The following is a 133,624-nucleotide window of genomic DNA, read 5'->3' as shown; positions in this document are numbered from 1 at the left end:
TGGCAGCGGCACCTCAGCGGGATCCAGGGCCGGATCTACTGTCACGATTCGGCTTACAGGTAGTGGATCCTCTGTGTCAGCGAGGGATTGGCGTGGACCGTGCTGGTGGACCGGTTCTAAGAGGCTACTGGTGTTCACCAGAGCCCGCCGAAAAGCGGGATGGTCTTGCTGCGGCAGTAGCAACCAGGTCGTATCCACTAGCAACGGCTCAACCTCGCTGACTGCTGAGAAGGCGTGGGACAGAAGGACTAGGCAGAGGCAAGGTCAGACGTAGCAGAAGGTCGGGGGCAGGCGGCAAGGTTCGTAGTCAAGATGGATAGCAGGAGTTCAGGTAACACAGGCTTTGGACAACACTAAACGCTTTCACTGGCACAAGGCAACAAGATCCGGCAAGGGAGTGCAGGGGAAGAGATGTGATATAGCCAGGGAGCAGGTGGAAGCCAATTAAGCTAATTGGACCAGGCACCAATCATTGGTGCACTGGCCCTTTAAGTCTCAGAGAGCTGGCGCGCGTGCGCCCTAGAGAGCGGAGCCGCGCGCGCCAGCACATGACAGCAGGGGACCGGGACGGGTAAGTGACTTGGGATGCGATTCGCGAGCGGGCGCGTCCCGCTGTGCGAATCGCATCCCCGACGGCCATATCAGTGCAGCGCTCCCGGTCAGCGGGACCGACCGGGGCGCTGCAGGGAGAGAGACGCCGTGAGCGCTCCGGGGAGGAGCAGGGACCCGGAGCGCTCGGCGTAACAGAATGTACTTACACTACGGTTCAATGCTCTGCACGCTCATATAACATTGCACTTTGGTGTCAGTACATTCCTATATTAGGGGTAAGGGGGTGCAATGCGTCACTCCCCCTGCATCTCCACAAGGTGAAACTGGGTCCCTAGCAATGCTGCTGAGCACGGGCCGGCCGGGCCTCAGGAGCAACGGAGAAGACTAAGGATGAGGTGCGGAGGGGAGGCTGGGGAAAACATAAATGCAAAGATGGGGTGCAGGGGGGGAAGCTATCGGAAGGTTGGGAGCCGAGGGTGAGGAGTCTGAGGAGGGGTTGTATATTTATGATTGATAAGGGGGGGGGGGGATGCTGGGGTTGTTACCGAGTTATCACTGTGTTATCTGTGGTGTTACATAGGACTGCAGGTCACATCTACTACATTATCTGTACTCAGAGAGTTATTGCTGTGTTATGTGTGGTGTTACATAGGACTGCAGGTCACATCTATACATTATCTGTACTCAGTTATCACTGTTATCTGTGGTATTACATAGGACTGTAGGTCACATCTACTACATTATCTGTACTCAGAGAGTTATCACTGTGTTATCTGTGGTGTTACATAGGACTGCAGGTCACATCTGTACATTATCTGTACTCAGAGAGTTATCACTGTGTTATCTGTGGTGTTACATAGGACTGCAGGTCACATCTACTACATTATATTCGGAGGGTTATCACTGTTATCTGTGGTGTTACATAGGACTGCAGGTCACATCTACTACATTATATGTACTGGTGGGCGGTGGTGGAGTTTGGGGGTCGACTTGGGGGGGGGGGGCACCAAAATGGAGCTTCGCTTGTGTTGGCAGCAATCCTTGCACCGGCCCTGTCTACAGTATCCAATAAAACAGCCAAAATTATCCACAGTGTCCGATAAATCAGTCAAAATGATCCACAGTGATAAGCCAGCCAAAAAAATAGAGATATTCATGAGAAATTGGTCTAATAGTTCAGATGGTGGGTACCATGAAAATAATGTGCATATTAATCTCTTAGGAGTTTTGTTCAAATCAATCCCCTTGTATGTGAATCGTTTGTAATCCGATGTATAAGTTCTAACTCTTTGTGCAAAGAGCCCGCTGCTAGAGACTGGGCAGTCTCAACCATATGCAGTGATGTCTGAAGTGAGCTTATAGGGAGGATACAGTGTTGTTAGACAAGTGATACTATGTATGCATACAAGGGTGTAAAGGGTTTAGTTCTCTTGAATGAAACACCTGCTGCTAGAGATTTTGCGGTCTCAAATTATGCAGTGGGTTTTGGTGGGCAAATAAACAGGGGACTGCAGCGCTTCAAAAGTACAGCATAGCTGTATACATAGTACCTGATGTGGCGCTGGTGGTCCCGGCTTGGTACAGATGATGGTCGGATGTTAGAGACACGGCTTGTCTCAAAAGATACAGCAAATTGTAGAGGATCCGAACCTTGTAACGGCTCTGATAATTAGCCCGATGTGGCGTATCCTCGTGGCTGGGGCGTTGCGCATAGGTTTGATGCACCGAAAATTTAAGGGTTCTGCCTCTGGGATATTGGCTGTAAGGAGTGGCACTTAGAAGGGAAATCTCCATTCTAGACCATTGTTATTTCTAAGGGACTTTATTATTACTCTGTGGCCTACAGTGAATTCCACATCATATATTTTTGGTCCTAACCCACACCACGTTTTGCATTTATGCAATGATATCAGATATACGACATATGAAGACTCCCCCAGCGACGGGACCCCCGCGATCAGACATCTTATCCCCTATCCTTTGGATAGGGGATAAGATGTCTAGGGGCGGAGTACCCCTTTAAAGAAACCACTGTTGACTGTGTTAAAAGCTGCAGAGGCAGTTTAAAAAAAAAATGGAAAAAAAAACATGTGAAAACCTAGTTCTAATCTTGAAGGCAAGTCTCTGGATGTTCCTCTTAAATATGAATTCATAGAGTTATGTCTTAGGGGTCTTATCTCAATTTTGCAAAGCTAACAGAAACTCCCGGGCACTGACAATATGATATAGTATTGTATAATGAGTGGTGAAATGAATTATACTGTTATAGAGGGGGGAGATTTATCAAAACCTGTCCAAAGGAAAAGTTGCCCAGTTGCCCATAGCAACCAATCAGAACGCTTCATTCCTTTTTAACAAGGCCTCTGCAAAATGAAAGAAATGAGCTGATTGGTTACTATGGGCAACTGGGCAACTTTTCCTCTGGATCGGTTTTGATAAATCTCCTGTACAGAAAGAAGCTGAACTGGTCCAGATTGTTATCTGGTGGGAAATGTGTGATGTTCAATAAAGATATCCATTTAAAAGTCAAAACCCATATGACATTGTGGTGAGCCACTGTGGTGAAAGGCAAGACCACGGGTGTTACGGGGTGAGATTTTTTAATAGAAGTAATTTACAAATCTGTTTAACTTTCCGGAGCCAGTTGATATTTATAAAAAAAAGGTTTTGCCTGGAATACCCCTTTAACTGAATAGAAGACAGGTGTAATTATCTTCATAGCTAAGGCCAGATTTCCCAGAGAGGTGGCCAGGACCCAGAGGGCCTCGCAGCTTGCTGGACCAATACTTGTAATAAACTTGACTTTGACTTGTAATTAGACTTGACTTGATTATGTGCAGGACTTGACTAGTTTCAGTGACAGCAGACATAGACTTGTGGACTTACTGGATAGACTGGAGCTGTGTGGGCTTCCAGACGCTGAACACTTGTCCTGAGATCTCTGGTAGCTGAGCTCAGTAAGGTAGCTGGTGGTAAGTGCTAAGAGAGCTAATTGTAATGGTCGCCCCTTTATATAGTGGGGGCTGGACTAAAGCCCATTGGTCAAGCTGTGGGTCATAGGTTAAGCTGGTGCTCTCTGGGAGTACATGTGACAACAAACCAGGTGACTACATAACAGAACATGTGACAGGCTTACTCACCGGTCCTTGAGACCTCCCACAGGTCCTCTATACTATCTAGACATAGGGATCCTGTCTAAGCATTAAAGTGATACACACACCATATAAAACAACAGGGGGGAAACAAAGGGAGACCCTGCAGGGGAGCCCCCAGGTCACTGAGGGACTCAACCTGACAGGGCCTACAGGTAGTATAGGACCATGTCCTGTACTGGGACATTACAACAACACAATGATAGACATATCTGCCATAACAATGAGACTTGTGGGGCTGTGAAGCCTCTAGTAATGTTTACCCTTGTTACAATACATTAAATAAAACCTGTCACATTGAAAATGCAGTTCAGTCTGCAAACATGCTGTTATATTGCAGGAGGAGCTGAGCAGATTGATATATAGTTTTGCAGTATAAGCCCCAGGATAACATCATTTATTCATGGAAATCTTAGCTTATTCTGAGCCAAGTGGGCGGTGTAACTCAGTGACTGAAAGCTATTCGTGTATAAATGTGCAGGAACTGTAAACCATTGTGAAGGACCACCCACTTGACTACTTAGTCCAGAATAAAACATTATCCTGGGACTCTACTCAGCTCCTTCTGTTCTATAACATGAAGCCTGTAGATTGAACTACATTTTCAACTTTAAGGGGGCCTTCCAACTTAAAATTAAAATAATTTACATAATGAAAAAGCTCTTTAAGCACTTTGAGGGAGATTTATCAAAACCTGTCAAGAGGAAAAGTTGCTGAGTTGCCCATAGCAACCAATCAGATCACTTCTTTCATTTTTTAAAAGGCCTCTGTCAACTCCGTAAACTGAAAGAAGCGATCTGATTGGGCAACTCAGCAACTTTTTCTCTGGACAGGTTTTGATAAATCTCCCCCTTTGTGTGGTCATAACTTCACATCTCTGCTGTGCTTAGTTGATGACACTGTATACTCATGTATTATACAACCATGGTCATCGAAGGGTGAATTCATAAGTTCATGAAGTAAATTTATACTGTAAGGCTAGGTTCACACTTAGGAAGCTCCGAACAGAAAAATTCTGTCAAAAGTTTCTGTCCAGAGCTCCCCATAGACAACAATGCCTGCGGAGCGGATTATGCCTGAAGAATGAGCAAGCTTATTCTTTTGGAGGCAAAATTTCCTCAGCGGAATGTCCACCTCTGAAATTCCTTAGTGTGCACGATGCAGTGGAATCCTTCTGACAGCAATGGGATTCTGCTGCACCAGAATTTCCAACCAAAATCTAACCTATGCCGAATTCTGATTTGAAATTCCGAAGTGTGAACCTTCCCTAAGAGTCAACATTTTAGTTATGATGCAAGGGGTTTGAATCACAGGACCTTTCCTCAGACAGGCCTCTTCTAGAAGCTACTAGTTCGGAGTGAGGAGTCTCCCAAACCTAACCATTTCTCCCTAGGGGCTGGAATTATTTTGAACTAGTCAGAGTCTAGCAAGACCATGTGAGAAGAGGATGTCTAGGCCTAGTTCAGTGCTTTTGCCTGCCAGCAGACCCTGTTGTGAAGTAAGCAGGTTTAGCCCCGGCTTTGCCAGAGAAACTCTGAATCCAATTCCAAGATGATAAAGTCTTGCCTAAGTAAGCTCCTTTCTCTGTGGAGCATATTTTATTTGGACTGTGTATTTTCCCCTAAAAATCGCAAAAAATGCTATTAGCAGAAGTGAAGACTTTCCCACAGTATTTCTGCTATTAAAGCAGCTAATGTGAAAAGACCCAATCATCTTCATTACCCTGTGCTATAGGAAGTCATGGCTGTATGGTTGTGCACAGTGGATCTCCAGTAAAGCTTATTCCAGTTTGCAAGTTACCTACATGCCTGTACTGTGTTAGTATGCAAGAAAATGAGGAAAAGAGGGAACAGAAAAAATAGGTGCTATCTAAGTGCCGTTAAATCCAATAAAAATGTGGATGACAGTAGTGACATTTACACTGTATTGGAAACTGCTACATAGGAATAGACAGAGACCAGTAGAGTAAATGCAGAGTGTGGCAAGTGATTAATGGAATCCCACTCACCTATTAGTGTTGCGCTTCAGTCACAACACTGTGGAGCGCTTGTGTGGAATTAAAGGGGTACTCCGGTGAAAACCTTTTTTCTTTTAAATCAACTGGTGGCAGAAAGTTAAACATATTTGTAAATTACTTCTATTAAAAAATCTTAATCCTTCCTGTACTTATTAGCTGCTGAATATTACAGAGGAAATTCTTTTCTTTTTGGAATGCTCTCTGATGACATCACGACCACAGTTCTCTCTGCTGACGTTATTATAATAATAATGCTTTATTTATTGTTGTTCTTAGTGGGATTTGAACCCATGTCCCCAGCACTGCAAGGCAGCAGTGCTAACCACTGAGCCACCATGCTGCCCTTAGCATACATCTGCTATGCATCTGCTATGCATCTGCTATGCATGGTTGCTAAAATGGACAGAGATATCAGCAGAGAGCACTGTGCTCGTGATGTCATCAGTGTTCCAAAAAGAAAGGAATTTCCTCTGTAGCATTCAGCAGCTAATAAGTACTGGAAGGATTAAGATTTTTTAATAGAAGTAATTTACAAATATGTTTAACTTTCTGCCACCAGTTGATTTAAAAGAAAAAAGGTTTTCCCCGGAGTACCCCTTTAATGTCCATTCATATTCCTCCGGCAGCCCAGCTTCCGAGTCCGATCATCTGTGATGTCAGGATAGCAAATGAAGATAGAGGTCCTGGGATAGGCGGCTTGCGCGTCCTCCAGATGTGAAGAAAACAGTAGCTTCCAGCAGCGCCTGTGAGTAGGATTTGCTGGGAACGTATTTTGTGATATGGCAGGTAAAACAACGCGTTTTGCTAGGGAGCCCTCGCTTCGTCAGGTTTATACATTAAAGAACAGACAGCTTGTATTTATACACAGAGAAGGCACGTTTACAATTTCAAATGAGTACTACTGTCATCCACATTTATTATATCTTGACATAAGAGGAAACCTGAACTGATCACATGTAATGGGACCTGTAGAATAACGCAGACTGTGTTCACACCTGACCATCTCGGGGTCACCTGCCATATCGAAAAATAAAGAAGTGTTTTACCACAATTGGAACACTTGCATCCTTGCTATTACGCTCGCAGCAAATCCTACTTCCAGGCGCCGCTGAAAGCATACCATTTATTTTTTTATTTAGAAATAAATGTATGACTCCATATCAGCATGGCTTTATGAGGGATCGGTCCTGTCAAACTAACCTGATCAGCTTTTATTAGGAGGTGAGCTCCAGACTGGACCAGGGGCAATCGCTGGATGTCGTGTATCTGTTTCTTTCCAAAGCATTTAATACAGTTCCACATAAAAGATTGCTGCATAAAATTATAGGGATTGGACTGGGGGAGAATGTGTGTAAGTGAGTAAGTAACTGGCTCAGTGATAGGAAACAGAGGGTGGTTATTAATGGTACTTATTCTGATTGGGTGACTGTTACTAGTGGGGTACCACAGGAGTCAGTCTTGGGTCCTGTTCTATTTAATATATTAATTAATGACCTTGTAGAGGGGTTGAATAGTAAAGTAGCAATCTTTGCAGATGATCCTAAACTCTGTAAAGCAGTAAACACAATAGAGGACAGTGAACTGTTACAAATGGATAAAGATAGGTTGGAGGTTTGGGCTGGGAAGTGGCAGATGAGGTTCAACACTGATAAATGTAAGGTAATGCACATGGGGAGGAAAAATCCGGGCTGGGATTATGTATTAAATTGGAGAACACTTAAGACGACTGATGTGGAAAAGGACTTGAGAGTCTTAGTTAACAGTAAATTTAGCTGTAGTGATCATTATCGAGCAGCTGCTGCCAAGGCAAATAAAATCATGGGGTGCATCAATAGGGGCATAGATGCCCACGACAAGGAAATAATTCTACCGCTGTACAAATCACTAGTCAGACCACACATAGAATACTGTGTACAGTACTGGGCACCAATGTATAAGAAAGATATAGTAGAGCTGGAGATGGTTCAAAGACGGGCAACCAAAGTAATATGGGGAATGGGAGGACTACAGTACCCAGTAAGATTATCAGAATTAGGGTTATTTAGTTTAGAAAAAAGAAGGCTTAGAGGCAACTTAATAACTATGTATAAATATATCAGGGGGCCGTACAGAGATCTCTCCAATTATCTATCTATACCCAGGACTGTATCTATAACAAGGGGGCATCCTCTACGTCTAGAGGAAAGAAGGTTTCTACACCAGCACAGATGGGGGTTCTTTACTGTAAGAGCAGTGAGACTGTGAAACTCTCTGCCTGAGGAGGTGGTCATGGTGAACTCTGTAAAAGAGTTCAATAAGGGGCCTGGATGCATTTTTGGAGAGTAATAACATTGCTGGTTATGTATACTAGATTTAGAGGGACAGAAGGTGGATCCTGTGATTTATTCTGACTGACATATTTGGAGTCGGGAAGGCATTTTTACCTCGAGTATGAGTTTTTTTTTTGCCTTCCTCTGGATCAACTGAGTAGGGACTCATTAGGGTTATAGGTTGAACTTGATGGACTCTGGTCTTTTTTTTCAACCTTATGAACTATATCCCGGGACCTCTATCTTCATGTACTGAGTTAATTGCACATAACAACACCATCACCACCATACACCTCACCACAGTGTACCATGGGGTTAGACTCTCCTATTTTGTGCAATCCTCCAATTACAAAATTTGCAAGAGTCAAGTTGCAGCCACAAAGTCCAGGATTTGGAATTTCCAAGTGTGCATGACGCAGCAGAACCCCATTGGAATTTCCGAGTGGAATTTTTCCACTAGATTCTGCTGGGAAATTCTAACGTGCAATAGGGCCCTCAGTATAGCGTGTAGCATGTGCATGTGGACTTAGATAATCTGCATTCAAACATGTCACTAATGAAATACATCACTAAAGATTACCTGATTTAAATGCCATAAATCATAAAGACTGTAGGTATATTGTCTATCGCTTTCAACTTGCACTAAGTGTGAAAATCAACCTGAGGTACAGAAACATTATTGTAATAAGCCATGAGGTTAGCACAGAACAGATGGTGCTGTAGTCAGAGCCGTAGGATATTTGCCATCCCAAGCAATAAGCCATTTCTTGCCGCCCACTCTGCTGGGAGGTGGGAGAAAAACACTGAGTATTACTCAAGTACAGAACATGTATGACTATGTATTTTCTGTTGTATATGAAGAATAAGCCCACGTGAGCTGAACAACTTTCTAGCATCAACAGAAGAGGGTGAATTAAAGGGGCCTTTAATTAGGTTATTGTCTTGTATAAATGACCCAGCGATAAGCTGACAAACAAGAAATCATTAGTTCCTCGGCTTATTGTTGAGAATGTGCTGCCCTAAAAATCATCATTGGATGGCCACATCTGGCCAAAAAATTATGCAAATGAAGGATCCAGCATTGTACAATCATTGAACCTGCTAGAACAGATATTGGGAATGGGTTAGCCTGTGTAAAATGATTGTTTAGACAATAGGTCAGAATTCGATTTGAGCCTTTACATTGGATCGAGGCCTAGCATGGTGACAAGCCTAAATTCTTGGTACAACCAAATCTGAGTTACCCAGATTATGTAGAAATCGAACTATAGAAAGGGCATAGTTTATCGATATAGTCAACTTGTCACATATCAATGTAGAGATTGTCACTTAAAGAGAATCTGACAGCTAGTCCATCCGCACTAATCCCAGTATACTGAGTTATAGTGCGGGTGAAGAGCTGTCAAATGCAGGGCTGTGGAGTCGGTAGATAAATGTTCCGACTCCGACTCCGCAGTTTTTTGTACTTCTGACTCCGACTCCTCTGTATTAATATGCGAATGTATTTATAAACACTTACAGTTGAATCCAAGAAGCTGTTCCACCAAGATCTTCTAAGCTCTTCTAGCAGAGAGAGGTAGTTGGGCAGAAGCTGCTGCCTTCTCCTTATTGTGTGCTGTTCTGCTGCTGAAGATAGGGCAGAGGGAGGATCCAGGAAGGGGCATTTATTATAAAACATGATTTCCCTAGTAGAATCCCATAGTCATGTTTAAAGCGCAACTGTCATGAACCTTTACTGCAATAACCTGCACACAGCATGTGTACTGTGTGCAGGTTGTTTGTATAACAACCTTTGTACCTAATAGTTCCCAGCTTTTATTACCCTAAAAAAGGCTTTTTATGAAAGCCACGGACAGTTGGGTTGGCGTGGTGCGAGGTCCGCGATGCCCCACCGCCTGCCATGCCCACCGACTATAATTCAGAGCTGGGACTCTGCAGGGGGAGCGAGCGCTCGCTGGGGGAGCGAGCACTAGCAAGCATTATACGCAGCGGCGCGCACGTTAGGAGAAGTGAACGGCGCATGTGCTGAGACCTGTGTGTCAATCACACAGAGTCCCATCGCTGAATTACAGTCTGTGGGCGTGGCTGGTGGCGGGGCATCGTGGACCTCAGGCCATGCCTACCCGACTGTCCGTGGCTTTCATAAAAAGCCTTTTTTAGGGTAATAAAAGCCAGGAACTATTAGGTAGGAAGGTTGTTATACAAACCACCTGCACACAGTACACATGCTGTGTGCAGGTTATTGCAGTAAAAGTTCATGACAGTTGCGCTTTAAAGTTTAAGCTAACAATCGGAGTTTACAAGTTTTTATAGCCTTAGCTGAATGGCAGCAGTTTTTCCAATGGTTTAAAACTTCAGTCTTGAACTATTGACCCTCCATTCCCTTCACTTATACAAGTGTCTCTAGTCCTGCAAAAAACATATCTTCTTAATCCCTTATCAGTGAAAGGCTAGGTTACCCATGGGTTACCTGTAACAGCAGAACACAACACTATGGAAAGTATAAGCATTGCCGCTCCGAATTTGCACGTTGCGTGCCATATAGTGAAGCACATGAAAAGCATGCTTCTTCACGGGCACTTAACGTGTTCATTTTGCGGTTATGTGAGGCACTGCATGCATTGGTCTTTATTCTTACAGTCTAGAAGTAATTAATTATAACTTTTTGTGAATTGGGACATTTAAACTTGCTTTTTTTTAAATTCCAATCTAAATTTAGTAGGAGCCGGAGTTAGAGTCTGAGTCCGTGCATTGTTTGCCGACTCCGACTCCAGGTACCCAAAATTTCGTCTAACTCTGACTCCTCGACTCCACAGTCCTGGTAAAATGAGGGGTTAAATACTAAAATCCATTTATTAGATCCTTTGTTCTTCTTGTACTGAAGGTGGAGAGTGGGCTGGCTGAGCTCCCGTGTCTCCTCCATATTCCCCCATCGGCCCGCCCCTTCATTATTATGGTAATGATGGCCGAGGGTGAGTGCACAGAGAGCAGAGCACTCACCCACAGCCTTCATTAGCATATGAATGAAGGGGAGGGACCGATGGGGAAATATGAAGGAGACAGGGGAGCACAGACAGCCCACTCCCCGCCATCAATGCACCTTGGAGCGTATGAGGAATACAACTATTTACAAGAAGAATACCACACTTAACCAACAGATTTTAGTGAGTAAACCCTAATTCTATCTGGAAAGGAAACAAATTCAACCAACATGTTATATCCTTGTTTTCCTAACTAGCAAAACTTGATGGACTCTGACAGCCCTTATAGACTTTGCTAATAAAATTTATATCATGGTGCAAAAAAAAAAAGCTCAGAGAACAACATAGAGAGGCTTTCCAAAGCCACTTCCGCACTTACAGCATAGTGTTTCCAAAGCCAAAGCCACTCCCACATTCACAGTTTGGTGTTTCCAAAGCCCCTTCCACATGCACAGTATAGTGTTTCCAAAGCCCCTTCCACATGCACAGTATAGTGTTTCCAAAGCCCCTTCCACATGCACAGTATAGTGTTTCCAAAGCCCCTTCCACATGCACAGTATAGTGTTTCCAAAGCCCCTTCCACACTCACCGCATAGTGTTTCCAAAGCCACTCCCTCACTCAGTTTGGTGTTTCCAAAGCCACTCCCACACGCACAGTATAGTGTTTCCAAAGCCCTTTCAACACTCACTGCATAGTGTTTCCAAAGCCACTCCCACACGCACAGTATACTGTTTCAAAAGCCACTCCCACACACAGTATACTGTTTCCAAAGCCACTCCCACACTCACCGCATAGTGTTTCCAAAGCCACTCCCACACACACAGTATAGTGTTTCCAAAGCCACTCCCACACTCACGGTATTGTGTTTCCAAAGCCACTCCCACACACAGTATAGTGTTTCCAAAGCCACTCCCACACGCACAGTATAGTGTTTCCAAAGCCACTCCCACACGCACAGTATAGTGTTTCCAAAGCCACTCCCACACTCACGGTATAGTGTTTCCAAAGCCACTCCCACACTCACGGTACAGTGTTTCCAAAGCCACTCCCACACACACAGTATAGTGTTTCCAAAGCCACTCCCACACACAGTATAGTGTTTCCAAAGCCACTCCCACACTCACGGTATAGTGTTTCCAAAGCCACTCCCACACACACAGTATAGTGTTTCCAAAGCCACTCCCACACTCACGGTATTGTGTTTCCAAAGCCACTCCCACACACACAGTATAGTGTTTCCAAAGCCACTCCCACACACAGTATAGTGTTTCCAAAGCCACTCCCACACTCACGATATAGTGTTTCCAAAGCCACTCCCACACTCACGGTATAGTGTTTCCAAAGCCACTCCCACACACACAGTATAGAGTTTCCAAAGCCACTCCCACACTCACGATATAGTGTTTCCAAAGCCACTGTTACCTTTACAGTTAGAATGTGATGGTTCACAGACAATTACCATATCTGCAGCTATGGCAATTGGCAATAACACAAGACTGCGTTCTAGCACACAATATAAAGCCCGCCATAAAGGCAATGTGACAAACCAAAGAGACTACCACAACAGTGACATGTGGACATCTGAACTGGGTTACTTCAGACTGGACAATTCTAGTATCTGTATCGTTCATGTAAGAGTATCATTTGATATAGCAGGCTATGATGCCTGGCTGGGTTATCGGTGCAGCCACAGAGACTGCCAGAGGAATCGTACCAAGCCAGTAATAAAATACCTGGTTATTAGAAATGTATGTATTGCAGCACAGTGAGACTTAATGTGAAACACTGACTGGTAAATTACAACTTTTCGAGCTCATTGCATGTGGCAATGAACAGTGCATTATGGGACAATTACGTACCTCACTCCACAACATGGTCTTATTATTTTCACACCTCCCTTGTGTCTATTTCCATTAGTCATTGAATTTAGTACCAGTGTGGGCCTTTGTAGGCAGCTACAGACCTCCTGTCACACATTAATTTTAAGCAATTACAATAAATTAACACTGAAACTGGAAGAAATGACAAATCATAGGAGTACGAGGGAGAATAAAAGTCACAACACAATAGGCCATGTACACTATTAGGCTACGTTCACACGGCAGAATTTAAAAATGGAATTCCGCTGGAATATTCTGCTCAGAAATTCTGCTGCAGCATAGTCCTATTGATTTCATTGGGATTCTGCTGCACTGTGCACAAGGTGGAATTTCCGGTGGAAGCAACTTCTGTGAAGGAAATTCAGATTCCGGCATCTGCAGAAAGAATAGACTGCGGATTCCGCTCAGAAAAGCATTGCCGTCAATGAGACAGAACATTGTGGAATGTCTGTGTGAACATGGCCTTACTAGCACAATGATGAGCTAAATACTATTAGGCAATCACAGGGTAGTGTGCGCTCTATTCCAAAAAATGCTGAACACTTTTGATGGATATGGTTGTACCTGACATGGTTCAACACTGTGAACAAGTGGAGTAGGGATCGATTGTATAACGTCTGAAGGAGTGGGAAGAAAGTGATCCATTTTTTTTAATGCAATCCCTTTAGAGCAGTGTTTTCCAAACAGTGTGTCTGGGGCTGTTGCAAAACTACAACTCTCAGCATGCCTGGATAGCCAAAGGCTGTTTAACCCCTTAACGACGAAGGACGTATGTTTACGTCCTCCACCGGCTCCCGCGATATGCTGCGGGAGCACGCGGTGACCCCGCATCATATCGGATCGGTCCCGGCCCGCGGCTAATACAGGACATTACCAATCGCGGTGATGCCCTGTATTAACCCTTCAGATGCGGCAATCAAAGCTGACCGCCGCGTCTGAAGCCAAAGTGAAAGTATCCCGGCTGCTCAGTCCCGAACAGCTTACAGGACACCGGGAGGGCCCTTACCTGCCTCCCAATTGGCGAATGACTGCTCCGTGCCTGAGATCCAGGCAGGAGCAGTCAAGCGCCGATAACAGTGATCACAGGCGTGTTAATACACACCAGTGATCTGTGTTAAGGATCAGTGTGTGCAGTGTTATAGGTCCTTATGGGAGCTATAACATTGCAAAAAAAAAAGTAAAAAAAAAGTGTTAATAAAGATCATTTAACCCCTTCCCTAATAAAAGTTAGAATCACCCCCCTTTTCCCATTAAAAAAATAAAACAGTGTAAATAAAAATAAAAATAAACATATGTGGTATCACCGCGTGCGGAAATGTCCGAACTATAAAAATTAAAAATATATCATTAATTAAACCACACGGTCAATGGCGTACACGTAAAAAAAAATTCCAAAGTCCAAAAAAGCGTATTTTTTGTCACTTTTTATACCATTAAAAAAAACAAAAATGGTACCGATAACAACTTCAGATCATGGCGCAAAAAAATGAGCCCTCAGACCGCCCTCTATGTGGAAAAATAAAAAAGTTATAGAGGTCAGAAGAGGACATTTTTAAACATATACATTTTCCTGCATGTAGTTATGATTTTTTCCAGAAGTACAACAAAATCAAACCTATATAAGTAGGGGATCATTTTAACCATATGGACCTACAGAATAATGATAAGGTGTCATTTTTACAGAAATATGCACTGCATAGAGATGGAAGCCCCCAAAAGTTAAAAAATTGTGTTTTTTCTTCGATTTTGTCGGACAATGATTTTTTTTCTGTTTCGCCGTGGATTTTTGGGTAAAATGACTAATGTCACTGCAAAGTAGAATTGGTGACGCAAAAAATAAGCCATAATATGGATTTTTAGGTGGAAAATTGAAAGGGTTATGATTTTTAAAAGGTAAGGAGGAAAAAACGAAAATGCAAAAACTGAAAATACCTTGTTAACCTCTTAAAGGGGTACTCCACTGACCCAGTGTTTGGAACATTTTGTTCCGAATGCTGGGTGCGGCTGCGAGGGTTGTGATCTCGCGGCCATGCCCCAAGTAATGTCACACCACGCCCTCTCAATGCAAGTCTATGGGAAGGGGCATCGTCTTGACATCACGACCCCTGCAGCCCGCACCCAGCGTTCGGAGTAAAATGTTCGGGACGCTGGGGCAGTGAAGTACCCCTTTAAGGACACAGCCCATTCCCCGTCCCATCCCTGCATCAATTTACATATTAACGAAGGGGGCAGCCGGACGGAGAAACTTATTGGGCCTCATTTACTAAGCTGAAACCGACCAGTTTTTGTCTGGTTATTTTGGCGCAGAGTGTCTGAGACATGTCTGCGTCAGTCTGCGCCAGTGTGCGACAGTGTGCGCCTGGAAAATCCGACAAACCCGACATTGCACTGTGTAAAGACAAAAAGGGGTGTGGTCTGTCACAAAAGGGGCGTGGTTTCACAACCCGACCGATTTACTATTGAATTCACAGAAAATCCTGTGGATAAATGGCTGGAAATATCCACCTAGAAAAAGCTAGTAAGAAAATGTTCCAGACATTTCCCAATAGTAAATAAAGAGAACTCCTGCAAGTCTGAAACAACTTTTCCCACTAGTAAAAACCTGACACTCTTAGTAAATGAGGCCCATTATGTTCCCACAGGGGACTATTTATTGCAATCTTTTGATTGCAAATATTGAATAGGCATGGCACTAAACAGTCTTATCTGCGATCTTCTACACTGGTCTGCTAGAAATCAGACCAGAGAAGAAGAGCGCAGCAAACGAAGCAGGTGAGCCGAGCCCCGGTGGCCATCTTAACACATTGGACCCCCTCAATTGCACTGACCCCGTAATACTTCAGATGCCGTGATCAGTATTGATCATGGCATCTGAAGGGTTAATCAGTGGGATTGCTGATGTCTGCCATTATCTATGAACAGCCGGCCGGTTCCAATCACCGTGTCAGGCGGAACAGTGTGGCGTACATGTACAACGCTATGCGCTAAGTACCAGGGCACAGCGACTTACATGTCCTCTAAGGTTTAAAACGGGTTAGTAGTTTGGAGTAGGATGCAAAATTCTAGAATATTGTAGAATCTTGTAATACTTTCTTTATTGGACGAACAGTATTTTGTAAAGACAGTCTTTCTGGAGATCTCCTTTTTTTCAAGTCAAAAGCATTTCTGAGTACACAGGTTACATCTCACACATACAGTCATGGCTGGAAATGTTGGCACCCCTGAAATTTTTCAAGCGAAATGAAGTATTTCTCACAGAAAAGGATTGCAGTAACACATGTTTTGCTATACACATGTTTATTCCCTTTGGGTGTATTGGAACTAAACCAAAAAAGTTAGGGGAAAAAACTAATTGGACATAATGTCACACCAAACTCCAAAAATGGGCTGGGCAACCATCAATAAGCTTCTTACACCTCTCAGCCGGAATGTTGGACCACTCTTCCTTTACAAACTGCTCCAGGTCTCTCTTATTGGAAGGCGCCTTTTCCCAACAGCAATTTTAAGATCTCTCCCCAGGTGTTCAATGGGATTTAGATCTGGACTCATTGCTGCCACTTCAGAACTCTCCAGCGCTTTGTTGCCATCCATTTCTGGGTGGTTTTTGACATATGTTTGGGGTCATTGTCCTGCTGGAAGACCCAAGATCTCGGACGCAAACCCAGCTTTCTGACACTAGGCTGTACAGTGCGACCCAAAATCTGTTGGTAATCCTCAGATTTCATGATGTCTTGCACACATTCAAGGCACCCTGTGCCAGAGGGAGCAAAACAACCCCAAAACATCATTGACCTCCACCATATTTCACTGTAGGTACTGTGTTCTTTTCTTTGTAGGCCTCATTCCATTTGCGGTAAACAGTAGAATGATGTGCTTTACCAAAAAGCTCTATCTTGGTCTCATCTGTCCTCAAGACGTTTTCCCAGAAGGATTTTGGCTTTAGTGCTATTCTTTGTATATATTTAGTGTATGTTGTTATAATTGTATTCTGTTATCTGTCTAGTTTTTCCTGTTTAGTTCTTGGAGTCTGTTCAGACTAATCAGGTTCTCAGTCCAGTGTTCAGTATTTAGTATTCCTGTTTAGAATCTTGATCTGTATTCCTCCATGTTATGGAGTTTAGCTTTTGAAGTTTTTCCTGTATCTGTCTAGTATGAATTGTGTTCTAGTATCCTCACCTGTATGGTGTCTGACATCAGTAAACCCATTCTTCCCCTTCATATACTGGTCCTGTTTAGTTTGTGTTATATTTATCCTGTTATTCAGCCTAGTTCATAGTATCGTATCTGCCATTTATCTTGTGTCTGGTTCCTGAATTGATTGTCAGTATGCTATATCTTGTCTTGATATTTCTGTGTGTTGCTATTTAGCATTCCTGTTGTGTATTAGGTCCTTAGTCCTGAATGTTTGTTATTGGGTTTACCCGTTCGTGTTCTTGACATGTACCCTGACTTTGTACAGTTTTTACGTATTATTTTGACTCTGATGCCCCAGCACATTATCGCAGTGTGGTTGTAGATCCGTTACATAGGGCAGATAAGCAATAGGGACAGCGGCTTTATGGAAAGTTGGGTGCACTTCTTCCTTGCCTTCTGTGACATTTTCATGAGACATAGTAAGAAAAAGAAGCATTTTGGTCTAATAAGATATATTACAAAGTTTCTTATATTCGATTGTACTATTGAACTATGCAAATTTTGTAAAAATGACAGTGCCTATGTAACTTTTTAAGGTAATACCTGGGACCTATTGCAGCCATAAATACAGCACAGAGGGCACCCCATCTTATGTGTTCTGATTGGAATAGAAGACAGCAGCGCTTCTTGTGCTTATTTCTGGTGGGATCCTCTTTGGCAATCAACTGTATTCCTAGCATGAAGGACTCACTCTTACTGCCACCCCCCCCCCCCCCCATACACATATGCCTGGCTTACATTTCCTCCCAGTATTCACTTGCATGGCTCACATTTCATCGTCCCCCCCCACCCAGTAATCTCGTCCATGCCTCACATTTAAAGGGGTATTCCAGCTGCATAGGTTTGCTATGGGAATTTGCTCCAGTTCCTGAGACAAACAGAGGTGTCAGCAGAGAGCACTGTTGTCAGACAGAAAAGAACAACTCAATTTTAGCAGCTGATAAGTACTGGTAGGATTAAGATTTTTTAATAGAAGTAATTTGCAAATCTGTTTAAGTTTCTGAAGCCAGTTGATAGGAAAAAAAAAGTTTTTCACTGGAATACCCCTTTAACCCCTTAAGGATGCAGGACGTAAATGTATGTCTTGGTGCGGTGGTACTTAACGCACCAGGACGTACATTTACGTCCTGTGCATAACCGCGGGCATCGGAGCGATGCCCGTGTCATGCGCGGCTGATCCCGGCTGCTGATCGCAGCCAGGGACCCGCCGGCAATGGCCGACGCCCGCGATCTCGCGGGCGTCCGCCATTAACCCCTCAGGTGCCGGGATCAATACAGATCCCGGCATCTGCGGCAGTGCCCGATTTGAATGAATGATCGGATCGCCCGCAGCGCTGCTGCGGGGATCCGATCATTCGGAACGCCGCACGGAGGTCCCCTCACCTTCCTCCGTCCGACTCCCGGCGTCTCCTGCTCTGGTCTGTGATCGAGCAGACCAGAACAGAAGATCGCCGATAACACTGATCTGTTCTATGTCCTATACATAGAACAGATCAGTATTAGCAATCATGGTATTGCTATGAATAGTCCCCTATGGGGACTGTTCAAGTGTAAAAAAAAATGTAAAAAAATTTAAAAGTAAAAAAAAAGTGAAAAATCCCCTCCCCCAATAAAAAAGTAAAACGTCAGTTTTTTCCTATATTACCCCCAAAAAGCGTAAAAACATTTTTATAGACATATTTGGTATCGCCGCGTGCGTAAATGTCCGAACTATTAAAATAAAATGTTAATGATCCCGTACAGTGAACGGCGTGAACAAAAAAAAAAAAAGTCCAAAATTCCTACTTTTTTAATACATTTTATTAAAAAAAAAATTATTAAAAATGTATTAAAAGTTTGTTATATGCAAATGTGGTATCAAAAAAGTACAGATCATGGCGCAAAAAATGAGCCCCCATACCGCCGCTTATACGGAAAAATAAAAAAGTTAGAGGTCATCAAAATAAAGGAATTATAAACATACTAATTTGGTTAAAAAGTTTATGATTTTTTTTAAGCGCAACAATAATAGAAAAGTATGTAATAATGGGTGTCATTTTAATCATATTGACCCTCAGAATAAAGAACACACGTAATTTTTACCATAAATTGTACGGCGGGAAAACGAAACCTTCCAAAATTAGCAAAATTGCGTTTTTCGTTTTAATTTCCCCACAAAAATAGTGTTTTTTGGTTGCGCCATACATTTTATGATATAATGAGTGATGTCATTACAAAGGACAACTGGTCGCGCAAAAAACAAGCCCTCATACTAGTCTGTGGATGAAAATATAAAAGAGTTATGATTTTTAGAAGGCGAGAAGGAAAAAATGAAAACGTAAAAATTAAATTGTCTGAGTCCTTAAGGCCAAAATGGGCTGAGTCCTTAAGGGGTTAAAGAGTACCCCTTTGGGTGCTCCACTGGAAAACGATTTTTTTTTTTTTAAATCAACTGGTGCCAGAAAGTTAAAGGGGTAGTCCAGTGGTGAAAAACTTATCCCCTATCCTAAGGATAGGGGATAAGTTTGAGATCGAGGTTAGTCCGACCACTGGGGCCCCCTGCAATCTCTCTGTACAGGGGCCAGGCTCTCCGGCCAGATAGCGGGTGCCGACCACCGCACGAAGCGGCGGCCGACACGCCCCCTCAATACATCTCTATGGCAGAGCCGGAGATTGCCGAGGTCGACACGCCCCCTTCCCGCGGGCTGTCGGGGCTCCGTACAGGAGATCGCAAGGGGCCCCAGCAGTTGGACCCCCCGCAATCTCAAACTTATCCCCTATCCTTAGGATAGGGGATAAGTTGTTCACCACTGGGTTCACCACTGGATATCTCCTTTAAACAGATTTGTAAATTACTTCTACTAAAAAATCTTAATCCTTCCAGTACTTATCAGCTGCTGTATGGTCCACAGGAAGTTCTTTTCTTTTTAAATTTCCTTTATGTCTGACCACAGTGCTCTCTGCTGACACCTCTGTCCATTTTAGGAACTGTTCAGAGTAGGAGCAAATCTCCATAGAAAATCCACCCTACTCTGGACAGTTCCTAAAATGGACAGAGGTGTTAGCAGAGAGCACTGTGGTCCGACAGAAAGGAAATTTAAAAAGAAAAGAACTTCCTGTGGATCATACAGCAACTGATAAGTACTGGAAGGATTAAGATTTTTTTTATAGAAATAATATACAAATCTGTTTAACTTTCTGACACCAGTTTATTAAAAAAGGAAAAAAGAAAAAAGTTTTCCAGCGGAGTACCCCTTTAACCCCTTAAGGACCCAGCCATTTTACACCTCAGGACCCGGCCATTTTTTGCAATTCTGACCACTGTCACTTTAAACATTAATAACTCTGGAATGCTTTGAGTTATCATTCTGATTCCGAGATTGTTTTTTCGTGACATATTCTACTTTAACATAGTGGTAAAATTTTGTGGTAACTTGCATCCTTTCTTGGTGAAAAATCCCAACATTTTATGAAAAATTTGAAAATTTTGCATTTTTTTAACTTTGAAGCTCTCTGCTTGTAAGGAAAATGGATATTCAAAATATTTTTTTTTTTATTCACATATACAATATGTCCACTTTATGTTTGCATCATAAAATTGACAAGTTTTTACTTTTGGAAGACACCAGAGGGCTTCAAAGTTCAGCAGCAATTTTCCAATTTTTCACAAAATTTCCAAACTCACAATTTTTCATGGACCAGTTCAGGTTTGAAGTGGATTTGAAGGGTCTTCATATTAGAAATACCCCACAAATTACCCCATTATAAAAACTGCACCCCCCAGAGTATTCAAAATGACATTCAGTCCGCATTTTAACCCTTTAGGTGTTTCACAGGAATAACAGCAAAGTGAAGGAGAAAATTCACAATCTCCATTTTTTACACTCGCATGTTCTTGTAGACCGAATTTTTGAATTTTTACAAGGGGAAAAAGGAGAAAATGTATACTTATATTTGTAGCCCAATTTCTCTCGAGTAAGCACATACCTCATATGTCTATGTAAAGTGTTCGGCGGGCACAGTAGAGGGCTCAGAAGCGAAGGAGCGACAAGGGGATTTTGGAGAGTACGTTTTTTTGAAATAGTTTTTGGGAGGCATGTTGCATTTAGGAAGCCCCTATGGTGCCAGAACAGCAAAAATCCCCCACATGGCATACCATTTTGGAAACTAGACCCCTTGAGGTACGTAACAAGGAATAAAGTGAGCCTTAATACCCCACAGGGGTTTCACGACTTTTGCATATGTAAAAAAATAAAAATAAAATTTCACTAAAATGTGTGTTTCCCCCCAAATTTCACATTTTTGCAAGGGTTAATAGCAGAAAATACCCCCCCAAACATTGTAACCCCATCTCTTCTGAGTATGAAGGTACCCCATAAGTTGACCTGAGGTGTACTATGGGTGAACTACAATGCTCAGAAGAGAAGGAGTCATATTTGGCTTTTTGAGAGCAAATTTTGCTCGGGGGCATGTCGCATTTAGGAAGCCCCTATGGTGCCAGGACAGCAAAAAAAAAACACATGGCATACCATTTTGGAAACTAGACCCCTTGTGGAACGTAAGAAGAAATAAAGTGAGCCTTAATACCCCACAGGGGTTTCACGACTTTTGCATACGCAAAAAAAAAAAAAAAAAAATCACTAAAATGTGTGTTTCCCCCCAAATTTCACATTTTTACAAGGGTTAATAGCAGAAAATACCCCCCAAAATTTGTAACCACATCTCTTCTGAGTATGGAGGTACCCCATAAGTTGACCTGAAGTGCACTATGGGCGAACTGCAATGCTCAGAAGAGAAGGAGTCATATTTGGCTTTTTGAGAGCAAATTTTGCTTGGGGGGCATGTCGCATTTAGGAAGCCCATATGGTGCCAGGACAGCAAAATAACCCCCACATGGCATACCATTTTGGAAACTAGACCCCTTGAGGAACGTAACAAGGCATAAAATGAGCATTTACCCCCCACTGGTGTCTGTCAAATCTTTGGAACAGTGGGCTGTACAACATTTTTATTTTGCACAGCCCACTGTTCCAAAGATCTGTCAGACACCTGTGGGGGGTAAATTCTCACTGCACCCCTCATTACATTCCGTGAGGGGTCTAGTTTCCGAAATGGGGTCACATGTGGGGTTTTGTTTTTTTTGCGTTTGTCAAAACCGCTGTAACAATCAGCCACCCCTGTGCAAATCACCTCAAATGTACATGGTGCACTCTCCCTTCTGGGCCTTGTTGTGCGCCCCCAGAGCACTTTGCGCCCACATATGGGGTATCTCCGTACTCGGGAGAAATTGCGTTACAAATTTTGTGGGGCTTTTTTCCCCTTTACCTCTTGTCAAAATGAAAAGTATAGGGCAACACCAGCATGTTAGTGTAAAAAGTTTATTTTTTTACACTAACATGCTGGTGTAGACCCCAACTTCACCTTTTCATAAGGGGTGAAAGGAGAAAAAGACCCCCAAGATTTGTTAGTCAATTTCTCCCGAGTACGGCGATACCCCATATGTGACCCTAAACTGTTGCCTTGAAATACGACAGGGCTCCAAAGTGAGAGAGCGCCATGCGCATTTGAGGCCTGAATTGGGGATTTGCATAGGGGTGGACATAGGGGTATTCTACGCCAGTGATTCCCAAACAGGGTGCCTCCAGCTGTTGCAAAACTCCCAGCATGCCTGGACAGTCAACGGCTGTCTGGCAATACTGGGAGTTGTTGTTTTGCAACAGCTGGAGGCTCCATTTTGGAAAGAGTGGCGTACCAGACGTTTTTCATTTTTATTGGGGAGGGGAGGGGGGCTGTGTAGGGGTATGTGTATATGTAGTGTTTTTTTACTTTTTATTTTTTTTTGTGTTAGTGTAGTGTAGTGTTTTTAGGGTACAGTCACACGGGCGGGGGATTACAGCGAGTTTGAGCTGCCGCGCAAAATTTGCTGCATCGCAAACTTGCAGCCCGATACTCACTGTAAGCCCCCTGCCCATGTGAATGTACCCTGTACATTCACAGGGGGGGGACCTCCAGCTGTTGCAAAACTACTACTCCCAGCATGCCTGAGAATGTTTGGGAGTTGTGGTTTTGCAACAGCTGGAGGCACACGGGTTGGGAAACACTGAGTTAGGAAACAATGTTTCCCAACCAGTGTGCCTCCAGCTGTTGCAAAACCACAACTCCCAAACATTCTCAGGCATGCTGGGAGTAGTAGTTCGGCAACATCTTTAGAGCCAGATGTTGCCGAACTACAACTCCCAGCATGCTTGGAGTTGTAGTTTTGCAACACCTGGAGGACTACAGTTTGCAGACCACTAATACAGTGGTTCCCAATCTGTGCCCTTCCAGATGTTGCAAAACTACAACTCCCAGTATGCCAAAACTGTCCAGGCATGCTGGGAGTTGTAGTTCTGCAACATTACAGAACTACAACTCCCAGCATGCCTGGACAGTAGGGGCATGCTGAGGATGTGTAGTTTTGCAACATCTGGAAGGGAACAGTGGTCTCCAAACTGTGTACCTCCAGATGTTGCAAAACTGCAACTCCCAGCATGCCCAGACGCCAAGGGCTGTCTGGGCATGCTGGGAGTTGTAGTTTACAGGGTCCTATTACAGCAATGCATGTCGCTTTACGGCGACGTGCATTGCTGTAAAGGGCCCGACCGCGGCTGAAGATCTACTCACCTGTCGCCGCCGCCGCCATCTTCCTCGCCGGGATCTGGGTCTTCAGGGACGAGGTAAGTACCGGGGCCGGTCCACAGCACTCCCCCGTCCCCCGCCGCGTCCTCCGGTCTTCCTCCCGTCCTCTCCGGACTTTCAGGGGCCGGGCAGGACGGGAGGAAGTAACCGCCCCCCTTCCTGCGATTGGTCGGTTAACTAACCGACAGATCGCAGGGGGATCGGAGAAGGTGGCAGGCTCGCCACCTCGCTCCTATACGTTAGCATGGTGGGATCATGCGAAATTACCGGGCGGTCGGGTCCCAGAGACCCGATCAGCCCGGTATCGCCGCAGATCGCAAGGGCGATTTCCCTTGCGATTTGCGGCGATCGCCGACATGGGGGGCCTACATGGCCCCCCTCGGCGTTTGCCCTGGATGCCTGCTGAAGGATTTCAGCAGGCATCCAGTTCCGATCTCTGCCCGGCGAGCGGCAGAGACCGGAAAACGCCATGACGTATGCATACGTCATGGGTCCTTAAGACCCAGGGTGTGAAGACGTATGCATACGTCATGGGTCCTGAAGAGGTTAATGCTCTTGCTCCAGTTAACATATGTATGGCTCATATGTCAACCGTTCTCCCACCACTGAGCACAGTGCACAATTCATTACCCCTTCCACCATCTAAAATGAGAAATCAGCATAATTGTTACGCCTAGCGCTCCGGGTCCCCGCTCCTCCCCGGAGCGCTCACGGCGTCTTTCTCCCTGCAGCTCCCCGGTCAGTCCCGCTGACCGGGAGCGCTGCACTGTCATGGCCGTCGGGGATGCGATTCGCACAGCGGGACGCGCCCGCTCGCGAATCGCATCCCAGGTCACTTACCCGTCCCGGTCCCCTGCTGTCATGTGCTGGCGCGCGCGGCTCCGCTCTCTAGGGCGCGCGCGCGCCAGCTCTCTGAGACTTAAAGGGCCAGTGCACCAATGATTGGTGCCTGGCCCAATTAGCTTAATTGGCTTCCACCTGCTCCCTAGCTATATCTGATCTCCTCCCATGCACTCCCTGGCCGGATCTTGTTGCCTTGTGCCAGTGAAAGCGTTTGGTGTGTCCAAAGCCTGTGTACCTGAACTTCTGCTATCCATCCTGACTACGAACCTTGCCGCCTGCCCCCGACCTTCTGCTACGTCTGACCTTGCCTCTGCCTAGTCCTTCTGTCCCACGCCTTCTCAGCAGTCAGCGAGGTTGAGCCGTTGCTAGTGGATACGACCTGGTTGCTACTGCCGCAGCAAGACCATCCCGCTTTGCGGCGGGCTCTGGTGAAAACCAGTAGCCTCTTAGAACCGGTCCACTAGCACGGTCCACGCCAATCCCTCGCTGACACAGCGGATCCACAACCCGTAAGCCGAATCGTGACAGTAGATCCGGCCATGGATCCCGCTGAGGTGCCGCTGCCAAGTCTCGCTGATCTTCCCACGGTGGTCGCTCAGCAATCGCAGCAGATTGCCCAACAAGGACAGCAGCTGTCGCAGTTGACCGCCATGTTACAGCAACTTCTGCCTCTGCTACAGCAGCAACCATCTCCTCCGCCAGCTCCTGCACCTCCTCCGCAGCGAGTGGCCGCTCCTAACCTCCGCTTGTCCCTGCCGGACAAATTTGATGGGGACTCTAAACTCTGCCGTGGATTTTTGTCTCAGTGTTCCCTGCATATGGAGATGTTATCGGACTTGTTTCCTACGGAACGGTCTAAGGTGGCGTTCGTAGTGAGCCTTCTTTCAGGAAAGGCCTTGTCTTGGGCCACACCGCTCTGGGACCGCAATGATCCTGCCACAGCCACAGTCCAGTCCTTCTTCGCTGAAGTCCGGAGTGTCTTCGAGGAGCCAGCCCGAGCTTCTTCTGCCGAGACTGCCCTGTTGAACCTGGTCCAGGGTAATTCTTCAGTGGGCGAGTACGCCATCCAATTTCGTACTCTTGCTTCCGAGTTATCATGGAATAACGAGGCTCTCTGCGCGACCTTTAAAAAAGGCCTATCCAGTCGCATCAAGGATGTGCTGGCCGCACGAGAGATTCCTGCCAACCTCCAAGAACTCATCCATTTGGCTACCCGCATTGACATGCGTTTATCTGAGCGACACCAAGAGCTCCGCCAGGAAAAAGACTTAGATCTCTGGGCACCTCTCCCACAGCATCCTTTGCAGTCTACGCCTGGGCCTCCCGCCGAGGAGGCCATGCAAGTGGATCGGTCTCGCCTGACCCAGGAAGAGAGGAATCGCCGTAGAGAAGAAAATCTCTGTCTGTACTGTGCCAGTACCGAGCATTTCTTGGTGGATTGCCCTATCCGTCCTCCACGCCTGGGAAACGCACGCACGCACCCAGCTCACGTGGGTGTGGCGTCTCTTGGCTCTAAGTCTGCTTCTCCACGTCTCACGGTGCCCGTGCGGATCTCTCCTTCAGCCAACTCCTCCCTCTCAGCCGTGGCCTGCTTGGACTCTGGTGCCTCTGGAAATTTTATATTGGAGTCCTTTGTGAATAAATTCAGCATCCCGGTGACCCGTCTCGTCAAGCCGCTCTACATTTCCGCGGTCAACGGAGCCAGATTGGACTGCACCGTGCGTTACCGCACAGAACCCCTCCTCATGTCTATTGGACCCCACCTCGAGAGGATTGAGCTCTTCGTTCTCCCCGGCTGTACCTCTGAGGTCCTCCTCGGTCTGCCATGGCTCCGGCTTCATTCGCCCACCCTTGATTGGACCACCGGGGAGATCAAGTACTGGGACTCTGCCTGCCACAGGAAGTGCCTCTCCCCCCCTCCCAGTCCCGTCAGGCAAGCCTCTGTGCCTCCTCATGGCTCCCGTCCTTGTGTCTCCCTGCCCCGTGCCAAGCTTCACCCTCTGCCCTCCCTCCCCATTCCAACTCCTGCTGTACTGCCTGCCGTTGAGGAATCCATCCATTCTTTCCCGGTGTCCTCATCCCAGGGGAGGCAGTCACCGGACAAAAAAAAGGGGAGACCTAAGGGGGGGTACTGTTACGCCTAGCGCTCCGGGTCCCCGCTCCTCCCCGGAGCGCTCACGGCGTCTTTCTCCCTGCAGCTCCCCGGTCAGTCCCGCTGACCGGGAGCGCTGCACTGTCATGGCCGTCGGGGATGCGATTCGCACAGCGGGACGCGCCCGCTCGCGAATCGCATCCCAGGTCACTTACCCGTCCCGGTCCCCTGCTGTCATGTGCTGGCGCGCGCGGCTCCGCTCTCTAGGGCGCGCGCGCGCCAGCTCTCTGAGACTTAAAGGGCCAGTGCACCAATGATTGGTGCCTGGCCCAATTAGCTTAATTGGCTTCCACCTGCTCCCTGGCTATATCTGATCTCCTCCCATGCACTCCCTGGCCGGATCTTGTTGCCTTGTGCCAGTGAAAGCGTTTGGTGTGTCCAAAGCCTGTGTACCTGAACTTCTGCTATCCATCCTGACTACGAACCTTGCCGCCTGCCCCCGACCTTCTGCTACGTCTCACCTTGCCTCTGCCTAGTCCTTCTGTCCCACGCCTTCTCAGCAGTCAGCGAGGTTGAGCCGTTGCTAGTGGATACGACCTGGTTGCTACTGCCGCAGCAAGACCATCCCGCTTTGCGGCGGGCTCTGGTGAAAACCAGTAGCCTCTTAGAACCGGTCCACTAGCACGGTCCACGCCAATCCCTCGCTGACACAGCGGATCCACAACCCGTAAGCCGAATCGTGACAATAATATTGTGATACCCCTGCTGGTCTCATACACGTCTCTGGAAAGCAGCATTGTGGGTAGCAAATGCACCAAACGTGACACATCTACCAGAGTTTTTTTTTTCTTTTTTTGGTACAATTTTTTGGCAGGACTGAGTGGTGGAGTGTCACACACCTCTGGAGGGTTCAAATCAGCTGAAAGGGACCATTTGGCCCTAAAAAGTCTTTCTGACCAGCAAATTAATATGGGCCCCACAGAACATACCTGTTCTTACCTCTATTAGGGCTGGGCGGTATGACCAAATGTGTGTATCGCGGTATTTTTGTAACTTTTGGTGGTTCCACGGTATATAGCGGTATTCCCCCCCCCCCCCCCAAATTAATTATCAGCCCAGCGCTGTCCCCATTGGGGTAAATACTCACATGTCATCCGCAAGCGCTGCCCTCCTCGTCCTCCTGTTTGTTGCGGCCGCCGGCGCTGACACTCTATACTGTGCGGTATCCCTATGCCCGGGCTGCAAAAGGTAAACAAAATAAACTAACGCATGTTCCTACGTCGGCCATACGCTGGGGACGGAAACGTCAGCCTATCACCGGCCGCAGCGATGTCCCGCCTCGGCCGGTGATAGGCTGAGCCCACTGTCATGTAAGGAGCTCTGGCCGGCTTCTTACATTACAGTGGGCTCAGCCTATCATAGCCGAGACGGAACATCGGCCGGTGATAGGCTGACGGCTGTCCGACGTTCCCGTCCCCAAGAAGCAGGTGAGGCCGGTACCAGACCAACGGGAGATGAGTTAAAGTTTATTTTGTTAATTTTTTGCAGCCCGGGCATAGGGACACCACACAGTATAGAGCAGTGGTCTCCAACCTGCAGACCTCCAGATGTTGCAGCCGTTGTCTGTCTGGGCATGCTGAGAGTTGTAGTTTTGCAACATCTGGAGGTCGGCAGGTTGAAGACCACTGGTATAGAGTGTCAGCACCGGCGGCCGCAACAAACAGGAGGACGAGGAGGGCAGCGCATGCGGGTGACATGTGAGTATTTACCCCAATGGGGACAGCTCTGGGCTGATAATTAATTGGGGGGCAGCGCTCGTGGGTGACATGTGAGTAGTTCCCCGATGTGAGGACAACGCAGCACTGGGCTGATTAATTCATTCCAGAGGGGGAGGGGCCAAACCGGTATTGTGGTATGGGTTAAAATTCATATCGTGCAGCACAAAAATGTCGGTATTCGGTATGAACCAGTATACCGCCCAGCCCTACCTCTATTATACTCTCATTTTATAGCAGTGTATAGTGTATACTGGGCTCCTCTATTCATAGTCCTTCTCTTTGAATAAAGATGTAAAATTTTCTCTGTACCTGTAGAATAAATGAGAGTTTAGATATAATACAGAACGATGATCAATCTGAGATTTTTACACCATTTTTCAGAGACCTTTGGACAAGATCATTGAAATATATTTTTAGATTTTTCATTTCGCCAGTGTCTGTCAGAAGGTGGACATTAGTAGAACGGGGCTTTACCTGGAGAATTCTTTTATAATCTATTTCCTTTCTTCTGCTGTTCTTGACTGAACCTCTGGTAAGACTGTTGCTGTTTCTGTCTATAGAACCTTTTCAAACAGCCTTGAAATGTAATAGCTTTCACTGGTATTGTACACTGTTCAGCTGGTCATATGGGCGCTGCGGCGAGAGATCGGAAGATGAAACCGAAAATCCAATAATTACGTAGTCTTCATGTATCCATTGTTCTAGAACAGAAGGATATAGTAAGTTATAGTTGACAGATTTCGTGGAAATTATCAGCGCTGCAGAGGTAAAGAAAGAACAAAGTCATAGCACAGATTTATAATGTGTTTTTTAGATAGAACCAGGCTGCATTCATTGACTTGTTCCCTGTAATTTTCAGCTCTTTTAACCCCTACACCCAATTTTGAGCTTTTGGTGCATTTTGAAACACAGTATATGACACCTCAAAAATGCATGAATTTCACCATGTATTGCCGAAGTTTTGTAATGTTTATATCGGCAGCACATTTTTTCAGGTGCAGAGCATGCTGGGAATGTTTGCATCACAGCACTGCAGCAATATGTGGTAAAATTATTTTTCCTGCATTTCAAAACACAACAAAACTGCATTTTTTTTTATTCACCCTAAATTCTCAGCAGCATCAATAAGGAAGATTCCATCTTCCTGCAATGATAGGACAGATAACCATGTAATGCCACAGCCTGTACATATCACCTACTACTCCATAGCCTCACTGTGTCCTGCTGACTACAAAAAAAAACATCCTCAGGCTATGTTCAAACAGCACAATTTCTGAGTGGCTTTCGGCACTGGAATTCTGCATGGAGATTCCGCAGGAGCAGAGTCCCATTGATTTCAGTGGGATTCTGCTGAGCTGTGCACATAGCAGAATTTCCATGCCGGAAATATGTGGTGCGGAATCTCAAATTCTGGTGTGCGCAGAAAGAATAGACATGTTCTTTCTGCAGACAACACACAGAATGCATTATCGTCTATGAGTTGGCACATTCCCGAATGTTATGCCGGCGAGGTAATGTCTGCACAGAAATTTTCTGTGCAGAAATTGCGTGTGAACATAACCTTAAAAAGGGTAGTCCAGGAATTTTTTTTATATGACTATTAGAGATGAGTGAATTTTTGAAAAACTTGGTTGGGTCTGAATTTAGTTGCGGTGGAATGCTATTAAAAAAGGCTATTTCTGCACTACAGAGAGCCTCAATAGGGGTGTAGAACACTTTGCCTTGCAGTAACACGCATATGGAGTGTGCTGTGTTAGTGAAATAATACTGTTATTCAGTATGACATGCAGATTACAGGCATCGCTATTAGAATCACTACTGCAGAGTGTCAGGATGTGGCAGCAGGGTCGGGAGACCATATGGCATCACAATTGAAGTAATTAAAGAGATTTTTTTTATGTAATTTTAATTTACTTTGAATTTATTAAAATTTTTTAAAATCCTTTTTTGAGGACCCATTCTGGTGAGCATCGAGCTGGCGGTCCTCGGTGAGGCAAGCTACTACCTGTTCCAGCCCCTGCCTCTCAGCCCCCCCAACTGTCTTACTCTGTGTGGAACTGCGAATGTTTCATTTAATCAGTTATGGTTCACTGTTATCGCTCCAACCTGTTTCATTGGATTCTTGTGGTAATTCCCCATGTAATACATGACGACGACCATAGGGCATCACAATTGAAAAGATTGAAGAGATTTTTGTTTATTTAAATTGACGATTTTGATTACATTCACAAGTTTAATGTACCGGGTGCCTGAAGCGTTTACTTTGAACTACATTTACTGTATGACCACAAAACCCAATATAACAAGGAGTCACCTGGCAGCGCAGTGACAGAGACTAGAGGTGGCAACAGCCTGACGAGACCATAGGGCCTCACAATTGAAAAGATTAAAGATATTTAGTAAAATTTAAATTGAAGATTTTATATGGATGAAAATTTTTAAAGTTTAATTTAATGTGCCAACAGCATGAGGAGACCATGTGGTGGCAAAATGACACAGCCTGGAGGGGGCAGCAGCAAGAGGAGACCATAATGTGGCAGGATGACCCAACCTGGAGGTGGCAACAGCCTGATGAGACCATAGGGCCTCACAATTGAAAAGATTAAAGATATTTTGTAAAATTTAAATTGAAGATTTTATATAGATTGAAAATTTTAAAGTTTAATTTAACACCTTAAGGACCCAGGGTTTTTCCGTTTTTGCGCTTTCATTTTTTCCTCCTTAAATTTAAAAAATCATAATTCTTTCAATTTTGCACCTAAAAATCCATATTATTATTTTTTGCCCAACCAATTCTACTTTGTAATGACATCAGTCATTTTACCCAAAAATCTACGGCGAAACAGGAAAAAAAAAAGAAAAACGCAATTTTGTAAATTTTGGGGGCTTCCTTTTCTGCACAGTACATTTTTCGGTAAAAATTACATCTTCTCTTTATTCTGTAGGTCCATTCGATTAAAATTATACCCTACTTATATAGGTTTGATTTTGTCATACTTCTGAAAAAAATCATAACTACATGCAGGAAAATGTATACATTTAAAATTGTCATCTTCTGACCCCTATCACTTTTTTATTTTTCCGCATATGGGGTAGTATGAGGGCTCATTTTTTGCGCCGTGATCTGAAGATTTTAGCAGGACAATTTTTGTATTGATCCAACTTATTGATCGCTTTTTATTCATTTTTTCATGATATAAAAAGTGACCAAAAATACGCTATTGTTACGCCAAGCGCTCCGGGTCCCCGCTCCTCCCCGGAGCGCTCGCTACACTCTCCTCACTGCAGCGCTCCGGTCAGATCCACTGACCCGGGGCGCTGCGATACCGCCTCCAGCCGGGATGCGATTCGCGATGCGGGTAGCGCCCGCTCGCGATGCGCACCCCGGCTCCCGTACCTGACTCGCTCTCCGTCAGTCCTGTCCCGGCGCGCGCGGCCCCGCTCCCTAGGGCGCGCGCGCGCCGGGTCTTTGCGATTTAAAGGGCCACTGCGCCGCTGATTGGCGCAGTGGTTCCAATTAGTGTTATCACCTGTGCACTTCCCTATATCACCTCACTTCCCCTGCACTTCCTTGCCGGATCTTGTTGCCATCGTGCCAGTGAAAGCGTTTCCTTGTATGTTCCTAGCCTGTGTTCCAGACCTCCTGCCGTTGCCCCTGACTACGATCCTTGCTGCCTGCCCCGACCTTCTGCTACGTCCGACCTTGCTTCCGTCTACTCCCTTGTACCGCGCCTATCTTCAGCAGCCAGAGAGGTTGAGCCGTTGCTAGTGGATACGACCTGGTCACTACCGCCGCAGCAAGACCATCCCGCTTTGCGGCGGGCTCTGGTGAAAACCAGTAGTGACTTAGAACCGATCCACTAGCACGGTCCACGCCAATCCCTCTCTGGCACAGAGGATCCACTACCTGCCAGCCGGCATCGTGACAGCTATTTTGGACTTTGGAATTTTTTTTGCGCGTACGCCTTTGACCGTGCGGTTTAATTAATGATATCTTTTTATAATTCGGACATTTCCGCACGCAGCAATACCACATATGTTTATTTTTATTTACACTGTTTTTTTTTGTTTTTTTTTATGGGAAAATGGGGGTGATTCAAACTTTTATCAGGGAAGGGGTTAAATGATCTTTATTCACTTTTTTTTCCCTTTTTTTATACAATGTTATAGCTCCCATAGGGGGCTAAAGCCACTGCACACACTGATCTTTTACATTGATCAATGGTTTCTCATAGGAAACCATTGATCAATGATTCTGCTGCTTGACTGCTCATGCCTGGATCTGGGCACTGAGCAGTCATTCGGCGATCGGACATGTCCTACAGCTGTTCGGGACGCCGCGGTCCCGAACAGCCCCCTGAGCTAACCGGCATCAGTTTACTTTAATTTTAGACGCCGTGATCAACTTTGAACTCCTCGCCTAAAGGATTAATAGTGCGCTGCACCGCGATCAGTGCCACGCGCTATTAGTCATTGGTCCCGGTCGTTGCTAGAGGCCGGCCCGAGCCTGGAGGTGGCAGCATCAGCATGATTAGACCATATGGCGGCACAATGACAGAGCCTGGTGGTGGCAGCAGCAGCATGAGGGCCATGCCAACTGAGGGTTGAGTCTGAGGAACCTACCGACTGTTGACTGGGGGTGTCGAATGTCACTTGGGATGAAGTGGATGACCGATCAATCACTGCTGCTGGCTAGCTGACACCGGGAGCTCAGACCTCTCGCTGCGACTCCTCCTGCCCCACGCCCCTACTCTGCTGCAACCTGTGCCTGGGCCTGAAGAATTAAGGCCTCTGCCACTCCTCTGTGCACATCCCGGCACTTCTCTGCCTGACATACTTATACACCACCTGAGTGCGTATATGTTACACTTATGAGAGGAGGACTTGACTACGCTTAAAACTGTATTAGACTACAGAAACAAGTGTGTAGCTTTGTCTGGCCTTTCACAGTAACTAGGCCCAAATTATTATAACAGGAAAATATATAAAGGACACCATGTAGGTGTACGTACAGTTTACACTTATGAGAGGTGGACAATACCCTCCACTTAAAACTGTATTAGGCTACAAAAACAAGTGTGTAGCTTTGGCTGGCCTTTCACAGTAACTAGGCCCAAATTAGTTTTTCAGGAAAAACAAACATACACCACCTAGGTGTATGTACAGTTTAAACTTATGAGAGGAGGACTATGCTCCACTACAAACTGTATAAGGCTACAGAAAAAAGGGGGTAGCTTTGGCTGGCCTTTCACAGTAACTAGGCCAAAATTATTTTTTCAGGAACAAAAAAAGTACACCACGTAGGTGTACGTACAGTTTACACTTATGAGAGGTGGACAATATGCTCCGCTTAAAACTGTAGGTCCCCGCTGATAACTAGGCCCAAATTAGTTTTTTAGGGGAAAAAACGTACACCACGTAGGTGTACGTACAGTATAAACTTATGAGAGGAGGACTATGCGCTCCACTACAAACTGTATAAGGCTAAAGAAACAAGTGTGTAGCTTTGGCTGGCCTTTCACAGTAACTAGGCCCAAATTAGCTTTACAGGAAAATATATTAAGGACGCCACGTAGGTGTACGTACAGTTTAAACTTATGAGAGGAGGACTATGCTCCACTACAAACTGTATAAGGCTACAGAAACAAGTGGGTAGCTTTGGCTGGCCTTTCACAGTAACTAGGCCAAAATTTGTTTTCCAGGAAAATATATAAAGGACACAACGTAGGTGTACGTACAGTTTAAACTTATGAGAGGAGGACTATGTGCTCCACTACAAATTTGCGTGCCACTACAAACTGTATAAAGCTACAGAAAAAAGTGGGTAGCTTTGACTGGCCTTTCACAGTAACTAGGCCCAAATTAGTTTTACAGGGGAAAAAAACGTAGACCATCTATGTACGCACAGGTTACACTTATGAGAGGTGAACAATATGCTCCGCTTAAAACTGTATTAGGCTACAAAAACAAGTGTGTAGCCTTGGCTGGCCTTTCACAGTAACTAGGCCTAAATTAGTTTTTCAGGGGAAAAAAATGTACATCACCTATGTAGGTTACACTTATGAGAGGACAATAAGCTCCGCTACGCAACCTGTATTAGGCACTGTAATCAGGTGACTATGGCTTTTAGTGCTCAGCCTAACTGGCCCCTATAAGCTTTAGAATTGCTCTACACCCCACTGCAGCAGTACAGAATCACTGTGTAGTAGAGCCCAATACAGTATTATTAGGCACTAATAGCAGGCAACAATAGCTTTTAGTGCTCAGCCTAACTTGCTTCTATAAGCTTTAGAGTTGCTGTACACACTGCAGCGGTAGAGTCGCTGTGTATTACACCCAAAAGTGTACTTTCTCTCTCCCTTCCCTGTCAGTTCTTTTCTGCAGTGATTTTGGCTTGTGCTGAATCGCTACTTTCAAGCTTTTTTCTGTGCAACGCACACAGTGCTCTATCTCTCCGTGCAATGAAACACTCTCTGAAATAAAATGCTGGAAATCCTGACTGCAAGATTGCTGCCGATTTTATAGGGCTGTGACATCACAGGGGTGGCTGGCTGCTGATAGGCTGCATGCTGCATGTGATTTAGGGTCATCCCGCCTACCCAGAGTTCCTTGCCCCATGTCCTAACATGTAGATCCGCCATTTTAGATGCCCTAGAGTCTGGACCGCACTAAATGGAGTTTAATAAAGCAATTTGTGCGATCGAATTGTGGTGATATTCGGTTTCTTTGCTAAGCTAATTTTTCCCGAAATTCGTAAACTATTTCTGATTTGTCAGATTCAATTCGCTCATCCCTAATGACTATGCTACAGGGGCTGTAATGTTAGTGTAGTTCATAATATAGTGTCTGTACCTGTGTGTGACGGTGGTATCGCAAGTCTTCTGTGATTTTCGACCCAATATTTATTTTTACAGTATACAAAATTACTCAGATCTTGAGTTTTCCCAGGTTGCAGTGCGTCGAAGCATGACACCAATAGTCAGGTGGGCAAAGTGAGCCTGTCTGCTTCATGGGATGGAGCGACCTCTGGGTGGGAGAGAGATCATTTTGCAACAGCTGGAGGCATCCTGGTTAGAAAACAAAGGTCTTTTGATTGGAATGCAACTCATTTGTGTTTCAATGGGTAGGGTGGCTGATGTATGAGAGGGAGGAAAGTAACCTCACACTTACAAACAAGGAATCATGGGATGTGTAGTTTGAGAGATCAAACTCCAACAAGAAATACCCAGTTCACAAAAAGATAGCCTCAGCTTTGTGGTAATCTCACAACATAGCCATTTAGCTCCAAGACAAGCGCAGATCCTTTCTAAGCATGTCCATTACTGTCTGGAAGGTACGTACTAAAATCCCCTTAAAGTGGATAACCCCTTTGAGGTCTGCTGTATAAAAGTTTTATTGGGTGGGAAATATGTGCTTCTGCCTTGGACTTAAGGAAAAATTACACTTTCCTTTACGTCCTAAAGCAACAGCCGTGATAACGATTTTGTATTTAACCATTGGGGGGGCTTGCTTGCTCCACAGACTGCAGTACCACTGTATTAAAGGCTAGTTGTCTGGATTTTTCAGTATCCAGCCAGTAGTACATCACAAAATGTGTGAGCGATCGATAGGCGGTTCTATAAGTCTGGTCAGCAGGGATTCAATTTATTCCTGCTCGTGAGGCAGACACGTCTGTGGATGAGTTAGCCCTTATCAGTTGCAGTGCTTGTAACCTGGCTTACATGCAGCAAACAGAGAAATGGAGCTTAGATTGGGGCTGGGCTGGCCATAGGGCACAACGATCTGGAGCAACGGACCATGTCCATCAGTTGCCACTCTCAGAGCCACGGCTGCCACTTTAAGGGCTGTGTGGACATGCCCATGAAAGGCTGTTCATACATACAGCGTCTTTTGTGGAAAAACAACAAAATATTGAAAACATTTGAAGATTTCTGGTGTTTTTTATGATATTCACTGTGCTGTAAAAAATGATATTTTTATTCTGTAGGTCGATACGGTTATGTCGTACCTAATTTATCTAGCTTTTTAGATTTTTTTTTCTTTTTACAACAAAATCCTTTTTTGTGTTGCCACATTCTGACAGCCATAACTGTTTTATTTTTTATCCAACCCCATTCTGTGAGGGCCTATTTTTTGGGGGACAAGCTGTTCTTTTTATTGGCAATGATATGTGCTACCTTTTTCACCGTTCACCGTGCAGGATAAGAAACATTAACATCTGAACATATACATGCCGCTAGTTACAAGAAGGGGTTAACCCCTTAAAGGGTTACTCCGCCCCTAGACATCTTATCCCCTATCCAAAGGGGATAAGATGTCAGATCGCCGAGGGTTCCGCTGCTGGGGACCCCCTGGATCTACCATGCAGCACCCACCTGTAGCTGCTTCCGGAACCTCTGGAGGTCCTCAGGCTGAGTCCATCTCGACCACCGGGATGGAAGATTGTGACGTCACGTGTGACATCACATCCCGCCCCTCAATGCAAGTCCATGGGAGGGGGCGTGACAGCTGCATGGTAGATCCAGGGGGTCCCCAGCAGCGGGACCCCGGTGATCTGACATCTTATGTCTAGGGGCAAAGTACCCCTTTAAGGACCACAGGTTTTTTCAATTTTGAATGTTTGTATTTTTCACCTCACCTTCTAAAAATCAGAACGCTTAAAAATTTCCACCTACAGACTCATATGAGGGCTTGTTTTTTGCGCCACTTTTAAAAAATTATTTCTTCTTTTTAAAAATTATAACCATTTGTACGAAATATAGCATGTTTAAAAATGTCCTCTTCTGACCCCTATAACTTAATTTTTCCATATACGGGGTTGTATGATCTGAAGTTTTTATTGGTACCATTTTTGTTTTGATGGGACTTTTTGATAGCTTTTCTACATTTTTTCGGTTACACAAAGTGACCAAAAAGACACAATTTTGGACTTTGGAATTTTTTTTTACGTGTATGCGAATGACAGTGCGGTTTAATTAACATTATATTTTTATAGTTCTGACCTTTACGCACACGGAGATACGACATATATTTTTATGTTTATTTTTGTTTACATATATATTTTTTTTAAATGGGAAAAGGAGGGTGATTCAAACTTTTATTAGGGAAGGCGTTAAATCCCATTTATTAACTTTTTTTTACCCTATGGGGACCATAACATACAATCCTTAGATTGTATACACTGAACCATGCTATGCCATAACATAGCACTGATCAGTGTTATCTGTACTCGATTGCTCCAGCCTGCAGAGCCTAGCTTGAGCATCAAGGCACAGATCGGACGGCAAGGAGGCAGGTAAATGTCCTTTCGCTGTCCTCTCAGCTATTCGGGATGCTGCGGCCTTCCCATACAGCCTGCTGAGCTAACCGGCATGTGTTTTCTCCCATTTAAGATGCCGCAATGAACTTTGATCGCGGTGTCTAAAGGGTTAAAGGGGTATTCCAGGCCAAAACTTTTTTTTATATATCATTTGGCTCCGGAAAGTTAAACAGATTTTTAAATTAATTCTATTAAAAAATCTTAATCCTTCCAATAGTTATGAGCTTCTGAAGTTGAGTTGTTGTTTTCTGTCTAACTGCTCTCTAATGACTCACGTCCCGGGAGCTGTGCAGTTCCTATGGGGATATTCTCCCATCATGCACAGCTCCTGGGACGTGACATCATCATTGAGCAGTTAGACAGAAAACTTCAGAAGCTAATAACTATTGGAAGGATTAAGATTTTTTAATAGAAGTAATTTACAAATCTGTTTAACTTTCCGGAGCCAGTTGATATATATAAAAAAAAGGTTTTGCCTAGAATACCCCTTTAATACCGGACATCAGCCTGATCGGTGATGTCCGGTATTAGCCGCGGGCCCTGGTTGATGATTGCAACCGGAACCCACCGGGCATGAAGCGTGCTCAGCTCCTGAATGTGCTTCACATAACAGGAGCGGGCAATGGATGTAAATATACGTCCACTGTCCTTAAAGGGGTACTCCACTGGCCATATTTCGGAAGTTAATGTTCCGAACGCTGTTTTTGTGCTGCGGGGGTCGGCTACACCCCTCGTGACGTCACAACCACGCCCTTTAAATGCAAGTCTATGGAAGGGGGCGTGATGGCTGTGGCAAGAAGGTTTGCTGTGTCTGTCAGCGTAGTGTCCAGAGCATGGAGGCTATACCAGGTGACAGGCCAGTACATCAGGAGACGTGGAGGAGGCCGTAGGAGGGCAACAACCCAGCAGCAGGACCGCTACCTCCATCTTTGTGCAAGGAGGAGCAGGAGGAGCCCTGCAAAATGACCTCCAGCAGGCCACAAATGTGCATGTGTCCACTCAATCGGTCAGAAACAGACTCAATGAGGGTAGTATGAGGGCACGACGTCCACAGGTGGGGGTTGTGCTTACAGCCCAACACCGTGCAGAATGTTTGCCATTTGCCAGAGAACACCAAGATTGGCAAATTCGCCACTGGCTGGTTCACAGTGAGCAGATGTGACAGACTTGACAGAGTCTGGAGAGAGTCTGGAGACGCCGTGGAGAACGTTCTGCTGCCTGCAACATCCTCCAGCATGACTGGTTTGGTGGTGGGTCAGTAATGGTGTGGGGTGGATTTCTTTGGGGGGGCCGCACAGCCAGCGGTAGCCTGACTGCCATTAGATACCGAGATGAGATCCTCAGACCCCTTGTGAGACCATATGCTGGTGCGGTTGGCCCTGGGTTCCTCCTAATGCAAGACAATGCTAGACCTCATGTGGCTGGATTGTGTCAGCAGTTCCTGCAAGAGGAAGGCATTGATGCTATGGACTGGCCCGCCTCTTCCCCAGACCTGAATCTGATTGAGCACATGTGGGACATCATGTCTCGCTCCATCCACCAACGCCACGTTGTACCACAGACTGTCCAGCTACCTCATCAGGAGCATGCCCAGGCGTTGTAGGGAGGTCACATTACCTGTATTAATGGAACCTGTTTGAACTTGTCATCAGTATAAAAGATACCTGTCCACAACCTCAAACAGTCACACTCCAAACTCCACTATGACCAAGCCAAAGAGCTTTCGAAGGACACCAGAAACAAAATTGTAGACGTGCACCAGGCTTGGAAGACTGAATCTGCAATAGGCAAGCAGCTTGGTGTGAAGAAATCAACTGTGGAATCAATTATTAGAAAATGGAAGACATACAAGACCACTGATAATCTCCCTCGATCTGGGGCTCCACGCAAGATCTTACCCCGTGGTGTCAAAAGGATCACAAGAACGGTGAGAAAAAATCCCAGAACTACACGAGGGGATCTAGTGAATGACCTGCAGGGAGCTGGGACCAAAGTAACAAAGGCTACAATCAGTAACACACTACACCGCCAGGGACTCAAATCATGCAGTGCCCCCTGCTTAACCCATTAAGGACCAGGGCTTTTTCCGTTTTTGCACTTTTTTCATTTTTTCCTGCTTACCTTTAAAAAATCATAATTCTTTCAATTTTAGACCTAAAAATCCATATGATGGCTTATTTTTTGTGCCACCAATTCTACTTTGTAATGACATCAGTAATTTTACCCAAAAACCTATGGCGAAACGGAAAAAAAAAATAATTGTGTGAAAAAATTGAAGAAAAAACACAATTTTGTAACTTTTGGGGGCTTCCGTTTCTACACAGTACATTTTTTGGTAAATATTACACCTTATTTTTATTCTATAGGTCCATAAGATTAAACCATGTCATTTTGACATGTTATAGCCCCCATACGGGGCTATAGTTTCCTGCTATAGTTTGAACTGCTGCTAATTTTCCGCCGCAGCGCAAGCTCCTAGCGGGAAACTCACCATAAAACCCCACGTGTGAATGTACCCTAAAAAACACTACACTACACTAACACATAATAAAGGGCAAAACCCTACATATACACCCCCTTACACCGTCCTCCCCAATAAAAATGAAAACGTATCAGACCACAGTGTTTCCAAAACGGAGCCTCCAGCTGTTGAAAAACAACAACTCCCAGCATTTCCGGACAGCCACTGACTGTCCAGGCATGCTGGGAGTTTAGCAACAGCTGGAGGCACCCTGTTTGGGAGTCACTGGCATAGAATACCCCTATGTACACCCCTATGGAATCCCTAATTTAGTCCTCAAATGCGCATGGTGCTCTCACACTTCGGAGCCCTGTCCTATTACAAGGAAACAGTTAAGGGCCACATATGGGGTATTTCCGTACTTGGGAGAAATTGCACTACAAATTTTGGGGGGCTTTTTCTCCTTTTACCCCTTATGAAAAGGAAAAGTGGGGGTCTACACCAGCCTGTTAGCGTAAAAAAAATAAAAATTTTAATTTAACATGCTGGTGTTGCCCCATACTTTTTATTTTCACAAGAGGTAAAAGGAGAAAAAAAAATAGTTTGTAACACAATTTCTCTTGAGTACGGAAATACCCCATATGTGGGTGTAAAATGCTCTGCGGACGCACAACAAGGTTCAGGAGTGAGAGCTCACTATGTACATTTGAGGCCTAAATTGGTGATTTGCACAGGGGTGGCTGATTTTACAGCGGTTCTGACATAAACACAAAAAAATAAATACCCACATGTGACCCCATTTTGGAAACTACACCCCTCACTGAACGTGTCAAGGGGTATAGTGAGCCTTAACACCCCACAGGTGTTTGACAAATTTTCATTAAAGTTGGATGGGAAAACGAAAAAAAAATTTTTTTTAACTAAAATGCTGGTGTTACCCTACATTTTTAATTTTCACAAGGGAAAATAAGAAAAAAAACTGCAAAATTTGTAATCCTATTTCTTCTGAGTAAGAACATACCCCATACGTGTATGTAAAGTGCTCTGCGGGCGAACTACAATGCTCAGAAGAGAGGGAGTGCCATTGGGCTTTTGGCGAGAAAATTTGTCCAGAATTGAAGGCCATGTGCGTTTATAAAGCCCCCATAGTGCCAGAACAGTGGACCCCCCCCTCATGTGACCCCATTTTGGAGACTACACTCCTCACAGAATGTTATAAGGGGTGTAGTGAGCATTTACACCCCACAGGTCTTTTTGGAACAGTGATCTGTGAAAAAAAATAAAATTTTTCATTTGCTCAGCCCACTGTTCCAAAGACCTGTCAAACGCCAGTGGGGTGTAAATACTCACTGCACCCCTTATTAAATTCTGTGAGGGGTGTAGTTTCCAAAATGGGTTCAAATGATGGGAGGTCCACTGTTTTGGCACCACGGGGGGCTTTGTAAATGCACAAGGCCCCCCGACTTCTATTCCAACCAAATTCTCTCTCCAAAAGATCAATGGGGCTCCTTCCCTTCTAAGCATTGTAGTGCGCCAGCAGAGCACTTGATGTCTACACATGGGGTATTTCCATACTCAGAAGAAATGGGGTTACACATTTTTGGGGGGCATTTTCTCCTATTACCCCTTGTAAAAATGTAAAATTTGGGGAAAAATGAATTTTAGTGAAAAAAAAATGTTTTTCTCATTTACACATCCAACTTTAACGCAAAGTTGTCAATCACCTGTTGGACGATAAGGCTCACTGGACCCCTTGATATGTTCCTTGAGGGGTGTAGTTTCCAAAATAGTATGCCATGTGTTGTTTTTTTTTTCTTATTTTTTTTTTGCTGTTCTGGCACCATAGGGGCTTCCTAAATGTGACATGCCCCCCAAAAACCATTTCAGAAAAACTCACTCTCCAAAATCTTATTCTTGCTCCTTCCCTTCTGAGCCCTCTAGTGCACCCACAGAGCACTTGACATACACATATAAGAAATTCAAAAACTGGGTCTACAAGAACATGTGAGTGTAAAAAATTAAGATTTTGAATTTTCTCCTTCACTTTTCTGCTATTCCTATGAAACTCCTAAAGGGTTAACACACTTTTTGAATGTGATTTTGAATACATTGAGTGGTGCAGTTTTTATAATGGGGTCATTTATGGGGTATTTCTAAAAAGAAGGCCCCTCAAATCCACTTCAAGACTGAACTGGTCCCTGAAAAATTCTGATTTTTAAAATTTTGTAATTTTTCACGGAGAAATGATACAAGTATCGACAAAATTTTACCACTAACATAATGAAGAATATGTCACGAAAAAACAGTATCGGAATCAGAATGAAAGGTAAAAACATCCCAGAGTTATTAATGCTTAAAGTGACATTGGTCAGATGTGCAAGCATGAGCATTTGGATGATCCAGAAGAGCATTGGGAGAATGTCATATGATCAGATGAAACCAAAGTAGAACTTTTTGGTAAAAACTCAACTCGTCGCGTTTGGAAGAGAAAGAATGCTGAGTTGCATCCAAAGAACACCATACCTACTGTAAAGTATGGGGTTGGAAACATCATGCTTTGGGGCTGTTTTTTTTGCTAAGTGACCAGGATGACTGATCCGTGTAAAGGAAAGAATTAATGGGGCCATGTATCGTGAGATTTTGAGTGAAAACCTCCTACCATCAGCAAGGGCATTGAATATGAAACGTGGCGGGGGTTTTCAGCATGTCAATGATCCTAAACACACCGCCCCGGCAATGAAGGAGTGGCTTGTAAGAAGCATTTCAAGGTCCTGGAGTGGCCTAGCCAGTCTCCAGATCTCTACCCCATAGAAAACCTTTAGAGGGAGTTGAAAGTCTGTGTTGCCCAGCAACAGCCCCAAAACATCACTGCTCTAGAAAAGATATGCATGGAGGAATGGGCCAAAATACCAGCAACAGTTTGTGAAAACATTGTGAAGACTTACAGAAAAAGGCTTGACCTCTGTCATTGCCAACAAAGGGTATATAACAAAGTATTGAGATGAACTTTTGTTATTGACCAAATACTTATTTTCCACCATAATTTGCAAAAAAATTCTTTAAAAAATCAGACAATGTGACTTTATGGATTTTTTTTTCTCATTATGTCCTTCATAGTTGAGGTATACCTATGATGAAAATTACAAGCCTCATCTTTTTAATTGGGAGAACTTGCACAATTGGTGGATGACTTAATCCTTTTTTGCCCCACTGTACTTGAATTTGCAATAGTAAAAGCTTCATCATTACATCAGTGCAGAATAAAAAGAGTATCCAACACTTTTAGGCCCGTCACTTGGCCTTAGACATGGATGTAGATCACTAAGGCCAAGTGACGGGCTCAAACGTGTTGGATCGCCAACCACCTTTGTGCTACATTATTTTAAAGCAGCCACATCTGCTCCACTTTTGCCTGAGCAATAGGTTCCCTGGAGTCCTATAGTGAAGGTGTTACTGTTTGTGTACAATATCCTGTGTTTCCGACTCCATCTCTACCTGATCCTCTACAACTGTACAACCCCCAGAAAGTTTCCTGCATGAGTCCCATTCATCAAAAGAAAGCTTGTGCATGGAACTCGCTTGGTATTATACAGTTGCCTTGGCAACTGTACCACCCAGCATCGGCTGTGTCTCTGACCCAAATTGGGCAGATTGGGCGGGAGAGCTGCTTTGGAAACTTTAACAAATCTCATGACACATTTTGCTTACACTCTTTTTCACACAGAAATAACAAAATTACTCGAACAAGTCAAAGAAAGGGATAAAATGTGGAGTTTATTATATATTATTATTATATATGTTGTAAGGATTTCCCCCTGGGGATAGCTCTGGGATCGTCCTTGACACTGCCACAGGACACGTTTTCGCCTCAATCAGCAGGCAAACAACAGTTCTTTATGCAAGTCCGACCCCTCGCCAGCTTTATTTAACAGGATAAATAAAAACATAACACATGAACAAACAAATCCCTAGACCATCCAGTCACTGACCACACAATCCAGCATGCCCTGAATATCAACTGGTGGGCTTTTCCCAACCAGTTAAATTTATGTCTCCTGCAACCTTCACACACAGCGTTTGCAACCTCTTGCTGTGTGTCTCATCCACATCACTATTGTGGCCACTCACAGCTCGGGCTGCGTGTTCCTCACCAGGACCTCTGTCAGCCACCTTGCTGTCTTCTGGGGAGAGCACCAACTATTCTGTCTGAATTCCTTTTAAACACACTTCCCCTTTCTGCTACCTCATTAATTAGGCCACAGGTAGAGGTTTCTCCAGGGTTAGCTAGGAAAATATAACCTCCCATCACTTACAAAGAGTGTACAGTGACTCTCAGGAAAAGAAAAAACCCCAGTCGGGGAAACCTGTAGGGAAACCATGGTTGCTGTTTTGCCCTTCCTCTGGGCATACTAAAAGAGGTTAACGTATATGACGACTTTTAATCCCGGTAAAATGTTCTCAAAAGTCGGGGGTCGTCTTATACATGGGGTGCTGCAGTCCATACCCCGGGCGTCCCAGCCAAGATAAATGTCCCCTGTCACATTCAGGGCATCCCTGTAACCCGAAAGATCTTTTCGGGACACAAGGGTGTCCCGGTTAAATTTCTGCGGCCCCGCGTTAACTTTAAAAACGCAGGGGCTGCCGGAAGGTAGCGCACACATGGACGTCACTGATGTCCCGTGCGTGCGCCCATAGAAATGGCAGAGCAGAGAGGAGCAGCAAGTACACGCGTGCACGGTAAGTTACCAGCGGCACATCATCTTCAGTGCTCCAACCACGGCTCCTCCGGTCCCGGGACCTACTGCTATGGCCTATAGGCCATAGCAGTAGATTGGGACCCTGGAGGAGCGGTGATCGGAGCACAGAGGTGAGGCAGTACACAGGCATACAGCCTTCAGCCATACACAGTTTATGGGGGGCCACTGCCTACCTAATGTGGGGGAACTACAACCTAATGTGGGGGGAACTATACTGCCAACCTAATGTGGGGGAACTACAATCTAATGTGGGGGAACTATACTGCCAACCTAATGTGGGGGAACTACAACCTAATGTGGGGGAACTATGCTGACAACCTAATGTGGGGGAACTACAACCTAATGTGGGGGAACTATACTGACAACCTAATGTGGGGGAACTATGCTGACAACCTAAACTAATGTGGGGGAATTATGCTGACAACCTAATGTGGGGGAACTATGCTGACAACCTAACGTAGGGGGAAACTATACTGACAACCTAATGTGGGGGGAACAATACTGACAACCTAATGTGGGGAAACTATGCTGACAACCTAATGTGGGGGAACTGTGCTGACAACCTAATGTAGGGGGAACTATGCTGACAGCCTAATGTAGGGGGAACTATGCTGACAACCTAATGTGGGGGGAACTATACTGCTAACCTAATGTGGGGGAACTATGCTTACAACCTAATGTGGGGAAACTATGCTGACAACCTAATGTAGGGGGAACTATGTTGACAACCTAATGTAGAGGGAACTATGCTGACAACCTAATGTAGAGGGAACTATGCTGACAACCTAATGTAGAGGGAACTATGCTGACAACCTAATGAATGCACATGGAGTTATCAAGCACAGGGAACTGCAACAAAAACATATTTGAATGCTCCATTTACCAGTAATGTGTGTGAATCTGTTTCTCTGGGTTCCTACTTTGAGTCTGTATAGCAATGGTCTTTCCTCTATCTCACTCTTTATGTACTTAAAGGGTCGCTCTCATTAAAACTAATTTTTGCTATTGCACTCCTTATGGTAAATGAAAAATATTTCTAATATACTTAGTTTTTTAAAAAAAATGAATTTTTCTATGTTTTATTTGTGCTTAAAAAAGCTCAAGAGCACATTTTCCCCCAACTCATACACAGACTTTGGACCAAAGTCCAAACACAGGAAGTGCTGCCTGGAGTGCTGAGGGGGGGGGGGGGGTCCAGCCTCGACCAATCAAAGCTCCCCTCACACATAACTGCCATATGATGCTGGTTGGACCCCCCCCTCAGCACTCCAGGCGGCACTTCCTGTGTTTGGACTTTGGTCCAAAGTCTGTGTATGAGATGGGGGGAAATGTGCTCTTGAGCTTTTTTAAGCACAAATAAAACATAGAAAACTTCATTTTTTTTAAAACAAAGTATATTAGAAATACTTTTCATTTACCATAAGGAGTGCAATAGCAAAAATTAGTTTTAATGAGAGTGCCCATTTAACCTTTATAGCAGTGTTTCCCAACCAGTGTTCCTCCAGCTGTTGCAAATCTAAACTCTCAGCATGTCCAGATAGCCAAACGCTGTTGGGGCAAACTGAGAGGTGCACTGGTTGGTAAACACTATTTTAAAGGGAACTACAACAAAGATGCAGGTCCTCCCTGGATGCTGCTCCTGGCTGTGGCCCTTTCCTCACTCTATGATGAAGAATAAGCAGGAGAAGCCTTGCACAGCTATGTATACTCAGTGCTGCCCTCTGGTGGAGAATGATTATGACATCACAGATATATGATACTATTACCTCCTGGGAGTTCTAATTGGGCAGTGCTGCTCTCTGATTGGCTGAAATCCAAACAAGCTGTTACCTGAGGGATTTTTCTATGAGGTTTAGCAAAATGGTGCCACTCTATGATTGATGGAAATCAAAGTGAAATTCATCATTCAGCTCTACTATTACTGTGGGTGTATATTGTTATATTTTTTTCTCCCAACAGGTCCCTCAGGGGTTGTCCCACAAAGCAAAGTTGGTAAAATCTGGGGTGACTCTACACATATATGTAATGGAGGACACATGTGATGTTTATAAGTAAAGTAACTTCCATCTCTTTACTATACTTGATCTAATCATTTCCATGTTTCCACTCTGAACTGTGACCCTGCTGTTCCCAGGCAACAGAGCACATACTTTCCCACAATCCCTCTTGCTTACATGCACAGTGGAGACCAACTACCATTACCTTCAGGAGATTACAGTTGTACTGAGCATGTGTGACCACAAATTGTTTTGTGGTCTGGTGTTGGCCATGAAGCGATTCTAACACCTCCACAGTCCGCAGACCGCAGGTGAGAGAGAGAAGAGAGAGAAGATAGGGAGAGAGATAGAGATAGAGATGGTAATGACTGAAGCCTGTTCCTGTTTGATCCTCTTGTAAGGCCTTTGGGATCATTGGTATAGGCAGAAGACATTTGCACATTGTAAGTTTCTTGGGATGGAGATTACATCCGGAGCTCATGGCCGATCTTTCCTGAGCCGTAAGCAGAAACGTGCTACCTTGGCATTTTTGCACGTGGCCATTAGGTCAACTTGTGGGAGGCCCCAGAGGATAAAAAAATATCACCAGTCCTCCTAAGCCAGCGCCGCTGGTTCATTTTATGATACAGGTTATTTCAAATATAGTGATACTAAATATGTGTACTGGGGATGCGGAAGGGGGTCTTTTTGATAGCGTGCTAGTCACCTTAAGGATGTGTGAACTGTTGTAGTCCTGTGAGTAGGAATGAAATTAGTCTAATATGTATGTTATTGCTATTAGTGGGGGAGATTCTCAGGGCTCATTCCTCTCAAGAATAGATCTGTTTCATGAAATATGATCAAATAGAACCAAATCCCTTGGAATAGGGTGTGTGACCTGTCCTCCCAAGCTGATAGCTCTTTCATGGTAGAATACATGGTTGTCTTTTTTAAAACCATTGAAAGTCTGCAAAGGTCCTCTGCTTTCTGTCAAAATCTTATCTTCTAAAGTGAAGTGAGATCAGTTAGGGAGTAGGGATTTAAGTTAAAGGGGTACTCCACCCCTAGACATCTTATCCCCTATCCAAAGGATATGGGAAAATATGTCTGATCGCGGGGGTCCCACCACTGGGGACCCCGACCGTCTCCCTATGGCACCTGGTGTTAGTTTAGAGCATCACGTGCAGCGCCAGAGGCTCGTTACGTCACGGCCACATTCCCTCAATGCAAGTCTGTGGGAGGGGGCGTGACTGTGGGAGAGCAGGTCACAAGCCTCCTCCCTGCATCGCCAGTCATCCTGCACAGAGCAAAGTTCATTGTGGGGTCCTCAGTGGCAGGACCCCGGCAATCGGATATCTTATCCCCTATCCTTTGGATAGGGGATAAGATGTCTAAGGGCAGAGTACCCCTTTAAAGAGCTTTTTTTTTTAACTAGATCCAAAACATTACCAAAACCTACAGATACAATTCCTTAACCCCTTAAGGACGCAGGACGTAAATGTACGTCCTGGTGCGATGGTACTTAACGCACCAGGACGTACATTTACGTCCTGTGCATAACCGCGGGCATTGGAGCGATGCCCGTGTCATGCGCGACTGATCCCGGCTGCTGATCGCAGCCAGGGACCCACCGGCAATGGCCGACGCCCGCAATCTCGCGGGCGTCCGCCATTTACCCCTCAGATGCCGGGATCAATACAGATCCCGGCATCTGCGGCAGTACGCGATTTCAATGAATGATCGGATCGCCCGCAGCGCTGCTGCGGGGATCTGATCATTCAGAACACCGCACGGAGGTCCCCTCACCTGCCTCTGTCCGGCTCCCGGCGTCTCTTGCTCTGGTCTGAGATCGAGCAGACCAGAACAGAAGATGACCGATATAACAGATCAGTATTAGCAATCATGGTATTGCTATGAATAGTCCCCTATGGGGACTATTCAAGTGTAAAAAAAATGGAAAAAAATGTAAAAGTAAAAAAAAGTGAAAAATCCCCTCCCCAATAAAAAAGTTAAACGTCCGTTTTTTCCTATTTTACCCCAAAAAGCGTAAAAATTAAATTTAATAGACATATTTGGTATCGTCACATGCGTAATTGTCCGAACTATTAAAATAAAATGTTAATGATCCCGTACGGTGAACGGCGTGAACATAAAAAAAAAAGTACAAAATTGCTACTTTTTAAATACATTTTATTTAAAAAAAATTATAAAAAATGTATTAAAAGTTTTTTATAAGCAAATGTGGTATCAAAAAAAATTACAGATCATGGCGCAAAAAATTAGCCCTCATACCGCCGCTTATACGGAAAAATAAAAATGTTAGAGGTCATCAAAATAAAGGGATTATAAACGTACTAATTTGGTTAAAAAGTTTGTGATTTTTTTTAAGCACAACAATAATAGAAAAGTATGTAATAATGGCTATCATTTTAATCGTATTGACCCTCAGAATAAAGAACACACATCATTTTTACCGTAAATTGTATGGCGTGAAAACGAAACCTTCCAAAATTAGCAAAATTGCGTTTTTCTTATTACGAAGTACAACTGGTCGCGCAAAAAACAAGCCCTCATACTAGTCTGTGGATGAAAATATAAAAGAGTTATGATTTTTAGAAGGCGAGGAGGAAAAAATGAAAACGTAAAAATTTAATTGTCTGAGTCCTTAAGGCCAAAATTTGCTGAGTCCTTAAGGGGTTAATTTGTGCATAAAGGTTCTGGGTCAAACATCTCCAGCATAGACAAGGCTAAAAAATCTCATTTGTTTCAGTCTAGCATGTGTGAGGTACCACCTGGAAATCATTTTGTATGTACATTCCTGAAGTCTGATACAAAGGCTAAGCCATGTGAAGGTTGTGTTATTTTAGATACAGAAAGAATAATAATTAGAGTGTCTTATACTCTTGTTATCCACTTTTCTAAAAATACACTGTTAAAAAAACATAAAGGGAACACTAAGATATCACATCCTAGATCTGAATGAATGAACTAATCATATGAAATACTTTCGTCTTTACATAGTTGAATGTGCTGACAACAAAATCACACAAAAATTATCAATGGAAATCAAATTTATCAACCCATGGAGGTCTGGATATGGAGTCAAACTCAAAATCAAAGTGGAAAACCACACTACAGGCTGATCTAACTTTGATGTAATATCCTTAAAACAAGTCAAAATGAGGCTCAGTAATGTGTGTGGCCTCCATGTGCCCGTATGACCTCCCTACAATGCCTGGGCATGCTCCTGATGAGGTGGCGGATGGTCTCCTGAGGGATGTCCTCCCAGACCTGGACTAAAGCATCCATCAACTCCTGGATTGTCTGTGGGGCAACGTGGCGTTGGTGGTTGGAGAAAGACATGATGTCATGACCGACTGGGGGACAGGGAGACTGAGCCCTAAACTGACCCTAAAACATCTCTCCCTGCCTACTTGCCCATCCATCCTAAACGATGGATCGACAACTGGGCGCCGATCCCTTCCTGCGCTAAAGTGCAGTCGTGTAAAAACACATAATATGCATAGTCGGTCACAGGCCGGAACAGAAACGGAAAACTACTAGACAACCAGAAATACCAAACAGAATACAAATACTAACAGGGCAGAATATAAACTCACAAACAGAGAAGAATATAGTGAATAAACAAACAGTTCATAAACCGGATATCAGATAAATGTCAGACATGATAAAATGAACAAGACTAGGCATGATATGAGTATACAGCAGAATCCAGGAGATGAAGGGGATAGCAGAAGAACTGAGAGCCAAAACACTAAACTGAACAGGTAAGTTACTAAGAACTATCACAAGCAGGTACAAGTACAAAGGACAAAGATCAGATCAACCAAACAGGATATAAATATAGGACACTGTTCACACTGGGACACAGAACATACCAACTGGACCCCCCCCCCCCCCCCCCACTCCACTATAGGAGTAGCCATTAATAATAAAGCCAAATAGACTAGTGGCCAGCCGACACACTCCACCGTGTGGACAAAATGCTGACACAGTAGGAAACAGAAATATAATACATGAAACACTAGACTAGAACCGGATGAGTCTGAATAGACTCCAGAATACCGAACAAGAATATAACATACAGAGCACAGGGTACAAGCAAGACTCAGACACAGTGTGAATACAGACAGAGCAGAATGAACAAACACAATCCTAAAACTGACTAATGTAACACAGACTAAAATACAAAAATACAAGGAGCATGCTATATAACCATGGCTAAAAACCCAGATATAAATACAAGGTAAATGCTCAAGCAGACATAGTGGGAATATAGCACAAACAGACATAGTAGTATTGCACTCACTAACCAGCTCCAGAATGCAGGAGAACTCTGGCTAAATAACTCCACCCGAGTTCTCATTCGCTCAGAGCATTAACTATTCCCTATCCAGGTGGAATAGGAAACTGCTCTGAACAAACTAGTGTGTGAATACACACCTAAACATAAAAATGCAAAAACAAATAAACAGACAAACAGACATTACACATGATGTCCCAGATGTGCTCAATTGGATTCAGGTCAGGGGAATGGGCGGGCCAGTCCATAGCATCAATGCCTTCCTCTTGCAGGAACTGCTGACACACTCCAGCCACATGAGGTATAGCATTGTCTTGCATTAGGAGGAACCCAGGGACAACCGCACCAGCATATGGTCTCACAAGGGGTCTGAGGATCTCTTCTCAGTACCTAATGGCAGTCGGCTACCTCTGGCAAGCACATGGAGGGCTGTGTGGCCCCCCAAAGAAATAAAACCCCACACCATTACTGACCCATCGCCAAACCGGTCTTGCTGGAGGATGTTGCAGGCAGCAGAACGTTCTCCACTGCGTCTCCAGACTCTGTCACATGTGCTCAGTGTGAACCTGATTTTATCTGTGAAGAGCACAGGGGCCAGTTGCGAATTTTCCAATCTTGGTGTTTTCTGGCAAATGCCAAACGTCCTGCACAGTGTTGGACTGTAAGCAAAACCCCCACCTGTGGACGTCGGGCCCTCATACCACCCTCATGGAGTTTTTTTCGGACCATTTGAGTGGACACATGCACATTTTTGGTCTGCTGGAGGTCATTTTGCAGGGCTAACGCCATGCTCCTCCTGGTCCTCCTTGCACAAAGATGGAGGTAGCGGTCCTGCTGCTGGGTTGTTGCCCTCCTACGGCCTCCTCCACGTCTCCTGATGAACTGGCCTGTCTCCTGGTAGCGCCTCCATGCTCTGGACACTAGACTGACAGACACAGCAAACATTGATGTGCCATCCTGGATGAGCTGCACTACCTGAGCCACTTGTGTGGGTTGTAGACTCCGTCTCATGCTACCACTAGCATGAAAGCACAGCCAGCATTCAAAAGTGACCAAAACATCAGCCAGGAAGCATAGGAACTGTCACGATTCGGCTAGCTGGAGGTGGATCCTCTGTGCCAGAGAGGGATTGGCGTGGACCGTGTCGGTGGACCGGTTCTAAGTTGCTATTGGTATTCACCAGAGCCCGCCGCAAAGCGGGATGGTCTTGCAGCGGCGGTAGCAACCAGGTCGTATCCACCGGCAATGGCTCAACCTCTCTGACTGCTGAGATAAGCGCGGTACAAGGGAGTAGACAAAAGCAAGGTCGGACGTAGAAGAAGGTCAGGGCAGGCAGCAAGGATCGTAGTCAGGGGCAACGGCAGGAGGTCTGGAACACAGGCTAGGAACACACAAGGAAACGCTTTCACTGGCACAATGGCAACAAGATCCGGCGAGGGAGTGCAGGGGAAGTGAGGTATAAGTAGGGAGTGCACAGGTGAGGATACTGATTAGGCCTGCTGCGCCAATCAGTGGCGCAGTGGCCCTTTAAATCGCAGAGACCCGGCACGCGCACGCCCTAAGGAGCGGGGCCGTGCGCGCCGGGACAACACAGACGAGGAACGGATCAGGTACGGGAGCCGAGATGCGCATCGTGAGCGGGCGCGTCCCGCATCGCGAATCGCATCCCGGCTGGGAGTAATATCGCAGCGCACCCGGTCAGCAGGTCTGACCGGGGCGCTGCGAATGAGAGAACGCTGCGAGCGCTCCGGGGAGGAGCGGGGACCCGGAGCGCTCGGCGTAACAGTACCCCCCCCTTGGGTCTCCCCCTCTTCTTGGAGCCTGAGGATAAGACTTTTGTCCAGGATGTTGTCCTCAGGTTCCCAAGATCTCTCCTCTGGGCCACAATTCTCCCAGTCAACCAAGAAGAATCTTTTACCTCTGACTGTCTTGGATGCTAGAATCTCCTTCACCGAAAAGACGTCAGATGAACCGGAAACTGGAGTGGGAGAAACAACTTTGGGAGAGAAGCGGTTAAGGATGAGTGGTTTAAGGAGAGAGACATGGAAGGCATTGGGAATACGGAGAGAAGGAGGAAGAAGGAGTTTGTAAGAGACAGGGTTGATCTGGCACTTGATTTTGAAAGGACCAAGATAGCGTGGTCCCAGTTTATAACTGGGGACACGAAAACAGACATACTTAGCGGAGAGCCATACCTTGTCTCCGGGAGCAAAAATGGGGTTCTTCTTTTCTTATCAGCAAATTTTTTCATCCGGGATGAAGCCTGTAAAAGAGAATTTTGGGTTTCTTTCCATATGGTGGAAAGGTCTAGAGTCACTTCATCAACAGCGGGCAAACCAGAGGGCATGGGAGTGGGGAGGGGAGGAATAGGGTGACGGCCGTACACCACGAAGAATGGGGATTTAGCAGAAGATTCGGAGACTCTGAAGTTGTATGAGAATTCGGCCCATGGTAGAAGATCTACCCAGTCATCCTGGCGGGAGGAAACAAAATGTCGCAAATAGTCACCCAGGACCTGATTAATTCTTTCTACTTGCCCATTGGATTGGGGATGATAAGAAGAAGAGAAGTTTAATTTGATCTTGAGCTGCTTACAGAGGGCCCTCCAGAATTTAGACACAAATTGAACGCCTCTATCCGAGACGATATGCGTGGGCAACCCGTGAAGGCGAAAAATGTGTATAAAAAATTGCTTTGCCAACTGAGGCGCCGAAGGAAGGCCTGGAAGAGGGATAAAATGTGCCATCTTGGAAAATCGATCAACGACCACCCAAACAACTGTGTTGCCACAGGATGAGGGCAAGTCAGTAATAAAGTCCATACCAATCTGTGACCAAGGTTGTTCGGGAACAGGCAGAGGATGAAGGAGACCAGCAGGTTTCTGGCGAGGAGTCTTATCCCGGGCACAGACAGTACAAGCCCGTACGAAATCAACAACAATCGTCTCCAGAGTAGGCCACCAATAAAATCAAGAGATGAGTTGAAGGGATTTTTTGATGCCAGCATGCCCTGCGAGGTGGGAGGAGTGTCCCCACTTGAGAATCCCGAAGCGCTGGCGTGGAGAAACGCTGCGAGCGCTCCGGGGAGGAGCGGGGACCCGGAGCGCTCGGCGTAACAGGAACTGAGAAATGGTCTGTGGTCACCACCTGCAGAACCACTCCTTTATTGGGGGTGTCCTGCTAATTGCCTATAATTTCCACCTGTTGTCTGTTCCATTTGCACAACAGCATGTGAAATTGATTGTAAATCAGTGTTGTTTGCTGAGTGGACAGTGTGATTTCACAGAAGTGTGATTGACTTGGAGTAATATTGTGTTGTTTAAGTGTTCCCTTTATTTTTTCGAGCAGTGTATATATAGGTCACCTCCAGACCTTTGTCCATGCTTTTTCCATGAAGAACAGACATCTATAGTACAATACATGTCACATACGGTACAAGGTTAACGTAAGGGAGTGAAAGTTCCATTAATGCCTTATTTTCAACTTTTACACACTGCAGGAGCTTCTAAAATGGAGATGGAGTATATTTTCCTGCTCTGATATTTTCTCTATAAACCAGTGCTAAGTTAGGCTAGACATGATCTGGACATTGTCCATCAGTCTCATAAATAATTCATCCTAATACATCCCTCACTTACCACAATCTACTCGTCCATTGAAAACGCAGTGGCAGAGTGTGTATCAATGTAAAACAACATCAAATACAATTTACTGGAAATTGGTTTAAGATTTAGTTGCAATATTTCAGCCTGTCTCAAAGAAAATATTTTAAACAGATACAAGCTGTAGACAAACAATATCCAGAAAGGTAGAATTCCTGACTATATTATACATTTTGTTTTGTTTTTTATTTTTTCTAATATAGAATTGTTGATCAGCTTACATTATTCTAGATAATGAAAATATAAAGATATCCAGATGTAAACCTATAAAACCAATACCAAATATTTACTCTGTTGGTTAAATGGGATGGAGCACTAGAATCTTCTTTTCTGGGTGGTTGAAAGTGTGGTGGTGTCAAGAAGAAGCTGATAGAGGCCTAATTTTTATGTACTCTATAGGGGACCCTTCATCTCTGTGTGACATTGCCCTATGGGTATTTATTTAAGGTACGTATTTTACTGTTGTTTCTTGAAAACATATACAGTACCAGTCAAAAGTCTGGACACATCTTTTCATTTCATGTTTTTGTTTGTTTGCTTTATTTCCTACATTGCAGGTTCATATGTTAAACAAATAATATAACAAAGGATATGTTATATATTTTAGATTCTTTAAAGTATCCCCTGGAGAACCTGACGAAGAGGGGGTCCCGCCCCTCGAAACGCGTTGTTCGCATGCCTTTGTAAAATAAATGGTTTGTTATTTTACCAAGTCCCTACCTTGCTGGGTATCATTTACTAAACCCACTCCACTGCGAGTAGAGCGCCGCTGACTGCACGATTTCAACGGGAGAACTTTTGACCTCCACCTGCATCTATACCACAGTCCTCCACCTACTGGAAACGGGACCAGTGCAGGCTGCACTCCTCCATCTACCACTCATTGTGAGAACAAGCGAGCTGTGGTGTTGTGCTCATAGCACAACACATATAGGTAAGCACATTCTACCTATTTCTATCTGCTTTTCCTTTAAATAAGGGTAATTGCGCTTAGTTGCGCATCGGTCTGTCTGTTTTTGTGTTTTACATATACCTTTTCTTTGATGGCAGTTTTGCATACCGTCAATCAAGCAGAGAGGGAGTCGCTGCCAGATGAAGATGCGGGACTAGGTGAGAGGAGCTTCCTGCCCAGGGGACTACTTACGGGGCTGGCGGGGAGCATCTTATAAGTTCATATCATCACCATCCCCGCAGGTAGGAGCGTACCCCGGGGATGATGAGGATAAAGATTTTGCCCTATATAACGCTTTGCCAAACGTTATATAGGGTAAAATCTGATGATTGGTTCCCTTTAAGGCACCCATACATCTTCAGTAGCAGTAGGTGAATGCTCATTCGGCTCGGCCAAACATTCATGAGTTGGATGAAAGGTAAGTGGCTGCCAGGCAGCTCTGACAGCTTGTCTCATGAAAAACAAAAGGGTTGGGAAGTTAAGATCCAACATGCATAATCCTTCTCTCACCCAAATCACTTCTCTGAGGAGAGTTGAGCGACCACCATACACATAAGAGCGTTTACTGATCCCACAAAATCTGCAGGATTAGCCTTGCCTTTACAATTTGAGTCTTCTAGTCATTACAATTTGGCTCTGGTTGCCCAGATCAATATTCCTGTCCAACACATCATCTGACCGTTCACTTATATATCCAAGCGCCGGAAAGGTGTCAATGTCATGAGATAATCAATATTTTTCACTTCACCTATTTTAATGTTATGGCTAAACATTGTAGTATGTATTACTTTACAGTATATCTCTACACCTGTGTAGTAAAAAGCATAGTTTACTACAGTGTTTGACTACTTAAAGCCTTTTCACTACTTAAAGGGGTACTCCGCCCCTAGACATCTCATCCCCTATCCAAAGGACAGGGGATAAGATGTCTAAGTGTGGGGGTCCCGCAGCTCGGACCCTCACGATCTCTGTTCAGCCCCCGGTGTTCGTTTAGAATGCTGGGTGCGGCCAGCAGGGTCGTGACGTCATGACCATGCCCCTTGATGTCACACCACGCCCCCTCAATGCAAGTCTATGGCAAGGCTCCCATTGACTTGCATTGAGGGGCAAAGTGTGACATCACGAGGGGCGTGTCCGTGATGTCACAACCCCCCCAAGCATTCGGAACAAAATGTTCCGAATGCTGGGGCAGCGGAGAACCCCTTTAAAGCCAACCTTTCACTAAAGTGAATGGGGGCCTAACTGTGATAGTTGATAAGAAAGTGTAGGCAGCCAAAGTCTCCATTTAGATGGGGTCATAATATGTTTCATACTGATATATATGTTTCATACTAGTATATTTTTCAATAACCAGTACAATCTGGGGGTGAAACCTTGTCTCTTCTAATAACCTTAATGTGCAATTTTAAATATAGGCTTGGTTTTTTTCCTAATTCGTCTGACTAACTAAAAAAAAAGATAAATATGGTAATAAAGCAGCTTAATAAATTAGAAGAGTCCATTTAAACCATTAGCTATTCCAGCGCCTTCTAAATCCTGTGAGCGAAGGTTAACAGTGACCGCCCCTGTCAATTTGTGGTGAGGCAACGCTCACTGCAGATGTTATTGCATTTTTAGAAGCTGCATTCCACATTGCCAGGAAGGCAGAACACTGTAATAAGATGTAGAGAGATAATCAGCTTCCCTAGGTATTTCACATTAGCCTCCCTTATAGTCCACAATTTCTGCACACATACTAATAAGGAGGTCATCTGACCAAAATCTTCCCCCACCTCTTAGAATTAAGTTAGAAAGTACATTGTTACCACATGTATTGACTAACGACACAATGGGATATATCAGCTTCCTATAATTAAACTTGCATTTGCGTCACTGGACCAGAATATTACATTAAATCTTATTACTGTCTCCGTTGCAAGGTACGGTCACTCTGCTTTATATCTTCATTGGAACAATGCAATTTAACCAGACTGGAAAACCAGGTAGAAGAACAAGACCCTCAGGAGATTCCTGCCAAGAAACGAACAGCAACATGACACACAAAGAAGTATCGTAAGAAAACATTGTAACTATCTGATGATAATGAAGCTAAGAAATGTTTATATAATACATATAAGGATCAGATTTCTGTGTGCACGATAGTTTAGTGCGGGTATTGTCAGGACTGTAAAAATCTGTAAAAAGCAAGGTTTCCATGGTAACCAAAGTATTATGTTCATCAAACAGGTACCAGGACTCTTTCTTCCCCAGTGTTTTCTGCAGAGGCTGAAAACTCATAAAATAGGATGACATAGTATTGGCACTGCACACACATTGGCTGAAGATATGTCACCAGTTTCTTCCCACATGCCTCCAAAGAACATTTATGAGCCTTTGACACGCACATCCCTGTTGCTGGTTCATCACTTGTCCTTTCTGGAACAACCTTTGGTGGTACTAACCTCTGCATACCAGGAACAGACCACCAGACCTGCAGTTTTGGAGATGCCACTACAATATGAGTCTTCTAGTCATTACAATTTGGCTCTTGTTGCCCAGATCAATATTCTTGTCCAACACATCATCTGACCGTTCACTTATATATCCAAGCCCTGGAAACGTGTCAATGTCATGAGATAATCAATATTTTTCACTTCACCCATTTTAATGTTCTGGCTAGAGATGAGCAAACTTTTGAAAAATTTGATTTGGCCTATTTGCCGAATTTTTCCAGAAAATTTGTTTCAATCCCAATTTATTTGCAGCAAATCTTGATTAAAAACGGCTATTTCTGGTCTACAGAGAGCCTCAATAGGGGTGTAGAACAGTTTTCTGTGTTCTAACATGCATATGGAGTGTGCTGGGGTAGTGACATAATACTGTTATTCAGAATGACATGCAGATTACCAACATCACTTTTAGAATCACTGCTGCAGAGTGGCACAATGACAGAGCCTGGTGGTGGCATCAGTATAAGGAGACCATATAGTGGCTGAATGACACAGCGTGGAGGTGTTGGCAGCATGAGGAGATCAAATAGTGGCTGAATGACACAGCATGGAGGTCTTGGTGACATTATGAGACCATATAGTGGCTGAATGACACAGCTTGGATGAGGCTAAAGCATGAGGAATAACATGAATTCTGAAATTTAAACCGAAGATTTTGGGTAGCTAGTGCTACCATAAGAACATTTTTATTCCCAGACCCAGTCCCAGCAGCATCAGTAAACCATATATTGCTTGAATGGCACAGCCTGGAGTTGGCTGAAGCATGAGGAGACCATATAGTGTCTGAATGGCACAGCCAGGCCTTCACAATCCCTAAAATGATAAGATGAATTCTGAAATTTAAACCGAAGATTTTGGGGAGCTAGTGCTACCATAACAACATTTTTATTCTCAGACCCAGGCCCAGCAGCATCAGTTAACCATATATTGCCTAAATGGCATAGCCTGGAGTTGGCTGAAGCATGAGGAGACCCCAGGTCTTCACAATCCCTAAGAAAAAAAGACGAAGTTTTAAATTTAAACTGAAGCTTTTCGATAGCTAGTGCTACTATAACACATTTTTTTATTCCCAGGCCCAGGCCCAGCAGCATCAGTAAACCATATATTGGCTGAATGACACAGCCTGAAGTTGGCTGATGCATGAGGAGACCATTGAAATTTCTGATTTTTAAATTTAAGATTTTGAAATTGATATTACGGATTTTGTAATTGAAATTTCACTACTCTGCCTGACATACTTATTGCGTATATGAGGGGAGTACAATACGCTTCACTTCGCTTAAAACAGTATTTGTCTAGAACAGCAGCAAGTGTCTACTATTGGCTGTCCTTTCACAGTATACAGACCCTTGACAGATTAACAGGTACAAAATAGTACACTACTTAGATGTAGGTATGTGGTATGCACTAATAAGGGCAGAAAAATGTGCTACAGTACGCTTAAAAATATTTTTTTATACCTGTGTTTGAGATTACAAAATTCCTTCATAATCAGAAATTGTCAGAATACCACCTGCCATTCAAAATAATAAAACAATACATACGTTCTCTGAAGAAAAGGATCCTTCATTAGATGACAATATGAGTATTGTGTGTTCCAGTGACATTAGCCCATCGGAGGAACAGGAAAACATGATACAACTTAATTCTGCAACTGAAGAACCACAACAAAGAATGAACGACTGAAAGCCTACTGGAACTGAGGAACTTCAAAATGGTAAATCTACCCCCTGGGATAGTCAGTCAATTCCAACAGCCGGTGGTCAGTGTTAGGAATCACGGCAGCTGGTGGATCCTCTGAGCCTGTGTGGATTGAGACTGAAGCCGTACCAGGGAGTGGAGTCTAAGGTGCCACTGGTTTTCACCAGGGCCCGCCACAAAGCAGGATGGTCTTGCTGTGGCAGGTGGCACCCAGGTCGCTACCCCTGGCACGACTCGTCCACACAGGTAGCTGGGGGGTGGTGTGGCACAGATGGTGACTGGCAGGATGGGGCAAGATGGCAGAAGGTCAGACAGGTAACGCAGGTATAGGGTAACTAGGAATGGATACACAGTAACAGGAGCACAGGAACACATGACTTCACAATGGCATAGACTACCAAAGATCCGGCAAAGGCAACAGAGAGGAGCAGATACTTATGGACAAGGGACAGGTGCACACACTTTAATTAATTGGTACTGGCCCTTTAAGAAACAGAGCTCCGGCGCGCGTGTGCCCTAGGGGGTGGAGGCATGCACACTGTAGCTGTGGGGACACCAGGAAGCAGAGACACAAGAAGGTGAATGATGGGCTGAGACTCGCATGCGGGCGCGTCCCACGATGCAAATCTCAGCCCTGCCAGCAGCGGGGACAGTCCGGCAGGAGCGCCACTGTAACAGTCAGTATCCACAGTTCCCTGTTTCTGTTAGTCCTTGGCAATATTCCTTTTATTACTGGTCTGGTATCAACATGGCAATAATGCTGGGAGAGTAACTCAAGGATAGCCACATGTTTCCTACAATACACAGTCAATATATGACCATATAGTGGTTGAATGACACAGCCTGGAGGTGGCTGAAGCATGAGGAGACCATATAGTGTCTAAATGGCACAGCCTGGAGTTGGCGGCAGATGAGGAGACAATAGGGCCTCACAATCTCTAAGAATAAAAGATGAATTTTGAAATTTCAATTGAAGATGTATGGTACCTAGTGCTACTATAAACATATAAAGGCAATGTCCTAGGCCCAGCAGCATCACTAAACCATGTAGTTGCTGAATGACACAGACAGGAGCAGGCAGCAACATGAGTACACAAGAGGGGTTTACAACCCCTAACATTAAAAGGTGAATGTTAAAATCTCAATTGACTTGGATGTTAGCTAGTGCTACCATCCAAAAATGTAAGGCCCAAGCCCAGCAGCATCACTAAACCATGTAGTTGCTGAATGACACAGACAGGAGCAGTCAGCAGCAGGAGTACACAAGAGGGTTTCAAAACCTCTAAGATTGAAAGATCAATATTGAAATCTCTATTAAGCATGTATATAAGCTAGTGTTAACATCCAAAAATGTAAGGCCCAAGCCCAGCAGCATCAGTGAGCCAAGTAGTTCCTGAAACACACAGTCAGGAGCAGGCATCAGCGGTACAGAAGAGGGTTTTATAACCCCTTACATTGAAAGATCAATGTTGAAATCTCAATTAAGCATGTATGTAAGCTAGTGCTAACATCCAAAAATTTAAGGACCAAGCCCGGCAGCATACGTGAGCCAAGTAGTTCCTGAAAGACACAGTCAGGAGCAGACAGCAGCAGTACTCAAGAGAGTTTCATAACCCCTAAGATTGAAAGATCAATGTTGAAATCTCTATTGAACAGGTATGTTACCTCGTGCTATCATCAAAGAATTTAGGCCCAAGCCCAGCAGCATCACTAAGCACAGTAGTTCCTGAAACACACAGCCTGGAGCAGGAATCAGCATTAGTTTACAAGAGGGCTTCACAACCCCTAACATTAAAATGTTAAAGTTGAAATCTGTATAGAAGATGTATGTTAGCTAGTGCTAACATCAAAGTTTTTTAGGCACAGGCCCAGCAGCATCACTAAACCATATAGTTGCTGAAACACACAGCCTGGATCAGGCAGCAGCAGAAGTACACACGAGGGCTAAATAACCCCTAACATTAAAAGGTGAATTTTGAAATTTGTATAGAAGATATATGTTAGCTAGTGCTGACATCAAAAACAATGTAGGCACAGGCCCAGCAGCATCAATAAGCCAAGTAGTTCCTGAAACACGCAGCCTGGATCAGGCATCAGGATGCGTACATAAGAGAGCTTCACAAACCCTAACATTAAAAGATCAATGTTGAAATCTCTATTGATCATGTATGTTTGCTAGTGCTACTATAAAAAAATTGTAGGTTATATCCAAGACAGTCCCAGCAGCATCAGAAAACAATATATTGGCTGAATGACACAGCCTGGAGGTGGGGAAAGCATAGGAGCCCATTTAGTGTCTGAATGGTACTTCCTGGAGGTGGAAGCATGAGGAGACAATATAGTGGCTGAATGGCACATCCTGGAGTTGGCAGAAGCATAAGGAGACAAAATAGTGGCTGAATGAAACAGCCTGGAAGTTGCAGCAGCAGCATCAGGAGTCCTAAAAGTGACCCAGTGACAGAGTAGTGCGGTGAAGAAGGTGGCTGGAATGTTTGTAAATGGGGAGCAGTGTCTTAAATCTGTTTGGCACTATCCATATTTGTGAAGTGTTGGTGTAGCACCATGGTCAATCTACTCTGATGCATCTGGCATTGGTGGGTGGAAATCCTGGCTGATCCATGCCTGATTCATCTTCACAAAGGTCATTCTCTCCACATTTTCCGTGGACAGACGAGTTCTCCTTGGGGTGACTATGGCCCCCGCCGCACTAAACACCCACTCTGATGGCACACTACTGGCTGGGCAGCTTTTCCAGGGCAAACTCTGCTAGTTGTGGCCATAAATCAAGTTTGGCTGCCCAGAAGTCCAGAGGATCTTCAAGGTTTGTTAGCATGGCCATGTCAAGGTATGCCACCACCTGCTGGTTCAGGTCCTGCTCCATGTCTACCTGCTGCTGATGAGCTGCTTCACTATGCGGGTGAAGAAAGGTACTCATCAGCGACTATAGACTCAGGCTGCTGCTGATGGAGCTGGTACTGCTCCTGCAACCCCAACACGCCCCAGCAGCCATGGCAGTGGAAGGCCCCCCCGAGTAAGACCTGTGAGAGGATGGACGATGGCGCCGACAGGCATCGGCCAACTGACTACGTAGGATCTCTCTGTAGTAGGTCATTTTGTCCTCCCTCTCAGTGGGTGTATAAAAGGCCCCCATTTTGTGCAGGTAGCGAGGGTACAATAAGGTGGAGAGCCAGAAGTCATCCTGCTGCAGAATGTTGACAATTTGACAGTCACCACGCAAGCAACTGAGCATGCATCGTGCCATTTTTGCAAGTGACTCGGAGGGACTACCTGCCTCCATCTCCACTGTATACTGCCACGGTGTGTCTGGGTCCTCTGTCTCGCCTTCCTCATAACCCTCTAACTCCTCTAGTTGATCATGCTCCTCTCCTGTCAGATGACTAGAAGCACCGCCCATCACATGAAACCTAAACTGTGCTCCACTGTGCCCCTCATCTTCCTCCTCCAGTTCAGCCCCCACAGGCGCAATGTCTCCATTGTCCTAACCAGCCATCGTTTCCAACACTTGTTGTAGGAAATGAAGCAGTGGAATGATGTCGTTCATCCCGTAATCCTGGCGACTAACTAATAATGTGGCTTCCTCAATGGGCCTGAACAAACGGCAGGTGACACGTATGAGCTGCCACTGGTTCACTTTGAAGTTACACAGGGGAGCACCCCTATCCGATTGGATCGTCAAGAAATCGTTGATGGCTTTTCTCTGTTCGTACAGTCGGTCCAACATATGGAGGGTGGAATTCCAACGTTTGGCAATGTCACAAATCAGACTATGTTGTGGGATACCGTTCTGACGCTGCAGCTCAAGGAGGGTGTGCTTTGCGGTGTACCAGTGGCTGAAGTGCATGCAAAATTTCCCTCCCATTGTTAGGATGTTTTGCAAATGGGGGGAACACTTCAGGAACTGCTTCACAACCAGATTGAACACGTGTGCTATGCAGGGCGCATGGCTCAGCCTTCCCAGTCGCAGCCCCTGCAAGATGTTCTTCCCGTTGTCAGTCACGATGGTTCCCATTTCCAGTTTTCGTGGAGTAAGCCATGCTCCAATTTCTTTACAAATGACTTTTAGCAGTTCCTCCCCTGTGTGACTCTTTTAGCCAAGGCAAACCATGTGAAGAACAGCGTGACACTGCCGTGCCCTGCACACATGAAATGCTGAAGGGCTACTTAGACTTGTCTGGGCAGTGGAGGATGAGGAGGCAGAGTCGCACACTGTCACAGGACCAATGGGCTGAGAGCGTGGAGGAGGAAGCGGTGTGACCTGTCCAAGTTGGGGTCGTGGCTGTGCAGGAACCACATTCACCTAGTGAGCCATAAAGGACATGTATCCTTTATGGCTCACTAGGTGAATGTGGCTCCTGCACAGCCACAACACCAATTTGGACAGGTCACGCCGCTTCCTTCTTGACGTAGTTACAGCTCCAGACGTCGGCGCTGCCGTGCACTTTGGTACACACCGACAGGCTCAATGACTGGACCACCTTCTCTTCCCCAAAATTGTGCATGGCTGGTACTGTCTTCTTCGCAAAGAAATAATGGCTTGGCACTCTCCACCTCGGCTCGGCAAAAGCCATCAGTTCTCTGAAAGGTGCAGAGTCAATCACCTGAAAAGGGAGGGACTGCAGCACCAGCAACTTAGACAGGAGCACATTCAGCTTCTGTGCCGTTGGATGAGTGGGCGCATACTGTTGTCTCTTGGATGTGGCTTCGTGTATGGATTGTTGGCGGAATGGCTGACTAAAAGTGGGAGGAGCAGGAGCATCTGGAGCGACAGAAGCTCCCTTCGGCTGAGGTGGTGGAGCCTTGGTTGGCTGAAAGAGGGAGTGGCGTGCCACTGGGTGATGCAGCAGGCTGGACCACTACATAGGAGCCATGGTTCTCCCAGGCCGCTTTATGATGGCAAAGCACATGTTGACGCAGGGCCGTGGTGCCAACATTGGGACCCTGGTCACGCTTCACCTTCTGCCGACATATCTGGCATGTGGCTATGTGAACTTCCTCCACATGCTTGATGAAAAACTGCCACACCGCCGAGTAGCTGATTTTCCCACCAACATTCCGCACTAATTGACTGCTACTGCCGCCATCCCCAGGAACCCCTGTTCCACTACCTCCTGGGAAGGTAGGCTGCCGCAAAGCAGGTGGTCTCCCCCGAGCCTGTTTGGCTCCAGAATTTCCACTTCTGCCACCATGCTAGCTGCCAACCATGCTACCGCCTTGCCAACCTTCAACTCTCTTCTCCTGATGACGATGAAGCCCCTATGCACCCGGCTCCCAATTGCAATCGGCTTCATCATCATCAACAAATGTCTGCATGCCACTGATGTCCTCCTCAGGTTCCTCAACAGTGTCTGCTTCAGGACCCTGAACCCTGGCAACACCGCCTCCCATATCACTCTCCTCATCACTACTTGCCCGCCTAGCGGAGGAAGCAGCGGATGTCTCCTCCACTTCTTGGCTGGGCAGTAGCTACTGACTGTCCTCTATTAGATCGTCCTCAGTGAATAGTGGAGCTGAACCCACAGCATAAGATACTTCTGTAGGGGAGGGAACAGCATAGGACAGAGGAAATGGGAGGATAGGGACTGCTCCCGGACCATGCCAACTGAGGGTTGTGTCTGAGGAACCAACCAACTGTTGACTGGGGGTGTCAGATGTCACTTGTGATGAAGTGGATGACAGTGTTACCCAATCGACGAGGGCAGATGGGTTGCTGGTCGAGACACGACCGCTAGCTGATAATGGGAGCTCAGGCCTCTCGCTGCAACTCCTGCTGCCAGACGCCCCTAGTCTGCTACGACCTCTGCCTGAAGGATTTAGTCCTCTGCCACTCCTCTGTGCAAGTCCTGGCACTTCTCTACCTGACATACTTAGTGTGTATAGGAGGGGAGTACAATACGCTTCACTACACTTAAAAAAGTATCTGAGTACAACACCAGCTGATGAGTACTTTTGCCTGGACTTTCACAGTATGTAGGCCCTTGACAGATTAACAGGTACAAAATAGTACACTACTTAGATGTACATATGTGGTATCCACTTATGAGGGCAGAAAAATGCGCTACAATGCGCCTAAAAACACTGTAATTTTTTTTAAAACACCAGCCAGTGATTACTTTTGGCTGTCCTTTCACAGTATGTAGGCTCTTGTCAGATTAACAGGTACAAAATAGTACACTACTTAGATGTACATATGCGGTATGCACTGATGAGGGCAGAAAAATGCGCTAGAGTACCCTTTAAAAAAAACATATTTTTGTAAAACACCAGCAGAACACAACAGTTCTGCAGCCAAAAAAAAGCTGTGTACTGAACACAAAATTGCATTCTGTCACAGACTATTAGGAATGGACTACTGTGGTATTAAACCGTCTACAGACTAGTATAACCAAAGACACAGAATTGCACTGAAAAATTATTCCTGCCTCCTCTGCTAAGGTTTATGAAGTATATGCCGCTTGTTGAAATGTATGATGCAACACACAGCTATGCGACCCTCTCTGTAATACTATGCCGAAGAAAGAGAAAGTGACTGGGAGGTTAATGGCTGCAGCAAAAATCCTTTTCAGTGAATAAAACAATGTTCTCCATCCATGAGAACGCTAATGTGACTAGGAGTATGTTAGACGCTGCTGGAATGTGCTTTTCTTTGCTGTAACACACACACACACACACACACAAGGTGTCTGTCTTATCTCCTTGCAGTGTTATGAATGAAGTGGCTGGCTGCAATATGGCTGCCAATTATATAGGGCTGTGACATCACAGGGGTGACTGGCTGCGGCATCCTGCATGTGATTCAGGGTCATACCGCCTACTTCCCTCCCCGCCTTGCCTTCCCAGCGTTCCTTGCCCCATGTACTGACATGTGTATCCCCCATTTTAGATGCGCTGGAGCCTGGAACGCTTTAAAATGGAGATTAATGAAGCAATTTGCGCGATAGAATTGCGGCGATATTCGCATTCGTTTCCTGAAATTTGTAACAAATTCGGGTTCATCAGCTTCGATGCGCTCATCTCTAGTTATGGCTCAACATTGTAGTATGTATTACTTTACAGTATATCTATGCACCCGTACATTACATGTAGTAAAAAGCATAGTTGACTACAGTGTTTGACTACTAAAAGCCTATGGGTGCTTTGAAGAACAGTGAGGTCCATGAGTAACCTCCTCATTGGTGTAATGGCACAACAGTAATTTGACAGACCCAGTTCTTTGGCTTAAAAACAGTAGAACATTTAATTCAGCAGAGGCACTTCAGTCTTGGTGGTTTTCATGAACATATTTACAAGTTCTCAAGGCTTCGTGGTTTTCAATTAAGTCCTTACTAACATTTAAAAGATGGTCATTGATGGCGGGTGAGTGAGGCCACTTCATGCTTACTTTTCCTAACATCATGACATGCCTATGTATGTCCTGATGTTCGGAAGTGAGTATGAAATAGGCTTAATCACCCGCTTTATAGACCAATTTATATTTCCTTAGATGCTGTGGACAATAGTGACTGCAGTATCTAGAGAGTTACATGGGAGGTGCCAGTCAAGTCATGTTCCGTTTAGTACCCCCAACCCCCACAAAATCGCAGGATGGTGATCAGTTGTCATGGCAGCCAGAGGCTTTCTAAAGGCCTCGGTGGCTACCATGTCACCTATTACAACTAGCCATAGACAGGCAGTAATAGTAGATTGCAGAAATGACAATACAATAGTATTGCAGGGGACTGTAAAAGTCCCCCAGGGTATATATCACCCTTGTTCATTCCTCTTACATATGTACAAGTTGATTGGTAGTTCATACACTGTACACTGAAATACCTGTGAAACAAACCCACTCAAAGTAAGGAAATATACATATCACTGGACTTAGAAGAGTAGAGAATGGTTCAAAATAGAATTATGGGCTATATAACAAAGTATTTTCTATTTATACATAAAATGGTTAAAAACTTTATATTTCAGATAAATAATAGTTTTAACCCCTTTTTCCTCCTCTCCTTCTAAGAGTGATAACGCTTTTATTTTTTTACAGGACCATATGATAGCTTTTATTGCGGGACCAATTGAACTTTGTAATGACATCCTTCATGTCACCATGAAATATACTGCAAAACATAAAATAAATTTGTGAGGTAAGATTGAAAAAGAATACAGTTTTATACATTTGGAGGGGAGGTATTTTCTACTTTTGGCTTTGATCAGATTTTTTGATCACTTTATATTTTATTTGTTGCGAGATGTGATGTAACAAAAAAAAACACCATTCTGGTATATGCGTTATCTGTGATCTGCTAGTACAACCTGTCTATGGCAGGCTGTAAAAGCAGATCTGTCACAGCAGCCACCAAGGCTTTTAGAAGGCCTCAGGCTGTCATGGCAATAAATATAGGGGGAGATTTATCAAAACCTATCCAGAAGAAAAGTTGCAAAGGTTAACAAGGCCTCTGCGAAATGAAAGAAGCGAGCTGATTGGTTGCTATGGGTAACTGGGCAACTTTTCCTTTGCACAGGTTTTGATAAATCTCCCCCATAATCCTTGTGATTTTGCCGCGGGGAGCCAATATGACCCCTAAACACCAATGGCACACGGCTGTACTGTTTAAATGTCGCTGTCAGTTTTGACAGCGACACCAAAACAGTTAAAATAGCTTGCAGCAAAGTTCACTCAGTGCCAGCTACTTGTGGGGGCTATCAGCTGCTGAATGGAGCTAGCTCGGGTACTGAGCCAGCTCCAACAACTGTTAACGGCCCCAACTTAAGCATACCTGTATTGAGTCATTAACAGGTTAAAACTGGCCAGGAATGGGGGCTTCAAGTTATTGGGGTGGTCTTTTGTGGCTTTTCCCTATCCTGCTGTGCTTGAAAGATCTCTTTCTATACAAATATTGGGGGAGTAGTGTTAAAGGGGTATTCCAGGCAAAAACATTTTTTATATGTCAACTGGCTCCGGAAAGTTAAACAGATTTGTAAATTACTTCTATTAAAAAATCTTAATCCTTCCAATAGTTATTAGCTTCTGAAGTTTTCTGTCTAACTGTTCAATGATGATGTCACGTCCCGGGAGCTGTGCATGATGGGAGAATATCCCCATAGGAACTGCACAGCTCTCGGGATGTGAGTCATCAGAAAGCAGTTAGACAGAAAAAACAACAACTCAACTTCAAAAGCTAATAACTATTGCAAGGATTAAGATTTTTTTAATCAAAGTAATTTACAAATCTGATTAACTTTCCGGAGCCAGTTGATATATAAAAAAAAGTTTTGGCCTGGAATACCCCTTTAACCAAGCCTGAGGGCACAGGGAGGAGCCACTGAGGACAACCCAGATGACTCAAAGTCCTATTCTTGCACTGTTTTAAAACTATGATTTTTCTAACACACCGCTGCATTTCAGAGAAAATCATGGCTATAAGCTTGTTACATTGTATACTTGAAGTACAGTTATTATTATTATTACTAATAGTATTATTATTATTTCTTTTGAAGTGTTGTTAGTTCCAAGGTGATGTACATATCATAGGTTATGAAGCTGCCTATTAACATAATATACACAGATATATCTCTTAACAACGCACTTTTCTATTGAATTCATTGATACACACACTCTTAAGCTCAAGTGCCAGTTTTGACCTTGAGTGTTTTCTGTCTAGACTGAATATGACATAATGGGCCCTAAATATATTCAATTTGTTTATTGCTGTAGGACAAGCTGATCCTGCATATAATGACAATGACATTTTCACCAAGTACAAACTAGATAGAAAACAAATGGAAATTGTTAAAGTTTATTCCATGCATTTATATATCTAATAACAAAAATACAGAAAAGTTATTTCCTGCAAAGCTAGGAAGTTTATTCTAAGGGGATGTGACTTGAAATATCGAATATATTGAATTCTAGACTGTGATATTGATGGACTTATTGACATTTACTGAAAGCAAATCGTCTTTTCCCGCAGACTGTGACCCTCTGGTCCACCATTACCTAAGCAAAGCCACAACTACAATAGCTGCATGAACTAATAACAAATTTACGGATCGAGTAACCTGAAACGTTGCAAAAGGTAGTGGTATGCCAGCACCATGTAGACCATAAGTATTGAATATACAGTATAGGTTTAGAAACTTTGTGAGGCATGGGTTGGCAACCACTAGGACCTAAGAGGCACTTGACAAGCCACAACGTCTGATGATAGGCTATCCTGAGCTTGTTCAGTCAGCTGGTACTTGTAGTCCCAGACAATCAGAAGATAAGATGTCACATTGGCTGGATTGGACAGTCTGGCCCTGAGTGCCTTCCTGTGAGTCACTACAAATGCAAAACAAGAGGGTCTGCTTTATGAATATCCAAGCCCCCTGTGGCGCTTCCTAGCTAACAATATTTTGCCTGGTGGTAAAGGAAAGGCCATGGTTAGAGATATGCAGCTTATAACCAAGACACCGGGCCTTGACGGGTTGCAGCAAAATAGGTAACTTTACTTAACTTCCCCCACAGAGTTAAGCAACAAACCATTTTTCAGTACCTGTAATGGCAGATGGCAGCCAATGAGTTAACCTGTGTGGAGTCAGTGTGGTCAGATTAGTGAGTTCTTGAGACTGTAGATTCCCTTGAGAGTACTTGAAGAAATACTGCAGGTTGGCTCCAAGCAGCAAACAGATGATCTGGCCTTGTCAAAGGTCCACCAATACACAGAGAGCTAGGAGGACCTCCAAACTGCTATCCCCTGTTTCTCAGGGCAAGGAAATGGAACATGACTTTTTGGTACAGTTTTGGTACACCTGACGCTAGTTGACTTTGGCAACGTGTCAGTGGTTGAGTCCTCAATGTGACAGCTACAACTATATAATATTTATAAAAATATATATATTTCAGCTTTCTGAAACCCTGTGTGTCATGGGGAAAGATGGATATTGTGCTCTTCAATCACACCTGGATTTTCGGGTACTGAGTGGGTGTAGGCATTAAATCTAGTTTTATGCAATATACCGATTCACTGCCTGACCTTATTATCAGTCCGGTTTTGCTGATAAAATCTTTTATACCTTGTAGTTTGCACTTATAACAGTTGACATTTAGGATGGAATGTGAATATTATTTCATTTATATTGATATGTTTGAACAAAGAACCTCGGAGAAAGTTACATCCTTCACACACTGACCCATCAGCTCCGAGCTCATTACAGACCTTTTCAGATGTATAAGGCTATAATGGGGGGAGAGGCTATGCTGACATCTTATAGAATAGTCAAAGATGTTTTATATTGTTATAGCTTTAATAAAAAAAATAAAAATAAAAAAAAAGGTTAGTACTTGTGACAGGTCTATTTACAGAGAAAATTATTAGGTATTTAATAATTGATGAATTCAATGTCTTCCAAGATGAATAAAGTGCTTTACACAGAAAGATGCATTTCTGTGCAAGCAGAAGCATTAAAGGGGTACTCCAGTGGAAAAAAAATGTTTAAGTCAATAGGTGCTAGAAAGTTATCAAAAACTATAGAATAACACGTGTCCCGGGTATGCCTAAAACATAACTTTTAATAGATTCATTAAAAATCCTAAATTAAATGTGCCTGTGTAACCAATCATCAAATAATGGTATTCCATCTAAAATAATATATGAATATTTGTGGCTCGCATACACAAGATGGCACAAGTGGGTTCTGCTGGGCCCTGCCAGCCCAATTGCGCCACCAAAGAACAAAATATACCACCAATTAATATACCGCCAACGCATTTCTACCATTCATCAGGGAGGTATAAGCATTGGTTCAGTATCATAGAATATAAGGCATATCAGGTAACCACAGATATTTAAGGTATCAGTCAATGGCAATTTTGCGGCATTAGGGGAGGACTTCCAACATTATAAATATAAAGCAGGCCCGCTGTGAAAAGTATAACTATCCCTAAGGTTCCTGTAGGGAAACAAAAACACAGCATCCGGATCACCTGGAAAGGAAGCTCTGTCCCTAGATGAGTAGTTCAGTGCCAATTGTATCTGGCATAATTTCTCAATCCACCTAAAATGTAAAAAAGGCACAAAAAGACCCATTCAGTGTACATCCTGAAAGAGAAAGGGGGACTGAATAGTAACAAGTCCCTACATTACTCACAGTTTCCCTATGTCCAGGACGGGTGCAATGCACAACCTGCTGTAGCTGGCTCGACAGGAGTCATCGGTCACCAACAATATTTTTCAGGGTCGGTAGCTCTGTAATAGGAGGTTCCTGTATGGGACTGCCCTTTTTAGGGCGGCCCCCCACCTAGGTTTTAGGGATTCATGCCTAGGGATTTATAGGGCTAGCACAGTGATCCTTAGAGCCCCAATGTCTACCCTGTCACATCACCTCTTAGGATAACCGCTTTTGGATAGTCCCATGATCAGGGGTCAAGTCCTGGGGAAAAAAGTGTGGGAACTCACCCATGATTTCCACTCAAGGGCTAGTCCTGCAGGACTCCTGCTAATGGGAACAGTGTTCCTGCTCTGGAAAAAGTGCAGGGACTCCATTCCTGTGCGTTCCTGCAGGATTTGAGCTCTGCCCGTGATGCCCACTCATGGGATACTTGTGGTCTTTTGACTATCATAATAACTGCTATTCACATCCTGTTAGATCTCCATTGTGCCCCGGGACCTAACTCTATATGTGTAATATGTGTACCAGGTATCGAAATATCTCCAGCCGTTTGGAAGTTATGCAGTAACATATATTTCCCTTTGACTTGTATGGGACATTAAACATAAACCCTGCCCCTGGCAAATGGGGGTGAGTAAGGGTTAAATCATCCATCCTATGTTTGTTGATGACATATAAGTAACATGTGTGCCAAGTTTCATGTTAATATCTTTAGCCGTTTGGACGTGATGCTGGAACATACACACACATATATACATACACACATACATACATACATACACACACACACACATATATACATACATACATACACACACATATATACATACACACATACATACATACATACATACACATACATACATACATACACATACATACATACATACACATACATACATACATACACACATACATACATACACACATACATACATACATACACACACACATACATACATACATACATACACATACATACATACATACACACACACACGTTGAGTTTTATATATATATATATATATATATATATATATATAGACATCTGTACACTCATATGCCAGTTATTTCACAATTCTAACATTCATATATGCATACCATACAAGTTTGCTATAAACCAGAATTTAGATATAAACACTGCCATGAATAACCAGTTGCTTCTATCTGACATGCACACAGCTGGAAAGCCGGATCGGCACTTGTCCGCCCAGATATGCGCGTCACAGAGGTCTGCGCCGTTTGTGGTGCTAGAAAGTTAAACAGATTTGTAAATGACTTCTATTTTGAAATCGTAATCCTTCCAGTACTTATCAGCTGCTGTATGCTACAGAGGAAGTTGAGTTTTTCTTTTCTGTCTGACCACAGTGCTCTCTGCTGACACCTCTGTCTGTGTCTGAAACTGTTCAGAGCAGAAGAGGTTTGCTATGGGGATTTGCTTCTACTCTGGACAGTGACTGACATGGACACAGAAGACAGCACTGTGGTCAGACTGGAAAGAGTGAGGTTTTTTTTTTATTTTATTTTGCTGTTCATTTGTATCCACTGGAACATATAGGACAGGCCTCTTTAAAAATGAAAGAAACGATCTGATTGGTTGCTATGGTCAACTGCGCCAATCTCTGCACAGGTCTTGATAAATCTCCCCCTAACCTCCCCCCATACTCTTTACAAAGACATGCTAGCATCGTCTTACCGTATTTAAAACTACTACATGTACTGTATATTCAGATTTATTTTGTATATTGCTCGCTAACATGTGTTTAATTGCTGCCTTGTGTTCAGAAAAGATGCGTTTGAATGTTACAGGATATTTGGCCAACACAACCGAAACCTCATGGACATTTAGGTAGATAAACTACATTGCTACTGTGACAGGTGTAAAATGCCTCAGGCTGGGTTCACGCGTCTGAATTTTCGTGCGGAATTCCGCTTGGAACATCCGCATGGAAATTCTGCTGCAGCAGGGTCCAGTTGAATTCAGCTTCTCTGTGCACACAGTGGAATTTTTCCGGCAAGGAAATTCCATTTTCTGTGTCCGCACAAAGAATGAACACGTTCATTCTTTGTGCAGAGTCAACATGAAACGCATAGCTGTCTATGAGATGGAGCATTCCTGTGCGGTCCTAGCACCGGGATATTATGCTGCCACCCCACAGTTTGCAGAATGTCCGCACTGAGATTCTCCCTGCAGACATTCCGTCATGTGAACATAGCCTTAATCTGAATCTTATATCCTTTTAATGGATGATGAATGACATGCCCTTTGATAATACAGTGATCCCTCAACTTACAATGGCCTCAACATACAATAGTTTCAACATACGATGGTCTTTTCTGGACCATTGTAACTTGAAACCAGACTCAACATACAATGCTATGGAATCTGCGAAACGTGTCAATGGCTGGAAGAACTGACCAATCAGAATGAACATTCACTGGTAAAACCCCTGTATTCCTAAAGTACATGTACTGACTGGTGTCTGGTAGCGCCCCCTACAGTACAGGGAGGTATTACATGTTCTGTACTACTTTTAACCTATGCCATGGTTAGCTGCTCCTTTGGACACCAGGTGAGGGCGGCTCCATTTTCCTTTTTTTTAGGACATTGTGTGTACTGTACCGGACCCCAAAGAAGCTCCTGTCCTCTACATAGACCAGTGTTTCCCAACTAGGGTGCCTTCAGCTGTTGCAGAACTACAACTTCCAGCATGCCCGGACAGCCGAAGGCTGTCCGGGCATGCTGGGAGTTGAAGTTTTGCAACAGCTGGAGGCACCCTGGTTTGGGAAACACTGAAATAGACAGTGATTTACAGCTCCCAGCAGATCTTTCTTACTTTTATATGTAAGGATTTGCTTTATTTATATTAGTTATCTACTTATTTTTGTTTTAAAGGGGTTATCCAGGAAAAAACTTATTTTTATATATCAACTGGCTCCAGAAAGTTAAACAGATTTGTAAATTACTTCTATTAAAAAATCTTAATCCTTTCAGTACTTATGAGCTTCTGAAGTTAAGGTTGTTCTTTTCTGTCTAAGTAATCTCTGATGACACCTGTCTCGGGAAACGCCCAGTTTAGAAGAGGTTTGCTATGGGAATTTGCTTCTAAACTGGGCATTTCCCGAGACACGTGTCATCAGAGAGCACTTAGACAGAAAAGAACAACCTTAACTTCAGAAGCTCATAAGTACTGAAAGGATTAAGATTTTTTAAAAGAAGTAATTTACAAATCTGTTTAACTTTCTGGAACCAGTTGATATATAAAAAAAAGTTTTTTCCTGGAATACCCCTTTAATCCTCACTGTTTCCTATTTTTGGATGACATTTTGGGGTTTCAGAACCAATTGCCAGGTTTCCATAGAGTTATGGTCTCAACATACGATGGTTTCAACATACAATGGTCGTCCTGGAACCAATTAATATTGTAACTTGAGGGACTACTGTACTACTTCAATTATGGCAGGACAAGCAGGCAAATGTTCCATTGCGGAGAGAAGATAAAAAGGTTTGTCGTTCTTTTTTCTTTTCTAATATATCACTCCATATTAGTTTATTACCAGAAGTTTACCTCTTTTATAAGTAGACATAGGAGGTTCAAAAAATAAGGACCCATATTTAATATCAGATTTTTAATAAGCCCCAATAGTTTTTCATGGTGTGTTAAACTAAATAAGATCTGTGATATATATATATATACATATATATATATATATATATATATATATATATATATATATATGCATAAATCTCAGATTTGTATTTCTTAGTGGGATCACTAGAGAGCATTTTGTATATTTTTGCATCAGGAACATGTCTATTCACCTCAGTTAAGTAACTTGGACCTCTTTGGACCTCCCTTTGTCACCACGTTTTATGAGGGGTCATTCTGTAATGTTCTAAGTGCCTCAAATTCCTGTTTATTCAGATTAGACTTAACCCCTTAAGGACCAGGGGGTTTTCCGTTTTTGCACTTTCGTTTTTTCCTCCTCACCTTTAAAAAATCATAACCCTTTCAATTTCGCACCTAAAAATCCATATTATGTCTTATTTTTTGCACCACCAATTCTAATTTGCAGTGACATCAGTCATTTTACCCAAAAATCTACGGCGAAACGGAAAAAAAAATCATTGTGAGACAAAATTGAAAAAAAAAAAAACGCCATTTTGTAACTTTTGGGGGCTTCTGTTTCTACGCAGTAAATTTTTCGGTAAAAAATGACACATTCTCTTTATTCTGTAGGTCCATCCGATTAAAATGATACCCTACTTATATAGGTTTGATTTTGTCGTACTTCTGAAAAAAATCATAACTACATGCAGGAAAATGCGTATGGGTCAGTATGAGGGCTCATTTTTGGTGCCGTGATCTGAAGTTTTTAGCGGTACCCTTTTTGTATTGATCGGACTTGTTGATCACTTTTTATTCATTTTTTCATGATATAAAAAGTGACCAAAAATGCACTACTTTTTTTTGCGCATACGCCATTGACCGTGCGGTTTAATTAACTATATATTTTTATAATTCGGACATTTACGCACGCGGCAATACCACATATGTTTATTTTTATTTACACTGTTTTTTTTTTTTTTTTTTAAATGGGAAAAGCCGGGTGATTCAAACTTTTAATAGGGGAGGTGTTAAATGATGTTTATTCAATCTTTTTTGCAGTGTTATAGCTCCCATAAGGACCTATAACACTGCACACACTGATCTTTTACATTGATCACTGGTTTCTCATAGGAAACCAGTGATCGATGCTTCTGCCACTTGACTGCTCATGCCTGGATCTCAGGCACTGAGCAGTCATTCGGCGATCTGACACCAGGAGGCAAGGTAGGAGACCCTCCTCGTGCCTAACAGCTGTTCGGGACGCCGCGATTTCGCTGTGGCGATCCCGAACAGCTCCCTGAGCTAACCGGCATGGTTTCACTTCAACTTTGAGCGCCGCGTTTAAAGGGTTAATAGCGCGCGGCACCGCAGCACGAACAGGATTCGGGTGTGTGCCTACTGCTGTTGCCACGAGTGAAAGTGTACTCCCCCCCCCAGAAAGTAACGGACTTTATTTATGTGTCGCAGACCACATTATCGTGTACAAGAGCGGTGCGTGTGGTGCAACTTGCAAGGGGGCCACGCGAAAAGTAAGGGGGGAGGCAAAAATTCAAGCGCAGCAAGAATGTGTAAACTGCGAAACGAATTCATGCTACGATCCTCTGGTCCAGTCAGCATGGGAGGAGTCAACCTGCTACCAGAGAAGCGTGTGATAAAGGCCCGCGCTGTGCCACGACCTGCCCCTGGGCGTGGCTACCAAGTTGCTGTGTCACTGCCAAAAGGGAACTTGGAGACACAGGAGTTGTTTCTGGGAGGACCGGAAGTCGGGGTTGCACCGATGACGTCCTTCCTGCCGGCCACCATTTTGGGGAAGCCCACTATAAAAGACGCCATGCACAGCAACCTCTTCAGTCTGCACAGGGAGCCGGAGAGTACAGACATGGCGGAGAGCAGCGTTCCACGTGGTGAAGATGACAAAAAAGCGCCGAGACAGCCGAAAATTGTGGCAGTCGCAGCCCGACTATTCCTAGAACTTGCTGACAGTCTGAAGCGGTTGTCATTAGACGAAGAGGGGGCCTGCAATCTTCCCCCACTGCCTGATGATGACGATTGGCCAGAGACACCTCCAGCGGAGAGCGCAGGGACACCTGGAGGTGCATCGCTGGAGAGACTGTCCCCTCACCACAGAACTTGGGGCTCGTGGGCTGAGATTCCATCGGAGTCGTCTGCAGTGAGTACCCCGCCAGAGGCGGAATTTTCTTCCTCCTCCAGCCCTGAAGCTATACCCGATCAAGTTTGCCAAGTGCACGACCGTGCTCACCAGATTTGCCCCAGTGGATCTTTGGAGACGAGCCGGGACTCATCGAGTATATGCACACGGTTCTACAACCTATACCTGGGAAGCCACTCCCACCAATTCCAACTGCACAAAGGGAAAGGGCCGAGCTGGCTGAACTGATGGACAGATTAAAGGCCGGACACAGAGACCTGTATGCCCCTAAGCATCTGCATTTGCCTCCTGAAGAAAGAATTTGCTACCAGGAGAATACAAAAGAAATGGAAGCTTTATTCATCTGCAAATGGGACCATCCCCGAGAAGGGGAGGAGCCTCTAGAACGACGAAGAGCAACTGTGGCCAAGTTCGACAAGGTCAGAGGTTATGAGATGCTCCTAGATTGCCACACAGGGCAAACCATCCTCGTAAACCGGCGAGGAGTACAGAGGCCATATCTTCATAAAAAGTTCTACTCCTTGGAGGTAGGTGAAATTGTGGAGTACACCCCCATCCAGAGCCTGCGTGGAGAATGGGCTGCAGCGGTCACAAGACCAACAGCCCCAACACAGCTTCCCTTCAAATACTTTCCGTCTACAGATTGGGAATCGGATCCCTTCAACCTGAGGCCGAAATGGTCTGTTCCTGATGCCTGCACCAATGTACTCAAGGAGGAGGAGCTGCTACAGCATCAATCATCTTCTGTGTACAGTAAAGTGCCAAGTCCTGCTCAATTCAAGAAAGTAAGCCTAAATGCGGGCACCAAAGACCGTACCTAGACCCTCTCGGAGCAATGAGAGTTTGTCTGTTCCAGAGGTACCAACGTACGTACCTAGGCCCTCTCGGAGCAATGAGAGTTTGCCTCCTGCACAGGTACCAACGTATGTTCCAAGGCCCTCTTCTGGCATGGAGAGTTTGCCTGCTTCCAGGGTACCGACAAAAGTGTTTTGCCCCACTCCTGATATGGCGATGGTGCTAAAACCCTATGCACCAACTGTGATACTGGCCAGTAAGCCGCTGGTCACCCTAAATCCTACTGTTGCCCATTCTACTCTCACGAATGTGGTGTGGGAGAGTTACATTAACTCCTCGCCTGCTCCAGATGTTGGCAGATATAGAGGATCTACTAGAGGCACAAGAAGATTCAGGAGAAATGTCTTTTGAAGGACTGTAAAATAATGTTTATTGCTGTTCTATGTTAACCACTTTTGTTTTTCAGTAACCAAGTTCAAGACATGTGCCTAGCAGGACTGTGCTAAGATTGTTCCAGTTTTAAGTTCAGCGACGTAACCGTCAAGCTTTGTGCCTGACCATCAGGTCAAGAGACTCCTAGCCAGTAGGAGATTCGTAAGTTTTGTGCCCGGCTGATTGTGGTAAAGCCGTGTTTCCCATAGACTCCTAGTGTAGGTGGACTGCAGATCCTTACACGTCCGTTCTATGTACATAACCCTATATTCATAGGACTCTCTTGCTAAAATGTGCACTTATCAGGTGTACGCGCCTGAACATTGTTGGCGTGTTAATAAATGTATCATAGAGATGTATATGGTTCTTGTACACAAGAAAAAAATAAATATATAGCTTCATGTCTGTGTACATAAAAAGTAAGTAAAGGTTGTACACAGAAAATTGTCCGCTATATGCACGTGTACACCAAAAACAGAAATGTAAATAACTCTTGTACACATGTACATAAAAAGCTATAAACATGCTAAAAGGTGTTTTAGTAGTTGCTCAATGGGTGACACTCCCAGCTCCTCCGAGAGTAGTATTACTGCTATCACAAATTGCTAGCACCTGTCTCTACAAAAATAACAGGGTAACTTCCCCTTAAGATAATACTTGCACACATAGTACTCTAGACTACTCACTTAAATGTACTACTTCAGTCTACTTCAGTACATACACAAAAACAGAATGTATCTCACATTTCAAGAAACACTTAGGAATTGTAGCCTACTGATACCCAATTCCTGCCACTGTTAGGTACACTCATATTTCTCTTCTCTGTATTGCATGTGTAAGATGCTCTACCTGGCCAGTAGGTGCTCTTGCGAGTATAGAATGAAACACGTAATTCTAAAGGTAACCTAGGTAGGTTATTTAGAAGTGCTCTAGGGGTAAGTAGCATGTAGCCGATAGACCCTAGCAGCCAAACTTACTGTGACCTAGCTTCTGGCTAGCCAGTATACCTTTCGTGTACTAACAGGTAACTCATTGTTGGCGAAGAAAAATGTGTGAGATTCCAAAATGTTTAGTCAGCTTGAAACTAAAGGTATAAAGAGCTGTGTTACTGTCTAGTTAGCCTCATAAAATGTGTAAGAGAGCTAAAACAAAATGTCTTAGGGGCTAGCAACTAAATGTTAGATAGCTGCCTAATTGTTTAGTAAGCTTAAAATGTATAGTAAGCTTAATTCAAATGTCTTAGAAGCTAGAAACTAAAGGTCTAGATAGCTTCATAATTGTCCAGATAGCTTCATAATTGTCCAGGAAACCTTTATAAGTGTCTAGTAGGATTACTAGTCTACAAATGTCTAGTAGGTTTAAAAGTACATACTATGTATAAAAGTTTTGTCAGGATATAGATTCTGTCTAGTTAGCAATCCTGTTCTGACGTGCCCTAGTCCCTCTGCCTTAGGGGACAGGCGTCGGGGTCGACTTGTTTTAGGTAAGGGGTTTGTGGTGTCCCGGTACCGGATTACATCCGTTACCTTGTGGTGAGGTCCCCAAAGTCAGAGTCCCTAGGTACCGGTGGGGTCCTCATCTATAGTTAGCCCCTAGTCACCCCTTTAGTAGTTAAAATTATTCAAATTCTAAATGTAAATAGTGTATACTTACCTTGTTGTAGTGTCGCAGGACCTGCGGGTCACGTGATGCGTTACAGAACTCTATGTTTTTCTAGTTAAGGACCTTTGGAGGTAGTCAGGTGATCACCCACCATGCATTATAACGGTGAGTGACAGCTGACATTGGACCAATCCAAAACGGCCCTGCCCATATAAAGGAGCGGCGGCCATTAATCTCTCTCTTGTTCCTGCGCTGCTGATGAGGACGGATCTGTGCAACTGTCATCAGCAGTGACTCGGCCTAAGCCTTGCGGCAATGGCCATCTCTCAAAAACTGTGAGTTACTTCAATCCCTGTTAACTCCGCAAGATCACCGGACCTAAATACTCATCTAAATCCAGACAGATCTCTGCATCAATCCTAATTCTAATAATTTCTGGATAACTCAATGGTCCTCAGCATCTGTCAATCACTGCCGTGCTGAATAGAGACTTTGTTAATAAGACTGTTGCTGTTATTGTATGTACCGCAAATACCTCAGTAAAAATTCATGCAAGTTCAAGTTCATCTTTGCTGTGGACATTCAGTCATTAAAGCACGCACCTATCGTTTCTGGGAAGGGTGGCGATAGGCCCAGTGGCGGTGCGACCGGGGTGCGGGGGGTGCGGCCCGCACCGGGAGACACCATCCCGATGGGGTGACACCAGCTATGCCCCCGGTCCTCAGTTGCGCTGTCTCTGTACTAGCACACCCCCCCCCGTCATCACTTGCGCTGTCTCTGTAATAGCACCCCCCCCCCGCGTCCTCACTAGAGCACCCATCAGCAAACACCCCCCCCCCATCACCTGCACAGTGAACTGGCCTGCACCCCCACGTCTTCTGTTGCTCCGGCCCGACATCCCTCGGCAGGGCCGCGCAGGAGGGCGTGACGTCACTCGCAGAGCGCCCGGAGAGAAGGAGCACTGCGCTGGATGGGTGAGTGTGTGTCTGTCTCACTCTATCCCTGTTTGTGTGTCTCTGTCTGTGTGTGTGTGACTCTGTGTGTGTGTGTGTGTGTGAGCCTGTGTGTGTGACTGTGTGTGACTGTGTGTGACTGTGTGTGTGACTCTTTGTGTGTGTGACTCTGTGTGTGACTGTGTGTGACTCTGTGTGTGTGTGACTGTGTGTGACTCTCTGTGTGTGTGTGACTGTGTGTGTGTGACTGTGTGCGACTGTGTGTGTGTGACCGTGTGTGACTCTGTGTGTGTGTGATTGTGTGTGTGACTGTGTGTGTGTCTTTCTGTCTGTGAGTGTGTGTCTCTCTGACTGTGTGTGTGTGTCTCTCTATCTATCTGTGTGTGTGTGTCTCTGTGTTGTGTGTGTGTGTGTGTGTGTGTTTTTTTGTGTGGGGGGAGGGGGAGTTTGTTTGAACCAGCGATCTAATGTGGCGAGACTTTGACCTATTGTGGGGAACATGCAAGGGAACCTGAAGCCTAATTGGGGGAAACTACTACCAAATGTGGGGAATCTATGCTACCTAATGTGGGGAAACTGCTATCTAATGTTGGAAAACTGCTATCTAATGTGCGAAAGCTGCTACATGTGGGAAAACTGCTACCTAATGTGGGGAATCTGTGCTACTTAATGTGGGAAAACTGCTACCTAATGTGGGGAATCTGTGCTACTTAATGTGGGGAAACTGCTACCTAATGTGGGGAATCTGTGCTACCTAATGTGGGGAAACTGCTACCTAATGTGTGGAATCTGTGCTACCTAATGTGTGGAATCTGTGCTACCTAATGTGGGGAAATTACTACCTAATGTGGGGTAACTGGTAGCAAATGTGGGGAATCTATGCTACCTAATGTGGGGAAACTGCTACCTACCTAATGTGGGGGAACTTCTACCTACCTTAAGTGGGGGAACTTCTACCTACCTTAAGTGGGGGAACTGCTGCCTACCTAATGCTCCCCCCCCCCCCCTGGCAGTAGCACCCTCATCATCCACCAGCAAACCCCCCCAGCAGCAGCACCTCCATCAGCAGATCCTGATGGTGGATGATGGGGGTGCTCCTGCCAGGAGGATGATCCTGCCGATGGATGATGGGGGTGATACTGCCAGGGGGGGATGGCCAGTAGCACCCTCATCATCCTCCAGCAACACCCCCCCAGTACTAGCACCCCCATCATCCACTAGCAACACCACCAGATTTATATTCAGAGGCTACAGTATGTGGTAGATTTATATTCAGAGGGTACAGTATGTGGTAGATTTATATTCAGAGGGTACAGTATGTGTTGGTATTATATTCAGAATGTACAGTGTGTGGTAGCATTATATTCAGTGGGTATGGTGTATGGAAAGTTTATAATCAAAGAGTATAGTGTATAGTAGAATTATATTTAGAGGATACAGTGTCTGGCAGGTTTATAATAATACTTGTTTTCATATAGAAGATGAGAATACGCTGACATAGTGAGGAGTCATCTGGGCGTCACATTCTGCAGAGAGAAGTTTTAGCTGGACCAGGCGGTAGGTACCATCTGAATTAGATATGGAAAAACTATAGAGAAGACGTCACCTGTAGTCCCCGATATCATTGTGTATTCCCCTCACTACAGAGAAGACGTCACCTGTAGTCACTGATATCATTGTGTATTCTCCTCACTATAGAGAAGACGTCACCTGTAATCACTGATATCATTGTGTATTCTCCTCACTATAGAGAAGACGTCACCTGTAGTCACTATCATTGTGTATTCTCCTCACTATAGAGAAGACGTCACCTGTAGTCACTGATATCATTGTGTATTCTCCTCACTATAGAGAAGACGTCACCTGTAATCACTGATATCATTGTGTATTCTCCTCACTATAGAGAAGACGTCACCTGTAGTCACTGATATCATTGTGTATTCTCCTCACTATAGAGACGCCGTCACCTGTAGTCACTGATATCATTGTACATTCTCCTCACTATGTCCTATCAGAGCTGTAGTCACTTGTCAGTTCTACAGTTATGATGAGTGAAACTACATCTCCCAGCATAACCTTACCACTGCATAAAGGGGTACTCTACTGGATATCATTTTTTTTTATCAACTGGTGCTACAAAGTTAAACGGATTTATAAATTACTTCTACTTAAAAATCTTAATCCTTCCAGTACTTATTAGCTACTGTATAAGTGATTCACAGGAAGTTCTTTTCTTTTTTAATTTATTTCTGTCTGACCACAGTGCTCTGTGCTGACACCTTTGTCCATGTCAAGAACTGTCCATAGTAGGAGCAAATCCCCATTGATGATGAGTGAAACTACATCTCCCAGCATAACCTTACCACTGCATAAAGGGGTACTCTACTGGAAAACATTTTTTTTATCAACTGGTGCTACAAAGTTAAACAGATTTATAAATTACTTCTACTTAAAAATCTTAATCCTTCCAGTACGTATTAGCTACTGTATAAGTGATTCACAGGAAGTTCTTTTCTTTTTTAATTTATTTCTGTCTGACCACAGTGCTCTGTGCTGACACCTCTGTCCATGTCAAGAACTGTCCATAGTAGGAGCAAATCCCCATTGCAAACCTCTCCTGCTCTGGACAGTTCCTAATATGGTTAGACAGAGCACTGTGGACAGACTGGAAAGAACTACACAACTTCCTGTGGAGAATACAACAGCTTATAAGTACTGTAAGGGGCACCTTAAATGGCTATCCGGCTGAAGCAGTCTGAGCTGCCGCATAGCCGTTTATGCGATGACCCCGACATACAAAAGCATTGTATGTTGAATCTGCCTTCAACATGCGATGGCCTCTGAGAGGCCATCGTATGATGAAATTATCGTATGTCGGGGCCATCGTAGGTCGGGAGGTCACTGTATATGACACGTACATTAAAGTGAAGGGGTGGGGGAATGTCTCTCACTATTTGGGGGGTTGTAGAATAGCAGCGAGTCGTGTGCTTGTGTGTTGGGAGGGATGTGTCAGCTCATCTTGTCTGTTCTCTGGATGCTCATGCATCTGCAGCAACAGGAAAATTAACCCTGACACTGCAGAGATTAGTTACATTAACTCCAAAGAAGCAGTGAGAGGGTTAATTTTACTGGACTGCAATGAACAAGGCATCAGCACGAAAGAAGAGAGATAAGAAAAACTAACAAGCCCCACACATGTCCCTGCCAGGCCTCACTGTCTGAAGGTTAAATGTAAACAGCAGCTCCTTACTTCCCTGGATCTTCAGTGCTGCTCAGCGGAGGCGGTGCTTTCTTCAGTGAAGCTGGCTCGGTCTCCTCTCTTACTCATGCAGGAAGGCTGGTAGCAGCTCCTCCTCCTGCTGCATCTCCTACTACTGCCTGCAGAGACCAAACCCCTCCCCCACCCCTCCAGCTCTGCTAGGCTGCAGCAGTACAGAGGAGAGGGAGAAACAATGTCTGTCTCCCTCCCTCTCTATCAGTGTCTCTTCCTAGTGGCCCTGTGAGAAATGCTAGGCTGGAGAGTTTTCTCTCTTGCAGAAGGCAAGTCACATGGTCTCCCTCTCTGAAGGTTAGTCACATGATCTCCATCTTGGCAGTTAAGTCATGTGGTCTCCGTCTCGGAAGGTGGTGGAGGGACAGTATCAGAGACGGAGATGCCACAACAGTGAGGCAGAACAAGGTTTTCATGAAATTTCACCATAGTACGAATGGTAAAAGGAGTAATAATAATTTTTCCTTTTAAATAATTTTTATTATTATAACAAATAATAAATTAGTTACAATTTCACAAAAAGAATATTGCAATACATTACATTAACTCCACCTCCCCCCCCCCATCCCAGCCACCAGAAGAGGGAAAAGAAAAAAAAACAAGAGAAATGAATTCTTAATCTAACCAATCCCCCAAAATCAATGTAAAGTTTTTTAATCTTCTCTTAGATCCACCGGCCCTCCATTCTTCATACTTTCGTATTTTCAAAACTAACTTCTTCCACTTGGTGCCAATTGGACCCATATTACCTAAGAGCCCTCTGAGGATCACAACCTTAGTCAGCATAAATATCCGTATTAATAACTCTCGGCCCATCCTGACCTTACTCAAATCACCTAAAATAACTTCTGTCGCTGACCATTCTTTCTCCAAATTGAGTTTATTTCCAATAGACTGAAATACCTTACCCCAAAATTCTTTAACCTTTGGGCATAGCCATAGCAAATGAATCAAATCAGCATCCGCTCCACCACACTTAGGACAGTCTGCCTCCCTCCAGCTCCATCTTTTTTAACTGTAACGGTGAATAATATAAATGGTAAACTATTCTTAATTGCATAATCTGGTATCTCTTATTTGATCCCTTTTTGGCATTGATCAGTATACTTTCCCATTCTTCCTCAGAAATAGCACTAAGAACTTCCTCCCACCTCCTTTTCTTATTTACCTGAAAGTTGACAGATACAGTTTTAAGGAGTAGCCTATATATATATACTTTAACTTCCCAGCTCCTTCCAAATTAATATAATTTATCACCATATGTGTGTAGATCTTAAATTTCTCCTTATCAGTGCATCTATATGCTTCACACAATTGAATATACCAAAATTTATGTTCATTCCACAATCCAAACTCATTCTTTAGTGTTTCAAATTTTTTAATCTCTCCATCCTGAAAAATCTGTGCAACGTATTTAACCCCTTTCCCTTTCCAAAAGTCACTCCCTAATCGTTGAAAATCTATATTATCCCATAAGACCGTATTCCTTATACTTCCCTCTATTTTACATCTCTTTTTGACCTCTTGCCAAATTTTCCTAAATAACCCTAACAGTGAGACATGTCCCAAATCCTTCACAGGAAGACCAGCTTCAATAAATTCAAGAAAACTCTCATAGTGCCCTCTATAATCTTTAAATAATTCTCGCCAAAGTGCTTCACTCCACCCCCGTCTAATATTCTGGAGGTTCTTTGCCAAAAAATATAACCTAAATTCCAGTAGGCCCCCTCCCCCTTCTCCTTCCAAATGTACCCACCTTATATATTTCATACGTACTCTACCCATCCCCCAAATCAATCTACCCATAAGAGCTTCCAATCCCCCAAACCATTTTACAGGAATCCAGCAAGGAGCTGCCTCCAAGACATATAATACATGAGGGAGCACTGCCATTTTGATTAACCCTATCCTATCTGCAATTGAAAGAGGCAATTTGACCCATGCATCTATCTTTTTCCTAAACTTACTCAATAACGGATAGAGATTAAGCTGCATAAAATAATCTTTTGCCGGTGCTAATTTAATACCTAAATAATCCAAATTCTCATCTTCTTTCAGGACTCTTACACCCATCGGTCCATTAATATTACCTGTTACCAAAGGCATTAAAGATGATTTTTCCCAATTAATGTTGAGGCCAGAAACCCTCCCAAAATCCTCAAAGACCCTAATTGCTGCTCGGACCCCTGTATATGCGTTTTCTAGCAATAGGAGAACATCATGTGCATACATTAAAAATTTCTCTTCTACTCACTTAATCCCAAATCCCCTCAAATCTTCAGCTTTTTTGAGCTTCCTCGCCAATGGCTCCAAAAAAAGAACAAATAACATAGGTGAGAGAGGGCATCCCTGCCTAGTGCCCCGTCCTATACTCAAGTGTGATGACAGAGACCCATTTACTGCAACCCTGGCCCTAGTGTTCTTATATAACAACTTGAACCATTCTAACATCTCCCCCTCTCTGCCGAATTTCTTAAGGACCCTCCATAAAAATCTCCACTCCACCCTGTCAAATGCCTTCAACGCATCAAGTGACAGGGTGGAGCGGAAGGGGTCTGATCCCAACTGTATATTGACCAGTGATCGAACAAGATTACTATGAATTGAGCGCCCCGAAATAAAACCAGTTTGTTCAACTCCTACAATACTAGAGAGGAGAGGGGACAATCTTATGGCCAAAACTTTGGCCAAATCTTAGCGTCTGAATTTATCAAGGATATAGGCTGGTAGGATTCTATTTTCATGCTGTCTTTCTCTAATTTAAGAATTAGGTCTATTTTAGTTTCTAACATCGCGAGAGGCAGTCCCCCCCCCCCCCCCCCCCCCCTTCCGAGCTTCCTCCAGAACTTTGCAGAGGATAGGTAATAAAACCTCCTTATATTCCCTATATATTGAGTAGGGTAAGCCATCCAACCCCGGGGCTGATGTAATCGAACAACCCTCTAAGGCTTTCTCCAATTCTTCTACTGTAATTTGTTTATTAAGACTCTCCAGGCTTATCTTGTCCACAGCTGGAAGTTCAATATCCTCCAGATATGCCTCTATCTCACTATCCCCTATAGCCTCCTCTGAACTATATAGTTGTTGGTAATACTGTTGGGCAATCTTCTGTACCTCCTCCTGTAAAGTTTGAATAGTCCCGTTTCCATCATATAGGGGCAAAATATCACTCCTCTCCCTTTGGGCTCTAACTAAATTAGCTAGAAGTTTCCCTGGTCGAGCCCCTTCTACAAAATCTTATGTTGTGCTTGTTACACTATGCGCTCCGGACTCACACACTGGCCGTGAGCGCATGGTCCCCTTACCTTCTGCTGCCAACGGGGCTGGGACTCGCATCACGGGACGCGCCCGCATGTGAGCCCCAGTCCGTCACTCTCCAGTTGTTTCTCCTGCCTCTGCCTCCACCTCTCTGCTCCGGCGCGCGTGTCCCCGTCCCTTAGGGCGTGCACGCACAGGAGCTTTAAGATTTAAAGGGCCAGTACGCTCATAAGTGTAACCACCTGTGGCTTGTTTATAAATTCCTCCACCCTCCTCAGTTCTCTGCCGGATCTTTGTTAACTTGTGCCCTAGAGAAAGCGTTCCTTTGTATTGCCTTGCCGTTTACCAGATCTCCTACTCTTGTGACTTGACCTTGCTCCTCTGCCGCCTGCCTACTGAACTCCTGCTACGTCCTGACTACGCTACTGTGCTGCCTGCCCTGACCTACTGCTATCCAGACTACGAGTTGCCTCATCCCTCCTGTGCCTCGCATCTCCTCAGCCGCCTGTGTGGTCGAGCCGTGCCAGGGGTAGCGACCTGGGTGTCGCCTGCAGCTGCAAGCCCATCCTGCGTTGCGGCGGGCTCTGGTGAAGACCAGCGGCACCTTAGACTCCGCTCCCTGGTACGGTCTGAGTCATCTGCCAGACAGGTCCAGCGGATCCACATACACCGGAGTCCTGTCTTCAGAAACGTGAACGTTTTCAAAATAATTCTCTGAGAGCTTCCCTTGTCGCAGTTCTAACTCCCTAAAGTTCTTTTCAGATCTCTCTGCCTCATATTTATCCTCAGCCTCTCTAACCTTCTCTCTCTCAAATTCTGTTCTACCTTACCAAATGCCTTCTTTTTTCTTTGGATTGCCCTATATAGAATCCCCCTCAATACTGCTTTTATAGTGTCCCATACTACCGGGTAAGGGGCCGAGTTCTTATTCAACTCCCAACATTCCCATAATTCTTTCACAATATCCTCCTTACCCCCTATCAAGTTCAGCCAATGTGGGTTCAGACTAAAACCACTCTGATTTTCCTGGTACCCAATTCTGAGCTCCATTACCACTGGGGAGTGGTCTGATATGGTCCTACTTTCGTACTTGACTCCTTCAATAAACCGCAACCCCTTATCATTAGAAAAAACAACATCGATATGCGATGCCACTTTATAGGAGACCGAGAAGCATGAGGACACCCTCCTGTCAGGATTCATTAATTGCCACAGGTCCCTCCAACCCATCTCTACACATAATTTATGTGCCCTAATTGAGGACCTATCCTGAATGGGGTTCAGCACACAATTATAATCCCCTAGCAAATACAGAGGGAGATGTTCCTTCCCTTTGGAAAAGACAATTAGAGCCAATAATGGCTGGACAGAGAATGGCGGGGGGACGTAAAAAAAAAGGCCATCAATACTTCCCAGTCAAAAAAACACACTGACCCCTTTGGTCTATCCTTTTACAAAAAAAATTAACTGGGATAGCTTTATGTATATACACAGAGACCCCTGCTGAATAGCTAGATGCCGAGGAGTGAAACTCCAATTGGGCCTATCTTCTGGAAATTTTCTCCTCAGATTCACTAATAACATGGGATTCAGCCAAACAAACAAATGCTGGCAGATAATTTTGGACCCTGTCTAAAATTGCCACTCTTACGTCGCTCCGCCATTCCCCTAAAATTCCAGAAAAATATCTTTAAATCTATCTCTCATAAATATAGAGGTTTAAGGAGGAGAAGAAGAAAATTAAAAATAAAAGGCCCATTTCCCCCTTCTGGCAGTCCCAATACCCCTGCCCTCTCCTCCTCCCCATCATGACCCGCTAACCTAGCTGGTCTCTTTCCTACGTCACCTACCTCCTCCTCCTCTCTCCCCTCACCCCCTCCACTCAGAATATAACTCCAGAGTTATCATCCTTAATGACATCCGGATACAAGTATCCTCTTATAACATAATTCATCAACCTCGGATGCCATAGAAAAAAAACAATTCCTACTACACAATAATCATTTTGTCCCCTCCTGGTCCAGCCAATTTCCCGCTTCACTACTTTCTGTAAAAAAATAAACCTTTTCATTATACACCACAAGCAGCTTGGCAGGAAATATTAATGAAAATTGCACTTTTACTGTGGCCAGCCGCCTCTTAATATCCTTAAAGGAAGCCCTTTTCACTTGAGTCGCCCTAGCGTAATCTGGATATATTGCAACTTTTACTCCCTTGCAAAGGAGCTGGCCCTTTTCCCGTGCTTTACGGATAATAACGTCCCAGTCATTAGAACTAAACAGTTTAGCTATAATAGTCCTTTGGGGGGAAGCTGGGCGGCGGTCTCCTAGTCGGGACATGGTGGACCCGCTCTAAACCAAACAAAGGAGACAGGTCCTGCTGTCCAACCAATTCTTGTAACCAGGTGGAACAAAAGGATCTAATATCCCCATTTTCCACCTCCTCTGGAAATCCCACCATCCTAATATTAGATCTTCTAGATCTGTCCTCCAGATCAATAACTTTCGTCTTCAACTCCCCCACTTCCTTCCTCAACAATTTAGTCTCCTCTGTGAGGGCAAAGACATCTTTTTCCACCACTGGGAGTGCCTTCTCCATAGCTTTAGTGCGGTCTCGGATTTTATTTGTCTCTTCCCTTATAATGGAGAGGTCAGATACAAGAGAACCAACTTGTGTATGAAGGTCTGCCAATGATTGATTACATCTCTGAACCTCCTCAAAGATTCTCTCTATTTTTGTTTTTTTGGCGCCTGCTGCCTCCTCCTCCCCCTCATCAGATACGTCTTGTAGAACTGCATAGCGAGAGCCCGTATTCTCCATTCCACTCTTAGGGGGTGAAAATGTTTTACTTCTTGTTTACTTCTTGGGGAGGCTTTCATAAACTTGTCAATCTTGCCGACTCCAGTACCCCCTTTAGGGGAGACAGATCTTCTTACATTAGGCTTAGGTGGCATATTCTTTCTAACGTCTCCTTCTCCCTTGCAAAGAGTATTAAAGGGGTATTCCTTTAATAATGTCCAAATCCCCTAGGAGGGGAGGGGGGGGGGGGGGGGTGTGCAGGAAAACTAACCAGCCAGCCTATGAAAGTCCAAGACCTGTACCCCATTATAACAGTCCTCAGCATTCCCCCATGTCCCGTTTACAATCCGGAAAAACAGATCAATGCCAGCGTTGGTCACTCACATATCCAGCACCACTAAGCTCTGTCTGTCCCAGGCTGCATACAGAGAGTGGATGCTGCAACTCTCCTCCAGCGCACGTCTCCCCGCTTCCGCCCACATGACCTGATCAGCTGACCGGCCCATCCGCCAGTCATAGGGGGCAGGCCGAGTCCACACACAGAGGCAGGGAGGGGGGAAGATAGAAAGAAAAATCGTCAGGGGAGCCGGGGAAGCCAGGCAACGGCCCTAATCGCAACTCCCCCACCTACCTCCAGAGAGATGGGCTCCACCGATCGGAGGGCGGGTCCACTGCCCAACTGCTCCACCGGATCCACTTCAAGACCCCACTGGGTCACCGGAAGCATCCACGCCGGACCCGCAGCACTTCAGGGGGGGTGTCCCCCAGAGACTCTTTGGCGGCCAGGTACAGGGAATTCGGGGAGGAGGAGGGTGGAAGGAGGATTTCACGCAGCTGCACTATGTCATGACGTCACCACCCAGTGATAATTTTTAATGGATGTTAATTGAATTTAAAAAAAAATAAAGGAGGAAAGAGTGGACTAATAGAGTAAAATGATTAACTGGAATAGCCCTTTAATATACAGGACTTGTGACCATTTTTCATCTACTTCCTTCAAGACGACCTGTGTGAATACGTTTAAGTTAGCATTATGTATATCTGGATCAAAAGTAGATGTTTTCTGTAGAGATTCAGGCACTTCATAGAAAGAAGATCTTATGAAGCCCAATCTATTTAAGTCATATGAAAACATGTTGTCAGGGACCGACCGGTGGGACAGGGAGAGTGAGCCCTAAACTGACCCTAAAACCGATCTCCCTGCCTACCTGCCCATCCAGCCTAAACGGTGGATCGACAACTGGGTGCCGGTCCCTCCCTGAGCTAAAGTGCAGGTGCCTAAAAACACATACTAATAAAATGTCGGTCACAAACCAGAAACAGAACAGGAACATAGAACTCTATAGAATAAAGTTCAGAGGATACAGATCAGAGAGTTAGTACAGAGGACACTATATCAGCGGACATAAATAGAGGACTCAGTGGTCGTGAACAGAGGACACTATAGATAAGCGGTCATGAACAGAACTCCAAAGATCTGAATAAAGAACTAATAAACATATAGAGTTAAAAACACCAGACAGGAAAACAGATAAAAGTCTGAACATGCTCCAGAACAAAAACAGGAATAAGCTAAATCCTAAAAACCTTCGATAGACACAAGAATAACAGTCCCCACCCGACAGGTAAACGGGATCTATCGCTAAACAGGAATATTCGCAATCCCACATAAAGCCTCCAGTAGACACGGAGTCCCCATGGAGAGGTAACAGGGATGCCTAGCTACACAGGATATATTTATAGAACACGGTTCAAACTGAACCCAAGACAGGAATAATCGCAATCCCTTCAGAACATCTCCAGTAGATGCAGGAATAACAATACCCTCTGAGTCCCCATGGACAGGTAACAGGGATGCCTAAAAATACATAGGATATAATATAGAACACTGTTCACAATGAACACACAAACTGGACACTCCACTCCACTTAAGGAGTAACCATTAATAATAAATCCAAATAGACTACTGGCCAGTGGCACACTCCACCGTTTGGTCAGGATGCTGGCCCAGTAGGAAAACAGAAATATAAAACACAGAACTTCATATAAACGGATCCAAGAGAAAACACAGTGTGAACAGACACATAGCAGAAAGAATATACAAATCCTAAAATCGACTAAACAAACACAGCTTAAAATCTACTAAGAGCATGTCACATAACATTGGCTAAAACCAGAAAATACAAAGTGCATGCTAAAACAGAGATAGTAGATTAAAAGCTCAAACAAAGAGTGTTTCACCAAGAGCTCCATGCAGCATGTTCAGTATCTTAGCAAGTCAGGATATAATGAAGTATCACCAGCCCAGAGGCTAGACTGGGCTGACTTTAAATAGACACACCCAAGGAGCTATTGGCTAGCAAGTCAAAGACTTTAACTATTCCCTGGCCAGGGAACATAAAACTATTCACACACAAGCAAATCCAATGACTGTGTGTGAACACAGACATGACACATGTTCATCCTTTTGTTCCTATAGAATTTACATAATTCTATTTTGAAATCAAACTATGTTTTTTTCACACAATGGGACAAACTCCGTTTATCAAGTGGTGAAACTTCCACAGAAGTCAAAATTTGATCTGATATATTCACAACATGACTCTACACTTTGTTTTTCTTTGGGGCTTTTTCGTTGCGTTTTCTTCCCACTCATTTTCTATTTGGAACTGTGCCATTGAATTCATTGTTCATTGTGTCCTGGTTTTCCTTCCTTCTGTTTTTCCTAAAAAAAAAAAAAAACGGAGAGGTTCTTGTCCTGATCCAGTTGTCATTCGCTCAGTTTTTTATATTGGTTTTATATTTAAATTGGTTTGTGCTCCTGAACTAGAACTAATATTTTTCAACAGTCTTGTATCTGTTTTGTCTGTGTCTTCCTGCCTAAGTGTATACCTGTTTGTGTATATAATTGCACATATTGCTTTCATATTTCTGAAGCTTACCTTGTAGAGTAATAGTTTTAATATTTCCATCTCATGATATAAAGGGGTACTCTGCTGGAAAACATTTTTTTTTATCAACTGGTGCCAGAAAGTTAAACAGATTTGTAAATTAATTCTATTTAAAAATCTCAATCCTTCCAGTACTTATCAGCTGCTGTATACTACAGAGGAAGTTCTTTTCTTTTTGATATTCCTTTCTGCCTAACCACTAGTGCTCTCTGCTGACATCTCTGTCCATTATAGGAACTGTCCATAGTAGGAGCAAATCCTCATAGCAAACCTATCCTGCTCTGGACAGTTCCTAAAATGGACACAGATGTCAGCAGAGAGCACTAGTCAGGGGAAGCGACCGCTGGGTGGGAGGGAAAATTCTGCAACTAATTGTATTTTTTCAACAACTGTAGGCACCCTGGTCAGAAAACTCTGGTCTATTGCTTGGTTTTTTTGCGCCACCAATTTTACTCTCTAATGACATCAATCATTTCACCACAAAATCTATGGCGAAACAAAACAAAAAAAAAAAACATTTGTGGGACAATATAAAAAAATAGCACAACTTTGTAACTTGTGGGGGCTTCCAATTGTATACAGAGCACTTTTCAGAAAAAATTACACATTATATTTATTCTGTAGGTCCATATGATTAAAATGATATCCTACTTATATAGATTTTATTTAGTTTTACTTTTAAATTTTTTTTTACTTTTTGCACGAAAATTAGCATGTTTAAAAATGTCCTCTTCCGACCCCTATAACTTTTTTTTAATTTTCCTTATATGAGGATGTTTGAGCATTTTTTGCGTCGTGATCTCTAGTTTTTGTTGGTACCATATTTGTTTTGATGGGACTATTTGATCGCTTTTTGTAAATTTTTGTACACAAAGTGGCACAATTCTGAACTGTGGTATTTTTCTATGTATACGCCATTGACCGTGTCATTTAATTTACGGTATATTATTATAAATGTTTGGATGTTTATGCACGTGGCGATACCACATATATTTATTCTTTTTTACATATTACATTTTTTCTTATGGGAAAAGGGGGGTGATTCTAACTTTTATTGGGAAGGGGTTAAATCACATTTATTCATTTTTTTTAACTTTTTTTACACTATTTTTAATTTTTGAGCATAGCATTGATCAGTGTTATCATTGCTCGATTGCTCCAGTCTGCTGAGGCTTCCTGGAGCATTGGAGCACCATTCGGACGGCGAGGAGGCAGGTAAGGTCCCTCCCGCCACCCCCCTCAGCTGATCGGGACACAGCATTTTCACTCAACATTATAGACGCCATGATCAAAGTTTATGGGTTAATGGCGGAAATCACCGCGTTCGGTGATGTCCGGCATTAGCCACAAGTAATGACGGCTAATAGCCTTCAGGACCACTGCGCTATGACATGGGCTCAGCTCCAGAGTCCTGTCATAGAAGAAGGGGAGCGGGACAAGGGCGTACAGGTACGCCCTTTGTGCCTAAGTAGTTAAAACACAAGGCAGTGATTAAACATATGTTAGCAAGCAATATGCAAAACAAATTTAAATCTAGTAGTATGACATACGGTGAGATGACGGTAGCGTGACATTTTAAAGAGTATGGACATAATGTTACAGATCTTAAATGGCAAATTGTCAAAAAAGTTCCAGCGCATGCAAATGAGCAACAAAACAGAAAACCCTTACTCCAGAGGGTGACATACTAGATAGTAGAAATATACCTCCCGAGAGGTATGAGTGACAATTGTAATTTCAAAGTGTTTTTGTAAACATACACTAGCATGTTAAAATTAGAGATGAGTGAACTTACAGTAAATTCGATTCGTCACGAACTTCTCGGCTCGGCAGTTGATGACTTTTCCTGCATAAATGAGTTCAGCTTACAGGTGCTCCCGTGGGCTGGAAAAGATGGATACAGTCCTAGGATACTCTTTCCTAGTAATGTATCCACCTTTTCCAGCCCACCGGAGCACCTGAAAGCTGAACTAATTTACGCAGGAAAAGACATCAACTGCCAAGCCGAGAAGTTTGTGACGAATCGAATTTACTGTAAGTTCGCTCATCTCTAATGCCCATCCCTGGTGTATGGATCATCACAAAATCCCATTTGCTAATCATGGCATCTTTTATGAAGTCTTGGGCAGCCCCTCATGCACATTCCCAAACTACAGTCGTAATTTGGGGGATGCTAAATTCCTCATATTAGAATTAGTTTGTATTCACTGCATTTACAACAGTTCATTTTTGTTGTTGTTGAATAAATAATATAGTTACACTATAGGCTGTAACAATAGGTCAGTGTTTCTAGACAATAGATTGGACAGGCGATGCACTAAATTCTTCAAGAAGACCGTGTGAAAAACCATTATTATTTATTGGAGAATGTAAGTGGTTTTAATGCTGCGGCAATCATAGTTTAATACATGGGCTGCGCTGCCTGCTGAAGCCAAATTCATTGTTATCATTACTTGGTCTATTTGAGGTGGAGGTTTTATTTGAAAATATCCACATCTAAATCTTTAATAAGGCAGATCCAGCTATGTGAATATTTATGAAGATTTTCCATTAAGTTTATTTACATTTTTAAACTTCTATTTTCCATGATCAAGCAAAGAAGATTATGACGTATATGACTAAAATGTTTCTTAATAGGCAAGGCCTGATGATAACACTTTGTACCTTGATGTTCCCTCATATTCACAAGGTTACTTGCTACTTTTCACTTTTCTTTCCATTATTATCACATTTAATTAACACATTTCTCAAATTTAAAGGTATTGTGTCATCTATATATCTCTTTTCCCTCATGTATTATATAGTATATATCAGGGGTGACCACACTTGCTTAACATAAGAGCCACATTTGAATGAATTCAGATGTTTAAAGGGGTTATCCAGGAAGACAGACAGGGAGTGGTCTTGGAAATTTTTTTTTTCTATTTCTGGATAACCCCTTTAAGAGCTGCAAGACATGCACATGCATAAAAATTAAGAAATACATGAAGCAGCCCCCGTTTATAGTAGCAGCCCACTGTAGGTGGTAGTGCCCCACTATAGGTAGAAGCAGCATCCCCCCAGTATGTTACAGCTGCCCCATATAGTAGCAGTCACCTCCCCTGTAGTTGTAGCAGCAGTCCCCCAGTAGTAACAGTAGCAGTTCCCCTGTAATAGCAGCAGCAGCCCACCTGTAAAAGTAGAAGCAAGCCCCTTGTAGTAGCAGCAGCTACCCCCACCCCCTGTAGTAGCAGCAGCCTCCTTGTAATAGGAGCAGCGGTGCCCCTTTGTAGTACTAACAGCAGCCCCCCTGTAATTGAAACAGTAGACAACCTGGAATAGTAGCAGAATCCCCCTTTAATCGTAGAAGCAGCCCCCGTACTAATAGCAGTAGCAGCCCCCCTGTAGTAGCAGTTTCCCTGAAATAGCAGCACCAGCCCCCCTGTAATAGTAAAAGCAAGCCCCTTGTAGTAGTAACCCCCCCCCCCCCCCCCCCCCCCGTAGTAGTAGTAGCACTAGCTCCCTCTATAGCCCTATGGAAGTTTTCTAGCTTCTGATCCTCTTTGGCGGGCAGGGAGAGGCGATGTTCCTATCGGCTGACGTCACTACCCGGTGTCGTTCATACCACGTCTGCTACCATCAGCACCTTTCCTTTCAAAGTGGCAGAACAGAGGTGCATTTAAGTGGCAGCAGTCCCTCAAAATGATGGCTGGAGCCAAGTCACGAGCCACACAGCACCTAGCAAAGGGCTGTGTGTGCCTTGCGAGCCGCGGTCTGGCCACCCCTGGGATATACAATATTCTGATTATATGTTTTGTATTCTATTTTCTCTAATGATTACATAAGCAGTAAATCCCACTTCAGAGATTGCAGGAACACGGATATAAGAAACCTTATTTCCAAAGTGACCTATTGACTTGCATGGGAGAACGTTGAAGGAACGCTTAGTAAGATGTGCAGAGGTCACTGTAAAGTGAGGGGGAGAAAGCAAAGGGTCCTATCACTTATTGTAAATGGCGTTCATGTCAGTCGCTGTCTGTATACAGATTTGTTAACCACTGGAAAACCCCTTTAAACAATAGATCATTTTTATATGTTCCTTTTACAGAGAGATTAGGGATATTACCCAAACCATTTATGGCAACCAGAATTAGAAAGAACATGAGAGAGTGCTTTAAAGGGGTACTCCGCTGCTCAGCGTTTGGAACAAACTGTTCCGAACGCTGGAGCCGGCGCCGGGAGCTCGTGACGTCATAGCCCCGCCCCCTCATGACGTCGCGGAGTACCTCTTTAAGGGGGATGCTGACCTATGTAAGGAAAACAAATATGATGGTGATGGTAAGAGACTAAGAACAATTTGGTGCCAAAAGAAAGTTGAACTTTTAGACGTGAAAGCATTAAATGAACATGTTTGGCTTCTTCTTATACAAGGAATTTAATCTCAATGTAAGTCTATCAGATATGCTAATGCAGGAGGCCTCCGAAGAGATTTTCGTCTGCCGAACTTATAGATATCATAATGGAAAGCAGAATCTGTACACTCTCAGTTATAGGCATTTTTCTATTCTGGATAAATTCCAGGATATATATAAAGTACAATTATGAATACAGATAGCCCAGGGTTCTGATTGGTGCTCAGGACTGTTTGTTCTGGAATAAGTCTCTGTACTTTGTCACAGTGTCAGGAGTGTAAGGTGTGAGAAAAAGGCTGGGAAAATCATAAACCTATCTATCTTCTTAGAGGACAAAGACACAGAATCCAAACAATAACTCCATATATATACCGTATTTTTTGCCCTATAGGACGCACCAGCGTATAAGACGCACCCAATTTATAGGTGCAAAATCTAAAAAAATAAAGATTTTGAACCCAATAGTGGTCTTCAATCTGCGGACCTCCAGATGTTGCAAAACTACAACTCCCAGCATGCTGGGAGTTGTAGTTTTGCAACATTTGGAGGTCCGCAGATTGAAGACCACTGCATAGGAGGTAATACTCACGTGTCCCCGCCGCTCCCGAACCGTCACTGCTGCCCTGGATGTCGCTCCATCGCTGTCGCCGTGTCCCCGTCGCTCCGGAACGTCTCTGCTGCCGGCTGGGTATCCTAGCTCTCCGTCGCCGTCATCATGTCGTTACGCACGCCGACGCACATACGCGACGACTTGATGACGAGGAAGGAGAGCGCCGGCCATACAGGGGATCCCTGAACGGAGAAGACACCGAGGAGGCAGGTAAGGTCCCTCCCGGTGTCCTGTAAGCACTAACCCGGCTATTCAGTCAGGCTGTTCGGGACCGCCGCGGTGAAATTGCGGCGGTCCCGGACAGTCCGACTGAACAGCCGGGTTAGTGTCACTTTCCCTCCAGATGCGGCGGTCAGCTTTGATCGCCGCGTCTGAAGGGTTAATACAGGGCATCACCGTGATCGGTGATGTCCTGTATTAACCGAGGGTCCCGGCCGTTGATGGCTGCAGGGACCGCCGCGATAGGGGTGTATTTGCTGTATAAGACGCATCGACTTTTTCCCCCCAGTTTTGGGGAACAAAAAGTGCGTCTTATACGGCGAAAAATACGGTACTTACAGTATTAGCAGGAGCTTCAAAGTAAAAGGTACCACTAAACCTTTGTCACGTCTTAGGGACATGTCAAAAACTTTGATTGGTCGGGCCTGGATATTCAGTTTCTGACAGGCTGCTAGAACTAGTGAGAAAAACATGTGGCTAAGCCCTGTTTCTCCCCACACTTTCCCATAAAGTTACATTATGAGGCCATCTTGGTCATGTGACACAGAGGTGGGAGAGAATGTGCTTCCCCCGGCTTGTTCTTGCGATTACTCACTGAACCTTTAAGGACTCCTAGGGGGTCTCTGGATTTGTTGTATATTAACTATACCATTCTAAGGATATCTAAAATAATTGAATCTTCACTTCCTGATTTTCAGCACCAACCTGGCACTGTGCACACAATAATTCTTCTGCCCTTCAAAATCCTATGCACTCTTGGCCTAGCGTGCATGTGTATAGGGGTATTGGGAAGGATTAGATAGCTATCAGCCAAACAGTCTTTAGGCCAACAGCTATCTAAAGGGCAATTTTAGCCTGGCTGATTAAAGGGGTACTCCTGTGGAAAACATTTTTTTTTTTTTTAAATCAACTGGTGCCAGAAAGTTAAACAGATTTGTAAATTACTTCTATTAAAAAATCTTAATCCTCTCAGTACTTTATAGGGGCTGTATACTTCAGAGGAAATGCTTATCTTTTTAGATTTCTCTGATGTCATGACCACAGTGCTCTCTGCTGACCTCTGCTATCTATTTTAGGAACTGTCCAGAGTAGGAGAAAATCCCCATAGCAAACATATGCTGCTCTGGACAGTTCCTAAAATGGACAGCAGAGGTCAGTAGTGTCACGATTCGGCTTACAGGTTGTGGATCCACTGTGTCAGCGAGGGATTGGCGTGGACCGTGCTGGTGGGCCGGTTCTAAGTGGCTACTGGTGTTAACCAGAGCCAGCCGCAAAGCGGGATGGTCTTGCTGCGGCGGTAGCAACCAGGTCGTATCCACCGGCAACAGCTCAACCTCGCTGACTGCTGAGAAGGCGTGGGACAGAAGGACTAGGCAGAGGCAAGGTCAGACGTAGCAGAAGGTCGGGGCAGGCGGTAAGGTTCGTAGTCAATGTGAATAGCAGAAGATCTGGAAACACAGGCTTTGGACAACACTAAACGCTTTCACTGGCACAAGGCAACAAGATCCGGCAAGGGAGTGCAGGGGAAGTGAGTAGATATAGCCAGGGAGCAGGTGGAAGCTAATTAAGCTAATTGGGCCAGGCACCAATCATTGGTGCACTGGCCCTTTAAATCTCAGAGAGCTGGCGCGCGCGCGCCCTAGAGAGCGGAGCCGCGCGCGCCAGCACATGACAGCCGGGGACCGGGACGGGTAAGTGACTTGGGATGCGATTCGCGAGTGGGCGCGTCCCGCTATGCGAATCGCATCCCCGGCGGCAATGTCAGTGCAGCGCTCCTGGTCAGCGGGTCTGACCGGGGCGCTGCAGGGAGAGAGACGCCGTGAGCGCTCCGGGGAGGAGCAGGGACCCGGAGCGCTCGGCGTAACAGTACCCCCCCCCCCCTTAGGTCTCCCCCTTTTTTTGTCCGGCAACTGCTTTACCTGGGACGAGGACACCGGGAGTGAATGTAGGGTTTCCTCAAAGGCAGGCAGTACAGCAGGAGTGGGAATGGGGAGGGAGGGCAGAGGGTGAAGCTTGGCACGGGGCAGGGTGTCACCAGGACGGGGGCCATGAGGAGGCAAGGCACAGTCCAGATAAGCCTTGGGGGGACCAGGTGTAGGAGGAGGCACTGAGGCTTGCCTGACGGGACTGGGAGGGGGGGAGAGGCATTTCTTGTGGCAAGCAGAGTCCCAGTTCTTGATCTCCCCGGTGGTCCAGTCAAGGGTGGGAGAATGAAGCTGGAGCCATGGCAGATCGAGCAGGACCTCAGAGGTGCAGTTGGGAAGGACGAAAAATTAAATCATTTCGTGATGGGGTCCAATGCACATTAAGAGGGGTTTTGTGCGGTAACGCACGGTGCAATCCAATCTAACTCCGTTGACCGCGGAAATGTAGAGCGGCTTGACGAGACGGGTCACCGGGATGCAGAATTTATTCACCAAAGAATCCAGAATAAAATTCCCAGAGGCACCAGAGTCCAAGCAGGCCACGGCTGAGAGGGAGGAGTTGGCAGAAGGAGAAATCCGCACGGGCACCATGAGACGTGGAGAAGCAGACTTAGAACCAAGAGACGCCACACCCACGTGAGCTGGGTGCGTGCGTGCGTTTCCTAGACGTGGAGGACGAATAGGGCAATCCACCAAGAAATGCTCGGTACTGGCACAGTACAGACAAAGATTTTCTTCCCTACGGCGATTCCTCTCTTCCTGGGTCAGGCGAGACCGATCCACTTGCATGGCCTCCTCGGCGGGAGGCCCAGGCGTAGATTGCAAAGGATACTGTGGGAGAGGTGCCCAGAGATCTAAGTCTTTTTCCTGGCGGAGCTCCTGATGTCTCTCAGAAAAACGCATGTCAATGCGGGTGGCCAAATGGATAAGTTCTTGCAGGTTGGCAGGATCATTGCGGTCCCAGAGCGGTGTGGCCCAAGACAAGGCCTTTCCTGAAAGAAGGCTCACTACGAACGCCACCTTAGACCGTTCTGTAGGAAACAAGTCCGACAACATCTCCATATGCAGGGAACATTAAGACAAAAATCCACGGCAGAGTCTAGAGTCCCCATCAAATTTGTCCGGCAGGGACAAGCGGAGGCTAGGAGCGGCCACTCGCTGCGGAGGAGGTGCAGGAGCTGGCGGAGGAGATGGTTGCTGCTGTAGCAGAGGCAGAAGTTGCTGTAACGTGGCGGTCAACTGCGACAGCTGCTGTCCTTGTTGGGCAATTTGCTGCGATTGCTGAGCGACCACCGTGGTAAGGTCAGCGAGATTTGGCAGCGGCACCTCAGCGGGATCCATGGCCGGATCTACTGTCGCGATTCGGCTTACAGGTTGTGGATCCACTGTGTCAGTGAGGGATTGGCGTGGACCGTGCTGGTGGACCGGTTCTAAGTGGCTACTGGTGTTCACCAGAGCCCGCCGCAAAGCGGGATGGTCTTGCTGCGGCGGTAGCAACCAGGTCGTATCCACTAGCAATGGCTCAACCTCGCTGACTGCTGAGAAGGCGTGGGACAGAAGGACTAGGCAGAGGCAAGGTCAGACGTAGCAGAAGGTCGGGGCAGGAGGCAAGGTTCGTAGTCAATATGGATAGCAGGAGATCAGGTAACACAGGCTTGGACAACACTAAACGCTTTCACTGGCACAAGGCAACAAGATCCGGCAAGGGAGTGCAGGGGAAGTGAGTAGATATAGCCAGGGAGCAGGTGGAAGCTAATTAAGCTAATTGGGCCAGGCACCAATCATTGGTGCACTGGCCCTTTAAATCTCAGAGAGCTGGCGCGCGCGCGCCCTAGAGAGCGGAGCCGCGCGCGCCAGCACATGACAGCCGGGGACCGGGACGGGTAAGTGACTTGGGATGCGATTCGCGAGCGGGCGCGTCCCGCTATGCGAATCGCATCCCCGCCGGCAATGTCAGTGCAGCGCTCCCGGTCAGCGGGTCTGACCGGGGCGCTGCAGGGAGAGAGACGCCGTGAGTGCTCCGGGGAGGAGCAGGGACCCGGAGCGCTCGGCGTAACAAGTAGAGAGCACTGTGGTCATGACATCAGAGAAATCTAAAAAGATAAGCATTTCCTCTGTAGTATATAGCCTTTAAAAAGTACTGGAAGGATTAAGATTTTTTAATTGAAGTAATTTACAAATCTGTTTAACTTTCTGGCACCAGTTGATTTAAAAAAAAAAAAAAGTTTTCCACGGGAGTACCCCTTTAATAGGACGTGAGCACTAAAGTGTCTAGGGCAGCATGAATGCCAAATACAGCCCTGTAGATAGTGTATTCCCATAAGGTTACTTGAAACATAAACTACAAGCATGTTAATTCACTGTGATATTTAACACCACATATGCAGTAAAAAGAGCATCATGTATATCACCTCTACATGTATATCACCTGTACAGACTGAAATATTCTAAGGGCTCTCAGTAACCACTTAAAGTATTCTGGCATTTTGGCAAATTAAAATAGTTTACATGTCAGCAGGCATGTTGTAAAACTGTTTTAAAAAGTAATTCTTACCTAAGTAGGTCCCCTGTAGTTCCCATTCGGATCCTTCTGCTCCCCCTCTGCTCATCTCTTCTCCCTGCTCCGAGATGAGGACCTGTCTGCTCAGCCAATCAGTGGTTACAGCAGTGTAGATATAAGTGATTGGCAAAGCTGGCAGGTCCTGCTTCTCAGAGCAGGGAGAAGAGATCAGCGGGGGGGGGGGGACTGGAAGGTGGAAGGAGCCGGAAAAGCTGCAGAGGACCTGAGTAGGTAAGTACTGTATCAATATTTTATATCCACTGATATATACCGTATTTTTCGCCGTATAAGACGCACTTTTTCTTCCCCAAAACTGGGGGGAGAAGTCTGTGCGTCTTATACGGCGAATACACCCCTATTGCGGCGGTCCCTGTGGCCATCAACGGCCGGGACCCACGGCTAATACAGGACATCACCTGTATTAACCCTTCAGATGCGGCGATCAAAGCTGACCGCCGCGTCTGAAGGGAAAGTGACACTAACCCGGCTGTTCAGTCGGACTGTTCGGGACCGCCGCGATATCACCGCGGCCATCCCGAACACCCCGACTGAATAGCCGGGTTAGTGCTTACAGGACACCGGGAGGGACCTTACCTGCCTCCTCGGTGTCTTCTCCGTCAGGGATCCCCTGTATGGCCGGCGCTCTCCTTCCTCGTCATCACATCGTCGCGTATGTGCGTCAGCGTGCGTAACGACGTGATGACGGCGACGGAGAGCGAGGATACCCGGCCGGCAGCAGAGACGTTCCAGAGCGACGGGGACACGGCGACAGCGATGGAGCGACATCCAGGGCAGCGGTGACGGGTCCGGAGCGGCGGGGACACGTGAGTATTACCTCCTATGCAGTGGTCTTCAATCTGCAGACCTCCAGATGTTGCAAAACTACAACTCCCAGCATGCCCGGACAGCCAACGGGCATGCTGGGAGTTGTAGTTTTGCAACATCTGGAGGTCCGCAGATTAAAGACCACTATTGGGTTCAAAATCTTTATTTTTTTAGATTTTGTACCCATAAATTGGGTGTGTCTTATACGCCGATGCGTCCAATCTGGTGAAAAATACGGTAAATTATATTTTATATAAAATTTTTCTGTAATACCCCTTTAAGGACCATGCTATTTCTGGCCTTCAAGAATACACAGAATCTGTTGATTTTATATCTTGCAATTCTTATTTTGAATAATAACTTTTTCTCAGGGGGTTAACTGCATGGATCAGATATATCATTATTCCTGGCCAGCTGGAGTGTTGTGATGCATAACCCTGGTGCATTCATACATTACATAGACGATCCATTCATTTCAATCAAGCTTTGTGGGCTCATCTGCTGAAACCACCAACAGTGAAGGCAAAACTGTATTCCCTTAAAGGGGTACTCCGCGGCTCAGCGTTTGTAACAAACTGTTCCGAACGCTGGAGTCGGCGCCGGGAGCTTGTGACGTCATAGCCCCACCCCCTCGATGCAAGTCTCCCATAGACTTGCATTGAGGGGGCGGGGAATGACATTATGAGGGGTGGGGCTATTGTGATAGCCTGGGGGGTGTAGGGTATGGGGAATGTAGCTGTGCGGTAATCAAAGGGTGCTTGTTAACCCTTGCTATTCGTGACGCCAGGGTGAGGGCTCCTCTATAAAGCTTTTCCTACCGCCGCCCTTCCCAGGAACGGTAGGGAGGTAGATGATAATAGGTTTGAGGTAGATAATAATAAGGGATTGTACACAACTGGTGAGCTTCTGTAAACAGCGTTAACCTTTACTGAAGATTTTCTGTACACTTCATTAACATAACAGTCTCTTAGCATAACAACCGCTTTTTTTGGAGATTGACAATGGTTGGGACTTTAGCATTTAGAGTCTTTTAGTCTATTGCGCTGTTCCACCGGATTTAGGGGAATTAGTTGCGGTCCAGTAGTCACGCTAGCATTAGCAGGAATTAGAGTAAAACTCAAGATTTTTGGTTCTGCTGAGGCCGTAGGTTTTGAGGCCTAACGTGTCTTTGAAAGTTGCGTAGCACACCGTCCTGTTAGTCCTGCATCCACGAGAGCAGCAACCCAAGAGAGCGATAATTGGACGCCGCTCCCTAATATGTGCAGGGGCGGGACTAACACTAATTGGTCCATACTGATGTCAATCACCATTACAGAGAATTGTGGGCAACACGTGACCCAAGGACCTTTTAAGGTCCTACAACATACCATAGAGGTTACTAGCATGGTCACATGACCGAAGGTCCTGCGACACTGAACAAGGTAAGTACTATACATTTCTATAAAATATAGATATAATTATTAATATATACATTTATTAACATTACAGTTAGACTTAAGGAGAGGCGACTAGGGGCTGTCCCACCTGAGGAACCCTACCTGAACGTAGTTACTCTGACTTTGGGGACCTCTACACTAGGTACTGGATGCAATACGGTACCAGGACACCACAAAATGATGTCAGGAGCTCCGGCGCCGTCTCCAGCGTTCGGAACAGTTTGTTCCAAACACTGAACAGTGGAGTACCCCTTTAACTTATTTATGCGGTTATAAAAAAAATACTTCCCTTTTTTATTTGCATATTGTGTGCAAAGACAACCACTTTCCAATGACTTACATAGGGCACATTAATGTTTAAAATACGGACACAAAATTTCAGCGATTTTAAAATAAAATACACCTGAAAATACATGTGAACCTTATAATCATCATTGCTCTGTACAGAAATTAAAATTCCTCCCAAATGCTGTTTTTTTTCCCCCAATGGCCCTACCGTAGAGAAGCTGTGGTACATTCTTATATACATCAATATAAATGTAAAGGCTTGATGATATTTGAGCTTTCCCAGTCTAATGGCTTATAAGGGAACAGGTCCACAGCTTCATGATCCTCTACAGGGCTCAAATAAAATGAAAATCTGACTGGGAGAGTATGGTAAGTGAGCTGTAGCACCCTGTTCACATTGGTGTGGTGCGGGGCGGCGTCCGTTGCTGCCGTGGCGCCGTGTCTGTGGGAGGTGCGGCCCATAGACTGGTTTGAGTGGCATTGGTGCCGCTCTGCCAGTGGGTCGTTCCCCCCCTGTGGGCACTGGTGTCGCGGCGGTGGTGGTCGCCGCCCGGTGCTACGCCATTTTATGCTAGGGACGTTAGGGACCCACTCTGGATAGGTGGCCTTGACGTGGCGAGTGGGCTTGTACTTTTTGATCAAAAATGTATACTAACAACCTGTTAGTTTTTGATATTATGCTGAGAAGCAATCAGATCATTATACAAGATTGTAGATGTGCGACCATGCCTGTTTCTTCTACCTGTACTCAAATAAAATGAGCTTACGTTGGTATAGTTGATCTTACAACACAAAAGCTTTTCATTTCTGTATATATCTGTGTCGCTAGAAGGAACCTCTGATTTAAAAGGGGGAATCTGACACTAAATTTACAGAATGGAAATGTCACACTGCATGCAGGAAATCTAAAAACCAACGTGTTTATCATAAATGAGAAAAATGTCTGGATTGCAAGGTTAAAGGGGTACTCCAGTGGAAAATTATTTATTTATTTATTTTAATCAACTGGTGCCAAAAAGTTAAACAGATTTGTAAATTACTTCTATTTAAAAATCTTAATCTTTCCAGTACTTATCAGCTGCTGTATGCTACAGAGGAAGTTGAGTAGTTATTTTTTGTTTGACCACAGTGCTCTCTGCTGACACCTCTGTCCATGTCAGGAACTGTCCAGAGCAGGAACAAATCCCCATAGCAAATCTCTCCTGCTCTGGACAGTTCCTGACCATGGACAGAGGTGTCAGTAGAGGGCACTGTGGTCAGACAGAAAATAACTACTCAACTTCCTCTGTAGCATACAGCAGCTGATAAGTACTGGAAGGATTAAGATTTTTAAATAGAAGTAATTTACAAATCTAGAAATTGGGGTATGAGCAGCTCATGTAAATAAAGCAACTAATTAGTGCCTGGGATGTGCATATAAAACTTAGCTTTTAATTTGTCAAGAAATTAATAAAATGATATATATATAACAGTGTTTAGTGATGTATATATGATAATTGTAGATCACTAATATCATTGGACTACACTGGCCTCTGCAGGGCCCAGCCAGTCCAGTGTGACCAATCACCCTAGGTGGCACAAGCACACCATAGGGTGACAACAGTATCAAACCACAACGCGTTTCTACCTGCTGGTACTGAGCAGGTGTCCTCAGGAGGTATAGAAAGACTCACCTAGTACCACAGACGCCACATCTCACCGTACTAGGTGAGAGTGTCCGGACACTTCCGGCACCCAGCGGAGAGCGGGGACGCGTCTAAGCACTCTGCTTACAACTAACCGTGGAGATCACGGAGGCAGATTGCCACAGACCGCAACTGTATACCACGTGTGACTGTTAGGGAAAGCCTATGCTATTTCTCCCTACAGGTTATCAAGTTGCACAAGCTCTGAATGAGCAAATACCGTAGGGATAGAACATATTTTTTCTTACAGGCACCCAAGTCAATTTATGCGGTATCATTATCTATTATGATAGCGGTCTGAATATTAAGCTATAATTTCATTTTAGCTGATTTTGTGGAGCTAGAATGGATGTTACAGTCCTCTAGCTAATTGTTAATTTGATCACTTTCTATACCTCCTGAGGACACCTGCTCAGTACCAGCAGGTGGAAACGCGTTGTGGTTTGATACTGTTGTCACCCTATGGTATGCTTGTGCCACCTAGGGTGATTGGTCACACTGGACTGGCTGGGCCCTGCAGAGGCCAGTGTAGTCCAATGATATTAGTGATCTACAATTATCATATATACATCACTAAACACTGTTATATATATATATATATATATATCATTTTATTAATTTCTTGACAAATTAAAAGCTAAGTTTTATATGCACATCCCAGGCACTAATTAGTTGCTTTATGTACATGTGATTACGCTGGATGATTAAATTGTACATTGGGGAAGGCGTGGACCCCGTTGATCAATAACTACGCCTCTTTATAGTATGTGCAGCTCACAAAATAAATTAGTCGAGGCTATATGGAAAGTATTTACACCAAAAAATACAAATATAAAATAATTTATAAAGAAAAAAAGGGGGTACCAAATGCCTCTAGACTAATACCATAAATGGTACATGATGATATAAATTACAGAAGAATAAAGTCGGACTGTGCTTCACTTTAAATGATGTACAAAATTTTATATAAAATAATTACAAATGAGACATAAAAGTATAAATAATATAAATCAAATACATAAATATCTCCTTCCACAGGGCCCTTGTGGGGAGGTGATAGTGTTGTAATAAGATGGATTAATATTTTAAAATCCGCATTTCTGGTATAATCTTCCGCTAATCCAATTTTGTGTAAACTGGCATAATTCACTTTTTATAAAGTGCACTCCGTGATCGTTAAGTTTGAAACAGTTCATAAAATAGTATAATTACCAACTCCCATAGATGAAGTGATTTTGTGGCTGGACGTCCGAGAGGTAGATGGCAAGTGCTGTGGAGGCTGTGTCCAGCGCTGGCATGCGCTTGCAGTGACGGGCCCGGTTGCCACAGGTCGAAGAGAAGTCACCGGTCACAGAGTATTATTGATTTACTCCACATGTCTTTGTATTTCTTTCTTTATTATTTATTATTTTTTATATTAGTATTTTTTCTATATATATTTATTTATTTTTTCTATTAATCTTTCTATATATATATTTTTTACTTTCATTTCTATTTTATTTTATTTTTACATTTCCATCTATTTTTATTTTCTGTCTTTATATTATATTATTTTCTATCTATGTTTATTTACATTCCTATTCTATTTTTATATTTATCTTCTTTTTTATTCTATTATTTTTATTTCATTATCATTTTCTTTTTTCAGTTTATTTTATCTGCATATCCTAAATATCTTGTTGTTTGCTACATTTATCAATTTCAATATTTATAATATATATGACACTGTATTCAATTGCGAACGCATGTATATTGATACTAAATGTGAACATTGTTCTATCAAGATGAAATAACCCTTTGGTTTCTGTTCCACTCCGCTATTTGTGGAAGATCTAAACAGAAACACACCTGTTACAATTAGACAGGTAACATGTATAAAAGGACTTTGAGCTTCACTGTTAAAGATATCTCTACTGAGGAAATGTCATCTACAAAGTACCCTGAAACGCGTCTAGGAAAGGAGACTATTACCGCATGACCACCGCAATCCACAAACCGCTATTCCTTACCTCCGATACCACTCCTGCCAAACTCCGTTATTCGCTGCTTCTACACCTGGCTGTATTTCATCTGCTTTACCACCAGACGCCGAGAGATACTCCACGAGGCTTTCCTTTGTTCCCGGAGTAGATCCATCTGTCTCCGAGTGTGCTTCCATCTCCGGAGTTACTCCGTGACCGGTGACTTCTCTTCGACCTGTGGCAACCGGGCCCGTCACCGCAAGCGCATGCCAGCGCTGGACACAGCCTCCACAGCACTTGCCATCTACCTCTCGGACGTCCAGCCACAAAATCACTTCATCTATGGGAGTTGGTAATTATACTATTTTATGAACTGTTTCAAACTTAACGATCACGGAGTGCACTTTATAAAAAGTGAATTATGCCGGTTTGCACAAAATTGGATTAGTGGAAGAATATACCATAAATGCGGATTTTAAAATATTAATCCATCTTATTACAACACTATCACCTCCCCACAAGGGCCCTGTGGAAGGAGATATTTATGTATTTGATTTATATTATGTATACTTTTATGTCTCATTTGTAATTATTTTATATAAAATTTTGTACATCATTTAAAGTGAAGCACAGTCCGACTTTATTCTTCTGTAATTTATATCATCATGTACCATTTATGGTATTAGTCTAGAGGCATTTGGTACCCCCTTTTTTTCTTTATAATTTACAAATCTGTTTAACTTTTTGGCACCAGTTGATAATTGAAAAAAAATTGTGTTTTCTACCGGAGTACCCCTTTAATGTGAGCCAGTGTGTTATGCTTTAGGACTGGTACATTCAAATGCTTGGGATAAAAGGGCATCGGTAGAGATTGTGAAGGAGTGCGGCAGTGATGATAAAAGGCAAATCGGTGGACACATTATTCCTGGGATTACAGCCACATCCATCTTCTGCTTCAACAAATCTCTGCCTGTAAATCAAAGTACAGTGGTCCCTCAATATACCATGGTAATCCGTTCCAAACGGACCATCGTTTGTTGAAACCATTGCATGTTGAGGGATCCGTGCAATGTAAAATATAGCACAGTGGTCTACAACCTGCGGACCTCCAGATGTTGCAAAACTACAACTCTCAGCATGCCCGGAAAGCTGTTGGCTGTCCGGGCATGCTGGGTGTTGTAGTTTTGCAACATCTGGAGGTCCGCAGGTTGTAGACCACTGTTAGAGGAAGTTGTACTCACCTGTCCCTGCCGCTCCGGACCGTCACCGCTCGTCACCCGGGATGTCGCCGTCCATCGCTGTTGCCGTTCCCCCGTGGTGTCCTCGACACTCCGGTAAGGCCTCTTCTTCCCTGGCATCCTCGCTCTCCGTAGCCGCCATCACGTCGCTACAAACGCCGCTCCTATTGGATGACGGGACGGCGTGCGCAGCGACGTGATGACGTCAATGGAGAGCGCCGACGATGCAGAGGATCCCGAAGAGGAACCGCCGGAGCCCCGAGGACAGATAAGTGATCATCAGCAAAGGGCACGGGGTACCGTAAACGGCTATCCGGTGGCACCTGAAGCAGTCAGCGCTGCCGGATAGCCGTTTATGCGATGGCCCCGACATACAAAAGCATCGTATGTTGATGCTGCCTTCAACATGTGATGGCCTCTGAGAGGCCATCGTATGTTGAAATGATCGTATGTCGGGGCCATCGTAGGTCGAGGGGTCACTGTATTTACCGAAAACTTGGAACACACAACTACAAATATGCAGTATTTTCTGCTTCTCTGTTTACTGTCAGTGAATGGGAACATTAGTTGCTATATACAAAGAGTGAAATCCTGTACAATGGAGGCTGTGGCAGGGCTTGTCACAGGCCGTTCCGTGTCATAATTAGGACAGTTTCACATATTTCTGTATCCATATTATGGCCGCAAGTCTGAAGCCAAATCCTGGGTCTGACTGACAGTGCCATAGGCATCTACAGGGGATTAACAAAATAACTGCAGCTCTTACAGAACCTTACATAGTCAGGTTTAACTCTTCCTGACACACTTGCCATCACCGGTAACGCTGCCTCTTTTTCTCAGTCATGCAGCTTATATTGCTAATAACATTATTACTTCTTCTATTCTAATAATGTGTTTATTTCTTTTAGGGACATGATAGGTCAGACCCAACAGAATTCCATTGCCGAGTGATTGTTGGTGTCTGGTAGGGGTGCCTATGCCTCGAGTTGCTGAGTTGATCTCAGGATGCAAAAACCAGCAAAAACATCTGCACACAGAAGTAGCTGTGATTGAAAGTCAAACTTTGGTGTGAGGAGCAAAACAAGAATTTGTCGAATTGTAGCCAAAACATAAAATAACAGCCGAGGTGAATGCAAGTATAGGGTAACCAGTATCAGTGAAAACCATCAGGTGTTCACTACATAAAGATAATATCCATGGCAGAACTCATAACCAAATCTTTGTTGACACCAGGAAATGTCAAACAGCTTGTTCAATGGTGGAAAGACCCTAAAACTTGAACATGAAAAACGTGATATGGTCTGATGAATCCAGTTTCACTGTTTCCCCCACCTTCCGGCCATGTGTATGTCTGGAGGTTACCGTATGAACCTTACAATATTGGCTGCCTTGAGCCACTGTCAAGCATGGCAGTGGTTCATGATTTGGGGTACAAAATCACGCCATTCTTTTGGTCCAATAATCTTCCTATCTTGATAATTTAGTGAACATTACCCATATCCACAATGCTCAATGCACTGAATTCGGGCTCTTGGAGCGCGTCATACATTTTAGCTGTATGAAGTGCATAAGGGGGTCCTACCCCTTATTAATAAACCTGTGTGATCTGTAGTTTGTGTTCTAGATATTTTATTCCACTCCTGTATTATGCTATCAGTTTTAATCATTAGACCTACAGATAGATGAGACTTGCAGTCGAAATACAGACACGGATATTACTGGCTTTGGGAAAACTTTGGGAAGTTTACAACTTTTGAAGCCATAACCATAGAAGAATATACATTTTGCCACTATGTATTTATCATCAACTTTCTACCTGTAATTTAAAAAAAAAATAGCATGTAGCAGTTAAAGGGGTACTCCGCCCCTAGAAATCTTATCCCCTATCCAAAGGATAGGGGATAAGATGTCACTTCGCCGGGGTCCCGCTGCTGGGGACCCCGGGGATCGCCACTGCAGCACCCCGCTATCATTACTGCACAGAGCGAGATCGCTCTGCATGTAATGACGGGCAATACAGGGGCCGGAGCATCGTTACGTCACGGCTCCGCCCCTCGTGACATCACGGCCCGCCCCGTCAATACAAGTCTATGGGAGAGGGCGTGGCGGTCATCACACCCCCTGCCATAGACTTGCATTAAGGGGACGGGCCGTGATGCCATGAGGGGCAGAGCCATGACGTCACGCTGCTCCGGCCCCTGTATCGCCCGTCATTACGCACAGAGCGAACTCGCTCTGTGCAGTAATGATGGCGGGGTGCCGCAGTGGCGATCCAGCAACAGGACCCCGGCGAACTGACATCTTATCCCCTATCCAAAGGATAGATAAGATGCCAGGAACAGAGTACCCCTTTAAAGGGTCATTAAGGCTTTATACATCTTATGCCCTACCCTTTGGATAGATAAGATGTATGATCGCAGGGGTCCAGCCCGCATTCTGTGCCGGGCGCAACCCCAGAGACGGGCACAGAATGCGGGCGGGACCCCTGCGATCATGCATTTTATCCCCTATCCTTTGGATAGGGGATAAGATGTATAAAGCCTGAATAACCCTTTAAGGAAGTATCTATAGTACTAAGCCAGGACCTTTCGAAAACCATTTACCCATCGGGCTCTTTTTAGGTAGCTCTGGACTACTACTAATGGTACAAAAACAGCAATGATGGCCAGTTGTGTGTGTAACATTTCAGGCCCTAGTGGAAAAAAGCTATTTGGTAAGCAGTGGCTATAGTGCCCTGGGTGCTAATGCCTGGGGAGGGGTGGCAGAAAAAGCCAATTTTCCTGGTATACAGGAGCAGGGCAGGTGGAAAAAAAGATACATCTCTCCTGTTGAGGCAGCTCCTTAGGATCCAATGGATAAGAGCCACCTAAGGATTAAGTAGATCTGCACAATGCTCTCCATGTACAACAGTACAGTGACCCCTCGACCCACGATGGCCCCGACATACAATAATTTCAACATGCGATGGCCTCTCAGAGGCCATCGCATGTTGAAGGCAGCATCAACATACAATGCTTTTTTTATGTCGGGGCCATCGCATAAACGGCTATCCAGCAGCGCAGACTGCTCCAGCTGCCACCGGCTAGCTGTTTACGGTGCCCCGTGTGGTCCGCTGATGATCACTTATCACAGCTCCGGCGCGTCCTCTTGGGGATCCCCTGCATCGTTGACGCTCTCCATCGTCGTCATCACGTCGCTGCGCACGCCATCCCGTCATCCAATAGGAGCGGCGTGTGTAGCGACGTGTAGCGGCGTGTGTAGCGACGGGAGAGCGCATTTGCCGGGGAAGCAGAGGCCTTTCCGGAGCGTCGGGGACACAACGGGGACGCGGCGACAGCGATGGACGGCGACATCCCGGGCAGCGGTGACGAGCAGTGACGGTCTGGAGCGGCGGGGACAGGTGAGTACAACTTTCTCTTACAGTGGTCTACCACCTGCAGACCTCCAGATGTTGCAAAACTACAACACCCAGCCTGCCCGGACAGCCAACGGCCGTTGGCTGTCCGGGCATGCTGGGTGTTGTAGTTTTGTAACATCTGGAGGTCCGCAGGTTGTAGACCACTGTCCTATACTTTACATTGCACGGATCCCTCAACATACGATGGTTTCAACAAATGATGGTCCGTTTGGAACGGATTACCATCGTATGTTGAGGGACCACTGTATTCACCAATAAAGAAGGTGGCCCATACTAAAAGATCAGACCCTCCTGTCCCAGAAATTGTGGGTATAGTGGAACAACCCAGCACCAGGAGGGAGCACCATTCGGATTTTCATTATAAGGCTGTTATTTCCTTTTTCAGAAATAATGAAGCTGAAATGAGTTTCTGACAATTTATTAAAGGACTCTTATTCAATAAAGAGATGTTAAAGAATGGAGTTTAATTTGAGTTATTTTTACATATAGTTATCAATTTCCTTTTCGTTGTTCAAATATGAAACACTTATTAACTTGTACATTTTAATCTAATCTAAGTGTTTTATCTTCTTCATGCCGAAAATTACATTACAGAGTTAGAAGAATTACAATGTATCAGTAGTTTACAGGGATCACGAATTCAGGCAAGGTGATTCCCAATCTATAAGCGTGCAGACATCCAGCTCACCTCTATATGAACCCCTGTGCACCGATCCGCATAGGCTCAATACGCGGAACTGTGTAAGAAGGAGGGAGAGTTAATGCAGCACTCAGGCAAAACCTCAGCTTTTATTCGTACAGATTACAAATGAAACAACACACCAATGTGCAGAGTTAGACGTGTTTCGAGTGTATTCATACTCTTCATCACAGATATTGCCTTCCAAAATACTCTTACCAAGAGGTGGAGTGTTACCAAATCATGCACAAACATGTGCAAGGTAAGAACCCAAGAACACCAATATCAATTATACAAGTAACAATACTAACAATATTAATGGTGCTTCAACATAATTACGATTTGCTAAACGTAATACAAAAGGAGACAAATGTTAATTATGGAAGGTATATTTAAAAAAATATAAGACATTACCATCTTTAATAATAGAAAGAACGTTCCCGGCGCATGTTTAAGCCCGCTAGGGCACTAAGATAAATTGCCAAAATGCCTATGTGTCTAATAGACATAGATGTAAATCATCTTCTCCAATGCTGGAAACCACATTTTCTTTGGCATAGATTTTAACTGGTAGAGCCCCCATGCACTTAAAGGGGTTATCCACCATAAGGGGATTTTAGTTCTTACCTGCCAGGCAGTAATGGACATGCTTATGAAGACTATGTGCTTGTCTTGGCTATGGCTATGCCAAGTCCACTATAAAGCTGCTGCTTTCATTTTGTGAAATGGTGGAGTTATCTCCCTCCAACTACAAGTCCCAGGATCCCTTGTTTGTAAGTGTGAAGTCACTTTTCTTCCTCCCACACATCAGCCACCCCACCCATTGCAGAACACCTGAGCTGCATTCCATGCTGTGATGTGCTGTAAACTACAATTCCCTGCAGTCCTTTGGAGAATGATCGACCTGCCCCCCACACAGTGGTCGCTCCATCCATTGAAGCAGACAGGCTCCCTTTCAACACCTGACTAGTGATGACATGTCTAAAGTTGCACTGCAACCTGGGAAAAGATGAGATAACACTAATTTTGTATGCTGCTAAAAACGAACATCGGGGCAAAGATCACATAATAATTGTAAGACCAGTCATCAAACACAGGTACAGACACTAGATTATGAACTACACTAACTTTACAGCCCCTGTAGCATAGTCAAATAAAAAAAATCCTGGAATACCCCTTTAAGGGGAAGTGATGCACCCAATTTGGGTAATGTTTCCTATGTCATTGAGGTGCACTAGTGTCCTCATTTTCTGTGCCTCTGTAGTGCAACCAACATATTTTATGTTGCAGGCAGAGCATTTGACATAGACAGCCTTAGCCATGTTACCTATCAATGAACTAAACCACAAGAAAGGACAATAAAGTAAAATATGTATTATTTATTTCATGGATATACAATCTGAATTATAGTATAAAAAGTAACTAGTGCACAAAGAAAGCATATAAGCCAAATATGGAGAAATGGCTAAAGACCTACATGCATGCAGAGTACCAGTACGGTACAAAGAGATCCCCCTGCCCAATCACAGCTCAGATTTCTCTTTACCTCAGCTCATTAGCTGAGCTGTGATTGGTTGTTGTGGGATAATCTCTCCACTTTTTCTCTCACACAGTTTCATAAATCTGGGCCAAAGGTATCAGAAAAAAATTATAATAATACATTTCTAAAAAGTATAGATTTTTTTAAAGTAGTAAAACATACCGGAAATTTTACAAATTGGGTTGTAATCGCACTGACTTAAAGGGGTACTCCGGCGCTTAGACATCTTATACCCGATCCAAAGGATAGGGGATAAGATGCCTGATCGCGGGGGTCCCACCGCTGGGGACCCCCCGTGATCTTGCATGCCGCATCCCCGCGATCAGGCATCTTATCCCCTATCCTTTGGATAGGGGATATGTCTAAGCGCCGGAGCACGCCTTTAAAGAATCAAGATAATGGCCCTGATTTACTAAGAGTGGGGTGGAGTTTTCTTTGTGGGTTTTAATTCCCTACAATTTATTTTTCCACGGTGTTTACTGAGGTTTCCCATTTTGCACTTTTCCCTACATTTTGCTTTTCTTTTTTTTTTTGCACAGCTCATATCCACTACATTTTCTGTGGAAACTTTAGTAAATAGGTTGGGTTTTTATGAAAATATTGGGGACATGCCCCCTTTTCAGATACCACGCCCATTTCCCCCAAAGATCACACCCCTTTTTGCGGGTTCTCTCAGTAAAATGGAGAGTTAATCATTTTTTTTTCCAATTCTGGGGCAAATTCTGGCGCAGACCGAATTTCTGGCACAGACAGAATCTAGCGCACAACCCGACAGAACATGTCTGGTTTACAATAGTCAATCAGGGCCAATATGTCAGTTTGACCACATGGTGAATGGTGTAAAAAAGAAGCCACCCCCAAACTTGCAAAATTGCATTCTTTTTTACAATTTTACAATACAGTTTTGAACCCAAAACCCGTATGGACCGTGATGAATCAGACAATATAAAGAGCAGATGCTACGTCTATTTTTTATAGTTTGGAATAGATTCAAGATAGAAAAATGAAGAATAGAAGTAGCATCTGTTCTGTATATTATCTAATTCATTATAATCCACCACTGGTTTTGGCTTTAAAACTGCACTATGTAAGGGCATCCTAAGGCTATGTTCACACAGCAGAATTTCTGTGCGGAATTCCATGGAAGAATTCCGCAATAAATTACACTGAAACTTTATTGGGATTCCATTGTCCTATTTACACAGCAAAATGCCTGTGGCGTCTATTTGGCCGCAGAAATTCCGCATTCTGCAAAATTGAAAGACCTGTATTTAATTTTAAGTTTTGAGTACACAGAATTCCACCGAAATACCGCCAGAATTTTGATTTATTTTTGTACGGAATTAAGTAATTCCATTGTGTGAACATAACCTTAAGGGTTCGTTCACACTGCGGAATCCTGCTCACGGAATTCCGTGCAGTTAACAGTCTTCCGCGAGACCCATTCACACTGTGCAATTTCAGCGGCAGATAACTCTGCCACTGCAATCGTTCCACGCAAAGAAAGAACATGTTCATTTCGCGAGTACTACAATGCCGTCAATGGTGACGGCACAGTGCCCCGCGGTCCTATCGCCAAAGTATTTAGGGCGCTGGCCGCCTGATGGAATCAATATGAACATACCCTCAGGCTAACTGACAGACAAAGTGTTTAAAACAAAAAAGGTCCCAAAAAAATGCCATACTCGCAGTATGGCATTTTTTTTTGGCCAGACGTTAACTAAAAGTCGAACAACTTTTTGGGGTGTTTTTTCACCCTTTAGTGGTAATTTCGGCTCAGTGATAATCTTTCAAGATCGCAGCATTGTGGATTTTGTCCCCCAATAGACTCTTAAAGATAAAAAAAAATGCCAGAAGAAAAACACGTGTGCGTGTATGCTGGCATTTTTTTTCTTCCATTTAATCCCCCCCAATTCTTTAATAAAAATTCATGAAGCAAGAATTACATGACTAAAAACGCTAAATAAACAATATCTATAATAACACACTCTTTAACACAGTTTTTTTGTGGTGTTTTTTTTTCAGACCAAAAAAAAAAAATGGAAAAAAAACTAAAAAAAAACGCCAAACAAAAGCTGTGTCTGTTCGTATCCTAATATGTGTTTGTCAGCAGAGCCACCTGCCTCCTATAGTGGCAGCACATGTCGGAGCCCTCCCACGCCTGTAATTACTGTGATTACCCGGTGACACCATCTGACTCATCATTCTGACTTAGTTGCATCAGTTTGGTTTTTACTAAATAGATAAATGCATTGCCAGCAAAGTCTGTTCTAAGTCTTCTGGAGAAATCTGCTCAACTTCTGTAATGTGCAAAGAAATTTACGAAACATTAGGAATTTTCTATAAAAAAAATTTTCTTCATGAAATAATGTTACATCCACCAATTACCCCATGTCATCTGTTGTCATACTTGAACACAGAAACAGACATTCAGCAGACTGTTCACATCTAAAAACAATTCAGTTTAGGGACCACCAGGACAGACCCCTCTAACTTAAATGGGCACTGTCATAAAATCAAAAAATTGATATGTTGTAGTACTTAAGTACTACAACATATCTCTAATCTCTAATATACTTAGAAAAAAGTGATTTTAAACCAGTTTAAAATCACTTTTAAATTCGGCCACTATGGGTCGCCCTCCTAGTGGCCGAATGCATTCGGCAGTGACGTCACTACAGAATTTCGACTCATTTAAGCCTGGCAATGAGTCGGAATTCAGTCACTGCGGTGCACTCTCCCACTTGTCAATCATACAGGCGAGAGCGAGCACGCTGATAGCTGGGGCTGCGCGCATTGGCCAGCTCCACTGGCCTCGCGTGCAGCCCCGCCCGCCCCCATTACTCTGTCCGGAGGCAGCGCGCGATCTCATTGCTGCGCTGATCCTCCGGAGGGGGGGGGGGGGTGGTCTGGGGGTGATGGAGTTGCAGAGTTTGGGGGAGCGGAATGTCTCTTTTGGGCGATCAGAGAGAGGGGGGTGTTGCACGGCGGGGTCTGGGGGTGATGGAGTTGCGGAGTTTGGGGGAGCAGAATGTCTTTTTCGGGCGGTTGGAGGGAGAAGGGTGGGGGGGTGTTGCGCGGCGGGGCCTGGGGGAGCGGGATGTGTGGCAGCTGCAGCTGAGACTGTTTTCACCACAGGGTGCCTACAGTTGTTTCCCCACTACAACTCCCAGCATGCCCTGACAGCCAATAGATGTCAGGGCAAGCTGGGAGTTGTAGTGGTGAAACAGCTGGAGGCACCCTGTATAGTTGAACTAAGGGCGAAAGTCGGACCCCCCAGCAGGCATCAGTGACATCACGCCTGCTGGGGAAGTCTGCATGGTAGAGAGCACACTACCAGGTAGACAAAAAAGCATTTTTAATATAGTAAAAAAAAATGTAAAGGCAGGAAGGTGGTTAGGGATAGATGGGCAATAGGCAGGGACAGAAAGAAAAAAAAAGGGATGGTGGGAGCTACCCTTTAAAGGAGAAGTCCTGTACAGAAGTTTTTTTGCACTACAGGGTGGGCCATTTATATGGATACACCTTAATAAAATGGGAATGGTTGGTGATATTAACTTCCTGTTTGTGGCACATTAGTATATGTGAGGGGGGAAACTTTTCAAGATGGGTGGTGACCATGGCGGCCATTTTGAAGTTGGCCATTTTGAATCCAACTTTTTTTTTTTTTGAATAGGAAGAGGGTCATGTGAAACATCAAACTTATTGGAAATTTCACAAGAAAAACAATGATGTGCTTGGTTTTAATGTAACTTTATTCTTTCATGAGTTATTTACAAGTTTCTGACCACTTACAAAATGTGTTCAATGTGCTGCCCATTGTGTTGGTTGGTCAATGCAACCCTCTTCTCCCACTCTTCACACACTGATAGCAACACCAATCCACATTGCAGGAAACTGTTCATTTAGGAATGCTCGGACCTGGCACATTCCCTGAGTTTTTCCAGCAAGATGGTGCACCACCAAATTATGGGTGTCAGGTCTGAGCAGTTTCCTGGAAAGTGGATTGGTCGTCATGGGCCAGTTGAATGGCCCCCAAGGTCTCCCGATCTGACCCCCTTAGACTTTTATCTTTGGGGTCATCTGAAGGCAATTGTCTATGCTGTGAAGATACAAGATGTGCAGCACCTGAAACTACAGATACTGGAAGCCTGTGCTAGCATTTCTCCTGCGGTGTTGCTATCAGTGTGTGAAGAGTGGGAGAAGAGGGTTGCATTGACAATCCAACACAATGGGCAGCACATTGAACACATTTTATAAATGGTCAGAAACATGTAAATAACTCATGAAAGAATAAAGTTACGTTAAAACCAAGCACATCATTGTTTTTCTTGTGAAATTCCCAATAAGTTTGATGTGTCACATGACCCTCTTCCTATTGAAAAAAGTAAAGTTGGATTCAAAATAGCCAACTTCAAAATGGCCGCCATGGTCACCACCCATCTTTAAAAGTTTCCCCCCTCACATATACTAATATGCCACAAACAGGAAGTTAATATCACCAACCAAGGTGTATCCATATAAATGGCCCACCCTGTATTTTGCCTGGACACTGGTCGCAGGGGCTTAATGCATCACACTGCCGCGCAGCCTATCGCCGGCCTAGGCGGGACATCATTGCGGTCTGTGATTTGCTAATCAGCAGTGTGGCACGTTGACCACGTGCACCAGGAAGAAGACGGAAGTGGAGGACTGGAGTGGCGGTACAATGGCAGGTGACTGCAGTTTGTTGTTCTAGATGCCGGCAGCCCAGGCATAATGGTAAAAATAATTTCTGGACCAGACTTCTCCTTTAGGCTAAGTTTCTACTTGTTTTTTTTTTGGGGGGGGGAAACGGCAAGAAAAAACGCCAATTCTGCCGCATGGTGTTCTTTCGGCCAAAAAACGCTGTGGCCAGATGTTAGCTGTAAATCCCTGAGAAATCGCAAAATTCTTTTTCCACTTGGCGTTTTTCAGTTTGGCATTTTTTTTTATCCTTTTGGCGTTTTCTTCACTCTTTTTTGCTGTTTTTTAGCTCCTTGGCAGTTTTGCAAAATCGCAGCATGTTGAGCCATTGGCGTTTTTTTCCCCTGAAATCGTGGCGCTTTTCTCTCATAGAAGTCTATGGGAGTAAAAAAAACGTCAAGAAAAACGCCATGTGGGTTTTAAAGAGTACCTCTCAGTAACTTGATAAATTTTATAATTCTCCCAGTTCACTGCCCCCATCATGATAAACCACCCCCTGCCTATTTTTTTTATTATTTTTTAGTTTTCTACCTTGATATTGCTCTGTATTTTCTGCTCAGCCTCAGGTTCACAGACAGGGAAGGGCGTTACCCAGCAGACGTGACATCATCTCAAGCCTTACAGGGGAGAACTTCCTCCCTTACTCTGCAACCAACAGAAAACGACAGTTAACTGTGAGAGGAGCTATGATTGGATGAGGCTGCACACACCCCCCTCAGCACTTCAGACTGCATTTCCTGTGTTTGGACTTCTGCCAGGCCAGCAGGAGTCCAAAGTCTGTGAAAAGATGGGGGAAAATTTGCTCTGGACAAGTAGGGAGACACCTAGTGGCAGCTTTTTTAAACACAAACAAAACATAGAAAACTTCATTTTTTTTTAAAACAAAGTATATTAGAAAGATTTTTTATTTACCATAAGGAGTGCAATAGCAAAAATTTGTTTTAATGAGAGTGACCATTTAACTTTGGCGTTTTTTCAGGCAGTTTTTATTCTCTTTTGGACTTTAGCGATCAAAAAAAGTGATGGAGATACCTTTTTAATAAAATTTCGTAGGCTACCATTAAAAAAATTTCATTAAAAAAAAGATACAGTAGTGATGGAAAAAAATGTATTTAACTATATTTTTCTTTTTTATAACATAATTGTTATTAATTTTTAAACAGGGATCAATTTATGTGGGCGGGCAGGGGCCTAAAAATGTAGCCGACAATAATAAAAATGTAGTATGTGTGTGTTTTTCACTTTTTATTCTTTATTTTTAAGGTGGTACTACTACTGCCAGCATAGAACACAGACTGTTCCATGATGGGAGTAGTAGTACCTGAATTGACAGATCGCCCGGGTCCGTTGAGATTCTTCTGTATAATGTATAGATGCGGCCAGCCGCTCTTCTATGGTCCCCTGCACTGATGTACATATACACCTATTCATATTTCCCGCAGAGCTGTGATTGGTCAGATGGTTCCAGCCAATCACAGCTCTCTGTGGGAAATATGAATAGGTGTATATATACGTCAGTGCCAGATTAAGACTGCCTGGAAGACGGAGCACTTCATTATGAAGGCCCCCCCCCCCCCCCCCCCCCCCGATAGTCCCCCTTCCCTTCCACTGAGACCTGTTGCGGGGCTGTCAAGTAAGGAACAGACTGAGACCAAAAATAGGCCTGGGTATATTAGACTATATCCCCTTTTTTTTGGTGGGTGTCACAGGAGTCAGGCCCCTGTGAATAAAATGGCTGCATGGTCTAAAATCACTTCAGTTCAAGTTACTCTTTCCAGCTGTTGCAAAGCTACAACCCTCATTATGTCTGGAGCTCTTCAGGCATTATAGGAGTTGTAGTTTTGTAACAGCTGGAGCCTCAAATTGGGGTACAGTGTCATCCATTATTACTGCAAAACCTCCCCTCTCATCATTAACACCCCCTCTCATCATTAACCCCCCCTGCTCATCATTACCCCCCTGCTCATCATTAACCCCCCCTGCTCATCATTAAACCCCCTGCTCATCATTAACCCCCCCTGATCATCATTAACACCCCCTGCTCATCATTTACACCCCTTGCTCATCATTAAACCCCCTGCTCATCATTAACCCCCCCTGATCATCATTAACACCCCCTGCTCATCATTTACACCCCTTGCTCATCATTAACCCCCCCCTGCTCATCATTAACCCCCCCCCTGCTCATCATTAACCCCCCCTGCTCATCATTAACCCCCCCTGCTCATCATTAACTCCCCCTGCTCATCATTAACCCCCCCTGATCATCATTACCCCCTCCAAACCACCCCCCTGCTCATCATTAACCACCCCCCCTGCTCATCATTCCCCCCTCCAACCCCCCGCTCAACATTCCCCCCCTTCAACTCCCCCCCCCCCCTGCTCAACATTCACCCCCAGCCAATCATTCCCCCCATCATTGCTCCCTCCTCTTCCTCCTTTTTCTATTTTTCATATTTCCTTACCTTGCCGCGCTCGGCAGGCTCAGGTTATACGTCGGGTCTTGTGGGCTGTGAGGAATTACGTCTCCTGCGGCTCCTCTACACGGCGTCAGGGACGTCACTCATCATTTCCTGCAGCGCTGGGGTGTAATGAAGAAAACTGTGCCCTGCAGGGAATGATGAGTGACGCCCCTGACGTCGTGCAGAGGAGCCGCAGGAGACGTCACTCGTCACAGCCCACATGACCCGACGCATCACCTGAGCCTGCCGAGCATGGCCAGGTAAGGAAATATGAAAAAAAGAAAAAGCAGGAGGAGTCCGGGGGTGGGGGAGCCACAGGAGCCGCCGCTCGTCACTGTTTTAAAGTGGCCGTGGCCGGGCTATCGGGGGGCCCCGATCTGCTACTCAGCAGCCCGCAGGGATGTCCCGAATGTGACGGGGCCCGGAGCAGGTGCTCCATGAGCGCCAATGATGATCCGGCCCTGGTCAGTGCAGGGGACCATAGAAGAGCGACCGGCCACATCTATACAGGAGGATCACAGCGGGTGTCAGGAGTGACACCTGGAGCGATATGTTTATTAGTAAAGGTACTACTGCTCCCATCATGGAACAGTCTGTTACATGCTGGGAGTAGTAGTACTACCTAAAAAATTTAAAAAAGAGAGAAAAAAAATGTGAAACACACACACACACACACACTTTATAAAAAAATAATTACAATTTCGTTATAAAAAATATCAATTTCGTTAAATAAATTTTTTTCCCATAACTATTGCATCTTTTTTTTGGTACCCAACAAATTTTGGGTACCAAAAAAAAACCACCAAAGGGGCCAAAAATGCAATTCCACACAAATGAAAAACCGCCAGAAAAAACGCGAGATGCAGGAAATTGCACTGGCATTTTTTCAGGCGTTTTTTCTTGCCTTTTTTTTCAACCCAAAAAAGGCCGGATAAAAAGCCAAGTAGAAACTTAGCCTTAAGCGTCTATTTACACGTACAGTACTCTGCGCAGATTTGATGCGGGGGATTTGAAGCTGTGTTCAGTAATTCAGATTACAATGAAATCTGCAGCAGAAAATCCTGCACATCAAATCTGCGCAGAATACTGTACGTGTGAATAGACCATAAAGTAGTATTCCAACCTATAACACTTATACCCTATCCCCAGGAGATATGAAAATAGTCTAATTGTGGTGGGGGGAAAGGGGATTTGGGGGGGGGGGGTCACTGTTTAATTCTGACAGGAGATCCAAGTTCCTGTTCTTGAAATCGTAAGGATCTCAGCAGACCGGCTACCTGCACTCAGACACTTGGCCTCTTTGGCAGTAAACAGATGCACTAAGGCAAAATTTCTACTTTGAAGTTTTTTTTGGAGCTGCCACTGCAGCTTTTGAGCCAAAACTGAGGCAATGTTCACACAATGGAATTTCCGTGCAGAATTCCGCACGGATATTCTGCTGCAGCAGAGTCCCATTGTTTTCAATGGAATTATGTTGCACTGTGCACATGGCGGAATTTCTCCACGAAAATCCCGATTCCGAATCAGCAGAAGTAATAGACATGTTGACTCTTTCTGCGGAGTCCAAACGGAAATGCATTGCTGTCTATGAGATGGCGCATGTCTGAGTGGTCCTAGCGCCGCAATGTTCTTCGCTGTCAGTAGAATGTGTGCACGGAAATTATTCATGTAGACATTCCATTGTCTGAACATAGCCTAAGAGTGGATTAAAAAGGAATGGGAAATATAAAGTTTGAACACAGTCCTATCCTGAGCCCTGTATATTACTCCTCAGCAGTGTGAACACAGTCCTATCCTGAGCCCTGTATATTACTCCTCAGCAGTGTGAACACAGTCCTATCCTGAGCCCTGTATATTACTCCTCAGCAGTGTGAACACAGTCCTACCCTGAGCCCTGTATATTACTCCTCAGCAGTGTGAACACAGTCCTACCCTGAGCCTTGTATATTACTCCTCAGCAGTGTGAACACAGTCCTATCCTGGGCCCTGTATATTACTCCTCAGCAGTGTGAACACAGTCCTATCCTGAGTCCTGTATATTACCCCTCAGCAGTGTGAACAGTCCTATCCTGAGCCCTGTATATTACTCCTCAGCAGTGTGAACAGTCCTATCCTGAGCCCTGTATATTACCCCTCAGCAGTGTGAACACAGTCCTATCCTGAGCCCTGTATATTACTCCTCAGCAGTGTGAACACAGTCCTATCCTGAGCCTTGTATATTACTCCTCAGCAGTGTGAACACAGTCCTATCCTGAGCCCTGTATATTACTCCTCAGCAGTGTGAACACAGTCCTATCCTGAGCCCTATATATTACTCCTCAGCAGTGTGGACACAGTCCTATCCTGAGCCCTGTATATTACTCCTCAGCAGTGTGAACACAGTCCTATCCTGAGCCCTGTATATTACTCCTCAGCAGTGTGAACACAGTCCTATCCTGAGCCCTGTATATTACTCCTCAGCAGTGTGAACACAGTCCTATCCTGAGCCCTGTATATTACTCCTCAGCAGTGTGAACACAGTCCTATCCTGAGCCCTGTATATTACTCTCAGCAGTGGACAGTACCCTATCCTGAGCCCTGTATATTATCCCTCAGCAGTGTGAACAGTCCTATCCTGAGCCCTGTATATTACTCCTCAGCAGTGTGAACACAGTCCTATCCTGAGCCCTGTATATTACTCCTCAGCAGTGTGAACAGTCCTATCCTGAGCCCTGTATATTACTCCTCAGCAGTGTGAACACAGTCCTATCCTGAGCCCTGTATATTACTCCTCAGCAGTGTGAACACAGTCCTATCCTGAGCCCTGTATATTACTCCTCAGCAGTGTGAACACAGTCCTATCCTGAGCCCTGTATATTACTCCTCAGCAGTGTGAACACAGTCCTATCCTGAGCCCTGTATATTACCCCTCAGCAGTGTGAACAGTCCTATCCTGAGCCCTGTATATTACTCCTCAGCAGTGTGAACACAGTCCTATCCTGAGCCATGTATATTACTCCTCAGCAGTGTGAACACAGTCCTATCCTGAGCCCTGTATATTACTCCTCAGCAGTGTGAACACAGTCCTATCCTCAGCCCTGTATATTACTCCCCAGCAGTGTGAACACAGTCGAATCCTGAGCCCTGTATATTACTCCTCAGCAGTGTGAACACAGTCCTATCCTGAGCCCTGTATATTACACCTCAGCAGTGTGAACACAGTCCTATCCTGAGCCCTGTATATTACTCCTCAGCAGTGTGAACACAGTCCTATCCTGAGCCCTGTATATTACTCCTCAGCAGTGTGAACACAGTCCTATCCTGGGCCCTGTATATTACTCTCTCAGCAGTGTGAACACAGTCCTATCCTGAGCCCTGTATATTACTCCTCAGCAGTGTGAACACAGTCCTATCCTGAGCCCTGTATATTACTCCTCAGCAGTGTGAACACAGTCCTATCCTGAGCCCTGTATATTACTCCTCAGCAGTGTGAACACAGTCCTATCCTGGGCCCTGTATATTACTCCTCAGCAGTGTGGACACAGTCCTATCCTGAGCCCTGTATATTACTCCTCAGCAGTGTGAACCACAGTCCTATCCTGAGCCCTGTATATTACTCCTCAGCAGTGTGAACACAGTCCTATCCTGAGCCCTGTATATCACTCCCAGCAGTGTGAACACAGTCCTATCCTGAGCCCTGTATATCACTCCCAGCAGTGTGAACACAGTCCTATCCTCAGCCCTGTATATTACTCCTCAGAAGTGTGAACACAGTCCTATCCTGAGCCCTGTATATTACCCCTCAGCAGTGTGAACAGTCCTATCCTGAGCCCTGTCTATTACTCCTCAGCAGTGTGAACACAGTCCTATCCTGAGCCCTGTATATTACTCCTCAGCAGTGTGAACACAGTCCTATCCTGAGCCCTGTATATTACTCCTCAGCAGTGTGAACACAGTCCTATCCTGAGCCCTGTATATTACTCCTCAGCAGTGTGAACACAGTCCTATCCTGAGCCTTGTATATTACTCCTCAGCAGTGTGAACACAGTCCTATCCTGAGCCTGTATATTACTCCTCAGCAGTGTGAACACAGTCCTATCCTGAGCCCTGTATATTACCCCTCAGCAGTGTGAACAGTCCTATCCTGAGCCCTGTATATTACTCCTCAGCAGTGTGAACACAGTCCTATCCTGAGTCCTGTATATTACACCTCAGCAGTGTGAACACAGTCCTATCCTGAGCCCTGTATATTACTCCTCAGCAGTGTGAACACAGTCCTATCCTGAGCCCTGTATATTACTCCTCAGCAGTGTGAACACAGTCCTATCCTGAGCCCTGTATATTACTCCTCAGCAGTGTGAACACAGTCCTATCCTGAGCCCTGTATATTACCCCTCAGCAGTGTGAACAGTCCTATCCTGAGCCCTGTATATTACTCCTCAGCAGTGTGAACACAGTCCTATCCTGAGCCAGTATATTACTCCTCAGCAGTGTGAACACAGTCCTATCCTGAGCCCTGTATATTACTCCTCAGCAGTGTGAACACAGTCCTATCCTCAGCCCTGTATATTACTCCCCAGCAGTGTGAACACAGTCCTATCCTGAGCCCTGTATATTACTCCTCAGCAGTGTGAACACAGTCCTATCCTGAGCCCTGTATATTACACCTCAGCAGTGTGAACACAGTCCTATCCTGAGCCCTGTATATTACACCTCAGCAGTGTGAACACAGTCCTATCCTGAGCCCTGTATATTACTCCTCAGCAGTGTGAACACAGTCCTATCCTGAGCCCTGTATATTACTCCTCAGCAGTGTGAACACAGTCCTATCCTGAGCCCTGTATATTACTCCTCAGCAGTGTGAACACAGTCCTATCCTGGGCCCTGTATATTACTCCTCAGCAGTGTGGACACAGTCCTATCCTGAGCCCTGTATATTACTCCTCAGCAGTGTGAACACAGTCCTATCCTGAGCCCTGTATATTACTCCTCAGCAGTGTGAACACAGTCCTATCCTGAGCCCTGTATATCACTCCCAGCAGTGTGAACACAGTCCTATCCTGAGCCCTGTATATCACTCCCAGCAGTGTGAACACAGTCCTATCCTCAGCCCTGTATATTACTCCTCAGAAGTGTGAACACAGTCCTATCCTGAGCCCTGTATATTACCCCTCAGCAGTGTGAACAGTCCTATCCTGAGCCCTGTCTATTACTCCTCAGCAGTGTGAACACAGTCCTATCCTGAGCCCTGTATATTACTCCTCAGCAGTGTGAACACAGTCCTATCCTGAGCCCTGTATATTACTCCTCAGCAGTGTGAACACAGTCCTATCCTGAGCCTTGTATATTACTCCTCAGCAGTGTGAACACAGTCCTATCCTGAGCCCTGTATATTACCCCTCAGCAGTGTGAACAGTCCTATCCTGAGCCCTGTATATTACTCCTCAGCAGTGTGAACACAGTCCTATCCTGAGCCCTGTATATTACTCCTCAGCAGTGTGAACACAGTCCTATCCTGAGTCCTGTATATTACACCTCAGCAGTGTGAACACAGTCCTATCCTGAGCCCTGTATATTACTCCTCAGCAGTGTGAACACAGTCCTATCCTGAGCCCTGTATATTACTCCTCAGCAGTGTGAACACAGTCCTATCCTGAGCCCTGTATATTACTACTCAGCAGTGTGAACACAGTCCTATCCTGAGCCCTGTATATTACTCCTCAGCAGTGTGAACACAGTCCTATCCTGAGCCCTGTATATTACTCCTCAGCAGTGTGAACACAGTCCTATCCTGAGTCCTGTATATTACCCCTCAGCAGTGTGAACACAGTCCTATCCTGAGCCCTGTATATTACTCCTCAGCAGTGTGAACACAGTCCTATCCTGAGCCCTGTATATTACTCCTCAGCAGTGTGAACACAGTCCTATCCTGAGCCCTGTATATTACTACTCAGCAGTGTGAACACAGTCCTATCCTGAGCCCTGTATATTACTCCTCAGCAGTGTGAACACAGTCCTATCCTGAGCCCTGTATATTACCCCTCAGCAGTGTGAACACAGTCCTATCCTGAGCCCTGTATATTACTCCTCAGCAGTGTGAACACAGTCCTATCCTGAGCCCTGTATATTACTCCTCAGCAGTGTGAACACAGTCCTATCCTGAGCCCTGTATATTACTACTCAGCAGTGTGAACACAGTCCTATCCTGAGCCCTGTATATTACTCCTCAGCAGTGTGAACACAGTCCTATCCTGAGCCCTGTATATTACTCCTCAGCAGTGTGAACACAGTCCTATCCTGAGCCCTGTATATTACTCCTCAGCAGTGTGAACACAGTCCTATCCTGAGCCCTGTATATTACTCCTCAGCAGTGTGAACACAGTCCTATCCTGAGCTCTGTATATTACTCCTCAGCAGTGTGAACACAGTCCTATCCTGAGCCCTGTATATTACTCCTCAGCAGTGTGAACACAGTCCTATCCTGAGCCCTGTATATTACTACTCAGCAGTGTGAACACAGTCCTATCCTGAGCCCTGTATATTACTCCTCAGCAGTGTGAACACAGTCCTATCCTGAGCCCTGTATATTACCCCTCAGCAGTGTGAACACAGTCCTATCCTGAGCCCTGTATATTACTCCTCAGCAGTGTGAACACAGTCCTATCCTGAGCCCTGTATATTACTCCTCAGCAGTGTGAACACAGTCCTATCCTGAGTCCTGTATATTACACCTCAGCAGTGTGAACACAGTCCTATCCTGAGCCCTGTATATTACTCCTCAGCAGTGTGAACACAGTCCTATCCTGAGCCCTGTATATTACTCCCAGCAGTGTGAACACAGTCCTATCCTGAGCCTTGTATATTACTCCTCAGCAGTGTGAACACAGTCCTATCCTGAGCCTTGTATATTACTCCTCAGCAGTGTGAACACAGTCCTATCCTGAGCCCTGTATATCACTCCACAGCAGTGTGAACACAATCCTATCCTGAGCCCTGTATATTACTCCTCAGCAGTGTGAACACAGTCCTATCCTGAGCCTTGTATATTACTCCTCAGCAGTGTGAACACAGTCCTATCCTGAGCCCTGTATATCACTCCACAGCAGTGTGAACACAATCCTATCCTGAGCCCTGTATATTACTCCTCAGCAGTGTGAACACAGTCCTATCCTGAGCCCTGTATATTACTCCTCAGCAGTGTGAACACAGTCCTATCCTGAGCCCTGTATATTACTCCTCAGCAGTGTGAACACAATCCTATCCTGAGCCTTGTATATTACTCCTCAGCAGTGTGAACACAATCCTATCCTGAGCCTTGTATATTACTCCTCAGCAGTGTGAACACAGTCCTATCCTGAGTCCTGTATATTACACCTCAGCAGTGTGAACACAGTCCTATCCTGAGCCCTGTATATTACTCCCTCAGCAGTGTGAACACAGTCCTATCCTGAGCCTTGTATATTACTCCTCAGCAGTGTGAACACAGTCCTATCCTGAGCCCTGTATATTACTCCTCAGCAGTGTGAACACAGTCCTATCCTGAGCCTGTATATCACTCCACAGCAGTGTGAACACAATCCTATCCTGAGCCTTGTATATTACTCCTCAGCAGTGTGAACACAGTCCTATCCTGAGCCCTGTATATTACTCCCCAGCAGTGTGAACACAGTCCTATCCTGAGCCTTGTATATTACTCCTCAGCAGTGTGAACACAGTCCTATCCTGAGCCTTGTATATTACTCCTCAGCAGTGTGAACACAGTCCTATCCTGAGCCCTGTATATTACTCCTCAGCAGTGTGAACACAGTCCTATCCTGAGCCCTGTATATTACTCCTCAGCAGTGTGAACACAGTCCTATCCCTGAGCCCTGTATATTACTCCTCAGCAGTGTGAACACAGTCCTATCCTGAGCCCTGTATATTACTCCTCAGCAGTGTGAACACAGTCCTATCCTGAGCCCTGTATATTACTCCTCAGCAGTGTGAACACAGTCCTATCCTGAGCCTGTATATTACTCCTCAGCAGTGTGAACACAGTCCTATCCTGAGCCCTGTATATTACTCCTCAGCAGTGTGAACACAGTCCTATCCTGAGCCCTGTATATTACTCCTCAGCAGTGTGAACACAGTCCTATCCTGAGCCCTGTATATTACTCCTCAGCAGTGTGAACACAGTCCTATCCTGAGTCCTGTATATTACACCTCAGCAGTGTGAACACAGTCCTATCCTGAGCCCTGTATATTACTCCTCAGCAGTGTGAACACAGTCCTATCCTGAGCCTTGTATATTACTCCTCAGCAGTGTGAACACAGTCCTATCCTGAGCCCTGTATATCTACTCCTCAGCAGTGTGAACACAGTCCTATCCTGAGCCCTGTATATTACTCCTCAGCAGTGTGAACACAGTCCTATCCTGAGCCTGTATATTACTCCTCAGCAGTGTGAACACAGTCCTATCCTGAGCCCTGTATATTACTCCTCAGCAGTGTGAACACAGTCCTATCCTGAGCCCTGTATATTACTCCTCAGCAGTGTGAACACAGTCCTATCCTGAGCCCTGTATATTACTCCTCAGCAGTGTGAACACAGTCCTATCCTGAGCCCTGTATATTACTCCTCAGCAGTGTGAACACAGTCCTATCCTGAGCCCTGTATATTACTCCTCAGCAGTGTGAACACAGTCCTATCCTGAGCCCTGTATATTACTCCTCAGCAGTGTGAACACAGTCCTATCCTGAGCCCTGTATATTACTCCTCAGCAGTGTGAACACAGTCCTATCCCTGAGCCCTGTATATTACTCCTCAGCAGTGTGAACACAGTCCTATCTGAGCCCTGTATATTACTCCTCAGCAGTGTGAACACAGTCCTATCCTGAGCCCTGTATATTACTCCTCAGCAGTGTGAACACAGTCCTATCCTGAGCCCTGTATATTACTCCTCAGCAGTGTGAACACAGTCCTATCCTGAGCCCTGTATATTACTCCTCAGCAGTGTGAACACAGTCCTATCCTGAGCCCTGTATATTACTCCTCAGCAGTGTGAACACAGTCCTATCCTGAGCCCTGTATATTACTCCTCAGCAGTGTGAACACAGTCCTATCCTGAGCCCTGTATATTACTCCTCAGCAGTGTGAACACAGTCCTATCCTGAGCCCTGTATATTACTCCTCAGCAGTGTGAACACAGTCCTATCCTGAGCCCTGTATATTACTCCTCAGCAGTGTGAACACAGTCCTATCCTGAGCCCTGTATATTACTCCTCAGCAGTGTGAACACAGTCCTATCCTGAGCCTGTATATTACTCCTCAGCAGTGTGAACACAGTCCCTATCCTGAGCCCTGTATATTACTCCTCAGCAGTGTGAACACAGTCCTATCCTGAGCCCTGTATATTACTCCTCAGCAGTGTGAACACAGTCCTATCCTGAGCCCTGTATATCTACTCCACAGCAGTGTGAACACAGTCCTATCCTGAGCCTTGTATATTACTCCTCAGCAGTGTGAACACAGTCCCTATCCTGAGCCCTGTATATTACTCCCCAGCAGTGTGAACACAGTCCTATCCTGAGCCTTGTATATTACTCCTCAGCAGTGT

General features: G+C 44.7%; 2 long non-coding RNA genes across 2 annotated transcripts; one reads left to right on the top strand and one right to left on the bottom strand.

The window, feature by feature from the left end:
- Window positions 1–28,577: 28,577 nt before the first annotated feature.
- LOC130275810 (uncharacterized) lies at window positions 28,578–85,358 on the bottom strand. Its single transcript, XR_008844907.1, has 3 exons — window positions 85,060–85,358; window positions 57,811–57,916; window positions 28,578–29,157 (listed from the first exon to the last, which is right to left on the bottom strand). It is a non-coding gene; the product is annotated as an uncharacterized LOC130275810 (long non-coding RNA).
- Window positions 47,250–57,943, top strand: LOC130275809 (uncharacterized). The gene is made up of 4 exons (XR_008844906.1): window positions 47,250–47,301; window positions 55,158–55,401; window positions 55,562–55,888; window positions 57,826–57,943. It is a non-coding gene; the product is annotated as an uncharacterized LOC130275809 (long non-coding RNA).
- Window positions 85,359–133,624: the final 48,266 nt, after the last annotated feature.

The sequence above is a fragment of the Hyla sarda genome, chromosome 6 (assembly GCF_029499605.1).
Source record: "Hyla sarda isolate aHylSar1 chromosome 6, aHylSar1.hap1, whole genome shotgun sequence".
In the NCBI taxonomy this organism is placed as follows: Eukaryota; Metazoa; Chordata; class Amphibia; order Anura; family Hylidae; genus Hyla; species Hyla sarda.
Note: the sequence above shows the minus strand (reverse complement) of the source record. Positions and strands in the feature narration are given on the sequence as shown.